At 45.3% G+C, this 111,526-nt stretch overlaps 1 protein-coding gene and 3 pseudogenes across 8 annotated transcripts; 2 read left to right on the top strand and 2 right to left on the bottom strand.

The window, feature by feature from the left end:
• Nucleotides 1–4,037: 4,037 nt before the first annotated feature.
• On the top strand, nucleotides 4,038–6,887 carry LOC136154656 (protein EOLA2-like; annotated as a pseudogene).
• Nucleotides 6,888–9,628: 2,741 nt separating this feature from the next.
• On the bottom strand, nucleotides 9,629–10,539 carry LOC136154655 (melanoma-associated antigen 8-like; annotated as a pseudogene).
• Nucleotides 10,540–21,294: 10,755 nt separating this feature from the next.
• Nucleotides 21,295–22,070, top strand: LOC136154654 (melanoma-associated antigen 10-like; annotated as a pseudogene).
• A 16,730-nt stretch (nucleotides 22,071–38,800) lies between these two features.
• LOC136154132 (melanoma-associated antigen 10-like) lies at nucleotides 38,801–98,266 on the bottom strand. Of its 8 annotated transcripts, none has more exons than XM_065916396.1 (8): nucleotides 98,028–98,266; nucleotides 47,963–52,206; nucleotides 46,056–47,227; nucleotides 45,905–45,975; nucleotides 41,744–45,776; nucleotides 41,241–41,355; nucleotides 40,236–40,328; nucleotides 38,801–39,936 (listed from the first exon to the last, which is right to left on the bottom strand). In XM_065916396.1, the coding sequence occupies exon 8, from the start codon at nucleotides 39,914–39,916 to the stop codon at nucleotides 39,119–39,121; it is 798 nt and encodes a 265-aa protein (XP_065772468.1). In that variant the 5' UTR covers nucleotides 39,917–39,936; nucleotides 40,236–40,328; nucleotides 41,241–41,355; nucleotides 41,744–45,776; nucleotides 45,905–45,975; nucleotides 46,056–47,227; nucleotides 47,963–52,206; nucleotides 98,028–98,266; the 3' UTR covers nucleotides 38,801–39,118. The 8 variants fall into 8 exon arrangements, with proteins under 8 accessions (XP_065772468.1, XP_065772472.1, XP_065772473.1 ...); XM_065916400.1 differs by having other exon boundaries at nucleotides 40,236–41,355; nucleotides 47,963–51,888; nucleotides 52,167–52,206; XM_065916401.1 differs by having other exon boundaries at nucleotides 40,236–41,355; nucleotides 47,963–51,865; nucleotides 52,167–52,206.
• Between the last annotated feature and the right edge of the window lie 13,260 nt (nucleotides 98,267–111,526).

The following is a 111,526-nucleotide window of genomic DNA, read 5'->3' as shown; positions in this document are numbered from 1 at the left end:
ACCTTGGGCAGTTTCTGGTGTGTGTGTGTGTGTGTGTGTGCATGCAACCTTCCAGAATCTTCTCTATAGTACTCTTTTTGTTCAAGGTTAGCTTGGGCAGTTTCTGTGTGTGTATGTGGGTGTGCATGTGTGTGCTCAAACTTCCATAACCCTCTCAGTAGTACTCTTTTTGTGCAAGGTTACCTTGGGCGGTTTCTGTGTGTGTGTGTGTGTGTGTGTGTGTGCGCGCACACACGTGCACGTGCACATTCATGTGGAACCTTCCAGAACTCTCTCTATAGTACTCTTTTGGTGCAAGGTTACCTTGAATAGTTTCTGTTTGTGTGTGTGTGTGTGTGTGTGTGTGCATGAGTGTGCATGCACTGTTACCCCAGCTAGACTGCAAGCTCTCTGAGGATAAAGGCCCCGCCCTGCTTACCTTGGTACTGTCCCCAGAGCTGCCTCTGCCAGAGGAGACACTTACTAGGTGCTAATTGCTAGCTTCGAATCACTTAGCACTCATCAACTCTGTTGTACGACTCTGGACTCAGCAGGTGATGAGATAGGCCCTACCCAGGTGTCAGTGTGTGCAAGGCAGGTAAGCAAGGCAAGTATGTCAGTAATCTCCTTGGACACAGGACCACTCACTGTAGAAACATCTGAAGTGTTAGGATGTCTCTCCCTGTGAGAAGAGGGAGGTGGGCTCTGAGTGGCACACTGCAGAGTGGGTGGGGTGTGGATGGTAGCGAGACAGGAGTCCACCCCCAAGGGGCCAGTCCTGACTCCTGCACTAGTGACCTGTCCCCATAGAGGGTGGGGCCTGGAACATGGGACCTAGAAGGTCCTTTCAAGCTCAGCACATATTGGATGCTATAACTGTACCATCCAGGAATTCAGTGTTGACAGACTCAGAGGGTTGTCTTTGACAGCTGTCTTTTTGGTTTCTGCATTACTTGATTCTGTGCTGGCCCAGCATGGTTCTTCTCTGGTGCTGGTTCAAGAAGCCCACCTCCCCTGAACTGCTTCCTCCTCCTACCACTCAGTGTCTACCCAATGTCATGCCAGGTTTCTCCCCTCAGTGGAGGAAAGACAGCTCTGTAGTTTGGGTCCTTGGGTGGTGTTCCAGCTAAGGCTGTCTTTCCATTCCTTAGGTCACATGCTAGTCACTCAATCCCAGGTACTTTTCATTTTTTTAAATTTTTTGAGCCCTCAGTAAATGTAGATGTCTTTTTAACTTTTACTTCTTTCTTTTGACCCTACTGTGAGGCATGTGGAATCTTAGTTTTCTGGCCAGGGATCGAACCCAGGTCCCCTGCAGTGGAAGTGGGGAGTCTTAACCACTGGACCACCAGGGAAGTCCTACTCCCAGGTGCTTCTGGTTATCTGGAATTCTTCCTGATTGCCTTATCCTTGCTTCTGGTTAAGTAACTTCCTCCCTTCTGCCTTGTTATCTGAGTCCCAAGCCTTTTCTCAGTGTTTAGTTTCCCTTCTGTAACTCTTCGGACCAGCCAGAGATGAACAGCAAAGTTAATGACGTTTAAGATTAATCTTCAGAGTCATTCACATTTCCAGGTCTGGAAGCGGCCCTACCATTATGGTATATGTCAGTCATCTGGTTTGTAAAATCAATGAAAGGCGGCTTAGCCACAGTTGGGCTCAGGGCATCTCTGTGTCCATTCTCCTGTCTCCATCCCTCTTGCTCTTGTATTAGGTGGCTATACAGTGATCATGAGCATATTGGGAATCTGGCTAAGGGGAGATTAAATCAGGAGAAAGTAGTGTGGATTTGGAGAAACATATTTTAGGGGCTCACAACGAATTCTGTACACATTCATGTTATTCTTAGCTGTCCTGTATTGAAATAACTTCCAAGAATACTTGAACTTATTGTGTCTGTGTGAAGTATCAAGACAAAAGGTGCGAGGCTGGAGGGAACATTGTGATGTGGTCACCCAGTGAAGAGGGTGATGCTTTGTCACCCAGCAGGTAAAGGTTCAGTGGGATGATGATGCTCGGGGCCAGCCAGTGCATGAGGACATGGCACTCTTGACTGTGGTTGGGGGAGTGGACACGGGGGAGCCTTTGCAGAAGGCCATTTGCTGGCATGTGTCAGGACCTCAGGTATATGCCCTGTGACCCGGGCCTCCTCCTGTATGGTTCTTCAGTGAGTGAGTATGTGGTCACATCAAGTTCTCTTCCCTTCCATCAGGAGGGAAGAGTCAGTAACTTGTGGGACCCCAGACACTGGGAGGTAAAAACAGAGACATGAAGATGTGCAGATGTGGAGGAGTGTGCCTGAGGTGCTGGGAGTGGAGAAGTCACCCCCACACTCCCTCCTTGACCCTGCAGAGAGATGTACAGACAGGGCTGACCCTCTGTCTTCATTTGCCAGCAGTCACGTCAGGATTGCACTGGGTGGCTCAAACTACCAACCGTGCTGGTTCAGGAGGCCGGCAGCCAAGGTCGAGGTGTCAGCTGACGTTGGCTCTTGTGAGGGCTGTGGAGAGAGTCTGTCCCATCTCTCCCCCCTCACTTCTGGGGCATTGCCGGCTATGGTGGTCGTGTCTGGGCTTGCAGATCTCTGCCTTCCTCTTCAACCCAGTTCTTCTGTGTGCTTGTCTGTCTCTAAATGTGTCCTTTGTATGGGGACAGCCATCCTGTTAGAGGAGGGTCCATCCTAATCAGCTCACTTGACCTCCATCAGCTCTGTGAAGACATTTCCTTTGTCTGTAAGGTCATGCCAAGGTACTTGGGATTGAGACCCCAGCACCTGGATTTGAGGGAATGCAATGTGACGCCTCACACCCTACAAAGGTTCTGAGGTAGGAACATACTGGAATGTTCCAAGGATGGAAGGATGGCCTTCATAGCTACCGGGAGTGAATCCAGGGGCGAGGAGAGCAGGCTGCCAGGGTAGGAGCCAGATCACGTGGGATCTTGTGGGCCTGTGAGAACTGTGGCTCTTCTGTGTTTGGGGAAGGAAATGCCCAGGAGGCCCTAGGATGGGTTTGTCTGGGACCTTGTCCCAGTCCTCACATCGACGTGGAAACGGAGGCTCCCTGCAAGGTGCTGAGATCCTGCTGAGGTTCAGGCCCGCAGCTCTGCTCCTCCACTTCCATCCCAATCCAGTGAACAGGGATCCCCCTCCAGGTGCAAGGAAAGAAGTGAGAATGGAGGTGTGTGTGGGTCAGGTCCCCTGGAGTCATGGGCTATCTTCCATCTCTCAGCACCTCCTCAGCTGTGGAATGAGGTGACAGTAACCTAGTGGGTTATTTGAGGTTTGAATTCTGTGATTCCTGCATGGTGCCATCCCAGGCCCTGGCGAGGACATGGAGCACGCCTGTCCCAGAAGTTCCTGCTCTCTGTTTTTTCTCTAGGCTCTAGGCAGGGGCCGGGACATCTGCTGACAGTGGAGGCAGTGGTGTGGGAAGGGCTGGGAGGAAGGTGACTCCCAAAGGTGTGGAGAAGACACCTGGCAGGGCCGTCTGAGGTCCAGGGTGGCCCCAGGGCTGAGGTCAGATTTTTTAGCACAGATCAGCCCTCAGCAGCCCTGGGGTAAGATGGGGAATCTGCAGAGCATGGGCAGGGATGGGGGCCAGGGAATTGAGGGGTGCACTGAGGGCCAGGAGTGGGGGAAGCCAAACCTAGGACTTTGCCTGTCTGTGCTGGGAGAGGACCAGAGCCCGGCCACTGGGCTGTAAAGCCAGGGGACCCATCCTCCCTCCTCAGTTCTCCCAGGGTTTCGAGTCCCTCTGTCTTGGATCTCACCTTGTGCCTCTCTTCCGCTGACCTGCCCTCCTTCCTGACCTCCCCACAGACTGCATGTGATGGCCGGGTCCTCTGGGTCACCACCCCCTGTTAGCAGACCACATGGAGATGGATGGAAGGAGCCAGCCCTCTGTGAACCTCCCCTCTGTGTCAGCAGGCTTGGCAATTGCTCGGGCACATGGGGCTGAGGTCTGGCCCAGGGCTGTGAGCTTCGAGGCCTCTGTGTCAGGCTCTTGGTCTTAGTGGTTCTGTGTTTCTGCAGCCATGTGAGGTCCTGGGAGCCCTGGGAGATGAAGTTTGGCTGTCTGTCCTTCCGACAGCCTTACACAGAATTCCTCTTAAATGCTGTCAAGACCCTGGAAACTCGGTGCCGGCCTGTGCTATGCAAACCAAGCAGTGTACCCTGGCCGTCCACATCAGGCACCTGCAGTGGGAGGACATGTCCTCCCGGGAGCTGCTGGAGTAGAGGCTGGGGACGAACCCCACCCAGATCCAGGCCTTGCTGTGGGATGGGGACCAGTTTGGCCACGAAGTGATCACAGGCAAGTGAGGATCGTGGGTCAGGTGCCCTGCCCCACACTGCCTGCAAGGCTCCCCGGCACTGCCCCTGGCACTGCCCTCGATCTCAGCGGGGTTGTGCTTGTTTGTTTTCTGTTGAACCAGTTGGTGGGGGTGGTACAGGCTAGGGTTTCTTCAGAGGGGCAGCGAGGGTACCTGAGCTGGGAGATGGTGGCACGAGGTACCTGACCACCACTCTGGGCCTCAGTCCTGGTTGTGCTCTGAGGCAAGGAGGGGCCCAGGTCTGCATGTGGCACTTGTCTGTGTGTGTGTCCACGTGTGTGTGTGTGCCCGGCAGAGACCATGAGAGGCTGCACAACGCCCAGCCTGGGTTCCCCACCCCCACTGCCTGCAGTCGGCCCTGAACAAGTCCTCTGACTCTCCAGGGGTGAGGCCCCACAGCAACACATCTCTGCTGGTGATTCGCCTGGGGACCTGATGCCCACAGGCTCCCCACTGGGGCCCTCATGCTCTGTCCTTGCAGCCTGCAGTGGGCAGACTGAGAGCTGCCTGTGGCCTGGTGGGTTCACGGAGCACCAGGCCTCTCCCTTTCATTTCACTCCCTCCCTCGATTGGCCTCGTCCGAATTCCATTTGCTGAGGTGAGCCCATCCGAAAGGCTCAGACAGAGGACCAGTTCACCTCAGGTCCCCTCTATGATATGGTCTTAGTCTCTAGTAAGCATGACTGTGAATCACCTTTTTCTCTTCTGTGTCCTGTCTTTGCACACAGGTCTTGTGGACGTTGGGGACACTTTGCTGTGCCCAGAAAACCTAGGTCTCGTCAAGGTGGAGGAGCTGAAGAATCAAGCCCTGCTACCCAACCTGCAACAGAATTACCTGACTGCACTCACCAACCCCCACTGGCTGCTGCAGCCTGTCCTGGGGAGGGCCAGGAAGGACATCTTCCAGGTGGACATCCTCAAGCACCTGATTCCTTTTGGGCGGGAGGCCTGTCCAGGCTGGGCTGTTGAGGGGAAGGTGATGGAGAGACCAGCTCATGGTGACACCGTCCAGTCGCTGCTGTGCCCTGTACGTGCTCTTCTGGTTTAGTCTGATTCGGCCCCGCCCTGGGGTGTGCTGCCCACTTGGTGGGTGTTCGGGGTCCAGGACTCCTCTCATGAGGTGCTGCTTTCGACTCAGGGAGAGTCTTTGGGATTTTGACCTTCATGAAAAGATGGCATCGCCAGTTGTTTTGGCCCTGCTGGGTCTGGGTGCTTGAGAGAAATGTGTTGTTAGGAAACCGGTTAGTGTTTTCCCCCTGTGTTCTGGTCCAAACTCTCTGTTTTGGAATAGTGTCCAGGGGGTGATGGGGGAAGGCTGGGGGCTGGGCTGAGTGTCGGCAGGCAGAGAGGCCCACAGGCCCAGAAACAGGCAGCAGTCTGTCCCTGCAGGTGACCCTTGTCCTGCTGTAAAGTGTCCCTTGGCTCACAAAGCATGTGTGTTGGACACGGTGCCTGGCTGCCTCACGTGCAAAGACAGGCTCCTAAATACAGCTGTGAGGGCAGAGTGACAAGGGCTAGTGTTCACCTTGTGGAAACTTTGTACTTGTCTTTGGGCTTGGGGTCATGTGTTTTCAAGACCTTTGGTGGGTGGGGTGACCCTGCATTCTGGTGAGCCTCTTGGGGAGACCCCTGAATCGGGAGCTGGAAATGCTCAGCTGCTGATTAGAAACTTGTGGCACCATTGGGGGACACTTGAGGAGCCTCTTCTGCTTCAGGGTGCATGACTCACGGGAGGTGATACCCCAAAGGTCAGGAAACCGGCTGGGCTGTCCACTGAGTGGCCTGAGTGGCAGCCGAAGTCGAGGTGTCAGCGGACATCGGCTCTCGTGAGGGCTGTGGAGAGAGTCTGTCCCATCTTTCCCTCTCCTCACTTCCGGGGCTTTGCTGGCCATGATGGGCATGTCTGGGCTTAGAGAGATCCTCCTTTCTCTTCATCATGAGTTCTCCCGTGTGCCTCCCTGTCTCTCAATTTGTCCTATGTATGGGGACAGCCATTGTGTTAGAGTAGGGTCCATCCTAATCAGCTCACTTGATCTCCATCAGCTCTGTGAAGACCTCTCCTTTGTCTATAAGGTCACACCGAGGTACTTGGGATTGAGACTCCAGGACCTGACTCTGAAGGGACACGATGTGACTCCTCACACCCTACAAAAGTTCTGAGGTAGGAACACACTGGAATGTTCCAAGGATGGAAGGATGGCTTTCATGGCAACTGGGGGGAATCTAGAGGCGAGGAGAACAGGCCACCAGGATAGGAGCCTGATCACGTGGTGCCTCGTGGGCCTGTGAGAACTGTGGCTCTGCTATGTTCGGTGAAGGAAAGGCCTGGGAGGCTGTGGGCTGGGTTCATCTGGGACCTTGTCCCCATTCTCATAGCCACGTGGAAATGGAGCCTCCTTGCGAGGTGCTGAGACCCTGCTGAGGTTCAGGCCTATGGTTCTGTTCCTCCCCTCCCCTCTCTGGTAAACAGGGAACCCCCTCTAGGTACAAGGGAAAAAGTAAGGATGGAGGTGTGTGTTTGCAGGTCCCCTGCAGTCATGGGTTATCTCTCTATCCCCCAGCGCCTCCTCAGCAGTTGAACGAAGTGACAGTAACCTAGCGGGTTACTTGGTCCAGGGTGGCCCCAGGGCCAAGGCCAGACAGATTAACACGGATCTGCCCTCAACAGCCTTGGGCTAAGATGGGGGATCTGCAGAGCATGGTCAGGGATGGGGCTGGGAGCTGAAGGGTCTTTGTCAGCTGTGGCTCAGGACACATGTATTGTGCACACACAAGCCCTCATGATGTTTAAGGCCTGCCTTTCTCAGCCTTGCTCTCCTGCCCCTGCACTTGGCATCCTCACTCCAGTGTCTGCAGCTCAGAGACCCTCCAGCTGCTCCTCTCCCTCGCTGAGGCTGGGGAGACCTGGAGGCTCGGGGTTCTGCCCATGTTACCTTCCCTCCCATATCGGAGGAGGCTCCTGTAGGGGCCTTATCCAGTGGGCACTGGGGCCATTCAGTCAAAACCCTCCATCTCTCCTGCTGCTCAGTGAGGAGCTGGTCAGCCTGGCAGGTGCAGTTGGGCAGGACGCCCCATGGCAGCAGCAGGGACAGGGCGCCACCCTCAGGTGGGAGGCGCTGGGTTTGGACAGAGACGCCGGCCCCCGGCAGAGTCAGGTCTCAGCAAACCCCAGAGCAGTCCCACAGTACTTCTGATTCGCCTCATCCCCTTCCATCCGTGGGCCTGCTTTTTGTCACCTCAGAGGCATCGTGTAGCACTGAGAAGAGGAAGGCAGGAGAAGTTGGAAGGTAGGGCCATGGCCTGGGGTGGGCAGGAAGGGCGGGGGCTCCAGAGGAATTGAGACCGGGGCTCTGAGCTCACCCCGGCCCTCACTAGCACGTGGTACTGGGAAGATGCCCAAGGCCCGTGGCCTCAGTTCTTCATCTGGGAGGCGAGCGGGTGTGAGGAACCCCGTGTGTTGGGCTGCAGGATGCGTGTGAGGGATGACACGGAGTTCAAGGCCTGGCGATTGTTAGCCCTGTGATGGCGGGGCAGGAATTTCTCACACCGTTGCCCCCAGACACTCCTCCACTCTCCACTGGATGGAGCTGGCTGCTTTGTGGTCCAGGACAGGTCAGAGGATATGCACCTCAATAGGATGTTTCATAAATAAAACTTAAAAACTTTTCTAGTTAGACCATAGTGGACCATAGTGTTAGTTGCTCAGTCATGTCTGATTCTGAAACTCCATGGACTGGAGCTTGCCAGGCTGCTCTGTTGATGGAATTCTCCAGGCAAGAATACTGGAGTAGGCTGCCATGCACTACTCCAGGGGGATCTTCCTGACCCAGGAATCGAAACCAGCTCTCCCACAATACAAGCAGTTTCTTCATCATTTGAGCTACCCGGCAACCCCATTTCCAGTTAGAGGAACTGTGAAATTTGGGTGTGGAGGAGTGTTCCAGCAGGACCCAAGCTGCTCCAGGAACTAGAAGAAAGAACCACTCTTTGCCTGTGTCCCAGCTGATCTTCCATCCCAACCCTTATTTTCATCATTGCAGTGCCAATAAATGTTGAGTCTGATTACAATCCAATGACAATCAAGAATATTAAAAGCTAGTTAACACCTTGAGTTCTGGGTCCCCAGGACCAGGAAAGAGAGGGTCAGTCCATGGATTTCTAGGCATCACTTCAAGGGAGTGGGACCAGAGTTCTGCAGGATTCCTAGCAGATACAGGGTAGAAAACACCTACTCCAACCCTGTGGTCAGCAGCAATGCGACAAGAGCCAGGACCCCTTCCATCCTGACCTAGAAAGAGATCTCTCTGGTGTTTATCCAAGATCCAAAGGGACACCTCACAGCAATGTCCCATTTCCCCTCACTCCCACAATGCACCTCATATGACTGTGGCTCCTAGATCATCACTCTAGGTGTGGGGCTGCCCTGCTTCTCCCAGTGTCCCCACTGCTAACACAGGGCCTTTCATGGAGCAGAGGCTCCATAAGTTTTCAGATTAAATAAGCCAGTGAGCAGGGGGCTGCTTGACTCAGATTACTTGCCACTTCCTTTGATAACCCGGGCAAATCCAAATAAACCGAGATCCCTTAGCTGTACAAAATGACACACAACAAGTGTAAGAAGCAAGAATTCACTACTATCACTTTTTATTTTCTAATTCTTCCACCAACTATGTCACTGCTAAATAAATTCACATTTCCAAAATTGTTCTAATTCTAATTCCATGTTATCTTGTGCAGGACCATGAAATAGAATAGAAGCATTTCCAATCTCTTTTACAAAAGAGAAAAACTCTTGTTCCTGAACTGGCTAAGTACAAACACATGGTGATCAATGTCACCGACATAGTTAAAAACTGGGATGCCAGGTGGGATGCATGAGACAAGTGCTCGGGCCTGGTGCACTAGGAAGACCCAGAGGAATCGGGTGGAGAGGGAGGTGGGAGGGGGGATCGGGATGGGGAATATGTGTAACTCTATGGCTGATTCATATCAATGTATGACAAAACCCACTGAAAGGTTGTGAAGTAATTAGCCTCCAACTAATAAAAAAAAAAAAAAGCTGGGATGCATCATCTTCTATAAAAAGGAATAACATTTGAAAAATTCCTAAAAAAAAAGAGAGATGAGTCTCCATGTCATTGTAGAGAACAGGAACACAAAGATGCTACACACTGGGTTCCCCCAACAGGCCCGGGCTCTCACTGCTGAGAAGGCTAACTGCTCCCTCTTCAATCACAGAGGGAAGGATCAGCCTCCCTTCCTGTCCCCCAGGACAAGCTGCTGCATGTGGGCCTGGAAGGACCCTGGCTGCTGCTCTGTCTCAGAGTCCCCTTTCCTCCTCCCTCGCAGCTTCTGCAGAGGGGGTGGAAGGAGCTGGGACCCCTTCAACTGACTCTGTCCAGATACTCCAGAGCTTACACTTGTTGGTCTCTGCACAGGCCCAGGGAACCCACAAGAACTCATAGCAAGCAAGGTCGCTGTCAGGCACCGGCTGGTACTACAGGTAGCCCTCCTGCACCCACACCTGGGTCAGCAACTCCCTGGGCTCCCCATAGATGTAGTGCTCCCTCCCAGGACACCCCCATCCTGATGAGTGCTCCCCAGATCTCCTCCTCAAGGGGCATGGCTGTCTTCCACAGCGATCAGGCACAGGATCACCACCAGGAGGCCGGCCTTAGGAAACCCTTGCCCATCCCTCAGCATCTCATTGAGGGTGAGGCCCAGAGTGGGGACCAGGATATAGGTGGGCCCACTGGAGTCCACCTCCTTCACCTCCAAACCAAAGATCAGCTGCAGGTACTCTGAGGCTTGACCGAGGACAACCAGGAAGTGGTCCTGGTAATCTTTGAGGACACTATTCAGTACTTCTGCCTTTGTGATTGACTCCTTGGCAAGATACTTGCTGAGCAGGAATCAAACCAACTCTTTCTTCTTCACCTGTAGTGCATCTCGGAGGGAGGACCTGGCATCTTCCCGGTCACACGAGGTGTTTGGCACTTCATCTTGCTTGCTGAGGCCATGGTCTTCAGATTGGCTCCCAAGAATGGCAGCCATGGCAGTGGGAGAGGGGCAGACACCCAGAGGGCTCTGAGGGAGACTGGCTGTTGCAACAGCAGCCACCTCCTCCAGGGTGCCCCAGACTGGGAGAGAGGAGGAGGAGGAGGCTGCATCTCCTTCCTTCATCTGCTCCTCCTCCTCCTCCTCCTCATCCCAAATGAACTGTGCCTCCATCAGACCCTCATCCTCTCTTGGATTGTGAAAGACTCTCTCAGGCTGGCGGGGCTCATGCATCCCAGGCAGGATGACCGGGGTCGAACAGCAGGCAGAAGTGAGGCAGAGGGACAGATGGGGACCCCAGGTATGCAGGAGAGGGGGTTGTGAGCAGCCTCGGCTGAGAAACCCACCCAGGGCTGTCTGACTCAGGCCACTGACAGGTCCCCTCTTGAGGGGTGCTCTCAGGTCTCGTAGAGGAACTCCTCCAGATCTGCCTGATCCCTGGCTACCCAAAGGAGGATGTGAGGTGGCTCCGCAGGTTACAGTCAGCACAGTGTGAGGTTCTGGGTCTGACATGCTGGGAGGATTAGGGCCTTGTGGGCTCCCCTCTGTGCTGGGATGGGGAGAACTCAGGGCACCCTCCTCACCTTGACTCTTGGCATTACCTGGACCTCCTCTGCTCTCTGACCTGTGAACATGGGCCTCAGACCTCCACCCTCACCTCCTGGTTTCTGGAGCTCCTGTATCAGAAATGGAGGGGGCACCTAGGGAGTAGTCTATGGCACAGACTTGAGCTTTCTGGGCCTCGGGGCTTCCTTGTATTGCCCACTGTTCCCCTGGCATGGCCTGGTCCCTCCCCTTTGGGGGCCTGTAGGGAAACTCAGAACAAGACCTGAGTCTGAACAGAAAGCACTGAGGGCCCCCATGTGTGGCGTCACCTGCCCAGGGCCTCCTGCGGGTCCTAGGCTGGGGAGATGCTCGGTGCTCACCTCCTCACATCCTGCCTGGCCTCCTAACACTGACCACAGAGGTGGGAGGTCTACTCAATCCTTCTTCAGGGTCTTGGGAGTCCATCCTCTGTGGATCTGAAGCCTCCACCCTCTGCTCTAACACCTCACCTCCAGAGGCCCCTAAGCCAGAGATCAATAAACTGCTCAACCCACTCTGGGACCTGCAACACCCACCACTAAGGCCAGGATCCCTCCCTGCCTTGGGGTCTAACAGCCTCAGTCCTTCCTCACATGGATCCTGGACTCCAGGCAGGGCCAGGGATTCTCCTGTTTGCCATTTTAAGGCCCCACCATTCTTACGAGGTCCCTAGTCTCTCTGAGACCCGGATGTCAGGAAATGCTGCACGAAGTCGTCCTGCCTCAGGATTACCAGGGTCCCCTGTGTTCTGGGGTCTGGCTTCCCTCAGACCTATCTCAGGGTCCTCACCTTGACTCCCATTAGAACCTGGGCTCCGTCCTCTCCCAGTTTGAGGCCCGGCTCCTCACACCAGGGCCCCAGTCTCTCTGAGACCCGGATGTCAGGAAGTCAGGACAGGCCTAGTATGCTCTTCTCACCGCAGGGTCTCCCAAGGCAGATGACAGGGGTGGGGCTCTCTGGGGTCCCATCAGTTTTCCCTTGGGGCCCCCTCAGTCCTCCCTCAGGACCTTACCTTGTCTCCAGGCAGGACCTGGCATTCTCTCCTCGCCCCAAACCTGGCCCCGTCCCTCTAACCAGGTCCACAGTCTTTCTGAGACCTGGATGTCACAAAGTGAGGACAGGCCTAGAGCACAAATTCCACACCGAGACCTCCCAGGGCCGAAGATAGGGGTGGGGATCTGTGGGGTCGCCTCAGACTGGGGTACAGGGTCCCCTGAGTTCTCCGTCAGTGTACTCCCTTTGACTTCTTGGAGGACCTGGACACTCCTCTCTGCCCACGTGAGATCCCATCCCTTATCCTAGGTCCCCAATCTGTCTGAGACCCTGATAGGGAAGTCAGAACACCCTGTGAAGTGCTCATCTCCATCCCACCGCCAGGGATGCCCAGAGCTGGCAGTAGAAGAGTGGAACTCTGGGGTCACCTGTGTTCTCCCTCTGGGTTCTCATCCTGAGCCTTGGCAGATCCTGGGATGCCAAAGTCCTCAGCAGAGACCAGACCCTCACACCAAGGGCCTCACTGCACTGAGGCCCCAGGAGGAGGCTATGGACATTACATCAGGGCTCCAAGTCAAGGACTTCTTCATGGCTTAGGATGCCATGGGATGAGATGATGTCCTGGGAGTCATTCAGCCTTCCCTATGCTCTTTGCCAAGACTCTCAGCTAGTCTGGGCACTGCCACCCTCTGCCCACCTGATTTTGTATCCCTTAGAGACCCAGGCCCTCTTGAGCCAGGACAACTGAGAGGGAAACCAAGGTTGGGTGGCTCATTCCCACAACCCTGCCAGGATTTCCCAGGGCTAAAAGCAGTGATGACCTGTATGTCCTGGGGCACCAGAGGCCCTCTCAGGGTTCTACCTTGACTCCTAGCACAGCTGGCTCCTTCACTCTGCTGACCTGAACCCAAGGTCTATGACCCAGGCCCTCACTTCCCCACCTCCCAGTGGGATCAGTGATGTCACATCTGGACGCCATGCCTCGTGGTCCCCCAGGGCTGTCAGGAGGACCACACATGCATCCCCTGGGAACCCTCAGTCTCCTCTGGTCCTCACTTGGAGTTTCTGCAGGATGTGGGCCCCTCCCTCTGTCCACATGAGACAAGCCTCTGACTCCAGGAGTTCACTGAGGAAGCCAGGCAGGGGGCTAGGTCTGACAGGCTGGCCCTGGGTCCCCAGGATTCCCACTAGAGTTGAAGTTGTAGTCTATGGGACCCTCTGTTCTGGAGTAACTGGACCCCCTTGTCCTCACTGGAGGGGGCCTCCTTGACATTTTAGAGAAGGTTGTAGTCCCAACACAGATGCTTGATGGGGGGCCGTGGCACCCATGACTGTGGGGGAGCACATGGAACCACACATCTTCTCATGGGACCCCCCTCACTGGTCACCAGACTTCGGAAATATTTTGTAGGAAGGATGTTTCAGCTGAAGAGAGTAAACAGCAGCAGGTGAGTTAGGGGAACCCTTGCTTTGATGATTAGATAATATTACCAACTGGAGTGCCATGATTTTAACTGTTTAATTCTCATTCACAGAGAGGAATACATTTCACATGTCAGTGTGGTGTGTGTCCAATATACATGTATAATGTCTGGAGATTACATGTTCTTATATACTTATATATGGAGATACCAGGTATATGTATGAAGCATGTTCTGTATGTTCCAGTACACAGATGTATGTGTGGCCACACAGCCCTGAAAGGCACAGATACTCACCCCACTGTGGATGCTGTAAGAGTCCACCAGCCCCCTGATCACTGTGCTTTAAAGGACAGGCTTCCCTCTGCCTGAGATCCAGTCCACCTGGGGCAGTGAGCCTGCAGGAGAGCTTGGAATCCCCAGGAGCTGGGATATAGGGGAGGAGAGGGGGCAGTGGAATGAGAGAGCAGGGTTGTAGTCTGAACGTAAGAGCCATCTTTAGCTGGCTGTGCCTCTGACCCCTACATTCAGGAACCTTCTCCATCCTCACACACTCAGTCCTACACCCTGTCCCTCCTCTATGGCTCTTGTGTCCACTTCAGTAGGGATGGTGTCTTGATGGGGCTAGTGAAAGGTTGTTGCTGACCCACGAAAAGACACCGGGATTCTTGGCCTCCGGAGGAGAAGAGTTCAATCTGGGGCCAGAGATGAGGCTTGATCACTCAGAGCTTTTGTGTAATAAAGTTTTATTAAAGTATAAAGAAGATAGAGAAAGCTTCTGACATAGGCATCAGAACGAGGCAGAAAGAGTACCCTCCTGTTAGTCTTCAGCTGGATGTTATATAGTCACCAGCAGTCTGTTAATGAAAGAAAGGAATGTCTTAAAACTCAGAATGGCACCAGGCCCCTCATCCATAAGGTGTATTTTGGGATAATCTTGGCACCAGGCAATTCATCCCGGGCCATAAAACAATTGACTTGAATCTTGTAGAAGGGCAGATTACCATACAAATAGTTTCATTTACATAGATTAGGGGAACAATATCTGAGTATAACATAATGGTTTGTCAAGTAGGTTCTGAACCATTAGACAGAACTGATTTATAGACAGAGTCTGGGGTAAATGCATAGTACATTAACATAGCTTAAGACAAACATTTCCCAGAAAAATGCATTGGTTAACTCAAGGTTTGAGAATAGTTAACTTCAGGTGAAACCAGGTGTCATTATGGCAACACAGTATTTTAAGTGAAACCTCCTTTTAAATTTGTATAGAGAAGGAAAAAATATCACTAGTTTGTTTCCTCCTGCCGCTTAAGAGAGATAAAAATGTCTGACACTTGCAGCCTATTTCCTCCGTTTGGAGACCTCTGGCCTTCCTGCCTGTTACCCTCTTACTAAGGAGGCCATGTGGGCAAAATCCTGTGTCAGTCTCTCATGGGCAATGATGCCTGGCTTCCCTGTGTTTTCTCCATTATGTGACCTGAGGCATCAGGTGGGAGGACAGCTGGATACCCCTTGACTGTCAGGGAGACAATTCAGGCCCCTAGGGGGAAGAGGCTTTGCACCCACAGGAAGCTCGGTTTGAATACGTATCCTGCTACCCAATGAAATCATGAACACTCAAAGTCTGGATTTCTCCAGCTGTAAAACGGGCCTCATAACAGCACAAGGTGAAAGCATTGGTGTGAGTTCCCATTTGATGTGACCTGTCTGTAAAAAGCTTGGTCAGTGGATGTAGCTATTGTTCCTGAGGGTCAGAGATGTACCTTCCCCAACACTGTGAGGGTTCCGAACCAGTACATATCTTCAGAACCTCGTGTACATTGCTTGATCCAGTTTTTCTTTTCTCCCTGAAAATCTTTTATGGGGAATGGTAAATATGGCATAACTTGTCTAGACCGAGCAAGGGTGATGGTCACAGTCCTGGCCCAGGGCAGGGCAAATGCTCTGGGCTGTGGGAAATGGCCAGGAGGAGGAGCATAAAGACCTCCAGGTGGACTATCCTGATCCAAATCCCCTCCGCAAGGCTCTGAAAAAGAGGGTCTTCCCGGGGGACCCATTGAATGTCTAGGGAAAGTTTCTGCCTTGGACCTACCACCTCTTCTCCCAAGTGCATGTTTCCTTGGGTGTGGAACCTCATTCCAAATCTCCCCTGCACAGCCTGGAACTGGAGGGTCTCCTCTACACCCCATTATTTGAAACCATTCTTCCTCTCACAAAATCTTTCAAGGTGTGTAACACTCTGAGTTACCCATTTCTGATCCTAACGTGCTGTTTTCTCTAATATTTTTAGTTTTGTTTTCAGCTTTTCCTTCTGGAAAGTAGTCAGAATAGGAAGTATGTCCAGAGAACATGAACCTGCTCACATAATGTGCCCAAAGTTGCCTCCTGATGGTTCGGGTAGGACTCTAAAATGCTTTAGGCTGGCTGTGCCTTTCCCAGCTTCATCCCTAGTGATCAGTCAACCTGAGAAGTTACTTGATGATGTCACACACCCAGGCACACACACAGAATATCTATACACCTATTAGAATGGCCAAACTCTGCTCCTGGGACAACACCACACTCTGTTGAGTATTTGTACCATTGAGAACTCCCATTCATTGTTGGTAAGAATACAAAATGGCACAGGCATGTTGGAAGATAGCTTGGCAGTTTCTTATAAAACTAAACATCCTCTTACTGTATGGTCCAGCAACCATATGGGTCTTTACCCAAAAGACTTGAGAACTTATGTCCACACAAAAACTTACACATGAATGTTTTTAGCGACTTTACTTATTATTGTCAAAACATAGATGCAAACCAGACATCTTCGAGTAAGTGGAAGGATAAACTTTGGTACATCTATAAAGTGCAATTTCATTTACAATTGTCCAAACTAATAGAATATACAATGCCAAGAGGGAATCCTAGTGCAAACTATAACCTCTAGGTGATTATGACATATCAGTGTAAATTCCTCAGTTATAATGAATGTACCAGTCTGGTGTGGTTCTTAATAACAGACAAGGGTATGTTTGTTTGGAGCCAGGAAATAAATGGAAAATCACCATACCATGTCTCTATTTTTGTGTTCATGGAAAAGTGCTGTAAAAAATAAAAATAAAAAAGTCTTGGGTTTTCCTGGTGGCTCAGTGGTAAAGAATCCACCTACCAATGCAGGAGATATGGGTATTATCCCTGATCCGGGAAGATTTCACATGCTGTGGAGCTACTAAGCTGGTGTGCTGCAACTATTGCCCTAGAGCCCATGGGAAAATGGATTGACTACCCACTACTGTATTTTGGCCTGAAGAATTCCATGGACTGTATAACCGATGGGGTTGCAAAGAGTCAGACAAGACTGAGCGACTTTCACTAGAGCCCATGAGCTGCAGCTACTGAAGCCCAAGTGCCTAGAGCCCCTGCTCCACAACAAGAGAAGCCACAGCAGTGAGAAGCCTTTGCACCGCAACTAGAGAGTAACCCCTGCTCTCCACAACTAGAGTAAAGCCCGTGCAGCAACGAAGACCCAGAACAGCCAAAAATAAATAAATAAATAAAATTATATTTTAAAAGTCTTTTTAAAAACATAGTTATAAACAATATCTAAACAACATAGCAGGAGAAAGCCCTGAGGAACAGTGAAGATTGTGCGGAGCTGGTTCTTGGGTTTGGGGGATGGGGTGGGGAGCAGAGAGGAAGTTAGGGAGGAGCTCTGGGCTGCATAGGTGCAGAGGGTGGGATGGGTAAGGAGACAAGATTTTAAACTTTGGGATGGGGAATTCGTGTAACTCTGTGGCTGATTCACATCAATGTATAACAAAACCCACTGAAAAATAAAAAAATTAAAAAAAAAAATAAATAAATAAATAAATAAACTTTGGACCAATTTCATTGCACTAAACTGAGGTGGCCCCAGACCATAGGTATAAATACCCTGGGGTAACACTTGGACAGCTGTAAAGGTAGATTAATTGAGGCAACTGAAAGCAGAGACATCACTTTGCCAACAAAGGTCCATCTAATCAAAGCTATGATTTTTCCAAAAGTCATGTATGGATGCGAGAGTTGGACTATAAAGAAAGCTGAGTGCCGAAGAATTGATGTTTTTGAACTGTGGTGTTGGAGATGACTCTTGAGAGTCCCTTGGACTGCAAGGAGATCCAACTGGTCAATCCTAAAGGAAATCAGTTCTGAATATTCATTGGAAGGACTGATGCTGAAGCTGAAACTCCAATACTTTGGCCACCTGATGCAAAGAACTGACCCATTGGAAAAGACCCCAGTGCTGGGAAAGATTGAAGGTGGGAAGAGAAGGGGACGATAGAGGATGAGATGGTTGGATGGCATCATTGACTCGATTGACATTAGCTCGAGTAAGCTTCCAGAGTTGGTGATGGACAGGGAGGCCTGGCATGCTGCAGTCCATGGGGTCACAAAGAGTCAGACATGAATGAGTGACTGAACTGAACTAAACTGATTCCTGAGTCTGTGCAAATATCCACCTGACACAACAGCTAGCAAAGGACTGACCTTTCTTTAAAAAGTACTATCTCAACAGATACAAAGAACAGACTAAATAGGACTGGAGTATGAGATAGATCCAAACAGTAACAGCAGATACGCTTTAACAAATTAAGTATATATATGGTGGCACAGTGGTAAAAGAATCTGCTTGCAATGCAGGAGATGCAAGAGACTCGAGTTCAATCCCTGGGTCAAGAAGATGCCCTGGAGAAGAAAACAGCAAACCACTCCAGTATTCTTGCCTAGAAAATCCCATGGACAGAGGAGCTGGTGTTCTACAGTCCATAGGGCTGCAAAAAGTTGGACATGACTGAAGCAATTGAGCAGCAGCAGTGTAGTCCAAAAATTAATATATAGCTAAAAATCCAAATGTACACCCACATATACATGTTTAGTACAGACATTGTGGTTTGTCCATGTGTGAGTATATAAGCACACAATCTTTTTTTTTTTAAGTCGCTCAGTCGGGTCTGACTCTTTGTGAACCCATGGACTATAGAGTCCATGGAATTCTCCAGGCCAGATTACTGGAGTGGGTAGCCTTTCCCTTCTCCAGGGCATCTTCCCAACCCAGGGATCAAACCCAGGTCTCCCACATGGCAGGAGGATTCTTTACCAGTTGAGCCACAAGGGAAGCCCAAGAATATTGGGGTGGGTAGCCTATCCCTTCTCCAGCAGATCTTCCCATCCCAGGAATTGAACCGGGTCTCCTGCATTGCATTTGGATTCTTTACCAACTGAGCTATGAGGAAAACATATAATCTAAGCACATATTATACATACATATCTGACACACACCACATAGACATGTCAAATGTATTCATCAATATGAATGAGGATTAAACAGTGAAATGGACAGCACTCCTACAGGATCAACTCTTATGGCTGAGCACTGACGAATTGATGCTTTCGAACTGTGGTGTTGGAGAAGACTCTTGAGAGTCCCTTGGACAGCACGGAGATCAAATCAGTCAATCCTAAAGGAAATCAACCCTGAATATTCATTGGATATGATGTCATATGTGACATCACTGATCCCTCTGGGAGGGGAGAAGTGAGGGCCTGGGTCATGGAGCTCAGGTTCAGGTCAGCAGAGTGAAGGAGCCCAGCTATGCTAGGAGTCAAGGTAGACCTCTGAGCGGGGTGCTGGGATCCCAGGACATACAGATTGTCACTAATTTTAGCCCAGAGAGACCCTGGTGGCAGCATGAGCACAGGGTCGCAAGACACTGGAGACTTGATATAAGGGGAGGGGCCTCAGAGGCTGAAGGGGAGGATCTTAGGTTCTAAAAGAGTCTGGGTGAGGACCCTGAGGGAGGACTGTGGGGACTCTGGACCCCATTATTGAGTGGGCGTGAACCATGAACTTCCAGATGTTCAAGCTGGTTTTAGAAAAGGCAGATGAACCAGAGATCAAATTGCCAACATCTGCTGGATCATCAAAAAAGCAAGATAGTTCCAGAAAAACATCTATTTCTGCTTTATTGACTGTGCCAAAACCTTTGACTGTGTGGATCACAATAAACTGTGGAAAATTCTGAAAGGGATGGGCATACCAGGCCACCTGACCTGCCTCCTGAGAAACCTGTATGCAGGTCAGGAAGCAACAGTTATAACTGGACATGGAATAGCAGACTGGTTCCAAATAGGAAACGGAGTATGTCAAAGCTGTATATTGTCACCCTACTTATTTAACTTATATGCAGAGTACATCATGAGAAACACTGGGCTGGAGGAAGCACAAGCTGGAATCAAGATTGCTGGGAGAAATATCAATAACCTCAGATATGCAGATGATACCACCCTTATAGCAGAAAGTGAAGAAGAAATAAAGAGCCTCTTGATGAAAGTGAAAGAAGAGAGTGAAAAAGTTGGCTTTAAGCTCAACATTTAGAAAACTAAGATCATGGCATCTGATCCCATCACTTCATGGTAAATAGATGGGGAAACAGTGGAAATAGTGGCTGACTTTATTTTTCTGGGCTCCAAAATCACTGCAGATGGTGATTGCAGCAATGAAATTAAAAGACACTTACTCCTTGGAAGGAAAGTTATGACCAATCTAGACAGCATATTAAAAAGCAGAGACATTACTTTGCCAACAAAGGTCCGTCTAGTCAAGGCTATGGTTTTTCCAGTGGTCATGAATGGATGTGAGAGTTGGACTATAAAGAAAGCTGAGCGCTGAAGGATTGATGCTTTTGAACTGTGATGTTGGAGAAGACTCTTGAGAGTTCCTTGGACTGCAAGAAGATCCAAACAGTCCATCCTAAAGGTGTTCATTGGAAAGACTGATGCTGAAGCTGAAACTCCAGTACTTTGACCACCTGATGCAAAGAGCTGACTCACTGGAAAAGACCCTGATGCTGGGAAAGATTGAGGGCAGGACGAGAAGGGGCTGATAGAAGATGAGATGGTTGGATGGCATCACCGACTCGATGGACATGGGTTTGTGTGGACTCTGGGAGTTGGTGGTAGACAGGGAGGCCTGGCATGCTGCGGTTCATGGGGTTGCAAAGAGTAGGACACGACTGAGCTACTGCACTGAACTCAACTGAACTGAGAGGACTTGGGTGAGATGAATACATGCCGTATTTCTAGACATCTGAGTATCAGTGAGACTGGGGCTTTGGTATGGGCGAGTGGCCTAAGATGGGTAGAGGGAAGAATCCCAGCTCAGGCAGGGAGTCAAGCTGAGGATCTTGAGGGAGGACTGAAAGGACCATGGAACCCAATCGGAGACCTCAGAGAAGCCTTTTGCTGCTGTCGCTCCTTGGTGGCCCAGGGGTAGGATGAGCCCAACATATGTGGTCTCACTTCCTGATATCCGGATCTCAGCTTGGGGTCCTGAAACAGGGGGAGGGCTTCCTGACATCCTGGTCTCAGACTGGGGACTTTGCATATGAGGTGGGGACTCAGGTGGGCCGATTCCCTGATCCTGTGGTGTGTCAAATTGAGGACCCTGAGGGAGGACTAGGGTACCATGGACTGCAATCAGAGGAGACCTCAGAGTCGCCCATCTCTGTTTTCAGCCCAGGGCAACAGTGGGGTAGAATGAGCGATACAGGCATGGTCTGACTTCCTGATATCCAGGACTTGGAGAGACTGGGACCCTGGTACAATGGGCGGGGCTTCAGTTTTGGAGAGGCGAGAATCCCAGGTCCGGACTGGAGGCAAGGTGAGGTACCTGAGGGAGAACTGAGTCCCCAGGAGGGACAACCATGTGCAAGATTTCCTGACATCTGAGTCTCAGAGAGTCTGGGGACCTTGTGAAAATGACGGGGTTTCAACATGGTGGATGGGACAATCGCCACCCATGGCCCATTTCACAACTGAGACCATTCACACTCTCTCTCTTTCCCAGGTCAGTGGTTTCCACTGTCACACCCTCACTGGGCACAAGACCCCAGTCATCATGCACGTGGTCCCAGTGAATGAGCTTTGCAGTCCCGAGGACACCTTCAGGCCAAATACAGCCCCAGGGCCCAGAGGAGGCACTGCTTCTGGGAGCTAAGGTGAGGGATGCCTCAACCCCTCTGCCCTCTTCCCCTCCAGTCTCATCTTCCTCTGCTGCCATGGATGCAGAGACCTTGCTCAAGCAGGCTCTGAATGTGATGATGTCTGAACTACTGGAGTTCCTGCTTCTTACGTATGGCACCAAGGAGTCGATTTTCCAGGCTGAAATGCTGAGTACGGTCCTCAGGGATAACCAGGCTCACTTCCTGGTGGTCTTCCATAAAGCCATGCAGTGTCTGTAGCTGGTCTTTTGCCTGGATATGAAAGAGGTGGACCACAGAGAGCACATCTATGTCATGGTCCCTACCCTGGGCTTCACCCTCAATGAGATGCAGAGGGATGGGCAGAGCATGCCAAAGGCCGGCCTCCTGGTGACGGCCCTGAGCCTGATTCTCCTAGCAGGGGACCGGGTCCATGAGGCGAAGGTCTAGGGAGCACTCAGCAAGATAGGGGTATTTGCTGGGATAGAGCACTATGTCTATAGGGAGACCAAGGAACTGTTGACCCAAGTATGGGTGTGGGCAGGGTACCTGCAGTACTGTCAGGTGCCTTACAGCCACCCTGCTCGCTATGAGTTCCTGTGGGGAGACCAGCAACCAGCAAGTCAAGGACTATCTGCACAGGGTCAATGCAAGGGATCCCAGGTTCTTCCCACCCCGGTGTGCAAAGGTGTGATGGAGGAGGAAGGGGGGCCCTGAGCCAGAGCAGCAGCCTGGCTCCTTTCAGGCCCATGTCCAGCAACTTGTTTGGGGGGCAGGAAGGGAGGCTGATCTGTGTTTGAAGAGGGAACATTAAGCCTTCTCAGTCGTGATGGCCTGGGCTAGTTGGGGAAACTGATGTGTAGCATCTTTGGCTTCCTGTTCTCTACAGTGACATGGAGATTCACTTCTGTTTCCTTTAGGAATTTTTCAAATGTTATTCCTTTTAATAGGAGACTTAATGAGCTTCAGTGTCTTAACTATGTCAGTAGCGTTGATCACAGTGTGTTTGTGCTTACCCAGTTCAAGAACAAGAGTTTTTCCGTTTCATAAAAGTGATTGTGAACACTTTGATTTTATTTTGTGACCCTGAACAAGATTACATGGAATTGGAATATAACTATTTTGGAAATATGACATTACTTAGTAAGAATTAAGAAATAAAATGTATTTGAGGTGAGTTCCTCTATACTTCTTGTCTGTCATTGTATACAGCTAAACTATCTCTGTTCAGTTGGATTTTTTCAAGTTATTATTTAAGAAAGTACCAAAAGCCTGATCTGACTTAATAAGTGCCCCACTCTGGCTCATTTATTCCACAGACCTTCATGGAGCCTGTGCTCTGTGGAAGGCCCTGTGTTAGCAGTGGGGACACTAGGAGAAGCAGGACTCCCCAACACCTAGAGTGATGATCTAAGAGCTGCAGTCACATGAGGAAGGTGGAGAGACATCCCCTAGTTCCACAGAAGAGGGCAACCTGGGGCAGGGTCCAGGAGGAGCACTTGAGTGTTGGTGCCTGAGTCAGGGTGGTTTGGGGCTTTGGGAAGCTGGGTTCATTCTGCGAGAGGTGATGGTAATGAACCAGGGTGGTGGCAGCAGCCAGAGTTATACACAGTGTCTTATGAGTGAGAAGAAAATCTGAAATGGGACATACACATTAGAAGATCCTCTTCTGTCCTAGATAAATTTCCTGAGGCAGGAAGGGAAGTTGCACTATGGTCAGGAACAGTGAGAAACCCGTTTATGCTGCTTGATCTAAGTACACCAAAAATTTTCAAAATGGGGAGGGGTGAGTGGACTTTGGTTTGCTACACAGTTTATTCAGTGTTGGAGAATATACTTGAAGAAGTCTTGGTAAGTACCCCCAAACTTTTGATAGGATTTTAATGGAGTGTGTTATTTGAAACTGGTGCCTGGGCCCTTAAACTAATGGATCAACTTTTCTAGGTGGTCAGGCCCTAAAGCCACAGATGAGGAGGGGTTATGGAAACCACAGTGGCAAAATCTATACTGAACTTGAATTCACACACATCAGAACCCTCCTTGGAGGCGGAGAGTGCTGCATTGTGCATATCCTAACTGGATTTTATAAAGAAAATTCCCATTGTCCTTGTCCTCTCACTGCAACTTGTCTGATACCTGCCGCTCATGAAGCTCATGGATGTTGGGAAGCCTGAGGGCACCTGTGCAGGTACTCAGGCAAGTTCCATCGTGTGGAGGCAGCCAGGACTCCCGGGGGGAGACTGTCCTGACATCCCGAGGCAGGGGCACATCCTCAGCCTGCTGAGGCTGTGGGCGGGCATCACTGCAGAAGAAAGGGCAGAAAGAGCACTGGAGGGAGGCAGGGGGACCCTTCCCTGACATTCCCAAGAGACTTGGAAACTAAATCAGATCTTGCATTTGAAAGTGTCGATGATAGCGTGGTGACTAGAAATAGTTGGAGATTCAAGGCACGTTTGGCTTTCCCAGAAACTCCTCAAAACCTGACAGAAATTGTGTTCATCACAAGCTATACCTACCTGCTGCTGCCTGTTGAGCACCGAATACACTGCAGGGCAGGGGAGAGGCTCCAGGTCCTTGCCCACATCACTCCTCCCTCTGCTTCCTGGAAGCTGCATGCAGGGAACATGGGATCCTAGGTAAACCTACAACAGTTGGGAATAAATACAAGATCAATTTACCAATTTAAATACAAAAACAGAAAAAAAAAACTTTTCATATAAATAACAATAGCACATTGTTTGGGGGAAAAGCATCCCATTTGTGCTGATATCTGGGATGTGGTGGAAAGATATTCTGGATGCAAGTGGTGCCACATCTATGGGGCTGAACTCCCAAGAAGCAGCAAAGGCTCCTTCCTGACTGACTAATGGACGCTCTGTCCAGGCGCCACCCATTCAGGGCCAAGGTGAGGACCTGGGCTCCTCCCAGTGGCACTGATCTTGCGAGGTAACAGTGAGCAGTTATATGAAGTGAGATCTGAATTCCCTGCAGAGGAATTGAACCTGGGTAGCTTGGATGAGAGCCAGGAATCCTAGCTACCAGACTAGCAAGGGCTAGAGGCTGAAAGCTATTTTTTCATGGATCATTGCTTCCAGTGAAAAATGCATTTATCACAGAGGCAGAAACTGTAAATGCAGTTACAAAGTCTATTATTAGAAACATAGCACAAGAAGTGGGAGATCACATAAAGAAATGGTTTGTTTAGTTGAGACAGAAGCAAGGCAGAGATGCACACCTGGAGAAAAAGAGTGTGGATGTCACACCTGGTGAGCAGGAGCACAGTCAAGAGGCGGTAAAGTCATTTATATAAGGCAGTCCTTCTGGATTTTTGTCTTCCTTCAGACCAATTATCTGGTTTCTTTTTCCACACTTGACCTACCCTGGGACACTTCCCTGCGTTCATACACACACCCCTCAGCCAAGATGGACCTCAAAGTGAAGGTTTCTGTGAGGAGCAAGACTCAGTATGGTCTGGTATTATCCCTTGACTTTGGCCCCACAAGGAGCCTTTCTTCACAGGTCGGATGTCTCCCTTGTCCCAAAAGATGGGGGAGTGGAGATCCTTTTATCCTTTACTCACACAGGGTTTTACCCCTCTGTCCTTGCCATGACTGTTACCTTTAGGTATTTATAAGAGACAAACACTGGTTATTTACGCTGTCTCTATTGTTTTATTCATTTCAGAGAGCAAACAGGAGGCTGATTGTAAGTGCCTCAACTGTAGCCGACCTATTCTTTGTCACAGAAAATACTAACATTTCTAAGTATCCAGCCTGAAGCCCACTTCTTTGTGCCCCATGAAATGAAAACAGGAGGCCATTTGAAAACATCTAACATTCATACTCCTCTGCCTCACTGTGTGAGGCATAAATATTTTTATCATAATAGTAGTGGTAAATGCTTACTAGTTCTGTTCTGTTTATTCACTGGGACAAGAAGAGGGTCTGACTTGCCAAAATAACCATCAGGGCACAGAAGTCTTGAGATATAGATTTGTGATTGAAACCAACACAAATACATGGGGGTCAAACTCCTGGAACTTTGGACAGGGCACAGGGATGCCCCCCTGCCCATGACTTCAACATCCAAAGGCTAAGTCTCTGTGTCTAACTTGCATTTCATTCTGTTGTTCACTTCTGGTGCCATTTCAGAGCACGGTGGTCATAGTAATTTTCAGAAAGCAGACATCAAAAAGGAAGACCCTGCAGAGATCAACCTAATCAAGGTGAGGGGGTCAGGCTGCTGTATCCTCCCCACATTGGTACCGTGAGTAGTCTCTCACAACAAGCTGCCCCCAGGGAGGCAGCCCCTTCAGTGGAGGGCAATTCCACAGAAGACTTGTGCTCTGGGTCCTCATCCACCAACACTGGTGGCCCTGGGCAAATGAGTGGGCTAGTCACAAAGAAGAGATCTGGGTGGCACCACAGCATCCACTATAATCTACCTCTCCCAACACTGACATACACTTCCTTCATCTGAAGAGTTCACCTCACCTTGAGGACAGCTCCTTGAGGATTCTGGTTGGTCTCCTCTCCTCCTAAAGAAGCTCAGAGAGAAAGACAGGACAAATGCTGGGCCCTCACAGTTGCAGCAGCTGCTGCACCACAACTGATGGTCACTCTCTCTTGCCCGAGATCCGTTCTAGATCCCCCATACTCTCAGCAAGGACCTCAGCGATTTCCAGTGGCTTCCTTGGTGAGGTAATATAGACTTTGTCCCTCAGGGTTCTGAAGCCCTGGGCCTGATGCTCTTCTCAGACCCTTGCTCTTGGACTTGTCAACTCACCAATAAAATGGGGCAGGAAACTCAAGACGCATCACCTGGCTGTTACAGATGTTTCCTCACTGTTTCCCCTGTGCCACAGTAACCCACACACTCCTTAGGATCAAGGTCAGCTCTGCCTGCCAGGATGGGGACAGTTCTCTGTGTGTGCTGGTCCCTAGCAGGAGGATTCCAAGCGCCCAGATGGGAACCATGCATGACTCATAGATCAGTAGGACTGCTATCGTGTCTCCTGGGGGAACCTTCTGGCTTTGGGAACAGCCTGTCGTGTGTCACCATTGGCAAGAGGGTAACCAGTAGCCACATGAGGCTGGGAATTGTGAACTCAAATGGGCTTAGTGTGTCCCAGGGTCTGGCCTTCCACCTTAACATAATGTGAAGTCAAATGTAAATAGCTAGATGTGGCTAATGTGGACAGCCCTGGTGTGGAAGTATAGACCCTACTCTTGGGAGACCGGAAGTACAAGTTCCTTGCGGGTCATTGTGAGTGATGGTAAGTGGAGTCATGGGTCAGTGGGAGTGGTGATTAGTGGGGTCACTCTACCCTCTGGTTCAAAGACCATGTATCTGACCTCGTGGGGGAACTAAGGATGACAGATGTGGAGTGTGTTCAGTCCCTGAAGGGTAACACCCCAGCATCATGGACTCTCATATCCCAGTGTGCATATCCCGTACGCTTTGTAGAAGTCATTCCATTGCTCCAGAAGACCAGCAGCTTCTGGAAGGTGGGGGCTGAGATAGCGACTTTGGAGTTCATGGCCACTTGCCCTCTGAGCCTCTGGCATCCTATTAGAGGTTCTCTTGATCCTGAGTGGTTTTGTGAAATATTCTGTGTCACTCAGTCCTGCATTCTGTGAGCCCTCAAATAGTGGCACCAGACAAGGCACTGCACATGGGAAAGTGAAACTCACGTCTAGAATGTGGACCTATCAATTTCAGCAAAGATAGACCTCTCCTCCTTCAAGGATGGAAGTGAGATATTGTGATCAACTTACCATTAGTAGCTCAATGGTCTTCTTGAGGGACAGTATGACACTGAGGATTCAGCAGTAGTCTGTGATGAAAATAATATAATTTTATATATAGAAATATATATGGAAATTAACATGTATAGAATTATATATTTACACACACACACACACACACACATAGTATAGAAAGACAACCACATCAGGATGGGTAAGTTAGGCAAACTCATGGTATAGAGCCGTACCCTGGGTGGGCAATGCACAAACGGTAGGATAATCACTACTGCAGATGTTCTTCCCAGGAAGTGAGGGGTCCGAGCCCCACGCTGGGCACCTAGCCTGTAGGTCATGAACTGGGACAACATGCCCACAAAACATTTGGGTTTGAAGGGAAGTGGGTCTTACTCTTAAGAGAGCCAGACAGCTTTAGCAGCTAGAGACTCCGCTCTTCAAGTACATACAGAAAATCTCATGCACTCCAAGACTCTGTGTGGATGCAGTAATTTGAAAGAGCCTGCGTGAGACCCACCTGCTCATCTCTGAGCTCCTGGAGAGGCAGTAGGAAATGGAGCTCACCCTGGGGCAGAGCTACTGGTGGCAGCCACTTGAGGGCGCTCGCTCTATCAAAGGACATGGGTGCTTGCAAGTGCCATTTTGAAATCCTCCCTCTCACTTATTAGCAAGATGTCTTAGCACCACCAGGCAGCTTGTTGGCATCAGTACTGGGAAGACTCAGACCAGATAGGTGAGCATGGCCACAGCTCCACCCACCAGCACTCCAGTTGCACCCTCACTGCACTCAACAGTGAGAAGGAAGCAATCCCAGGTCCACTGCATCCCTACAGCCTGCCATGTCAGGTCAAAGCCCAACCATTAGTGGGCCAGCAGCAGACCCGGGACCCCATAGGAGCTGGATTTCCAGAGGAGAAGGAGGAGACTTGATTCAGGGCACCCTGGACCCTGAAACCAGCTGTGTCAGGAATGAGCTCCACACAACAGCAGGCTAACACTAGATCTGGGAACCCTTGGCCATGTAACCATCCACCCCAGAACACTGCTCCACCCACCAGTGGGCCGGCACTAGACCTGGGACCACCCAAGTCTCAGAAGTCAGACACCTCATGACCCAACCGCACCTACTGGTGATCATCAGCCTCTGCACAAGGCAAGGCCTGGCAACCAAGCAGACCAGGGGTCAGCCATGTCTACCAGGCTGCCCACACCAGTCAGCCTGCCTCAACAGAGGGGACCAAGCAGTCCCCATGAGGGCAACACTAGAGCATATATTTCCGGTACTAAGAGGGCAGGGAATTTTTGGGATACATAGGTAGTCTCCTTCCAAAGACCACTACTCCAAGATCAAGAAATAAAACCAACCTGCCAAAGATATAGAAATAAAAATATCTAATTAGGAAAAATGAGGGGACAGAATATGTTCCAATTGAAGGAATGAGATAAAACCCCAGGAGAAAAACTAAGTGAAATGGAGAAAATAATTTACCAAATAAAGAGTTCAAGGTAATGATCATAAAGATGCTGAAAGAATTTGAGAGAAGAATAGATGTATATAGTGAGAAGTCACATAGTGAAAGTAGGCAAAACCACCAGACCATTCAGGTATGACCTAAATCAAATCCCTTACAATTATACAGTAAAGTGACAAATAGATTCAAGGGATTAGATCTGATAGACAGAGTGCCGAATGAACTATGAATGGAAGTTTGTGACATTTAGGAGGCAGTGATCAAGACCACGCCCAAGAAAAAGAAATGCAAAAAGGCAAAATGGTTGTCTGAGGAGGCCTTACAAATAGCTGAGAAAAGAAGCAAAAGGCAAAGGAGAAAAGAAAAGATACACCCATTTGAATGCAGAGTTCCAAAGAATAGCAAGGAGAGTGAAGAAATCCTTCCTCAGTGATCAATGCCAAGAAATAGAGGAAAACAGTAGAATGGGAAAGACTAGAGATTTCTTCAAGAAAATTATAGATACCAAGGGAACATTTCATGCAAAGATGGGCACAACAAAGGACAGAAACAGTATGGACCTAACAGAAGCAGAAGAGATTAAGAAGAGGTGGCCAGAATACACAGAAGAACTATACAAAAAAGATCTTCATGACCTAGATAACCACAATGGTGTGATCACTCACCTAGAACCAGACATCCAGGAATGCAAAGTCAAGTGGGCCTTAAGAAGCGTCACTATGAACAAAGCTAGTGGAGGTGATGGAATTCCAGTTGAGTTATTTCAAATCCTAAAAGATGATGCTTTTGAAGTGCTGCACTCAATATGCCAGCAAATTTGGAAAACTCCACAGTGGCCACAGGACTGGAAAAAGTCAGTTTTCATTCCAATCAATCCCAAAGAAAGGCAATTCCAAAGAATGCTCAAACCACCACACAATTGCACTCATTTCACACACTATCAAAGGAATGCCCCAAATTTTCCAAGCCAGGCTCCAACAGTATGTGAACCGTGAACTTCCAGATGCTCAAGCTGGATTTAGAAAAGGCAGAGAACCAGAGATCAAATTGCCAAAGTCCATTGGATCATTGAAAAATTAGGAAAATTCCAGAAAAACATCTACTTCTGCTTTATTGACTACACTATAGCCTTTGACTGTGTGGATGACAACAAATCATGGAAAATTCTTCAAGAGATAGGAATACCAGACCACCTGAAATGCCTCCTGAGAAATTTGTATGCAGGTCAAGAAGCAACAGTTAGAACTGGACATGGAACAACAGACTGGTTCCAAACTGGGAAAGGAATATGTCAAGGCTGTATGTTGTCACCCTGCTTATTTAACTTATATGCAGAGTACATCATGAGAAACACTGGACTAGATGAAGCACAAGCTGGAATCAAGGTTGCTGGGAGAAATATCAATAACCTCAGATATGCAGATGACACCACCCTTATGGTAGAAAGCGAAGAAGAACTAAAGAGCCTCCTGATGAAAGTGAAAGAGGAGAGTGAAAAAGTTGGCTTAAAACTCAACATTCAGAAAACTAAGATCATGGCATCTGGTCCAATCACTTCATGGCAAATAGATGGGGAAATAATGTTAACAGTGACAGACTTTATTTTTTTGGGCTCCAAAATCACTACAGCTGATGACTGCAGCCATGAAATCAAAAGACACTTGCTCCTTGGAGTGAAAGCTATGATCAACCTAGACAGCATACTAGAAAGCAGCGATATTACTTTGCCAACAAGGATCTGTCTAGTCAAAGCTAAGGTTTTTCCAGTAGTCATGTATGGATGTGAGAGTTGGACTATAAATGAGTCAGGTGCTCGGGCCTGGTGCACTGGGAGGACCCTGAGGAGTCGGGTGGGGAGGGAGGTGGGAGGGGGGATCGGGATGGGGAATACGTGTAACTATATGGCTGATTCATGTCAATGTATGACAAAACCCACTGAAATGTTGTAAAGTGATTGGCCTCCAACTAATGAAATAATATTTTAAAAAAAATAAATAAAAATAAAAACTCAATCTGGCAAGAAAAAAAAAAAAAGAAAGCTGAGTGCCGAAGAATTGATACTTTTGAACTGTGGTGTTGGAGAAGACTCTTGAGAGTCTCTTGGACTGAAAGGAGATCCAACCAGTCTATTTTAAAGGAAATCAGTCCTGAATATTCATTGGAAGGACTGATGCTGAAGCTGAAGCTCCAATACTTTGACCACCTGATGTGAAGAACTGACTCATTTGAAAAGACCCTGGTGCTGGGAAAGACTGAAGGTGGGAGGAGAAGGGGACGACAGAGGATAAGATGGTGGGATGGCATCACCGACTTGATTGACATGAGTTGGAGTAAGTTCCAGGTGTTGGTGATGGACAGGGAAACCTGGCGTGCTGCAGTCCATGGGGTTGCAAAGACTCAGACACGACTGAACGACTGAATTGAACTGAAGTGAGAAGTTTAATGAAACTGAGAAAACAAAACAAAGAACCAAACAGAGTTGAAGAATACCACAGCTGAAATTAAAGGTACACTAATAAGTATCAAGAGTGTATTAGGTGATACTGAGGAACAGGTCAGAAAAGGAAGAGTGAATAGTGGAAATTACTCAAGCTGAATAGATACAAGAAGTTTTAAAAATGAGGACAGTTTAAGACACCTCTGAGACAACGACATCACACACTCTCACCTTTGCATTATACAGGTCCCAGAAAGAGAAGAGAGAGAGAGAAATTGTTAGATAATATAATGGAAGATGCAATACCTGGAAAGTTACCTATCCTGGGAAAGGAAATAGACCTCCAATTTCAGGAAGCACCTAGAGTTTCAAACAGGATCAATCTCCAGAGGACCACATCAACACACATTGTAATTAAAATGTACATAAAAGATAAAGAGGGGATATTAAAGTAGCAAGAGAAATGCAGTAAGTTACCTACAAGAGAAATTCAATTAGGCTATCAGCTGACTTCTCAGCAGACACGCTGCAGGCCACAGGGAAGGACATCTGGCTTTTAAAATGCTGAAAGGAAAAAAAACCTACATTCAAGAATGTTCTACCCAGAAAGTCTATTGTTCAGACTTGAGGGAGAGTTCAAAAGTTCTGCAGGAAAGCAAACTAAAAGAGTTCAGCACCATGAAACCAATTTTACAAGAAATTTTAACAGGACTTCTCAAAGTTGAAAAGAACATGCCACAATTACAAATATGAAAATTACAAAGGGAAATCTCATTGGAAAAAGCAAATGAACAGTGAAAACAATAATTAACCACATATAAGCATGGAGGAAGGACAAATGATAAAAGGAAAATCATCTATATTCACAAAAAGTAAATGAGGGATAGACAAAGCAAAAGGACATGTGATGTCTAAACCATTAAGCATGGGGCAGAGAGTACAATGCACTATGTATATACACTAAGACCTCACAGGATCTGTGTCCTCCCTGGGAGACCCCAGACAAGTGAGCTCGTCAGGGTGAGTTCCCCCTCAGTTCTACCTCAGGGGACTGGAGGGGGAGGGCCTGGGTCTCAGGGCAGAAAATTCAAGGGGGCAGAGGGAGGAGCCCAGTTCCTGAAGGGAGCCAACATGAGGAGCAGAGGGTGAAGGGCTCTTGGAGCCCAGAAAAGTAGGGCAGTAGGAACGTGGGGCATCCTAGAGAAGTCCACCCCTGCTGTCAGGCCTGGGAGGCCTGTGTCCTGGGAGGCAGGGTGTCCTGACTTTCCCATTAGGTCTCAGCCAGATTGGGACTTGGTGCAATGGGGTGGGGTGGGGACTCAGATGGGCAGATGAGAGACCTAGGGACTACTGGGACTGAAAGTGAGGACCCTGAGGGTGCACTGGGAAGACCCTGGGCTCCAGAATATGGGTGAGGGTGGAGTGTCCCAGAGAAACTGGCCCTGCCCTCAGCTGTGGGAGTCCACGGGGTGAGATAGCATGTGGAAACTTGTGCTGACTTCCTCTCATCTGGGTCCCAGAGAGACTGGGAGCCTGGGATAGGGGTGGGCACTCAGGTGGGAAGAGGGGAGGGTTATGTGGGACCAAAGTGAAAGTGAGGATGCTGAAGGAAGCCCTAGGGGACCCCGGGCCCCAGAGCAGAGGCGACCACAGTGAAATCCACCCCTGCCGCCAGGCCTAGGAGACCCCCAGGTAAGAGAAGTAAATGTGGTGTGTCCCAACTTCTGCATCTGGGTCTTAGAGAGGCTGGGGTCCTAGTGTGAGGATTGGGCTGTCTGAATGCAGACGGGCCACCCAGGACCTTCGGGGACATTAGGTGGAGACCCTGAGGGTGAGTTGGCCCCTGGACCCCAGAACCCAGTGTCCCCCTCTCTGCCTCTGCTGTCACCCTGGACCTGGGCGTGTGGCTCCAGGTGCCGCCCCCTGAGGGCAGCCTCTCCATTTGGACCAGCTGAAGGTCTGGGTTGAGGGTTCAGGAGGCTGCAGGTGGGCAGAGGGAGGGGCCCGGGCTCCATCAGACAGTGAGGGAGGACCCCGAGGAGGACTAGGAAACACCCCTCCCCTACCGCAGCACCTCAGGGTTCGGGGGGAAGGGACTGAGTTCGAGGGGTCCCAGGGTGAGCCTGAGCAGGAAAGGCCTGAGGCTCCCCTTGGGGAGGACTGCCGGGTCCCCTGCTCAGAGAGAAAGGAACCTACCTGCAGGGCGGTCCACTGTACCCCTGCAGGAGCCCAGCATGGAGGCTGGAGTGATGCACTCTTCCTTCCAAGATGCTTGGGGGGCTCTGGAGGGCTCTGGAGGGCTAAGGCTTCAGGGGGAATCAGTCTGCATGGGTCATATCAGGCTGCACAGCAATCAAAGTGAAGGTCCTGAGGATGGGCTGAGGAGCAACCTCCCCCAGAACAGCGGGGACCCTGCGTGATGGTGGTGGGGGGGACACCTGCTGTGAAGGTGGACCTGGAAGGGGAGGACTGCGCTGGGGCAGCCATCTGGGGAGCATGTCTGCTCAGCAGCAGGAGGAGTCCCAGAGTCACCAGGAGTCAAGGTGAGGACCCTGTGGAGGAGTGGGGAACCCCAACTCCCACCATAAAGAAGGGGCCACAGAGATCCCTCCCGCCAGCCCTAGAAACCATCGGAGCCCTGAGGCCCACTTCCTCAGCCAGATGGTTGGTCAAGGCCAGGGGCCTTTCCTCTGAGGGTCTGGCCTCAGGCCCTTGCAGAGGCCAGGGGGAGCACTGGGGAGACTCCTCCTCACACACAGTACTTGGAGCCCAGCCTGCCTTGCCCCTATCGTCACCCTGGGGTGGCCCAGAAGAGGTGGGTGCATTAGTGCTCTCACTTCCGTTGTCAAGAATGTTAAGGCCGTTGCTTAAGGAGATGGGTCACAGTCAACAGAGGGCCCTGCCCTAGGCCTTCCAGGGTGTCAAGGTGGAGACTGAGCCAACTGCCCATCGTCCCAGCACAGAGGGACTCAACAGAGTTAGGCCACCCCTTGTTGTCCCTTGTGAGCCCTGTTAGCCCCTGGGCAGGTATGACCAGTATTTAAGGCCCCTCTCTTTCTTCCTTTCAGTACAGGGAATGTGTCTTGAGAATTTTGCCTCTGGACAACAGTCAGGAGGGCCCAGACCCTGCCAGGAGGAAGTGGAGGGCCCTTTGTGAGCACAGGGGGGACCACTCACCTCAGGACAGGGGGAACCTCGCTGAGTACAGCCCAGTCCTCCTGTCAGCACCGAGGGGCCCAGCGCCATGCCACAGTCTACAAGCCAAGGTGCCCCCTTGTTTCCTCTCACAGGGGCTCCAGGAACCCAGAGATGAAAGCACATGTCTGAAGCTCTTGTCCGCAGGTTGCAGAGCAGAGAAGGTCCAGGCAGTGCCAGGAGTCTAGGTGAGGTGGGTGCCCTGAGTGTGCATCAGGGGCTCCCCATCCCAGAACAGATGGGACCCCACAAGGCCAAATTCCCCCCACTGTATCAGCCCCGGAACCTTGGGCTGTGCTGACTGCACCCTTCAGATCCACATCACTTCCTCCTTTGGGTTAGCAGAGGACAGCCCGCCCAGGAGGAGCGTCCCTGTGAGGCCTGAGAGCAATCCTCAAGTGGAGACCTGTCAGTGGCCTGTGTCAGACTGCCCAGGGTGGGTTTCTCAGCCGAGGCCACTCACTCCCTCTCTCCTGCAGGCCTGTGGTCCCCATCTGTCCCCCTGCCTCACTTCTGTCTGTGATTTGATCCCAGTCATCATGCCTGGGATGAGCGAGCTCCACGAGGAAAGTGAGGCCAACCTTCAGGACCCAAGGGAGGCTGAGAGCCCAGTGGAGGCACTGTTCATTTAGGGGGAGAAGGAGGAGGAAGCGGAGGAGGAGGAGGAGGAGGAGATGTATCTATTTCCCCCTCTTCCTCGCTTTCCTCCTCTTCCTCTATCCTGTTCCTGGGCACCCTGGAGGAGCTGGAGTTGGCTGATGCTGAGGCTCCTTGTCCCCGCCATGAGCCCTCAGGGTGACTTCCCCTCACTCCCTGCCATGGCTGCTGCTCCATGGAACCAATCTGAACATGAGGCCTCCAGCAGCCAAGACGAGGAGGGACCGAGCACCCGGCAGGACTAGGAAGGTGCCGAGTCCTCGCACCCAGACACACTGCATCTGCTGGTGGTGGAGCTGGTACACTTCCTGCTCCTCAAGTATCGTACCAAGGAGCTGACCACGAAGGATGAAATCCTGAACATGGTCCTCAGAGAGGATGGGTACCACTTCCTTGAGGCCTTTCACCAAGCCTCAGAGTGCCTGCAGCTGGTTTTTGGCATGGATGGGAGGGAGGTGGACCACAAGAAACACACCTACATGCTAGTCCCCACTCTGGGCCTCAACTGTGATGGGATGGTGAGTGATGGGCACAGCATGCCGAAGACCGGCCTCCTGGTGGTGGTTCTAGGCGTGATCCTCCTGGAGGGCAACTGTGCCCCTGAAGAGGGGATCTGGGAAACTCTGGATGACACAGGCATATATGCCAAGAGGGAGCACTACATCTATGGGAAGCCCAGGGAGTGCTGACCCAAGTGGGTTCAGGTGGGGTGCCTGGAGTATCAGTAGGTGCCCCACAGTGACCCTGCTTCTATGAATTCCTGGGACTATGCAGAGATCAGCAAGTGGCACGTCCTAGGGCATCTACTCAAAATCAATCAAGGGGCTTCCACTCCCATCTGCAGAGGCTGGAAGCGAGGAGGAAATGGGGCCTTGAGCCAGAGCAGCAGTCAGGTTCCTTCCAGGCTCACGTCTAACAGCATGTCCTGGGGGCAGGAAGGGAGACTGATCCTTCCTTCCATGATTAAAGAGGGAGCAGTCAGCCTTCTCAGTAGTGAGGGCCTGGGCCAGTTGGGGGGGGGGCACAGTGTGCAGCATCTTTGGGTTCCTTCTTTCCACAGTGACATGGAGATTCATCTCTGTTTTCTTTAGGAATTTTTCAAATATTTTTTTCAGCTGAAGTCTTAATAAACTTCAATATCTAATTTTGTGAATGACAATGATCACATATGTATTGGCACTCACCCAGTTTAAGGATAAGAGTTTTGCTGTTTTGTAAGAGAGACTGGGAACTCTCCTATTTTATTTTGTGACCCTGAATAAGTTCCTATTTCATTGGAATAGGAATTTTCTTGGAAATGGGAAAGAACAATAAAATTGATGGAGTCAAGAAATAGAGAAATCGGGAATTCTCTGACAATGCTGTGGGGGCCCAGGTTCAATCCCTGGTTGGGGAACTAAGATCCCCAAAACTGTGGGGCATGGGGGAAAAAAAGTAAAAGGAAATAGAGAATAAAAAACAAAAGTTAATTCTAAAACCTTAGGTCATCTGTTATTCTGTAAAACTAAAAGATCTATGTTTATTTGGATTTGCATTAGTTATTAAAGAAATCAGGATATAATTGGTCTGAGTTAATAAGTACCTTGCTTACTGGCTTAGTCTCACCCAGAACCTCACAGAGCCTCTGCGCTGTGGAAGGCCGTGTTAGCAGTGGGGACAGTAGGAGAAGCAGAACACCCCCACACCTAGAGCGATGGTCTAGGAGCTGCAGTCACATGAAGAAGATGGAGAGACGTCTCCTAGTCCCACACAACAAGGCAAGACAGTGTGAGGTGGTGGGGCTCCAGAAGGAGCACTCAGTGCCTGAGGCAGGTTGGTTTGGGACTTTGGGAAGCTGGGTTCCTTCTGTGGAAGGTGATTTTGATGAGGCTGGGTGGTAGTGTTCCAGTGAAAAGGAAAACACGAAGAATGAGTTTGTTTTGTCCCCCTTTCCTGAGAAGAAAGAATGTAAAGAGAACAGTGAGCAGGCCTGAACATTCTTAGTTTTCTTTTTTTTTTTAATTTAACTTCTCCTAACTCTGCATGTCAGAAACTAAGGTTTGCTTTTCTGCACCCTAACTCTAAAAGAGCTATGAAAGTGTGAAAGTCGCTCAGTCGTGTCCGACTCATTGTGATCCCATTGACTGTATTCCATTGTGACCCCATGGAATTCTTCAGGACAGAGTACTGGAGTGGGTAGCCATTCCCTTCTCCAGAGGAGCTTCCAAACCTGGGTCTCCCACATTGCAGGTGGATTCTTAACCAGGTGAGCCACAAGGGAAGCCCAAGAATACTGGAGTGGGTAGCCTATCCATTCTCCAGTGGATCTTCCTGAGCCAGGAATCGAAGCGGGGTCTCTTGCATTGCAAGTGGATTCTTTACCAGCTGAGCTACCAGGGAAACCCACAGGAGCTATATTTCACATCTATTTTTCTTTGACTCTATGCTAAATACATCGTGTATCTGGTGATTACCCTTACAACTCCCTTCCCCTTGTAGTTACAGATCAGAAAGTAGGCCACAGTCACCGAACTGCCAGGCTCAATTACTGGGTTACTGATGCCAGTCTATGACTGACTTTGAAACAACGCAAGAGGAAGAAATCAAGATCCTAACGCCTTTGTTCCTCATCACTGACTCCTGACTGGGAGCCCTCATCTTATATCAGCCCCTAGATTCCCTACTTTGTTCCCCTCTCTGCTGGCTGAGAATTAAAACCACCTTTCTATTGCCTGCCCACTCTGTCTCTCTAATTTTTACCTTCGGTGGGCAGAGAAGGCCAACATTTTGGCTAGCAACATGATGGAACTTGCCCAAACACCTGCACAGGTGCCCTTGGGCTCCTTGATAGCCATGACCTTCGTGAGGGGCAGGTATCAGACAAGAGATAGTGGGAGGACAAGGACAGTGGGAGTTTTCTTTATAAAATCTGGCTAAGATATGCACAATGCACCACCCTCCACCTTCAAGGAGGATTCTGAGCTGTGTGAATTAAGCTTCACAGCAATTTTTATGGCTTTGGGGTCTCACCACCTAGGAAAGCCGCTCCATCAGTTTAAGAGACCAACTGCCAGTTTCAAAGACGATCCCCATTAAAATCCTACAGGGAGACTGAGAGTGGTAACTGAAATGTCTTCAGCTATGTACCCCGAGACTGAGAAGACTGTGTGCCAACCCAAATTCACTCATGTCTCATTTGGAACCTTTCGAGTGTATTTACTCTCAGGCAGAAAAACCAGGTGTCTACTTGATCCTGATCAAAGCACACTTTCTCTTTTGGACCCAGGAGATTCATCTCTGAGTAAAGAGGAAATTCTAATGGACATGTCCCATTTCAAATTTTCTTCTCACCCATAAGACACCGTCGAGAGGTCTGGTTGCTGCCACCGTTGAGCCTAATCACAGTCACCTCCCACAGAAGGAACCCAGCTTCCCAAAGCCCCAAACCACCCTGGCTCAGGCACCAACACTGGAGGGATCCTCCTGGAATACCACCACCCTGCCCCATGTTGCCTTGTTCTGTGGGACTAGGGGATATCTCTCCACCTTCCTCATGTGACTGCAGCTCTTAGATCATCACTCTAGGTGTAGGGATATCCTGCTTTTCCTAGTGTCCCCATTGCTAACAAGGCCAGTCACAGAGCACAGGCTCTGTGAAGTTCTGTGGAATAAATGAGCCAGGGAGCAGGTCCTTATTTAGTAGGATTAGTTTTCTCCTACTTTCTTAAATAATAACCTGGGAAAATCCAAATAAACTTGAGATAGCTTAGTTGTATAAAATGACAGACAAAAAGTATAAGAAGCAAGATTTCAATATAATCACACTTTATTTTCCAATTCTTTCACCAAGTACATTACTGCTAAGTAAGTTCACATTTCCAAAATAGTTATAAATCTAATCTCATGTTACCATGTTCAGGGTCACAAATTAAAATGGGAGTTCCAAAACTCTTTTAAAAACCAGCAAAACTCTTGTCTGTAAACTGGGTAATTACAAATACATGTGTGTTCAATGTCATTCACAAAGTTAGATACTGAAGTTTATTAAGTCTTAAGCTGAAAAAACACACTTGAAAAATTCTTAAAAAACAGAGATGAATTTCCATGTCATCACAGAGAAAATGAACACAAAGATGCTACACCCCGGGTTCCCCAAGTGGCCCAGGCCCTCACTACTAAAAGGGCTCACCACTCCCTCTTCAATCACAGAGGGAAAGATCAGCCTGGCTGCTGCTCTGGCTCAGGGCCCCTCTTCCTCCTCCCTCACAGCCTCTGCAGAAGGGAGTGGGAAGGACCTAATAGTCCTTCGGTTGACCCTAAGCAGATACTCTATGAATTTCTCCTTGCTGGTCTCTGCAAAGGCCCGGGGACCCCACAGGAACTCGTATCGAGTAGGGTTGCTGTCAGGCACCTGGCGGTACTCCAGGTACCCGTCCTGCACCCACACTTGGGTCAGCAACTCCCTCGGCTCACCAAAGATGGAGTGCTCCTTCCCAACATACACCCCCATCTTGTTGAGTGCTCCCCAGATCTCCTCCTCAGGGCCGTGATCCCTATTCTGGAGGATCAGGCTGAGGACCACCACCAGGAGGCCAGCCTTGGGCAGGACCTGCCCATCTCTCTGCATCAAATCACAGGTGAGGTCCAGGGAGGGGACCATGATGTAGATGCGCCTCCTTGGGTCTACCTCCTTCATATCCACACCAAACACCAGCAGAATGCATTCAACCGCTTGGCAGAAGACCACCGGGTAGTGCTCCTGGTTACCCTTGAGGACTGTATTCAGCAATTCAGCATAGGAGGTTAGCTTCCTGGCTCGATACTTGCAGAGCAGGAACTTCACCATGTTAGCCACCATTTTATTCACAACTTCCTGGGGCAAGGCCGCCACAGGGGCTGACAAGGAGACTGGGGAGGAGGAGGCTGAGGATCGGGATGCAGCCTCCCCCACCTCAGCCCCCAAGAGCTGGGCCTCCTCTGGGTCCTGGGCCTTGCCTGGGCCCTGAAGGGCTTCCTCAGGCTTGCTCAGCTCACTCATCTTGACCACAAGCACGATACCTGGGATCAAACCACAGACAGGAGTGAGGCAGAGGACATTGGGGACCACGGGCCTCGGCGGAGAAATACACCCTGGGTGGTCAACACAGGCCACTTACATATCTCCTCTTGAGGGGTGCTCTCAACCTCACAGGGGCCCTCATCCTGGGCAGCCTGACCCCTGGCTGCCCAAAGGGGGAAGGGGAGCCAGCACAGTCTGAGGTTCTGGGGCTGACACAGTGGGGAGATTAGGGCTTTGTGGGGTCCCTTCTGTTCTGGGATGGGGAGCCTCTGGTGCTCACTCAGGGCACCCTCCTCACCTTGACTCCTGGTACTGCCTGGACTTCCTCTGTTCTCTGACCTCTGGACACAGGCCTAAGACCTCTGCCTTTGCCTCCTGGTTCCTGGAGCCCCTGTGAAAAAAATGGAGGGGGCAACTCAGGGGTAGATTGTGGCACAGCCCTGGGCTCTGAGGTCCCCCCATTTGTGGGGGAAATGGTTCCCTTTTAGCTCCCTTGTAGTGCCCACCTTTTCCCGGCCGCAGCCTGTACCCTGCCCTTTGGGGGCCTGCAGAGTTACTGAGAACAAGACCCGAGTCTGAAGGGAAAGTGCGAAAGAGCTCCACATGCAGCCGCACCTGACCAGGGCCTCCCGCTGGTCCTAGGCTGGAGAGATGCTCGGTCCTCACTCATGTCCAGCCTGGACTCCCAGCACTGACCAGAAGGGTGGGTTCAGCTCTGCCCGGGGAGTCCACCATCTGAGGACCTGAAGCCTCCACCCTCTGCCTGAAAACCTCACCTCCTGAGTCCCTTAAGCAAGAAGTCGAGAAACTGCACATCCTGCTCAACCCGCTCTGGGGCCTCTAAGAACCCCATCAAAGGAAAGGATCCCTCCCTGTGTTGGGGTCTAACCACCTCAGTCCTTCCTTGCCTGAAGTCTGGATTCCAGGCAAGACCCGGAACTGGCCCGTCCTCCATTTTGAGGCCCCGCCGCTCTCACCCGGTTCCCAGTCATGTGGCACGAGGTCGTCCTGCCTGGGGACTACCTGGGTTCCCTCTGTTCTGGGGTCCGGCTCCCCTCACTCCTCCCTCAGGGTCCTCACCTTGACTCCCGGTAGGACCGGGGCTCTGTCCTCCCGCAGTTTGAGGCCCAGCTCCTCACACCAGGACCCCCGTCTCGCTGAGACCCGGAAGTTAGAAAGTCAGGACAGGCGCAGTGTGCTCTTCTCACCCCAGGGTCTCCCAGGGCTGATGACAGGGGCAGGGATCTGTGGGGCTCCAGCAGTCCTCCCTGGGGGTCCCCTCAGTCCTCCCTCAGGGTCTTACCTTGTCTCCGAGTAGAGCTTCAGAGTCTCTCCTCTCCCCAACTGAGGCCCCGCCCCTTATACCCCTCTCTGAGACCCGGATGTCAGGAAGTCAGACCATGCCTGTTGTTCTCGTCCTACGTCACGGCCGCCAAGGACCGACAACAGAGACAGCTTTCTCTGAGGTCAAGGGCCCCCTAGTCCCCCCTCAGGGACCTCAACTTGTTACCCCACAGGACCTGGAATTCTCCTCTCTGCCCACCTGAAGCCCCGCCACCCCACCCCACAGTTCCCCAGTCTCTCTGAGACCTGGATGTCAGGAAATGCGGCATGTGCTCATCCCACCCTATGGGCTCCCTGAGCCCACTCTGTGATGGGGTCCAGGATCCCCTCAGTCCTTCCTCAGGGTCCTCACCCGGACTTCTTCAGAACCTACTATCCTCCCCTTCTCCTTCTAAGGCCTGCCCCTTATATCAGGTCCCCAACCTGTCAGAGACAGTAATGCCAAAGTTAGGGACACGCTACCAAGTGCTCATGCCGTCACCAGCGATGCCTAGGGATGACAGCAGGGGTGGGATCCATTGGGTCCTTGTGTCCTCCTCGGGGTCCTTGTGTCCTCGTCAGGGTCCTCATCTTGAGCTCTGGAATGTACAGGATGTCCCTGATTTGACCCAAGGCTGGACCCTCACACCAAAGCCCTCATTGCTCTGAGACCACAGCTTCCAGAGCTGCTGATCTCCTGGAGCAGTGGAATGGCCTCTACGAAGCACATGTGAGGTGCACACTGGGATATGAGAGCCCGTGGTGCTGGGGTTTCACCCCCCAGGAACTGGAAAAACTCCACATCTGTCATCATTATTTCCCCCACTAAGTAGATACATGGCCCTGGAACCAGAGGGAGCAGTGACCCCACCTACCACCACTCCTAGTGACCCACAATGGAAGTTGTGCTTCTGGTCCCCCGTGTAGGTTCTGCAGTTTCTCAGCGGAGCTATCTAGCCGTTAGCCACTTCTAGCTATTTACATTTGACTTCACATCATATTATGATAGAAGGCCAGGCTCTGGAACACACTAAGTACAGTTGAATTCACAATACCCAGCCTTATGTGGCTACTGGTCTCTCTATTAATGGTGGTGACAGGACATGCTCTTCCCAGAGGAAGATGGTTCCCCCAGGAGATATCATAACAGTCCTACTGACCTTTGAGCCATGGTTCCCACCTGGCACTTTGTGCTCCTTTCCATAGAGGTTCAGGCACCAGTTCCCCATCCACATGTCTCCTCTTCTGACCAAGATCTGCCACGTGATGAAGGGAAAGGGAGAGAAGCATGGACCCCAGAAGGAGGGCAGAGAGAGAGGACTGTGTGGTCCTCATGTGGTTCTAGCTTGAAGCTCAGCTCCAGACTCCTAGGCTGCATCCTTGCCCCTTGCTCCTAGGGATCTCCACCCTCCTCAGTCCATCTAGCTGTACCACCCCCAGGATACCATCTGCAGTGCTCAGAATCCAAAATACTCCTTCCTCTTCCACCCTGTCTACATCACAACTGTCCTGGAGGGCTCTAGGAAGAGAGTAGTTCTCCTAAAAACACCTACCTTCTGACTGTGCCACTGGGAGAAGCCTAGTTCCTCACCCTTGGCCCTGAATGAACGGCACCTGGACAGATCTTCCATCAGTCAGTCAGGCAGGAGTGTTTCCTGCTTCTTGGGATCTCAGGCCCATGGATGTGGCACCACCTGCATCCAAAGTACCTTTCCATCCCACCCCAGGCATCAACACAAATAGGATGCTTTTTCCCCAAACAACATGCTATTATTTAGATGAACCTATTTTTCTGTCTTTGTATTAAAATCTTGGTGAAAATTATTCATGTATTTACTTCCAAATTGTTGTAGGTTTACATAAGGATCCCATGTTCCCTGCAGCAGCATCCAGGAAGCAGAGGGAGAAGAGTTGTGAACAAGGACCTCTCCCCTGCTCTGCAGTGTACTCGATGCTCAACAGACAGCAGCCAGTAGGTATAGCTTGTGATGAAGACAATTCCTTTCCTGTGTTGAGGAGTTTCTGAGAAAGCCAAACGTGCCTTGAATTTCCATTTCTAGTCACCACTCTGTATCATCAGCACTTTCAAATGCAAGATCTGATTTAGCTTCCAAGACTTTTGTGAATGGCAGGGAGGGGTCCCCCCGACTCCCTCTAATGCTCTTTCTGCCCTTTCCTCTGCAGTGATGCCACCCACAGTCTCAGCAGGCTGAGGATGTGCCCATGCCTCCTGATGCCAGGACACAGTCTCCCTCTGGGAGTCACAGCTGCATCCACACGATGGAACTTGCCTGAGCACTTGCACAGGTGCCTGTAGGCTCCCCGGCAGCCATGAACTTCATGAGAGGCAGGTATCAGACAAGTGATGGTAAGAGGACAAGGACAGTGGGAGTTTTCTTTATAAAATCCAGCTAGGATATGCACCTCCCTTCACCTCCAAGGAGGATTCTGAGGTGTGTGAATTCAAGTTCAGTGCAGTTTTTATGGCTTTGGGGCCTAACCACCTAGGAAAGCTGACCCATCAGTTGATGTGTCCAACTGCCAGTTTCAAAGAACTCCATTAAAATCTTACCAGAAGACTGAGGGTGGTAATCAAAATGTGTTCAACTATATTCCCTGAGATTGAGTAGACTGTGTGCCAAACCAAATTCGCTCATTTCCCATTTGGAAACTTTCTAGTGTATTTAGACTCAAGCAGAAAAATCAAGTGTCTACCTATTCTGACCAAAGCTCACTTTCTCAGATCCAGGAGATTAATTGGAGAGAAGATGAACTTCTAAAGTGCATGTCTGATTCCAGACTTTCCTCTCACTCATAAGACCCCGTCTACAGTCTGGCTGTTGCCACCACTCAGGTTCATTACCATCATTTCCCACAGAAGGAATCCAGCTTCCCAAGGCCCCAGACCACTCTGGCTCAGGCACCAACACTTGAGTGATCCTCTTGGAGTCCCCCTGCCCTGCCCCATATTGCCTTGTTCTTTGGGACTAGGGGACGTCTCCCCACCTTCCTCATGTGACTGTGGCTCCTAGACCATAGCTCTAGGTGTGGGGGTGTCCTGCTGCCCCTGGTGTCCCCACTGCTAACACAGGGCCTTCCACAGAGCAGAGGATCTGTGAAGTTCTGTGGAATAAATTAGTCAGTGAGAAGGGGGCTTATTAATCTCATCAATTTTCTCCTACTTTCTTAAATAATAACCTGGCAAAATCCAAGTAAACAGACATGGATTAGCTGTAGAAAAGGACAGACAAAACCTATAAGAAGCAAGAATCCACTACAATCATTTTTTATTTTCCAATTCTTCCACCAGCTATATACTGCTAAGTAAGTTCACATATCCAAAATAGTTGTTTATTCCAATTCCATGTGATCTTGCTCAGGGTCGCAAAATAAAATGGGAGAGTTCCCAATCTCTTTTACAAAACAGCAAAAGTCTGGTCCTTAAACTGGTTAAGTACAAATACATGTGTGATCAATGTCATTCACAAAGTTAGATACTGAAGTTTATTAAGGCTTAAGCTGAAAAAACACATTTGAAAAATTCCTAAAAAACAGATGGATTTCCATGTCATCACAGCAAAAATGAACACAAAGATGCTACACCCCGGGTTCCCCCAAGTGACCCAGGCCATCACTACTGAGAAGGCTGACTGCTCCCTCTTCAATCACAGAGGCAAGGATCAGCTTTGCTACTTTTCTGGGTCAGGTCTCCTCTTCCCCCTCCCTCACAGCCTCTGCAGACGGCGGTGGGAAGGCCCTGGAAAACCATTGGTTGTCTCTGAGCAGATACTCCATGACTTCCTACTTACTGGTCTCTGCATAGGCCCAGGGGCTCTACAGGAACTCATATTGAGCAGGGTTGTTGTCAGGCACCTGCAGGTACTCCAGGTACCCCTCCTGCACCCACACTTGGGACAGCAGCTCCCTGGGCTGCCCAAAGACACAGTGCTCCCTCCTAACAAACATCCCCATTTTCTGAGTGCTCCCAGACCTCCTCCTTAGGGGCATGGTCTCCATACCACATGATCAGGCTGAGGACCAGCACCAGGAGGCTGGCCTTGGGCAGGCCCTGCCCACCTCTCTGCATCGCATTGCAGGTGAGGCCCAGGGTGGGGACCATGATGTAGATGTGCTCTGTGGGGTCCACTTCCTTCACCTTCATGCCACAGACCAGCTGCAGGCACTTTGAGGCCTGGCTGAAGACCACCGGGAAATGTTCCTGGTTATCCCTGAGGACCTTCTTCAGCATTTCCGCCTGGGAGGTCAGCTCCTTGGCTCGATACTTGAGGAGCCGGAACTTCATCAGGTTCCTGCCACCATTGCATTAAGAGCTTCCTGGGGCAAGGCCTCCACAAGAGTGAAGCAGGAGACTGAGGGGACAAGGCCGAGGCAGATACAGCATCTCCTGTCTCAGTCCCCAAGAGCTGTGCCTCTACGGGGCCCAGGGCCTTGCTTGGGTCCTGAAGGTCTTCCCCGGGCTTGCTCAGCTCACTCATCTCAATCACGAGTGCGATGCCTGGCATCAAATCACAGACAGAAGTGAGGCAGGGGGACAGATGGGGACCACCCGTCTGGGGGAGAGTGGGGGTGTGAGCAGCCTCAGCTGAGAAATGCACCCTGGGCAGTCTGACACAGGCTACTTACAGTTCTCCCCTTGATGGGTGCTCTCAGACCTCACAGGAGCATGCCTCCGGAGTGGTCAGTCCCCTGGCTACCTGAAGGAGGAAGTGAGGTTGTAAGGTATAGTTCACGCCGAGGCAGAAAAGCAGAGATGACCACAATGGAAGTAGGTTACCTTTATTCAGGCAAGGAGGGGCGACAGTCAGCCTAACGACTAGGCTGAGCTCCAAGAGGGATCAGCGAGGCTCCATATTTATAAGGAGGTTTTTGGAAACAATAAGGGAAACGTTAATCAGGCAGGATATTTTGGGTATTCTTTAGTTGAGATGGCATTTGTAGTTGGGCAGGGGGTGATAAGTCTTCTGGGCAGGTGTAGGGGGTGGAAAGTTTTCTGGACAGGGGATGATAAGTTCCAGATAGATAAAACTGGCCTGGAGCATCAGGGTGGGACCTAAAGTTCAGTTTTGTTTTCTCCAAAGTTAGATGATTCAGCAAGGACCTTTGAGACTGTTGCTTTCTTTTCTAGGCCCAAATACTCCTTCATTCCAGACCCTGAAATCATTAAAGAATGGGGAAAAGAGCGCTGTATCTCTCTGGCTACTTCTTTCTGGATAGGGGTGATGGTTTTGGGTCTGGAATGGAAGATCATCCTAGGGCCCAGGGTCTTCTTTTTCTGAGCTTGGAGTGAGGCTCTCGAGAAGAAGAATGGTCTTGACCTGATCTTGAGAGATGGCCTGAATCCATTCTTGGAGAAACTTTGAAAGAGATTGAAGAGACAGGGTCCAAATAAGAGAAATAAAATGATAAGTACCAATGGTCCCAGGAAAGGGAGCAACCAAGGGAAGGCCTGTTGGAACAGGTTTTGGGGACTGTAAAGATTTTGTAACTCTTTTTTGTGGCATTTGATTCTAAGTTCTTTGACTCTGCCTGGACTATGCCCATTTCATTAACAAAATAGCAGCAGTCCTCTCCTAGGAAAAGGCAGGTCCCTTCCTTTTCTGTGGTGAGAAGGTCCAGGGTTCACCTATTTTGTAGGGCCACAGAAGTTAATGAGTTAATTTGTCTTTGGACTGAAATGAAGGACTCCATTACCTGCTCCACGTCCTCACTGAGTTCTTGGGACAGTTTGTAGTAGAAATGGGCAGAGGTTGAGATGCCCTCAATCCCAGTGCCTAGGGCTGCTGCTATGCCAATCCCAATCAGGAGGGGGGCTATGACAGCTTGTTTTTTTTCTGTGGGAAAGTTCCCCTTGGGGGTAGACTATTTGTTCTACCTCTTCTTCTTTGAGGAATGTTAGACCCGGGGTCAGGAAGGCCAAGATGCAAGGTCCAGGGGGGTCCATAGGTCCTGCAGAGAATGAAGATTCCCGAATTGGTGCAATTATTTGTGCTGTTTCAGAGAACCCAAGTGGAACAGAAGGAGGGAGCAGAGTTTGTAAGCCCAGTGTAGTTGGGACTAGAGTAGTTAATACAGGTTAGGTTTGAAGAGGCTGAGAGTAGGACATTGTCAGAAACTGGCCCAATGAGTTGTGTAGCTTTTTGTTGGGAAGGGGAGGTATAGTTGCCCTGTAACAGCCAGGTTGAAGGTAAGGGAATTGCTATGTGTGGTGAGGGAGACAGTGACATGCATATCCAAGACTGTGATGTGTGTTGTGTGTATTGGAAGAGTTGGAAAGAAGAGTTGAGAAGGTGAGTAAAGTATTGGTTGCCAGAGGGAGGTTTTAGGGGAGGTCATAATTGGGAAAGGAGGTCTAGGCGTTTATAAGGTTCAGGGGTTACCTGTAACTGGGAAATCATGTTCTTTATGACTTGCTCTTGTTTATTTTCCCGATTTTGATCTAGTACCCCACCCCCATCTGAGTACCCCCAGTGGGTAATGGGGTAGAAACATGTTTCTTCCATTTGGCTTATGGCAGGTACTCATGAGAAAAAGATGCCACTTTCATTTATAAGAGAACACAAATATTTACCAGCAAAAACAATTTCCATCTAGATTATAATATCATCTAGAAAATCAAACACATTTTGGTCAGGCAACTTAACAGCTTCAGCATTCTGTGCCTTCAGAACACATAATACTAACCTGATGACAGAATTCCCATGTCCAGTAGGAGCTGTCAGACCCCTATGGCCATAGATCTGCACTGGATGAAAGGACAGCGTTCTAGAAGCCAATCTACCAGTTCTGACCCAATGCAGCTTCTCCAAGATAAAAGCAAAGCCATTCACAGTAAGACACTGTTGCCACCCATTTGTCAAAAAAAAAAAAAAAAAAAAAAAGACAATGAAATTTAATATCATCCCTTTCATGTGCCTTTTAGACAAGTAACTCAAGAATAAATGACATGCACTTCTTATTCATGTTTCAGATTTCAGCTCAAATATCACTTCCTTACAGAAGCTTATCCTCCTATACTTTTTATTTATGTCACCTAACATTTAACAATCATACATCTTTCCAAATGAATAATACCTGCTTTCTCATAATTATTATTGTGAGAATAATTTTCAGGAGAACAGGGATTATATATATGTAACTCATGACGAAACCTCAACATTAGAACAGTCCAGGCACAGAGCAAGATCTCTGAATACATTCAGTTCAGTTTAGTTCAGTCATTCAGTTGTGTCGGACTCTTTGCGACCCCATGAACCGCAGCACGCCAGGCCTCCCTGTCCATCACCAACTCCCGGAGTTTACCGAAACTCATGTCCATTGAGTCTCTGATGCCATTCAACCACCTCATCCTCTGTTGTCCCCTTCTCCTCCTACCCTCAATCTTTCTCAGATTCAGGGTCTTATCAAATGAGTCAGCTCTTCGCATCAGGTGGCCAAAATATTGGAGTTTCAGCTTTGACATCAGTCCTTCCAATGAACACCCAGGACTGATCTCCTTTAGGATGGACTGGTTGGATCTCCTTGCAGTCCAAGGGACTCTCATGAGTCTTCTCCAACACCACAGTTCTAAAGCAACAACCCTTCAGCGCTCAGCTCTCTTTATAGTCCAACTCATATCCATACATGACTACTGGAAAAACCATAGCCTTGAATAGATGGACCTTTGTGGACAAAGTAATGTCTCTACTTTTTAATATGCTGTCGAGGTTGTTCATAACTTTCCTTCCAAGGAATAAGCATCTTTTAATTTCATGGCTGCAATCACCATCTGCAGTGATTCCGGAGCCCCCCAAAATAAATTCTTGACACTGTTTCCACTTTTTCCCCATCTATTGGCCATGAAGTGATGGGACCAGATGCCATGATCTTAGTTTTCTGAATATTGAGCTTTAAGCCAACTTTTTCACTCTCCTCTTTCACTTTCATCAAGGAGGCTCGTTCTTCTTCACTCTCTGCCATAAGGGTGGTGTCATCTGCATATCTGAGGTTATTGATATTTCTCCCAGCAATCTTGATTCCAGCTTGTGCTTCATCCAGCCCAGCGTTTCTCATGATGTACTCTGCATATAAGTTAAATAAGCAGGGTGGCAATATACAGCATCGACATACTCCTTTTCCTATTTGGAACCAGTCTGTTGTTCCATGTCCAATTATAATGGTTGCTTCCTGACCTGCATACAGGTTTCCCAAGAGGCAGGTCAGGTGGTCTAGTATTCCCATCTCTTTCAGAATTTTCCACAGTTTATTGTGATCCACACATGGTCAATAAAGCAGAAATAGATGCTCTTCTGGGACTCTCTTACTTTTTCGAAGATCCAGCGAATGCTGGAAATTTGATCTCTGGTTCCTCTGTCTTTTCTAAAATCAGCTTGAACATCTGGAATTTTACGGTTCACATATTGCTGAAGCTTGGCTTGGAGAATTTTGAGCAATACTTTACTAGCATGTGAGATGAGTGCAATTCTGTCGTAGTTTGAGCATTCTTTGGCATTGCCTTTCTTTGGGATTGGAATGAAAACTGACCTTTTCCAGTCCTGTGGCCACTGCTGAGTTTTCCAAATTTGCTGGCATAATGAGTGCAGCACTCTCACAGCATCATCTTTTAGAATTTGAAATAGCTCAACTGGAATTCCATCACCTCTAGTAGCTTTGTTTGTAGTGATGCTTCCTAAGGCCCACTTGACTTCACATTCCTGGCTGTCTGGCTCTAGGTGAGTGATCACACCATCGTGATTATCTGGGTCATGAAGATCTTTTTTGTACAGTCCTTCTGTGTATTCTTGCCACCTCTTCTTAATATCTTCTGCTTCTGTTAGGTCCATACCATTTCTGTCCTTTATTGAGCCTATCTTTGCATGAAATGTTCCCTTGGTATCTCTAACTTTCTTGAAGAGATCTCTAGTCTTCCCCATTCTATTGTTTTCCTATATTCCTTTGCACTGATCACTGAGGAAGGCTTTCTTATCTCTCCTGGCTATTCTTTGGAACTCTCCATTCAAATGGGTATATATTTTCTTTTCTCCTTTGCTTTTTGCTTCTCTTCTTTTCACAGCTATTTGTAAGGCCTCCTCAGACAGCCATTTTGCTTTTTTGCATTTCTTTTTCTTGGGGATGGTCTTGATCCCTGTCACCTGTACAATGTCACGAACCTCCATCCCATAGTTCATCAGGCATTCTGTCTATCAGATCTAGTCCCTTAAATCTATTTCTCACTTCCACTGTATAGTCATAAGGGATTTGATTTAGGTTATACCTGAATGGTCTAGTGGTTTTCTCCACTTTCTTCAATTTCAGTCTGAATTTGGCAACAAGGAGTTCATGATCTGAGCCACAGTCAGCTCCCTGTCTTGTTTTCGCTGACTGTATAGAGCTTCTCCATCTTGGGCTGCAAAGAATATAATCAAGCTGATTTCGGTGTCGACCACCTGGTGATGTCCGTGCGTAGTCTTCTCTTGTGCTGTTGAAAGAGGGTGTTTGCTATGACCAGCACGTTCTCTTGGCAGAACTCTGTTAGCCTTTGCCCTGCTTCAGTCTGTACTCCAAGGCCAAATTTGCCTGTTACTCCAGGTGTTTCTTGACTTCATACTTTTGCATTCCAGTCCCCTATAATGAAAAGAACATCTTTTTTGGGTGTTAGTTCTAGAAGTTCTTGTAGGTCTTCATAGAACTGTTCAACTTCAGCTTCTTCAGCGTTACTGGTCAGGGCATAGACTTGAATTACCGTGATATTGAATGGTTTGCCTTGGAAACAAACAGAGATCATTCTGTAGATTTGAGATTGCATCCAAGTACTGCATTTCGGACTCATTTGTTGACTATGATGGCTACTCCATTTCTTCTAAACGATTCCTGCCCACAGTAGTAGACATAATGCTCATCTGAGTTAAATTCACCAATTCCAGTCCATCTTAGTTCACTGATTCCTAGAATGTCAATGTTCACTCTTGTCCTCTCCTGTTTGACCACTTCCAATTTGCCTTGATTCATGGACCTAACATTCCAGGTTCCTATGCAATATTGCTCTTTATAGCATCGAATCTTGCTTCTATCACCAGTCCCATTCACAACTGGGTGTTGTTTTTGCTTTGGCTCCATCCCTTCATTCATTCTGGAGTTATTTCTCCACTGATCTCCAGTAGCATATTGGGCACCTACTGATCTGGGGAGTTCTTCTTTCAGTGTCCTATCTTTTTGCCTTTTCATACTGTTTATGGGGTTCACAAGGCAAGAATACTGATGTGGTTTGCCATTCCCTTCTCCAGTGGACCACATTCTGTCAGAACTCTCCACCATGACCTGACCATCTTGGGTGGCCCCACATGGCATGGCTTAGTTTCATTGAGTTAGACAAGGCTGTGGTCCATATGATCAGATGGGCTAGCTGTCCGTGACTGTAGTTTCAGTCTGTCTTCCCCCTGATACCCTCTCTCAGTGTCTACTGTCTTACCTGGGTTTCTCTTACCTTGGATGTGGGGTTTTTCTTCGTGGTTGCTCCAGCAAAGCACAAATCTGATTTCGGTGTTGACCAAACTGGGGTCGACTGCATTGCAGGCAGATTCTTTACCAGCTGAGCTACCAGGGAAGCTTCTGAACACATACATTTGAATAAACTAAGGAATAAATTTAGCAGTCCTTTATTTAAATGTTTTTGCCTTGATAAGACAAGTGGTTATTAACTTTGGTGCAACTTTTTACACATTTTTATCTCATTTCTTTGAGAACAAAATAATTCCAAGATTAGACCAAGTTACATCACAGTGAAGGGTATAATGTTTTGTTTTCTACTCTTCAAACAGAGATTAAGCCTAATATTTGTCTCAACAATAAATTTGACTGTTAATATAGTATAAGCAATCCACCAAGCAGCCAGCATCATAAACCCACAAACCTGGATGACGGATTCTGCTAACCACCTTAAGAAATAGTTTCTGGAAAAAAAAAGAAATACTTTCTGTAATTCATCTTAAAACATACAGCTGAATTCAAAGAATGCCCTAATCTGGCTATTATAAGCAGTATCTTCATGCCTACCTTTCCATCTTTATCAGCCTCAGATGAAAAACCAAATGATGAAAACTTTCTGAAATAAGGTTCTTCAATTTGCAGAAATTTCATTGAAACCCACTCTCCCATATGAAAAAAGTCACACCAAAATGTTTTTTAATCACTTGTATCATGTAAATGACTATCTTTCTCCTATGTTTTTTATTTAAGGACCAAAAGATGCCAACATTTGTTTGCATTTCTAGAACAGAAAAATATTGCCTATCTTTTATGACTGGCATAATCACAAATATCTAGAAATCACCCAGTAACCAACAGAATGCAGAAATGCCATGAGATGCTTTATTTTCATGGATGATGGAAAAATAAGGTAGTAAACATTTCTGCTGAGATATCTGAACAACGATTCTAGCTTTAGTTAAAATATTACTTTCTTGGGTAAAGATTTTAAAAGATTTAAAAGATACTCTGAGGTCATTAAGGCAATTCTAAGTTGTACCAACTGTACAATTCCAGTTGCAGGTTAGCAGTAAGACAAAAGAAAGATTAAGAATCAAATAAATGGATTTTTTAAAACAACACAAGAAAACAGATTGTAACAAAACAGGCAATTAGACCAAACCGTCAATATTAACTTCTAATTCTATGGGACAACTTTCATTAGTAAATGCTCAAAGTGTTAATTCCCCAACACCTCCATCAATTAGCCAGCATCTTTGGGCTTGTAAAGCACTTTTATCATCTTAATCCTCATTCTCAGAACAATACAAATGGTTTCTCAGCCTATTCTGGGTCTGACATCATCTGGAACGTGGCAGGATACAACAAAATATTGACTAAACAGACTAAACTTTCAAATTGCAAATGGTGACTAGACAGATGCACTGCCTTGCTCCTTCACAGGTGATCAGGAAGACGTTTCTCAGAACAGGGCTTGCCATGTTTGTGTTGAGTGGGAGTTAACCTGGGAGACCTTGTTAACATGAAGATTCTGGTGCAGCCTCAGAGTCCTCACTTCTAATGGGCTGCCAGGTGAGGCCAGTGACCCAGCCCTACCTTCTCAATGGGAAAGACTTGCTCTGTCTTGGGGGCAAGGAGGCGAGGGTGGTGGGCAGGACTGAGTCAATTTCCTAAAACACGGTATAGCCATGACTGCTGTCATGTGTAGTTACTACTCAATAATCAAGCTCCTGCTCTCAGAGTAAGCTGCTGTTTCAGTCGTGCACGATCTCCTTCTACTCCCACCTGCGATTTATCACATTGTGTTTCGAATTGCTTTCGACAATCCCTTTGCACCAGGCAAAACATCACTGGGATAAAGATAAACACTATCACTAATACCACCAATTTGCCGACTCAATGGACACGAGTTTGAGCAAACCTTGGGAGATTGTGAAGGACAGGGAAGGCTGATGTGCTGCCATCCACAGGGCCGCAAAGAGTCAGACATGACTTGGCAACTGAACAACAATGCCACCAAAGCAAAGAGAATGAGGTGAGTAGCCACTGCTGTTAACCAACAACCTCCTTGACTTGTGGACCAGGTCAGCAACAATCTACTTTAAATCCCCGAACCTACAGGACTTAGAGGAGGGTGGGGAGAAATCAGAGATGCCTGAAAGGGAGGAGTGTGAACACCCACAGCAGTTCTTACTCCCCACATATCATCAGTCTTGTACTGAATCCAGAAGCTGTTCTAAGTACATGGGGATCTCACTAGTGCCTCGATGCTATATAGGAACATTATGATACAGAGGTGATGGCTCCAAGGCCAATATGATTGCTACAGCAAAATCTCTGAAGTTGAACACTTGGCTTTTCTTGGCCTCCTTCCATCTCCAGTTACAGTTTTAGTAATCTGTTCATAGCAGTACAGACAGACCCTCATCTCATGCAATGGGACAGTGGTATTTAGAGACTTACATGAAGGTTCAAAAGAGTAGTATGACTTTTCATATAGTACCAAATGAACAGAAAACATATCAAAATTGTGAAAGTAATTCTCATGTGATACTCAATTTACTACCAGACAAATGAAAATGACCCAGCCTAGGCTATCATGTTGGCACTTTGTCTCTCAATCAAGAGCATTAATCAGTCCTTAGACTATAAACCCACGCTGTTGCCACATTCTACTCCCGGTAAACCCAAAGTATGCTCTTGCTTGGATGGATGGTTCTTTTCCATGAATCTGATTAATGGACATCTTCCAATTCTTTTTCAGTCTATATCAATCACGAACAAAACTGAGAGCAAGGACCAGTCCAACACACAGCCTTATATAGGAGCAAAAAAGAATCCTGTAAGTCTGTTCACAGCTAGGCCCAAACACTGACATGGGCAGATCTCATTTTATTGCAGTTTCCTTTGCTGTACTTTGCAGACATTATGTTTACTAACTGAAGGTTTGTGGCAAGCTAAATTTAGCAAGTCTATCAGTGCCATTTTTCCAATGGCATTTGCTCACTTTGTGTCTCTGTTTTTGCTACTTCTCACAACATTTCAAACCCTTCACTAACAAAAAGATGATGACTTGCTGAAGACTCAGATGATTGTTAGCAAGTTTTAGCAATAAAGAATTTTTAGTAAAAGGGACGTGTATTATATTTACATATATTATTTTCTCCAACTGTGGTGTTGGAGAAGGCTTTTGAGAGTCCCTTGGGTTGCAAGGAGATCCAATCAGTCCATCCTAAAGGAAGTCAGTCCTGAATATTCAATGGAAAGACTTATGTTGAAGTTGAAACTCCAATACTTTGGCCACCTGATATGAAGATCTGACTTATTTGAAAAGACCTTGATGCTGGGAAAGACTGAAGGTGGAAGGAGAAGGGGACGACAGAGGATGAGACGGTTGGATGGCATCACTGACTCAATGGGCACCAGTTTGAGTAAACTCCGGGAGTTGGTGATAGATAGGGAGGCTTGGCAGGCTGTAGTCCATGGGTTCACAAAGAGTCGAACACGACAGAGTGACTGAACTGAACTTCACTAATATTGTTTTTAGACGTAATGCAATTGCACACTTGATAGACTACAGTGTAATAACTGTTACATGCACTGGGAAACACAATAATCCATGTGACCCACTTTATTGTGCTACTCATTGCACTGGGGTGTTCTGGAACCAAACCCACAGTATCTCTGAGGTATGCTTGTACAGGCAGTTTTAGCTTTTAAGAAAAAACAATTTAGACTTGTCTAAAGTTGATACCATCATCTATAAAAGAACAAAAAAGAGAGACAGAGATTCTACATGAAGTAATGCAACTATCATCACAGCCCCTGTCCCAGCCTGTTGCAGCTACTTGACCTGGGCCCTAAGCTAGTGGTTTTCAGATTTAGGGACTTGAATTCCTTATGGGAGAAAGTGGGTGGAGGCGATCTTGGAGCTTTTTAAAGAGATTCACAAATCCATGTATACAAAAGCATTGTTTCTCGACAGAATAAATCATGTCTAACCTATGTGGAAGGCATCAAAATCTACCTAAATACTAGTAAGATTAATTAGACATGGGGTTTTAAAGTGTTAATTCATTGCAGTTCTCTCATCTCCACTACGGAGTTCTCAGTGGTGTCTAAGATTACAGATCCTGCCAAGTTTTTGATTAGAAACAAGTTGTCAGCCTGGGGCAGTTACTGATGGGGATGGGACATGAAGCCATCATTGGGGTGTGAAAATCCCCTAGATCTTCCTGCAGATAGAAGTCACATGAAAGTGAAAGTAAGTCGCTTGGTTGTGTCTGACTCTCTGCGACCCCATGGACTATACAATCCATGGAATTCTGCAGGCCAGAATACTGGAGTGGGTAGCCTTTCCCTTCTGCAGGGGATCTTCCCAACCCAGGGATCGAACCCATGTCTCCCGAATTGCAGGTGGACTCTTTACCAGCTGAGCCACAATAGGTATGTGTAATAATTAAAAATTCATCCAGTTGGACCCTTAGATTTGTGCATTTTACTGTATGTAAACTATGCCTCAACAGAAAAGGGGGGGGGTTCTTACTCAAATAGGTTAGGAAGCACTATCCCTCCAAATCTAGGCCATGATGAAATTTTTCCCATCTGTGGCAAGTGGGAAAAAAAGAAAATACCATAAGGAGATGGTGATAAAGCTAAATTTAGTTAACTTAAAGAAAGGTCTTTATTCTGAGAATCTTTCCTACTTTTTTGGGCATCATTTGTTCTGAATATTCTTTCCTATATTTCATGGTCTTGTAATCTCATTTCTGTAAGAACAAACAATGATAATAAATTATAGTGGTTCTTTGTCTATTTTTGTAGTTTTAGTATTGTTTGCTGTGGTTTAATACCTTTACTTGGAAAAATATTCATAAAAAGCTGGTCATTCACGTTTGTTTTTTCTTTAAATGGCTCCATGAAATGGAGACACGTGCCCTGAACTTTCTCCATGACCATCTTCTTGGTCCAGATGTACTTTAAGCTGACCATACGCCCATCCATCGACTCTAACACCTCCACTCTATTCATCTGCCAAGGCAGAGAAGTGCCATCCCTATGCCCACCTGGCCCTCCCCACCCTGCAGCTCCTGAAGGAGTACCTCACTCCCACCTGGAGAGTCAGAGAAATGGCCCTCTCCCGCAGGGACCTCCAAAGGGTCCTTACAGAGCTCTGATAGAGGGGATCTGTATTACAGAAGGCCCAACACAGCACATGCCCAATAAAAACATTATAAAACGTCACGCCTTGGAGGAAGCAGAGCCGAGACTCTCAGAAGTCTGTGCACACCTGCAGCTAAGCATTCCTCGCCTGACCTTCAGACCAGGAGTCCAACTGTCCAACACTTGGCTCCTTAAATTAAGAGAAAAGTCACTGCCAATCTCCTAAGCAGACACTTCAAACCCCACACCCCTCCTACTCCTGGTAATAGCCCATCTCTCTGTGAACAAGATTATGACTTTAACACATTTTCAGGTTTCTTTTTTTTTTTTTTCCCTCAAGGAGAATTTCTGACAAGGTGGTAGGAAACTGTGTTACCTACAAAACCCTTTGAGGTTCACTCTGTCCTTTATCAGGTCAGCTGCCTGAACGATGATAATATCCTGCAACGCTCTTCCTGCACAAGAAGAATTCTCTCCATAAATCTACATAGACAAAACAAAGACTCACTGAGAACACAGAACAATAATGTGACAATTTGTGAGCTGCGGATGACACACTATACAGAAAAATTACGGCCAAGTCCCTAAGCTTAAAACACTTATATTGTAGCATACATAGCTAAGATAATAGCTATGTAACTACCTATTCTATTTATTTTTGTTATTGGACCACTTAAGCTATTAGGCTATAATAAGTACTTTCCAAATGCTAAACTGCTTTAACTGTAAATAATTTCCTTTTACACAAAATTTCCAGGGCAAAAATACCTGTTTTGTTTTGTTTTTTTGTTTTACATACAGTGTTTCTATCAATACAGCAAACTGAAGAGCATTTTTATATGAACTCTGCCATATTGATAATGCATACATTATGTCTAGGAAGACTGGAAAATAAAATTTTTCCTATCTGGTGAGCACCTCGCACCATGATACAATTTGATAGCAGCCTACTGTCTGCTTTGCTTTTAAGCCTCACTCAACTGCAGAGTTCATAGTTAATTCCAAGCATCCTGGACTCATCTACTTCACAATTCCATCTAGCAGATAAAAATTTCATATAGCTTCTTTTTTTAATCTTCTGATTTGCCCATATGTATCTCTCATTCTTGGAGGATGAAGGAGGGTATCCCTTTGATCTGGAGAGGGCTATGTCCCACTTTATAAACTACCTCCTTTCTCTGTAATTGGCAACTTCATTCACAGGGCAATGTTGCCTCACAAGGGAAATGAAATGAACTCTCTTCCTAAGTAAAGACTCATGAAAATGAAGATATATTGAGGGTGCATTGCTTACATTTGTTTACTTGTTTCTTGCTGAACTCTTTTTGCACCCACAAAGTTTTGACGGAATATTTTTATCTTTTCCCAAGGCAAACAATTGATAATATATTGACTATAACTTAATCCTGAATACTTCAACCCCATCCTTATACTCCCTTAATTTTTATACTGTCACCTCCTGAACACAACCTAATGAGAAGATGAAAATGACAGGAAATGATTGTTTTTTTAACATGCTAAACCCATTAAAAAATACTTAAGTCAAATAACAGAAGGTACTACTGAAAAAGGGTATGAGTCAGCTGACACTTGACTGGTCCTGACAGTGTTCATTCACTCAGTCATTCAAAAACACTGAGCAGCGATCAGCCCCATTCTAGATGCTGGGATACAGTAGTGAACAAGACCAAAGGTTCTGTCCTCACAAAGCTCACAGTCTCCTGTCTTTATAAAATACGCAACCCTGTCAGTTGATTTTTTTTTTCTTTTAGTCAGCTGATTTTTTAACAACATAATGAAGGAAACCCCACCTTGTCTCAGTAAGCATCTGGGGATATTCTACTATTAGATACCTATAAATAATCCCCCTTTTCACAAAGTTTTCAGAGTAAAACATCCTCTATTTTTTAAATACAGCATTTCTATCATTCAACAAATTGAAAATATTTCTATTATATACAAACTCTGCCATATTCATAACGAGTTCATGTAAAGGACTTGGAAAATGGGGGAACTTTTTTTCCCCTTATTTAGTTAACATCTTTCTCCATGATACAATTATCAGAGCATTCCAAAGACCTTCGGCCATGTCATTCCACATGAAGGAGACGCGCGTGATTATGAGCAAAGGGCAGATTTCTAACTAGCAAGTACTACACCAGGATTTGAGAGCTATCATTTCAGAAATGCTGTAAGGCAGAAAAAAATCATACCTGAGAAGGAGTATGTTCAAGGTATGGATTGGAAATTCTTCTTGATTGAGTCTATTTGGAAGGGAAAAAAAGGGAAAAATCAGAACTAAACAGTTTTTGGTACCACTGTACCATTAAGGACACCACATGCAACCGTGGCAAGTCCAGCAATTGTCTGAGCCAAAAAATGTCAATGGCCACTGAGGATTAACATCCTTATTCTCATTCAAGGTAAATATCTGATCAACATTCACTCCAACGGGACAGGATATTCTATCAGAATGGCTTCCACAGCTTTAAAAACTGCAACAGAACAACAGACGTTTTGTGTCTGTGTTGCTTTACTCTCAATGTGATTTTGATTTCACTTCTTTCCCTTTGATTTCCCCTTTTACCGATCTAATTCCAGCTTTCATCCCTGTACCCCTAGACTGCTGTTTCAGCCTCTCAATGGATTTCCCCAGGCTCCAGTTACATTCCCTCAGGCCATCCTGCAAACCTCAAGTGAATAAAAGTCCCTGTGTAGCCCCCTCAACTGATGATGGGTCTCTCCTTGTTTCTAGGACTCAATGAAATCCCCACTTGCCCTTCTGGGCCCACCAGAGTCGGCATCCAGAAGATTTCTAGTATTCTCCTTCTACCTCCCCATGTGGCTTCTATGATTCAACATGAAATCCACTTATCAGAACACATACCTGCCTCTGCTCATACCCTTCTCCAAAGTAGAAAGCCCTTCACCTTCTTTGACATGGCCCTGAACCCCAGTGAAGTCCAGGTCTGTACAGTCACCTGCTAAGTGAGGCTCCGTCCCCCTCCACTGGGGTTGTCCCTCTTTGGAGCTCCTTGTTTCTGACTATTTCCGGGGCAGTTCCCGGGTGCTCCACCTTACTGGCTGTCATTCCACATGTGCATTTGCCCAACTAATTCATAAGCTCCTTGAGGGAGAGCTGGCAGCTTACCTGGCTTTGCTTTCACAGGCTCTAGCACACAGCTGTGCACAAAAATGTTAAATTTTTCTATTTATTACAGATTATTTATATCTCTGTATCAATTGAGTATTTGCTGAATGGTTTGAAATGTAGGAACTCATTTTTCCTGCCTAACAATCCAGTAAGTGGCACTATCACCCACGTGTGTTTAAGCACAATAGAAAACTATTATCATTTTCTGTTACAGTTTAGGAAAAAGAACAGAGAAACGAACATTTACTGAGCTTTCAACTCTATGTTTAAAAATTCTTTACATTTCTATTCTGAAGCTTGCTACCTTTTGAGATCCCATAGTTTTTTGTCTGCAGCTTCCACTTCTTAGACTCACTTACTAAACATTCCCTGCCGTTCAGTGCCTTCCAGCCTCTGAACCTTCTACCAGACTTTATGGCAGAATTTCCATTTTGCCTCTGACCCACCTCACACAGCTCCCATACTACTTATCTTCTAATTAAACCTAAATAAATATATGGACTCTATATCCAGAAATGTCAGTTGGTACATTCTGTCAAAGACTTGCAATGGATCCCATCCTCCTAGAAATTATTTCAGTCAGTTCAGTTGCTCAGTCATGTCCCAGTCTTTGTGACCCCATGGACTGCAGCATTCCAAGCTTCCCTGTCCATCACCAATTCCTGGAGCTGGCTCAAATTCATGTCCATCAAGTGGGTGATGCCAAACAATCCAGAAATTGTTGAAGATAGGCCATTTTTATTTTTAATAATTGCATTTATTTACTTTTGGCTGAGCTGGTTCTTCATTGTTGCGAGGGCTTTTCTCTAGTTGCAGCAAGCAGGGTCTACTCTGTAGTTGTCATATATGGGCTTCTCATTTCAATGGCTTCTCAGGAGCTCTGAGGTGTGCAGGGTTCAGTAGTTGCAGTTCCCAGACTCTAGAGCACAGGCTCAATAGTTGTGGCACACAGGCCTAGTTGCTTTGAGGTATATGGGATCTTCCTGCATACCAGGGATCGAACCCATGTCTGCTGCATTAGTAAGTGGATTCTTTACCACTGATCCACTCAGGGAAGTCCCATTTTTAATTGTAATATATTAAAATAAAACATCCACTCACCCTTTCTGGTCTAGTCTATACACATTCCCAACCAGCCCTTCCTAGGCCTTTTGTCATCTGAGCCTCGGCTTTTGTACCCACTTACTGAAATAATGAACACTGTGAAGTTTGCATCTACACCAGATTTACAATTCAAAGATGAATCATCATGATAAATGATTTTTTCCCCAAACAGATCTTTTAAAGTCAATATGGCAGGTCAGAATTGACCATTTTTATTACTCATCTAATTGCCTAAATCAGCTCAGAAAAGCAACTATCTCACCTGATCTAGTTAAAAAGAAGTCTTCCAGGTAGAAACAAGCTCTGAAGAATTAGGTGGGGGCACTTCACAAAAGAACACAAACGGCTTCCTTTCTCTCTGCTGCCAGCCCCAATCTGACTGTCTTGACACTAGTGTTATATTTGCACGATTCCATTTCATAGAAACTTCCCTCGTGGGTGGCTTGTTACTAAAGATTGGTAAGGTGCGTCAATAACGCCATGGGGTCCTTCCATGCCAACTAGACAACAGTGTTAGATGAGCTCCCAGCCCACAGGGCATCGACCAGGAACTGCCTTTGACAGCACACAATACCTAGGTTTGTTGTCAGAAATGCCTCAGAAGCCTGCTCCCGACTTGTCCCCAGGGAGCTGTGTTTTCTAAACGTTCCAGACAGCAGCTCTCAAAGGGTACCAGAAAGGACTGATTTGTTCAACTGAAAATAACTACAATAAGCCTGTGTTTTTTTTTTTTTAAGACCACTTTATGTCAGTTGTTGGTACTGTCTAAAAATTGCAAGTGCCAAAGACTTATTAAAAAAGAACATGGAGGAGGAGCTAAGATGGCAGAGGAATAGGATGGGGAGACCACTTTCTCCCCTACAAATTCATCGAAAGAACATTTGAACGCGGAGCAAACTCCACAAAACAATTTCTGATTGCTAGCAGAGGACATCAGGCACCCAGAAAAGCAGCCCACTGTCTTCGAAAGGAGGTAGAACAAAATATAAAAGATAAAAAGAGAGACAAAAGAGCTAGGGATGGAGACCTGTCCCAGGAAGGGAGTCGTAATAGAGGAAGTTTCCAAACACCAGGAAACCCTCTCACTGGCGGGTCTGGGGGAAGTTTTCAAATCTTGGAGGGCAACCTAACTGGGAGGAAAAATAAATAAAACCCACCAATTACATGCCTAAAAGCAACTCCCAGCAAAAAAGTACCCCAGGCACTCGCATCCGCCACCAGCAAGTGGGGCTGAACAGAGAGGAGTGGGCGGCATTGCTTAGGGTAAGGATCGGCCTGAATGCCCTGAGGGCAATCAGAAGGAGCTAACATGAGATGGCAACTTAAACTGTGGGATAGCAAGAGAGAGAGGAAAAATTAACTGGCCTGAACATACTGCCGGCCGTTTGCAGAACAAAAGAAAGACTGAGTAATTCCAGAGAATAGCTAGCAGGCGGCGGATCGACCCATCCCCCACCGGAGGCAGGAGGCAGGGGGGAGGGGAAAGTGGCAAACTCGGCCCCAGAGACGGCATTCCCTACCAAACTGCAAACAGGCTCCCAGTTTCTAACCAAAGACTTCCTGAGATTCTGGATGATCGACATCTGCCGGAAGGGTTGCGGCTAGAGACCAGCTCCTGAGAACAGACACAAGGTGCACCCGACCAGCGCATGCAGAAACTGAGGCTGGGACCGCGGAGGGGATAAGGTGCACCGCACACACGGAGAGTGCACTCGTGAAGCTCCTGGCTGCCTGAGCTGCTCGGCCAGGGAAGGCACAAAACGCAGGCCCAACCAGGTTTGTACTTCTGTGGAGAACCCGAAAACTGGAACCGCACGCAACTCAGGGCCTGCTCCCTATAGAGCAGCCTGGAGCCTGAACAGTGTAGCACACTCGCCATGAGTGGGGACAAATTCAGTGTGGCTGGAACACTGCAAGTGCTCCCCACACACGCCACTGACATTTGTCTGCAGCGCCCCTCCCTCCCCACAGCACGACTGAACAAGCGAACCTAATCAAGAGACCACCTCCACCTGCTTGTGTCAGGGCGGAAATTAGACACTGAAGAGACCTGCAAACAGAAGCCAAATAAACAAAAAGAACCGCTTCAGAAGTGACTGGTTCAACAGATTAAAATACCTGTAGGCAACACTGACTACACTGGAAGGGGCCTATAGATATCCAGAAGTGTAAGTTGGAACAAGGAGCTATCTGAAATTGAACTGAACCCACACTGCCCTCAACAGCTCCAGAGAAATTCCTAGATATATTTTTACTACTTTGTTTTAATTTTTTAAAAAAGTGTTTTTTTTTCATTTTTTCTTTTATTTTCTTTTAAAATTCCCTATTACTCCTCAATTTTCATTTTCATATATTTTTACTATCTTTTTTAATTAAAATTTTCTTTTTCAAGGTGGCAGAGGAATAGGACACAGAGACAACTTCCTCCCCTACAAATTCATCGAAAGATCATTTGAACACTGGGCAAACTCCACAAAACAACTTCTGATCACTAGCAGAGGACATCAGACACCCAGAAAAGCAGCCCATTGTCTTCAAAAGGAGGTAGGACAAAATATAAAAGAAAAAAAGAGAAACAATAGAGTTAGGGACGGAGATCCATCCCAGGAAGGGAGTCGTAATAGAGAAAGTTTCCAAACACCAGGAAACCCTCTCACTGGCGGGTCTGGGTTTTCGAATCTCGGAGGGCAACTTAACTGGGAGGAAAAATAAATAAAACCCACCAATTACATGCCTAAAAGCAACTCCCAGCAGAAAAGTACCCCAGACGCTCGCATCCGCCACCAGCAAGTTGGGGCAGAACGGAGAGGAGCGGGCAGCATTACTTAGGGTAAGGACCGGGCCTGAATGCCCTGAGGGCAATTGGAGGGAGCTAAGGTGAGACAGCAACTTAAACTGTGGGATCGCAAGAGAGAGAGAATTAACTTGGGAAAAGCCCTAAACTTAGGCACTACCCACCCGTTCCCAGAACGAAGGACAGCAGAATACCAGAGAAGAGCGAGCCAGCTGCGGACCGGCCCATCCCCAGCAGGAGGCAGGAGGCAGGGGGGAGGGGAAAGGGGCAAACTCGGCCCCAGAGACGGTACCCCCTACCAAACAGCAAACAAGCTTCCAGCTTCTAACCAAAGACTTCCTGAAATTCTGGATGGTCGACATCCACCGGGAGGGTCGCAGCTGGAGTCCAGCTCCCCAGAACAGACACAGGGCACACAGGACCAGCGTGCCTGGAAACTGAGGCTGGGACTGCAGAGGAGAGAAGGCGCAGTGCACCCAGGGAGAGTGCTCCTGGCTGCCTGAGCTTCTCGAGCAGGGAAGGCTCAAAACGCAAGCCCAACGGAGTCTGTGTCTTTGTGGAGTATCGGAAAACCTGAATCTGAGCGACTTAGGCCTGGGAAGTGCATGCAACCCAGGGCCCGCTCCCTGGAGAGCAGCCTGGAGCCTGAGCAGTGTAAACAGGGAAAGCACACACCGTGAGTGGAGGCAAACCCAGTGTGGCCAGAACACTGCGAATGCTCCCCACACACGCCAGTGACATTTGTCTGCAGCAACCCTCCCTCCCCACAGCACGACTGAACAAGCGAACCTAAGCAAGAGACCACCTTCACCTGCTTGTGTCAGGGCAGAAATTAGACACTGAAGAGACCTGCAAACAGAAGCCAAATGAACAAAGGGAACTGCTTCAGAAGTGACAGGTGCATCAGGTTAAAATCCCTGTAGTTAACACCGACTACACTGGAAGGGGCCTATACATATCGAGAAGTGTAACCTCGAACAAGGAGCTATCTGAAACTGAACAAAACCCACACTGCCCACAACAGCTCCAGAGAAATTCCTGGATATATTTTTACTACCATTATTATTTTTTAATTAAAATTTTTTTCTGTTTTTCTTTTTTATAAAGTCCTCTATTACTCCTTAATTTTCATTTTTATAACCCACTATAATCTGGCAAAGAAAAAGGACCCTAATTTAAAGCAAACTTCATATATATTTCTTAAATTTTTTGTGTTTTTGTGGTTTTTTAATATTGTATTTTTAAGAGTCTAACCTCTACTCTAGATTTTTTAATCTTTGTTTTTCAGTATTTGATATCAATTTTGGACATTTAAGAATCCAACCTCCAGTACCCATTTTTACTGAGGAGTGTGATTACTGGTTTGATCACTCTCACCCCTTTAGACTCTCCTTTTTCTCCCCCAGATCACCTCTATTTCCTCCCTCCTCCTTCTCTTCTCAATTCAATTCTGTGAAGCTCTGTGGGTGTTTGGGGCTATGGAGAACACTTAGGGAACAGAGTACAACCTAGATCTATGTCTCCTCTCTTGAATCCCCCCTTTTCTCCTACTCACCTCTATCTCCTTCCTCCCTCTCCTCTTCTTCATGTAACTCTGTGAACCTCTTTGGGTGTCCCTCACTGTGGAGAATCCTTTCACCATTAACCTAGAAGTTTTATTATCAGTGCTGTATGGAGGGAGAAGTCTTGAGGCTACTGAAAGAATAAGACTGAAATCCAGAGGCAAGGGGCTTAAGCCCAAAACCTGAGAACACCAGAGAACCCCTGACTAGAGGGAACATTAATTAATAAGAGATCATCCAAAAGCCTCCACACCTACACTGAAACCAACCACCACCCAAGAGCCAATAAGTTCCAGAGCAAGACATACCATGCAAATTCCCCAGCAACGCAGGTACATAGCCCTGAGTGTCAATATATAGGCTGCCCAAAGTCACACCAAACACATAGTTCCATCTCAAAACTCACTACTGGACATGCCGCTGCACTCCAGAGAGAAGAAATCCAGCTCCACCCACCAGAACACCGACACAAGCTTCTCTAACCTGCAAACCTCGACAAGCCAAACATCCATCCCCAACCACTGGGAGAAACCTCCACAATAAAAAAGAAACACAGACTACAAGAATACAAAAGGCCACCCCAAACTCAGCAATCTAAATAAGATGAAAAGGCAGAGAAATACCCAGCAGGTAAAGGAACATGAAAAATGCCCACCAAGCCAAACAAAAGAGGAGGAGATAGGGAATCTACCTGAAAAAGAATTTAAAATAATGATAATAAAAATGATCCAAAATCTTGAAAACAAAATGGAGTTACAGATAAATAACTTGGAGAAAACGATTGAGAAGATGCAAGAAATGTTTAACAAGGACCTAGAAGAAATAAAAAAGAGTCAATTAAAAATGAATAATGCAAAAAGTGAGATCAAAAACACTGGAGGGAACCAACAGTAGAATAACAGAGATAGAAGATAGGATAAGTGAGGTAGAAGATAAAATGGTGGAAATAAATGAAGCAGAGAGGAAAAAAGAAAAAAGAATTAAAAGAAATGAGGACAACCTCAGGGACCTCTGGGACAATGTGAAATGCCCCAACATTCGAATCATAGGAGTCCCAGAAGAAGAAGACAAAAAGAAAGGCCATGAGAAGATACTCGAGGAGATAATAGCTGAAAACTTCCCTAAAATGGGGAAGGAAGTAGCCACCCAAGTCCAAGAAACCCAGAGAGTCCCAAACAGGATAAACCCAAGGCGAAACACCCCAAGGCACATATTAGTCAAATTAACAAAGATCAAACACAAAGAACAAATACTAAAAGCAGCAAGGGAGAAACAACAAATAACACACAAGGGGATTCCCATAAGGATAACAGCTGATCTTTCAATAGAAACTCTTCAGGCCAGAAGGGAATGGCAGGACATACTTAAAGTAATGAAAGAGAATAATCTACAACCCAGATTACTGTACCCAGCAAGGATCTCATTCAGATATGAAGGAGAATTTAAAAGCTTTACAGACAAGCAAAAGCTGAGAGAATTCAGCACCACCAAACCAGTTCTTCAACAAATGCTAAAGGATCTTCTCTAGACAGGAAGCACATAAAGTTTGTATGAACGTGAACCCAAAACAACAAACCAAATGGCAACGGGACCATTCTTATCAATAATTACCTTAAATGTAAATGCGTTGAATGCCCCAACCAAAAGACAGACTGGCTGAATGGATACAAAAGCAAGACCCCTATATATGCTGTCTACAAGAGACCCACCTCAAAGCAAGGGACACATACAGACTGAAAGTGAAGGGCTGGAAAAAAATACTTCACACAAACGGAGACCAAAAGAAAGCAGGAGTCGCAATACTTATATCAGATAAAACAGACTTCAAAATAAAGGCTGTGAAAAGAGACAAAGAAGGACACTACATAATGATCAAAGGATCAATCCAAGAAGGTATAACAACTATAAATACATATGCACCCAACATAGGAGCACCGCAATATGTAAGGCAAATGCTAACAACAATGAAGGGGGAAATTAACAATAACACAATAATACTGGGAGACTTTAATGCCCTACTCACACCTATGGACAGATCAACTAAACAGAAAATTAACAAGGAAACACAAACTTTAAATGACACAATGGTTCAGCTAGACCTAATTGATATCTATAGGACATTTCACCCCAAAACAATCAATTTCACCTTTTTCTCAAGTGCACACGGAACCTTCTCCAGAACAGATCACATCCTAGGCCATAAATCTAGCCTTGGTAAATTCAAAAAAAGTTGAAATCATTCCAGTCATCTTTTCTGACCACAAGACAGTAAGATTAGATCTCAATTACAGGAAAAAAAGAATATTAAAAATTCCAACATATGGAGGCTAAATAACATGCTTCTGAATAACCAACAAATCATAGAAGAAATAAAAAAAGAAATCAAAATATGCATAGAAACAAATGAAAATGAAAACACAACAACCCAAAACCTATGGGACACTGTAAAAGAAGTGCTAAGGGGAAGGTTCATAGCATTACAGGCTTACCTCAAGAAACAAGAAAAAAGTCAAATAAATAACCTAACTCTACACCTAAAGCAACTAGAGAAGGAAGAAATGAAGAACCCCAGGGTTAGTAGAAGGAAAGAAATCTTAAAAATTAGGGCAGAAGTAAATGCAAAAGCAACCAAAGAGACCATAGCAAAAATCAACAGTGAAAAGTTGGTTTTTTGAAAAGGTAAATAAAATTGACAAACCGTTAGCCACACTCATCAAGAAACTAAGGGAGAAGAACCAAATCAACAATATTAGAAATGAAAATGGAGAGATCACAACAGACAACTCTGAAATACAAAGGATCATAAGAGACTACTACCAGCAGCTCTATGCCAATAAAATGGACAACTTAGAAGAAATAAACAAATTCTTAGAAAAGTATAACTTTCCAAAACTGAACCAGGAAGAAATAGAAGATCTTAACAGACCCATCACAAGCACGGAAATTGAAACTGTAATCAGAAATCTTCCAGCAAACAAAAGCCCAGCACCAGACGGCTTCACAGCTGAATTCTACCAAAAATTTAGAGAAGAGCTAATACCTATCTTACTCAAACTCTTCCAGAAAATTGCAGAAGGCGGCAAACTTTCAAACTCATTCTATGAGGCCACCATAACCCTAATTCCAAAACCAGACAAAGATGCCACAAAAAAAAAAAAAAGAATACTACAGGCCAATATCACTGATGAACATACATGCAAAAATCCTTAACAAAATTCTAGCAAACAGAATCCAACAACATATTAAAAAGATCATACATCATGACCAAGTGGGCTTTATCCCAAGGATGCAAGGATTCTACAATATCCACAAATCAATCAATGTAATACACCAGATTAACAAATTGAAAGATAAAAACCATATGATTATCTCAATAGATGGGGAAAAAGCCTTTGACAAAATTCAACATCCATTTATGATAAAAAAAAAAACCTCTCCAGAAAGTAGGCATAGAAGGAACATACCTCAACATAATAAAAGCTATATATGACAAACCCACAGCAAACATTATCCTCAATGGTGAAAAACTGAAAGCATTTCGAAATCTTCAAAGTCAGGAACAAGACAAGGGTGTCCACTCTAACCACTACTATTCAACATAGTTTTGGAAGTGTTGGCCACAGCAATCAGAGCAGAAAAAGAAATAAAAGGAATTCAGATAGGAAAAGAAGAAGTAAAACTCTCACTGTTTGCAGATGACATGATCCTGTACATAGAAAACCCTAAAGACTCTACCAGAAAATTACTACAGCTAATCAATGAATACAGTAATGTCGCAGGATATAAAATTAACACAGAGAAATCCCTTGCATCCCTATATGCTAACAATGAGAAAACAGAAAGAGAAATTAAGGAAACAATACCATTCACCATTGCAACAAGAAGAATGAAATACTTAGGAGTATATCTACCTAAAGAAACAAAAGACCTATACATAGAAAACTATAAAACACTGATGAAAGAAATCAAAGAGGACACAAACAGATGGAGAAACATACAGTGTTCATGGATTGGAAGGATCAATATTGTGAAAATGAGTATACCACCCAAAGCAATCTATAGATTCAATAGAATCCAATGGTATCTTGCTACCAATCAAGCTACCAATCCAATCAAGCTATCAACGGTATTCTTCACAGAACTAGAACAAATAATTTCACAATTTCTATGGAAATACAAAAAACCTCAAATAGCCAAAGTAATCTTGGGAAAGAAGAATGGAACTGGAGTAATCAACCTGCCTGACTTCAGGCTCTACTACAAAGACACAGTCATCAAGACAGTATCGTACTGGCACAAAGACAGAAATATAGATCAATGGAACAAAATAGAAAGCCCAGAGATAAATCCACGAACCTATGGACACCTTATCTTTGATAAAGGAGGCAAGAATATACAATGGAAAAAAGACAACCTCTTTAACAAGTGGTGCTGGGAAAACTGGTCAACCACTTGTAAAAGAATGAAACTAGAACACGTTCTAACACCATACACAAAATTAAACTCAAAATGGATTAAAGATCTAAATGTAAGACCAGAAACTATAAAACTCCTAGAGGAGAACATAGGCAAAACAATCTCCGGCATAAATCACAGCAAGATCCTCTATGACCCACCTCCCAGAATATTGGAAATAAAAGCAAAAATAAACAAATGGGACCTAATGAAACTTAAAAGCATTTGCACAACAAAGGAAACCATAAGCAAGGTGAAAAGACAGCCCTCAGAATGGAAGAAAATAATAGCAAATGAAGAAACAGACAAAGGATTAATCTCAAAAATATACAAGCAACTCCTGCAGTTCAACTCCAGAAAAATAAATGATCCAATCAAAAAATGGGCCAAAGAACTAAACAGACATTTCTCCAAAGAAGACATACAGATGGCTAACAAACACATGAAAAGATGCTCAACATCACTCATTAGCAGAGAAATGCAAATCAAAACCACAATGAGGTACCATTACACGCCAGTCAGGATGGCTGCTATCCAAAAGTCTACAAGCAATAAATGCTGGAGAGGGTGTGGAGAAAAGGGAACCCTCTTACACTGTTGGTGGGAATGCAAACTAGTACAGCCGCTATGGAGAACAGTGTGGAGATTTCTTTAAAACCTGGAAATAGAACTGCCATATGACCCAGCAATCCCACTCCTGGGCATACACATTGAGGAAACCAGATCTGAAAGAGACACGTGCACCCCAATGTTCATCGCAGCACTGTTTATAATAGCCATGACATGGAAGAAACCTAGATGCCCATCAGCAGACAAATGGATAAGGAAGCTGTGGTACATATACACCATGGAATATTACTCAGCCATTAAAAAGAATTCATTTGAATCAGTTCTAATGAAATGGATGAAACTGGAGCCCATTAAACAGAGTGAAGTAAGCCAGAAATAAAGACCAATACAGTATACTAACGCATATATATGGAATTTAGAAAGATGGTAACAACAACCCTATATGCAAAACAGAAAAAGAGACACAGATGTACAGAACAGACTTTTTGACTCTGTGGGAGAAGGCGAGGGTGGGATGTTTCGAGAGAACAGCATCGAAACATGTATATTATCAAGGGTGAAACAGATCACCAGTCCAGGCTGGATGCATGAGACCAGTGCTCGGGCCTGATGCACTCGGAAGACCCAGAGGAATCAGGTGGAGAGGGAGGTGGGAGGGGGGATTGGGATGGGGAATACATGTAAATACATGGCTGATTCATGTTAATGTATGACAAAAAACACTACAATATTGTAAAGTAATTAGCCTCCAACTAATAAAAATAGATGAAAAAAAAAATGGTTAAGATGGGCTTCCCAGGAGGGTCAGTGGTAAAGAATCTGCCTGCCAATGCAGGAGACATGGGTTAGATCTTTGATCCGGGAAGATCCCACATGCTGCAGAGCAACTAAGCCCGTGCGTGTGTACTCAGTCGCTCCGTCCTATCTGACTCTTTGTGGCCCTATGGACTATAGGTTACTAGGCTCCTGTATCCACGAAATTTTCCAGGCAAGAGTACTGGAATGGGTTGCTATTTCTTTCTCCAGGGGATCTTCTCAACTCGGGGATCGAACCTGCATATCTTGTGACTCCTGCATTGGCAGGGCGATTCTTTACCATTGAGCCAGCTGGGAAGCCATGTGCCACAACTACTGAGCCTGTGTTCTAGAGCCCCAGAGCCACAACTACTGAAGCCCACACACCTAGAGACTGTGCTCCACAACAAGAGAAGCCACAGCAATGAGAAGCCCGCCACCACAACTAGAGAGTAGCCCCCCTTTACCACAAGAGAAAACCTGTACAGCAATGAAGACGCAGCACAACCAAAAATAAAAAAATAAAGTTATAAAAATTAAAATTAAAAAATGGTAAAGATGGTAAATTTCATATTTCATTTATTTTACCACAATATAAAAAAAATTAGGGCTTTCCTGGTGGCTCAGTGGTAAAGAATCTGCTTGCTAACACAGAGGACACAGGTTCAATCCCTCATCTGGGAAGATGCCACATGCCAGTGGAGCAACTCAGCCCGAGTGCCACAACTACTGAGCCAGTGTTCTAGAGCCTGTGCTCTGCAATGAGAAGCATGCACTGCAGAATAGCCCCTGCTTGCCTCAACTAGGGAAAAGCCTGCACAGCAACAAAGACTCAGCACAGTCAAAAACAAACAAAATTTTTTTAAAAAATTTTATTTTTAAACCATACTTGATAGATTTTGAAATTCTAAATTTACTTAAAAATGATTGCCTGCAAAACTAAGTAAATAAACATATAACTAATGCCATACAAAGCAGCTGAAGGCTTTTCTTGGGCTCTAACTTGGCCTGTGAATTGCCTGAGCCTCCAGGCCTTGAGTGAATCAACTCCCTGTCAAACCTACTTCTTAATTTTAATGAGGTTTTAAATGGAAACGTTAGAAATGTAATCACAAGCAAATGAAGCTTCAGAACTTAATTACTGCAACTGTGTGCCCTTATAAATGTATTTCTGTGCATCACAAGAGTCGTCAGAGTCCTCGGTGTAAATAAAGCCTTGAAGAGGAAGGTGAAAACCTGTCCTATTCCACCTGCAGATAACATAACTTGACTCTCTCCACTCACCCACATTTCCATAGTCAAGAGTCCATGCTAAGAGAAGGTTTTCAAAGTCGTTCCCTATTTCTTACTGCCAACTATATTGGACACACAGAGGGAAACTTCCTTTTGAAAGCTTTCCAATTATGAATTCACTCCAGACTCATGACAGGCAATTCCTTTCACATAGCTCTCACTTAGGTACCGTGTGTCTCAAGTTGGACAACCAAAACTTCACCACCATCACGGGCTATGACCCACCGGGTGATGCATTCTGTTTAAACCACCTTCTCTCTGGCTCTCTCTCACTCTTCTGTGCCGGAGGGAGCAACCCACTACAAGGTGAGCACAGACAAACCTGGAATAAGCTGTGGCTGTTTGTTTAATCACTGCCTTGTAAACTTTTCCGACTACAACAAACAGGAGGCAGTGCATTTTATGTCGTGGCTTGGGTCACATAAACATATGTGTATTTGTACGTAATGGAAACAAAACACATTTAATCATCTGCTTATACAGCCTGCCAAATGAGATCAAACCTGAACCCACTGTTATTTTACATATATTCATATTAAATATTAACAATTCATTGTAATGATTCTACGATGTTCATGTTAAAGAGTCAATGAAAGAACTATTTAGCTATTTAAATCTTTCAAATGTTCAATAGATAAATAATTGATTACTCACATATTTACATAATCAAAATCAGGCTGAACTGCATGACCATATACCTATACATTATATATCTGTTTGTGTGGAGAAAGAGAGAGTAACCATATACCTATATATTATATATCTGTTTGTGTGGAGAAAGAGAGAGTAACCAACTAAACTTGGGACCCAAAACAGCATATTCAACACGTGGATTACACCAAGTCATTGACTTTTTGCTTTTAAATAAAGCTTCTCTGTAAATGGACTATGCTCTAGCTTGCCAAAGTAACCAACACTCTTAGTAATTTTAAAGGAAAGATTCTTTCAATAAAAGGATAGATATAATTGTCTTTGAACAAAATCAAAGAGGGAAAAGAGTATTACAGAAACCTATTTTTTAATATTTAGTATGAATAATAATGACAATAATAAGCAATTATGTTAATTATTAATATGTTTAAATATTAATGCTACACTTAAAAGGGGGAGAGGACTCCTAAACCATTCTCAGAAGTAAGATGGTTTATTGTCTATGACAATCTCCATTTTGGCTGTTCTCTCTGAACAGAATAACAGGAGGAAATTGTAATGACCATGAAAACATAATATCAAACAAAAGAAGACAACTGGCAGGAAAAAGTTGATTACCATATCGCTCAGGGTGGCAGGTTAAACTGAAGCCCCAAATATACAGACCGTGATTTTTATGTGCTTCTGTTGTTAATAGTGTCCCAGAATCGATGGTTCTGAGGGAACCACAAAGAACTGAAACAATGTCCTTGAATAAACCTTTGGCCATTAGCAATAAGGGAGAAACTAGTTCCAGCAAAGAAACAGTTGGGGGCACAGAAACAAAGCCTGCAGCCCAGAGAGCAATTATATTTACCAGCTAAAAGACAAAATATATGTATAGGTATGCACAACCTCAACTAGAAATGCATACTCACCAAACACTGAGATACTGTTTATTATTTGCCAGTTACTGTTTAAGTACTTCTTCCAAATACAGTGAGAATGCATTTCTCACTGACAGCTATCCCTGGAGGTTAAGAGATGTGTCCAGAGTTGTTTAGCTGGCACGTGACAGAGAGACCCAGGCTGGTTGTTCTTGACATTCATGCCTTTTTTTTTAAAGGTTTTTGGCATGTGGACCATTTTAAATGTCTTTCTTAAATTTGTTACAATGACAGTTTCTGTTCTATGTTTCGGTTTTTTGGCCACAAGACACGTGGGATCTTAGCTCCCAGACTGGGGATCAAACCCACAACCCCTGCATTGGAAGGTGAAGTCTTAACCACTGGACCATCAGGGAAGTCCCCACTCATGCTCGTGATTGTTTATTCTATGGCTTCTTCTCTGGAAACATCCTTGGTTCCTGCCCTGTTGGGAAGCCTACCTCTCCAGCCTTCCAATAATTCTGTAGGATGACCTATAACACCCCCTAGTAATTTCAAAGTTGGTTTCTCTTGTTCTCAATCAAAACCCCAATTGACTCGGTCCCAAATCCAATTATAGACACAAGTTTAAGTGAACACAAAAGGCTCCTCTGAACTATGGCCCAGCAGCAACTCAATTACCTGAGGACTGAGGTGAGAGGGAGGTAGGCTTGGAGGTGGGGTACACATATTTATGGGACTCATGTCAATGAGACAAACTCTCATACTACAGGGTGAGAAGCAGGAGCTATCAGGAAACTTATGAAAGCAAGAGAGGTGTTTGTTTTTCTCAACGTTAAACAGGTGGATTTTGAGAGGTCAGCCTTGAAAACATTTACAATTTTCTACCTGAGTCTACTGAGACAAACAGCTATGGGTATCTTGAGGTCACAATTCCCTGAACTTCACAGAGAAATTTAAGAATTGAAAACAAGCAGGATTAAAGGATATACTCTCCTTTCTATGCTCTCCTACTTCACCTTCCACCGCCTGACCCGAGGTGTGGGTGGAGGGTAGCTGGCACAATGCTCAGCTGGCACTGAAGGTGGAGACCTGGCGCTGAGCAGATGCAGCCTGAGGTCAAGGCTGGGAGGCAGGGGTGGCGAGGAGGCACCTATTTCCATCTGCCCGAGGTCACAAGGCAGGAGCAACCCTGAGACCCAGCAGAATGGGAGCAGACTGCCCTTCAGCTCCTCTGCCCCAACCAAGAAGTGGAAATTTCAAACTATGTCCTAAAGACACACACTTCCATTTAGTCACTTAAAAAGAATCCCCTTTCCCTCTTTTTTCATCACAAAAGCTGACTTACACTCAGTTTTTCATTCAAACACACACACACACACACTCTGATAATTTCTAAGAGTCCTTCCGTATAGAATTGACACCACCTCTGGTCGTACTTCTGACAGTTATATTCCTTTCAACACCAGGAACTTATTCTGAGTCCTTGCTAATTTTTAGCTCCCCATGAAAACTGAGAGGAAATCACTGAATCCTAGCATCCTGACCTTCCCCCACCCTCGGACCTCTCACTCCCAACACCTCCACCTCACACCAGGCCCTCAGCTTCTGTTACCTGGACAACAGCCCCCAATGAATTCTGCTGCCTTCAACCTCTCCTTTATCCATTCTGCACCCCACACACCTAGACTAAACTTTAAGAAATGTTTTTGTCAATAGACAGTGACTACAGCCTTAACTGTTAGATCCCATCCACATATAGTCTCAACATTATTCTGTCCCCAAACCCATATGTTTACTGCACAGAGTGATTCTCAACCCAAAATAGGGTGCCCAGCACATCTCATCAAAAGAATGGCCTTTATACAAAGACTTGAAGTAGGTGAATAGGTATCTGGAGAAAGAAGACTTTAGACAAAGAAAACACCAGGTGCAAAGGCCCTGAGGTGGGAGGATGCCCACTGTGATGGACAACCAGCAAAAAGGCCAGGGGGCTAGAGCAGTGAAAGAGGGTAAGGATGCGTCTTTATCAGATCTGAGGACAAGCCTGTCTCCTTCTATCTATAAAGCAAATTCTCTGCACTGTTAACACACCACTCACATTTATATCTAATGTAAAATGTGTCAGAATCTCTTGGCAAATCAAAGTACAGTACATGCAACCTTTGCTGCCTAATAACTAACCTTGATTGTTATTTTACACCTGCTTTGTTCTTTTCCTAATGTAACAGCTAGATTAATTTTTGAGATCAAAGAACTGTCAGGAGCATAACAGCTTAGGAGAAGTAGAATAGTGTAGAGTAGTGCTTGCAAGTCTCTGTTAGAATACTGTGTCTCGTTTTTCATGGGAACAGGCAGATCTTTCCTCTTGCTGACAGCCTGCTTTCACTTTTTTCTTGAGGTCTCAAAGAAAAGATAAGCCTACTTCTTGGAGCTGTATTCCAAACACTAGTTTCCCTGGGATGCAGCACATAAGATAAGTCCAGATACCACCTTCACCAAGGTAAGGAGACCTCAAGCTATTGAACAAAGCCCAGCCCTGATGGCACTGCCACTGGAGAAGGTTTGTCTCCAGCCCAGGGAGGTAGATTCCCCACTCTTCTCCATGCTCTTAGGTGCTTTATGTTCTACCACAGTCATTACCATGCTAATTTGTAATTTGTACAGTTTTATAAGACTATAATATAATACTACAAACCTGTTTACCTCTCCAGCTGGACTGAAAGACTGGGATCATGCCTTTATTCATTTCTGAATTCTCAGTTTCTGGAGCCTGAGGTAGGTACTCCTAATATCTGTGCCTCCTTTCTCCTTCAAAGCTCCTGGGAAGAGGACACTTCCCCCATGCCTTGAAGTGAATCAGGTCATGTGACTTGCTCTGGCCAATCAGATGTCAGTAACACACCCTTCAGAGAGGTGTATTTAAATACCCTTGTGGAGTTCTCCATTCTTTCCTCATGTTTCGTAGTCACAGTGGAAGGTGATGATGGTGCAGAAATGCCCTATGATGGAGGCAGAGCCACCACAAGGAGGAAAACTCCCCATGGTGAGCACCCAGACACCAAATGGTCTTTCCGTGAGTAAGAAATAAATGTCTATGGTGTTAAGTTGCAAAGATTTTGCAGTATTTTTGTCACTGCTGCAAAACCTAGACTATCCTGACAAATCAGATGATAGGTACCTTACATAGACTTTTAGAAGGAAGAAAAGATATCGGGAAATGCAAAAGTGAGGATGACTCACTGGACAGCAGTCTGGGATAGGAGGGGTGTGTGTGTGTTCAACGTACAGTTGTGTCCGACTCTTTGCGACCCCATGGATTGCAGCCCACCGGCTTCTCTGTCCATGGAATTCTCCAGGCAACAGTACTGGAGTCGGTTGCCATTTCCTTCTCCATGCAACCGCCTGTTGTGTGTGTCTAAGTGCTATATTATCATGAAGCTGCCTGTGGTGAAAGAACTAACTAACAAGATCATTAATCCACTTTGTTGTCTATCTAGCCTTGTACTCACAAAGCTAATTGCTTAAATGAAGGTTCTACATTTATTACTGCCATTAAGGAATGAAACTGATCTTGCATTTCACAGCCTTAGTTCTCACCAGAGGAATACCTTCTTGTACACATCTTTTGGACCAAGATAGAAGTCTCCATTTAAAGGAGGTAGTTTTGAAAATGTAAAACTAATTAGAAATCAATGTTTGTAAACTCTGCATCCCCCAGTGCAGACCAGTGAGACAGTGGTTATCCAAGCCCATGCAAAAGTTCTTCTTCTGAGAAGTTAAGGAAGAAAGGTAAATATAACCGCTGTAAGAGCTTAAATCACCTAAAAAAGAGGGGATCTTTAACATGTAAAAGTGGGTTTGAGTTACCCAGATTTCTAAAAGGGGCTTGTAGCATCCCTGGTTATATGAAACAGCCCTCAGGTGGGGCCAGGTAAATGGTAAAAGGATGAAGAAATAAAGAGGGCTGTGCAGGGAAACAAGGCGAGCAGACAATAGGGAGAGCTGACTCACAGAAGCTGAGCTGGGAAAACGGCCCACCAGAACAGCTGGGGGAGGAGGAGAGAAAAACAGGCACTGTGGAGCCAAAGGAAACCAAACTGATAACGAAGATAAATAACTCATCCTAAGGGAAGTGAGTAAGGAGATGAGTCCTCAAAATACCAGGAGAAGGCTCCCAGAGACTTCCTGGGGCCAAACCAGAGATGGAGATACTAGCAAGAGAAAGGCTCTTTCCCCAGGGAGGGGGAAAGGGAGGACCCCTATTCAAGGAGGTGGAAACAAAGCAGATCAGCAAGAACCATCCTCACCCCAGGATCCAAGACTGGAAAAGAAGTCTATGATGGGGGGCCCCATATTCCATGCTGGACTCTTCCTTGTTCCCTGGACAGGATATGGCCTCTCTGACGATCATCTGCACTAGGAACCCCTTTATTCTCTCAGGCCAATTTCCACTAAGAGTTGACGCTCACACATCACCACGTCAAGGCAGCTTTCATCTAGGAAGACACCATGGCCTTCTTGGTGGACTCGGGATCCTCTCCACTGTGGCTTGTCTTCTCAGGGTGTCTAGCCACCACGACCTCAGGATAAATAACCAGAAAGGAGGGAAAATTCAGCAGAAACAAAGAGCTCATGTGCTTGAAATCTGTGCCACGGTAACATGAGGTGATTCACCATGGTCTGCCTCAGTTGTATAAGGTCACACCCCAATTCCCTCACAAAGTCACGTCTTCTGACACAGAGGGATATGAAAACACAGAAAGGGAGGAAAAAATTCCATAATTCATTTCTCCTCCTAAAGAACTTTTCTGCTTCCTAAAGAATTGTAATAACAGAAAATCTGAGATCTAGGACCTGTTTTATCTTTAAAACATTTAAGACAAAGTATTAAGACAATCTTTACTACCCACCCAAAAAAATCTCTAAAAGCTGCTGAACAGTTTCAACCTGGGCATAACATTTCAATATAAAAGAACCAATAAACACAGAGAGTCGGTACAAGTCTGTGCTATGGTCCTGCTTCATGGCAAAGGTACTGTAGACGGTGATGTAGCTGAGTACCAAAACCATAAACAGCATTTTTCATCTTACTGACGTGCCCATCACTGAAAATCATGGGCAAAGGAACTGAAGGCGTGATTATTCTGTTCAACTAGTTGTTACTTTGTGAATGTAGTTCTGGCAGGCACTTCAGAATATATTCAATATACTGCCACAAAATTGAGCAAGATCAAAGTGCCGCAAAAAGACCTTATGACTCTTGAGTAGAGACTAACAACACTAGGGGGTGTCTGGGGAAATGGCAGGGGCAGGAAAGAAGAAAACAAACTTTTAGGCAATTGTCAGAGAGGAATGTAAATTCTTCATAAAAAAGCTCCTTTGACTCTGAACCCTTGTCGTGCAAGTTTACGCTTAGGGATGACACTTGGGTCACATTCTAGCAGTTGTAGCTTCTCACCCAGGGACCTCTCAGGACCTTCTGTGATTAATCCAGAATCAATTTAAAGGTCAGACCCCTTTCCTGCACTTCTCACCTCTTATTGTCTTATTCAATCACAAACTCATGTCCAACTCTTTGCAACCCCATGGACTGCAGCATGCCAGGGTTCCCTGTCCTTTACTATCTCCTGAGTTTACATAAATTTATGTTCATTGAGTCAGTGATGCCATCCAATGATCTCATTCTCTGATCCCCTTCTCCTCTTGCCCTCAATATTTTCCAGCATCAGGGGCTTTTCCAATGAGTCAGCTCTTCACATCAGGTGGCCAAAGTATTAGAGCTTCAGCATCAGTCTTTCTAATGAATATTTGGGGTTGATTTCTTTTACGATTGACTGGTTTGATCTTCCTGCAGTCCAAGGGACTCAACAGAGTCTTCTCCAGCACCACAACTTGAAAGCATCAATTTTTCAGTGCTCAGCCTTCTTTATGGTCCAACTCTCATGTCTGCACATGACTACTGGAAAAACCATAGCTTTGACTATATGGACCTTGTTGGCAAAATAATGTCTCTGTTTTTTAATACAAAGTCTAGGTTTGTCACAGCTTTCCTTCCAAGGAGCAAGTATCTTCATTTCATGGCTGTAATCACCATAGGCAGTGATTTTGGAGCCCCTTGACATAAACTTCACTGACAATGCCCACCCCACTCATGATGTTCTTTTCATCCAAGGCTACACCTTCTACCATCACTCTTCCCATCTTTTGGGAGCTCTTCCTGCGCTCCGATATCAATCAAGGGTCCTCTCAAAAGACAGCCTATCAAAGCTGTGTGGACGAGGTTCTGAGACCCAGCAGGAGAGGCTGCAGAACACAGGGGTTAGGAATGACTAGCCTTTAACAGCCACAGGCAGGAGGGAACAGGGAAGACACAGCTCTACTGGAGACTGGAGAGAGCTGAAGTGATGGAGGAGAGGCTGCCCACTGAAGCTGGTAATAGATGGTCACAGACACTGCCGGCGCTACACAGAAAGGAGAAGCAGCAGAAGGGACAGACACCCACCCCTGACTTCACTCCTCCCCGGGCCTTCCACTGACTGAACCCAAACCAAAGCCACATGGTGGGAGCCCTAGTGATGAACATCCAGAGGGCAGGCTCCAAGGCATAGACTGGAACAAAATAGAGAGGACAGGGGATGGACAGAGACTCAGTAGGTCAGCTGCCATGGACCTTTTGGTTTCAAGTGCTCATGACTTTTTCAATTGCCAGTTACTTTGTGGAAACCAATCAAGGGGAGTTTCCAGTATTACTAATTCTAATAAAGTTCTTATAGTCATGGTCTTCCATCTTGGTTTGTCCTTCCCTCATGGAGGTGGCAAACGGAACACCAGGTAGACTCCTGGCCTCACTAATTTTCTGACATTGAAGGGAATCAACTTTTAAGGCCCTTTAGACCGGTGTGAGTAAGTGTGGTCCATTTTCCAGTACCATCAGCATCATCTGTAACTACACAGAAATGCAGATTCTTGGGCCCCATCCACGACCTATGGAATCAAAGTCTCTAAGACTGGGGCCAGGGAATCTGTGTTTTAAAAAGCTCTTAGGGGTTCTCATGTATGTATATGCTACAGTTTGAGGAGCACTCCTTTAAACCCCATCTTTGAAGTTTTAGGGAGGACAGACTATGAATATCCTGTCAGAGACCCTTCCAGTGTAAGAAGACCTTGACCCTGAACGTACTCGCTATAATCTTTAGCAAGATACCAATGTCTGAGCTTCGGTTTTCTTACTTAGTTGCTGTCACTATAGCCAAGAAAATCTATTTCAGCTTTTCAAAGGGCTTGATCTTGAAATTCCTCAGATTTGTCATTTCAGGAGACAATGATGATGGGAGCAATGACAACAGCAGCAGCTCATACTAAGCATTCTCCATACAGCCAGTTTCGTCTGAAAAGTACTGTGCATTTTAACCTACTTCCTCTCTTACCCTGTGCGGTGGGCACTATCTTTTATTCACAGATGGTGAGGTTGTGGCCTATGGAAAAACTCAGTAACTGGTTTTGTCTGTATAAGAAAGGAATACCTACTTCAGAGCTACGAGAACAGTATGAGAAAGCATTCCACAAATATAAAGCCTTATATAAATGGCAGCAGTGTGAACAGCCAGCTACTAATGAACTGATCATGTGGAGTTTCATTAAGCTCTAACTTCATGGGATATTCAAGGTAGATTAGCCTATGACTAGCAGGTTTCTTCTTCTTTTTCTTCTTTTTTTTTTAAATAAGTCATGTGCCAATAAGAGTGGAAATTTCAGTATTTCAATGGGTGCTATTTGAAACAGTAGAGGAAAACAAATATTGATGCTAATCTGAATCTAAAAAATAGCTTTCTTTGATGACAAGAAATAGCAACAAACCTCTTATCTAAAAGAAGATAAAACCACCTGGTAAGCTCTCCCCAGATGCAAAAGGCTGCTGAAACAAGTTGTCTTCTGACACCTCTCCCAGAATTCTGTTTATGGCCCAAAACAAATGATTTAATCTTCTAGAAACAGATTTTTAGGTAACATTATTTTTACTCTTTTGATATGATGGATTCTTGATTTAATCAGAATCTTTCTCCTCCTCAAATGCTCTTTTTATTAAAGCATTATCTTCCCCTATCTAACTCCAGAGATGAGGTGAATATTAAGGCCTATCTTTCCCTCGATCTGAAATATGCCCCCAAAGTGTTCTGGGGGTTGAGCTGGCAGTTCAATGGAGAAGGATCTTGGCTAGACAGATGAGGGCCAAGAAATGAAAACTGGTCCCCTCTCCCACCATCAACTGCATGATAAAATACTAGTATTCCATTTTAGAAACAGAGACTCATAAAAGTTATCTGACTTATTCACATAGCCGGTAAATGACAAAACATAGAAAAAGTGGTCTTTTCTACTATAACAAAGCCAAATTCTATTTCAATGGATTGAAACAGGCATCAAACTTCCCCTGCTCTCTAAAAGCAACATCACACAGTTTCTTTATTTTCTCTACAAAAGATTTCATACCTATATATAAATTCACAACACAATATGATGGAGTGTACCATCTGTAGTGTTTATTCTTTACAGTCAATGTTCAGAGTGTTAGGCCAAGCAGAAGTGATAAGCTGTTCACTTCGCTCAATAGTAGCAGGAGAGTAAAACAAATTTACAGTCAGCACCAAAGGCAAAAGTGTTAGGCAATCACAAGTATTTGTGTGTACACCTCATAACACCTGCAGGTAAATGATTTGACAAGGTCAAGTGCGACTGAACAACAAAACCACCAATGGGGCTGGAGTGAGTTGCTAGACCAGTTAGAGAAGAAAAAAAATACACGAAGGCAACCAGCTAGATTGTAGAAGCCCTGGTTTTCTGGACTCTAGCTTTAGAAAGGTTTGCTTTGCCTTTATCAGAAATCCTGAATTATGTTTTTTCTATAGATTACACAAATGGTACAAAAAGCAAAGAAAAACACTTTACAAGGGAGAAGCCAAAGCCTCATGCAAAAAGCCGATAAAACATAAAAAATATTAACTGAGTCCCAGAAGGTAAGATCTGCCAACTTCCCACACAATATACAGTGACTCAAAGGCAAAGTCTAAATCTACTGTGTATATTATATGCCCATTAGTTTCAAAAAAATAAGAAATTCATATGGGAAGTTTACCTTTTAAATTTTAGGTTAAAAAAAACTGGAGGGAACCAATAATAAACTTTCTATGTATATATAATTTCACCTTCAACATTATTTTAAAGGTAATCATGCTTTTTTAAATTAATTAATTTATTTTAAATTGGAGGCTAATCACTTTACAATATTATAGTGGTTTTTGCCAAACATTCACATGAATCAGCCATGGGTGTACATGTGTTCCCCATCCTGAACCCCCCTCCCACCTCCCTCCCCATCCCATCCCTCAGGGTCATCCCAGTGCACCAGCCCTAAGCACTTGTCTCATGCATCAAACCTGGACTGGTGATCTGTTTCACATATGGTAATATACAGGTTTCAATGCTATTCTCTCAAACCATCCCACCCTCGCCTTCTCCCACAGAGTCCAAAAGACTGTTCTTTATCTCTGTGTCTCTTTTGCTAGCTCACATAAAGAGTCATCATTACCATTTTTCTAAATTCCATATATATGTGTTAATATACTATATTGATGGTTTTCTTTCTGACTTACTTCACTCTGTATAATAGGATCCAGTTTCATTGCCTCATTAGAACTGATTCAAATGCATTCTTTTCAATAGCTGAGTAATATTCCATTGTGTATATGTACCACAGCTTTCTTATCCATTTGTCTGCCAATGGACATCTAGGTTGCTTCCAAGTCCTAGCTATTGTAGACAGTGCTGCAATGAACATTGGGGTGCACATGTCTCTTTCAATTTTGGTTTCCTCATTGTGTATGCCCAGCAGTGGGATTGCTGGGTTTTATAGCAGTTCTATTTCCAGTTTTTTAAGAAATCTCCACACTGTTTTCCATAGTGGCTGTACTAGTTTGCATTCCCACCAACAGTGTAAGAGGGTTCCCGTTTCTCCACACCCTTTCCAGCATTTATTGCTTGTGGACTTTTGGATAGCAGCCATCCTGACTGGCGTGAAATGGTACCTCATTGTGGTTTTGATTCGTATTTCTCTGATAATGAGTGATGTTGAGCATCTTTTCATGTGTTTGTTAGCCATCTGTATGTCTTTGGAGAAATGTCTGTTTAGTTCTTTGGCTCATTTTTTGATTGGGTTCTTTTTTTTTCTGGTATTGAGCTTCATGAGCTGAGGAAAAAAATTATATGTATTCTCCTCTGTCATTTAAATCATTACCTAAGCAATTATCAGTGCTCAGATAAATTGTTAATATACACTCCATTCAATTTTTCACACTTCACAAATAGATATGGATTTTGTTTGTATTGGGATTCCCTGGTGGCTCAGATGGTAAAGAATCTGTCTGCAAAGTGGGAGACCCGGGTTTGAGAGAATGGCTACCCATTCCCATATTCTTGCCTGGAAAATTCCACAGACAGAGGAGCCTGGAGGGCTATAGTCTACGGGGTCATAAAGAGTCAGACACAATTGAGTAACTAACACTCTGTTTGTATGCATTGCTTTATTTTTTTAACAGGAGCAAATCAAACAAAAGTTAAAGAACATGTATACACGGGAGATACCCAGAAGTGAGTGACCTGCATGCACCATTTTATTTTTTTTATTTTTTTTTCTATTTATTTTTATTAGTTGGAGGCTAATTACTTCACAACATTGCAGTGGGTTTTGTCATACATTGACATGAATCAGCCATGGAGTTACATGCATTCCCCATCCCGATCCCCCCTCCCACCTCCCTCTCCACCCGATTCCTCTGGGACTTCCCAGTGCACTAGGCCCGAGCACTTGTCTCATGCATCCCACCTGGGCTGGTGATCTGTTTCACTATAGATAATATACAGGCTGTTCTCTCGAAACATCCCACCCTCGCCTTCTCCCACAGAGTCCAAAAGTCTGTTCTGTATATCTGTGTTTCTTTTTCTGTTTTGCATATAGGGATATCATTACCATCTTTCTAAATTTCATATATATGTGTTAGTACGCTGTAATGATCTTTATCTTTCTGGCTTACTTCACTCTGTATAATGGGCTCCAGTTTCATCCATCTCATTAGAACTGATTCAAATGAATTCTTTTTAACGGCTGAGTAATATTCCATGGTGTATATGTACAACAGCTTCCTTATCCATTCATCTGCTGATGGGCATCTAGGTTGCTTCCATGTCCTGGCTATTATAAACAGTTGCATGCACCATTTTAAAGCTGTGATTTCACTGAGGAAACCAGAATTGAAAGAGACACGTGTACCCCAATGTTCATCACAGCACTGTCTACAATAGCTAGGACCTGGAAGTAACCTAGATGTCCATTGGCAGATGAATGGATAAGAAAGCTGTGGTACATATACACAATGGAATATTACTCAGCTATTAAAAAGAATGCATTTGAATCAGTTCTAATGAGGTGGATGAAACTGGATCCTATTATACAGAGTGAAGTAAGTCAGAAAGAAAAACACCAATACAGTATTTTAATGCATATATATGGAATTTAGAAAGACGGTAACAATGACCCTACATGCGAGACAGCAAAAGAGACACAGATATAAAGAACAGACTTTTGGACTCTGTGGGAGAAGGTGAGGGTGGGGTGATTTGAGAGAATAGCATTGAAACATGTATATTATCATATGTGAAATAAATCACCAGTCCAGGTTCGATGCATGAGACAGGGTGCTCAGTGCTGGTGCACTGGGATGACCCTGAGGGATGGGATGGGGAGGGAGGTGGGAGGGGGGTTCAGGATGAGGAACACATGTACACCCATGGCTGATTCATGTCAATGTATGGCAAAAACCACCACAATATTGTAATTAGCCTCCAATTAAAATAAATTTAAAAAGTTGTGATTTACTTTGATATTTTGACAGATGAACTATGCAGCTACATTTTAAAAGCAAAACATGGCTTATTGTAGCTGTTTAATTTAAGACATCAAGATTTCAAGGTGGCGTGCATACTAAGTCTCTTCAGTCATGTCCAACTCTGTGGGACCCTATGGACTGCAATCCTCCAGGCTCCTCTGTCCATGGGATTCTCCAGGCAAGAATACTGGAGTGGGTTGCCATGCCCTCCTCCAGAAGATCTTCCTGACCCAAGGATGAAACCTGAGTTTCATGTCTCCTACATTGGCAGGTGAGTTCTTTACCACTAGCACTACCTAGGAAGCAAATTTTAAGATCTACTATCAATTTAATAATAGCTTTGAAATGAAAAAAGTTATTGCCTACTAAATGATATTAATTTAACATATATCCCTATTTAAAAAGTAAAAAAAAATAAAAAGGGAAAGAGATTATAATCAAGGAAATACATTTTTTTTTAAATTTGGTGAAAGGATAAGCAGAATAGTTAAACCTTGTAATACAGAGCCAGATTTCATGGGTTCAAATCTTAGCTCCTCCACTTACTAGGTGATCTCAGACAATCTAACCAGCCTCTTTGAACTTCATTCTTCACTTCAGACATCTCATTCTCACTTCACGTCATTCTTCACACTCAGACAAAGAGAGCCTCAGTCATACAAGGCTGTTATGAGGATTCAGTGATTGGTGTTCTTAAGGTACCTCAAACAACCCCAAGAAACTACCTCAAACAACCCAGAAATGATGAATGTTACATGAGACTTTGTTAAATAACAGTTATCACCACCACGGCCACCACTTCCCAGGACTCACTGAAGCTTTTGCTGTATTGAGGTGAATAATTTCCAATTCAACAACCCAATTAAATAATTTGGGGAAATATTTACCAACTGAGTACTTGACACTATGCCAGATCTTTAGAGGAAGGAAAGATGAAAAGTAAAATAATTATAGAACCATGGTGCTGCTTTTAGACAAATGGCCTTTTAACTAGGGGTGAGTGGTGCCCCATGCTTCAGAACATCCACAAGGCCTCTGAAATGAGGTGCAAAATTATGCCTGCACATGTATTTTTCTAGGGTGCCATCCCAGATTCCAGAAAAAGCCTGGGATTAGGGAAAAAAAAAAGTTGAGAGCTATTTGTTTCAGGTAATCAGACCCATTAAAAGATAAATATGCCAAAGCTTAAAAGACACTTGAGTATTCTCAATGACTTGATTCAATTATAAACGGATTCTTTTACTTTGATAGTTATGCACAGTTTCCTGTTACTAATCTGAGGTTTCTTTAATATCAAACAAGTGTCCATCAGAAATGTAAATCCTGGGTTATCTGAAACTCAGTCTACCTCTTCTTCCATTCTTCCAGAAAAGGTAGCTACTTGCTTTATATAAATCTCCAAGTTGAATGCAAACTAGTACAGCCACTATGAAGAACAGTGTGGAGATTCCTTAAAAAACTGGAAATAGAACTGCCATATGACCCAGCAATCCCACTTCTGGGCATACACACTGAGGAAACCAGAACTGAAAGAGACACGTATACCACAATGTTCATCGCGGCACTGTTTATAATTGCCAGGACATGGAAGCAACCTAGATGCCCATCAGCAGATGAATGGATAAGAAAGCCGTGGTACATATACACAATGGAATATTACTCAGCCATTAAAAAGAATACATTTGCATCAGTTCTAATGAGATGGATAAAACTGGAGCCCATTATACAGACTGAAGTAAGCCAGAAAGATGAACACCAATACAGTATACTAACACATATATATGGAATTTAGAAAGATGGTAACGATAACCCTATATGCAAGACAGAAAAAGAGACACAGATGTATAGAACAGGCTTTTGGATTCTATGGGAGAAGGCAAGGGTGGGATGATCTGAGAGAACAGCATCGAAACATGTATATCATCAAGTGTGAAACAGATCACCAGTCGAGGTTGGATGCATGAGACTAGTGCTCAGGGCTGGTGCACTGGGATGACCCAGAGGGATGGGATGGGGAGGGAGGTGGGAGGGGGTTCAGGATGGGGAACACATGTAAATCCATGGCTGATTCATGTCAATGTATGGCAAAAACCACTACAATATTGCAAAGTAATTAGCCTCCAACTAATAAAAATAAATGGAAAAAGAAATAAATCTCCAAGTTCAGTTGCAATACGCAAGCAGTCAGTTTCCAAATCTCTAGAGCAACGGCTTCCAGAATGAGTTATCCTAAACCTTACTGTTTCCTGAACAATGGCTGGCATTGCAGCGTGATGATGAACAGCTGCTGCTCAAGCCATCACCAAACCTTGGGAGGACTGATCCTGGAAGCTATTTACTTAAGATATTAGAAAAAAAAAAAATAAGCTGTGTTTTGCACTAAACTTGAAACGTCTTAGGGCACCAGTTGTTTTATATAAATACCACACACTAAGGGATTGTACCACTGGAGTTCCTTGGGGCACCCATTGTTTCAATGCTCCACATGTTATAATTAAGTCCATGTCTTAGACAACAGGGTACAGTGGCTCAGTGGTAAAGAATCCACCTGCCAATGCAAGAGACACGGGCTTGATCCATGGGTTGGAAAGATCCCCTGGAGGAGGAAATGGCAACCCACTCCAGTATTCTTGCCTGCAAAACCCATGGACAGAGGAGCCTGGCAAAGTTACAGTTCATGGGGTCACATAGAGTCAGACATGACCCAGCGACTTAGCGTGCACTCACATGTGCACGCACACACACACACACACACACACACACATAGACAATACGGTTTTGCGGAAAGGCCACAGATATTGGAATCAGATAGTCCTGGGCCCCACTCTGCCTGTACTATTTCTTAGATGGGTGATCATGGAAGGCTATTAAACCTCTCTAGATGGTAATTTTCTTGCAGTTGAAAATACCTTCTCCTTTTAGAGGACTACTGAAATTTCAATCTGATAAAGACGGGCCAGCCAGAATCCACAATGTTGTCTCTGAACTTTCTCTTTTCCATACCCACTTATAAATGATTTATCATAACAATAGCCATGGGGGGGGAAGCCATTGATTTTAACTACTTTACCTTCCCATAAAATCTTATAACCTCTCACAAATTACTCCTTGATAACATATTGATACTAGAATGATCAGTATTCCTAACCAGGGTTGCTATGCAACATTGAGACCAAAAAAAAAAAAAAAGTCACAAGCACTCAGAGTCATTCCCCATGATTTTTCTCCCACCTTTCCATCTATTTTTAGCTGCACAAGTTACCAATTACTGCCAAGTTCATTTAATACAGTGCAAGTGTGAAACTCAGACTGTTTTGTTACAGTACCAGTCTTTAGACATTACCTAAAAGATTCATTCTATGTTAGGACACCATGATTTTTAAAAACTTGGAAACTGATACTGCATACAAGAGCAAAATTTTTTATGCCTAGACTTCCATAAATATGTCTATGAAAGTCCATTTGCTTAGAATAAGCATCCAGCTATGGAAGGAAACATTTAAGCTCAAAGGTGCCCAAAGCTTCGCAGACACTGTCTCTATGCTCGGAAAAACCTGACCCACAGTGTATCTCACAACAGAAGAAAATGAGGCTTCAGGAGCTCAGAGAATAACATGCGAGGATAGAGAGTAGTGGCCCTGCAACTCAAAGTTCGAGCTGGCCGAAAGTCAGTGTTTCTTAAATAAGACCAACAGGGGCTGTTGTATCTGATCTGACTTACCTTTCCTGTAAGAGGCACACCTCCCTTAATTACCTTTATCTTCAGACAGGCTAACATAAGCAGATAAGACAGTTAAAAAGAATTCATTTGAATCAGTTCTAATGAGATGGATGAAACTGGAGCCCATTATACAGAGTGAAGTAAGCCAGAAAGATAAAGAACATTACAGTATACTAACACATATATACGGAATTTAGAAAGATGGTAACGATGGCCCTATATGCAGGGCAGAAGAAGAGACGCAGAAGTACAGAACAGACTTTTGAACTCTGTGGGAGAAGGGGAGGGTGGGATGTTTCGAAAGAACAGCATGTATATTATCTGTGGTGAAACAGACCACCAGCCCAGGTGGGAGGCATGAGTCAAGTGCTCGGGCCTGTTGGGCTGGGAAGATCCAGAGGAATCAGGTGGAGAGGGAGGTGGGATGGGAGACCGGGATGGGGAATTCGTGTAACTCTATGGCTGATTCATATCAATGTATGACAAAACCCACTGAAAAAATAAATAAATAAAAATTTAAAAAAAAGAAAAGAATAAAGAGGATAAATTCACAGACTTTTTGGATTGATTGAAGATGGACCTGGGTGTTTTTTGCTTAGGACACAATGAACGCAACCTTTACTCTTAGTAACTATTAGTTATCATAAACACCTATAACCACAGCATTTCCCCTCCCACCTAGACCCCGTCCTCTCCACCTCAGTCCCAGAAGGAGGATCACAAGCCCCTGTGTGCCCCAATGAAAGAAAAGTTAATGTGTGGCATTATCAACAGCATATACTGACCACTCTCAAGAGGGGTAAGGTCATACCAGCAGGTACTATAAAGGCTATGGGCATTCATTGGAAAAGACCCTGATGCTGGGAAAGATTAAAGCCAGGAGAAGGGGACAACAGAGGACGAGATGGTTGGATGGCATCACCAACTCAATGGACATGAGTTTCAGCAAACTTGGGGAGACAGTAAAGGACAGGGAAGCCTGGCATGCTGCAGTTCATGGGGTCACAAAGAGTTGGACACGACTGAGTGACTGAACAACAACAACAATGGACATTTAGGGGAAAAACAAACCCTTGGTCCTCAGTGCATTTGAGTCACTTCAGAACATGGACTATGGAACCAGACTGGCGGGATTCAAACCTCCCTCCTCCCACCCACCCAGTGATCTTGGACAACTTACCTCTAGGTTTCAGTTTCCTCATCTGTGTGTGTGTATGTATGCATGCATGTGGGCACACACGCACATGTGCACTCAGTTGTGTCTCTTTTGGACCCCATGGACTGTAGCCCACCAGGCTCCTCTATCCATGGGATTTTCCAGGCAAGAAAACAGGAGTGGGTTGATGTGTTCTCCTCCAGGGGAATCTTCCCAACCCAGGGATTGAACCCATGTCTCTTGCATTGCATGTGAATTCATCACACTGCACCACCACCTGGGAAGCCCCTTCCTCATCTGTAGAATGCAAATAATAGCATCTAACACAGAGGCTTGTAGTGAGGGTTAAAGTTTATACCAGAATTGGCAAGGCACATAATTAAGTGCTATGAAATGTTATCACTGATTTTAATTAAAATGCAAGGAAAAAAATCATGCTTTCCCTATGAGATACATGTATAAAATGACTATAAGCTGGCCATACTGGTATGACTTGGAGCAGAAAGTGTTTCTCAATCAACGAAGTCTTATTTCCAGCAAAGGAGGGTGTTAAGCCAGGCCTGAAACATTGCAACTCAGACACAGGAAATGGGCAGCCTTGTTCTTCTATGAAAGGGAGTCACCAGGGTGGGATCCGATCCCTGGGTTGAGACAATCCCCTGGAGAAGATAACGGCAAATACCCACTCTGGTATTCCTGCTGGGAAATCCCATGGACAGAGGAGCCTGGCGGGCTACAGTCCATGGGGTCACAAAGAGTCGGGACATGACTGATCACACACGCATGCACCAGGGTACAGGCTGTAAATGAAAAAGAAAGAACTTCCATTCTCTCAAGTCTGAAGAGTCACTGAGACCCTGCCTGAGTGAATGGTGGCTGAAGGGAAAAGGTCAAGGCAGAGAAGACTGATCCAAAAGCTGAGGATCACAGGAAGACTTGGGTGAACAGTCAACTGGCACAACCGGTTTATCAGTCTGCAGTAAATGAAAGAGATTTCAAGGAGATGAAGAAAGTGGTGGAACACTGCAGAAAATATCCCAGCATCCAAAGCCCAAAATAAGGCAGCCCCAGCACTCCAAAAGTATATCTAGAAAGAGGTTATTTCATTAGAGGGAGAAAATGACAGTCTTAGAAACAGCCTGATGAGAACTTTAAATCAAACAAAAACTTAAGATGAAAGGCTTAAAAAGAAGGGTAAAAAAATTCAACCACTAAGAGAGACAAAAGTTGGGGGACATGACTGATTTTCAGGAAAAAAAAAATCAGTACTCATTGGGAAAATGGCTGATTTGAAGTCTGGAGCAGGAAATGGAATAAGATATGCTTAGAACAATTTGTGCTGGAAAGCAAGAAAGGTATCAGAGACTACTAGGGCCTTGTAAGAAGTACACAGGAAATAAACATAAACTGAGCATCCAAAAGAATACTGTCTTCAATGGATTGAAACAAATACATTAAGATCTACAAGATTCTACTGATACTTGGAAAAAAAAAAAGAAAACTCACTGGTTGTTAGGGCATTAAATCATAATTCAGAAAATTGATAAAAGGGAAAAAATCAAGCATTTCCTCTGTTCTTCCAATACAATCTTTTTTTCAGAAGACCCCAGTAGTTCATGAGGGTAATTTTCTTTTTGAGATTAAATTCTTTATAGACAGAATTCCAACTGGTAAATGCAAGAGGAATGATAGATTTAGATCATCATTTTGCCCCCTCTAATGAAATAGATCTAGGTTACAACTATCAAGGATGCTACAATCATTAGGTGAAATGTAGAAAGGTAAATTGACCCCACCTGATCCCACTAATCACTCTTGGTATCTCAAAGAGGGACACAGTCAGGCATCACGTCTCTAGGGATGTGATGCAACAGATTATACACAGTAACAGCTACCAAGAATGCTTACTCTTAACTCTGAATCTAATCAAGCTGCTACATCTCACTGCCAGATTACAGGAAACATAGAAAATAAATGAACAAATCAGACAACATCACAAGTAAGAAGTGGCCCCAGAAGTGGACATTCAACCTGACAAATGACCTGCTATCTCCATCACATCAAAGTCATGAAAAAAGAAGCAGGGGGAAGGGGTTGTTATAAAATAAAATAGATTTGAAAACCTAACAACCAAACACAATGTGTGGACCTTAATTCCTGTTTGCAACCAATCATAAGTGAAAAGACATCTCTGAGAAAAATTAAACATGGGAATTATGTAAAGGAATTATTATTAAAAATTTTAGCCAAGAACGGAACATGACCTTTTTTTTTTAAGGAACAGAGTCCTTATCAGAGATGTAAACTGAAACACTAATGAGTGCGATGACATAATATTTAGGATTTTGTTTTAAAATGCACCAGTCCCCCACAAAAGAAAAGTGGGGAAAAGAGATTTAAGTGAAACAAAATTGGTAAAATGTTAATAGCTGATAAAGGTAGGAAGTAATTACATTATCCTCTCATAATGTCCACAGCACAAAGTTAAAAACAACTAAATGGTTTTGGTGTAAATTCAATCTGTGCCTTATCTTACCAGTGATTTTTTTAGGAGGTGGTTAAGGTCCTTCCCTAAAGAAAAATCTGGTCATTCCACTTAGCCTAAAGTGGTGCAAGGAGTCTTAATCAGCTTGCATTCTGAATTCAATATGACAATAAGTGACTGAACCAAGGACCCAGGAGTTCTATAGTAAAAACCCAATGCCAGCTTACATTCTCCCAGTAAGAGACAGCCTACCACACACCCGGGTTGGGCAACACAACCCACAAAGAGCTCATATGATGACACTTGAGGTCAGATTGTTAATCTGTGAGAGCCCAAGGCAGCAAGGGCCACACAAATTTCCTAAATCAGGTCTTGGTCAATACAGAAGTTGTAAACTTTCCTACCAACTTGTGTAATGCACAAAGCTACTTTCTTACCAGTGGTAATGAATCTGTGCTAACTTGTCCCTATAATCACTCAGCTGTAATCTGTAAGTACAGCTCATGACATACAAAACAGAAGATCCACTGATAGAGCTTAGCCATGATTTACCTGCATTGGTATCATTGCCCTAACCAAGGGGCTAACCACATGACCCCAGGTGTTTACAAGTCACCCACTGGTTTGATACATACTGATTGTGTTTTCTCTTTCCTTCAAACACTTCTGTTATGGACTGAATATTTGTGTTCCCCCCAAAATAATATGTTGGAGCCATAAGCCCCAAGATGATGGTATTTGGAGGGCCTGTGGGAAGTACTAAGGGTGAGACTAGGTCATGACAGTGGCCTTATAAGAAAAGAGAGAGAGATCAAAGAATCAGAACAAAAAATTCTAAAATTTATATGAAAACACAGAAGACTCCAAATAGTCAAAGTTTTAAGAGAGAGAACAAAGCTCCAAGTATCATACACCCTGATTTCAAACAACTTATATTGCAAAGTTCCAGTCATCAAAACAGTATGGTACTGGCACAAAAACAGAATAGAGAATTTAGAGATAAACCCATGCTTATATCATGCATTAATCTATGACAAAGGAGGAATATACAACAGGGGAAAGACAACCTCTTCAATAAATAGCATTGGGAAAACTAGAAAGCTACAGGCAAAATAATCAAACTGGACCACTTTCTCATACCATATACAAACTCAAAACGGATTAAGGAATTACAAACATAAGATCTGAAACCATAAAACTCCTAGAAGAAAACACAGGCAGTATACTCTGCTATCAGTCTTAGCAATACTTTTTTGGATCTGTCTCCTCAGGCAAGGGAAACAAAAGAAAAAATAAACAAAAGGAACTACATCAACCTAAAAAGCTTTTTCACAGTGAAAGAATCCATCAACAAAATGAAAAGGCAGCTTACTGAATGGGAGTATGTAAATGATTTGCACATGATATACCCAACAAGGAGCCAATCTAAAATATGCAAAGAACTCATAAAACTCAAAATTGAAAACAAAAATAACTCCATTAAAAAAATGGGGACAGGACCTGAAGGGACATTTTTCCAAAGAAGACATGCAGATGGCCAACAGGCATATGAAGAGATGCTCAACATCACTAACCATCAGGGAAATGCAATTCAAAACTACAATGAGATATCATCTCACACCTGTCAGAATGACTATCATCAAAAAGACAACAAACAACAAGTGCTGGTAAGGATACAGAGAAAAGGGAATCCTCCCGTACTGTTGGCTAAGGTTCTAGTTGGCACAGTCACTATGGAAAACAGTATGGAGCTCCCTCAAAAAATTAAAAATACAACTACCATATGATCCAGGAATTTCACATGTGGGTATTTATCCAAAGTAAACAAAGGCTCTAATTGGAAAAGATATATACACCCCTATGTTCACTGCCATGCTATTTACAATAGCTAAGATATGGAAGTAAGTGAAGTGTCCACTGATGGATGAATGGATCGAGAAGATGGGGTATATACATATAATGAAAGATTACTCAGCCATTCAAAAAAATGAATTCTTACCATTGGTGACAACATGGATGGATCTAGAGGGTATTATGTTAAGTGGAATAAGTTAGAGAAAGACATACTGAATGATCTCCCTTATATATGGAATCTAAAAACCAAGACAAAATGAAAGTAGACAAAGATGCAGAGAATAAACAAGTGATGGGGGTGGCACAAAACAGGTGAACAAGGTTAAGAGGTATAAGCCTCTAGTTATAGAAAAAATAAGCCATGAGGATGTCATATACAGAGTAAGGAATATGGTAAATAATAACTGTAATAACTTTGTATGGGAACAGATGATAACTAGACTTAGAGTCATCATTTTCCAATGTATGCAAATACCAACCAATATGTGGTACACCTGAAACTAACATCATGTTTATGTCAACTATATTTCAGTTTAAAAAAAGAAAAAAGAGAGGGAGATCTCTTTTCTTCTACAGGCACCAAGGATTGGTCATGTCAGGATATAGAGGGAAGGTGGCTATCTACCAGCCAGGAAGAGAGTTCTCACCAGAAAGGAAATATGCTGGCACCTTGATCTTGCACTTCTCTGCCTCCAAAACTGTGAGAAAATACGTTTCTGTGAAGCAAGCCACCAGGTCTATGGTATTTCGTTATGGTAGCCTGAACAAACTAATACATATTTCACCTATTTTTCTCTTTCTCTCAAACCCTTTCCAACTCCTTTGATGGGAAGGTTCCACAATCACAAAGGTGGTTCCAGAGCCAAAGGAGGGAAAACAGTTGAAAATAATGGGTTTTCAATGTTGGAAAATTTGACAATCTTTCCCCAATTAAAAAAAAGAAAAAACTGGCCCTGCACTTATGAAATGTGTCTGGAATATTGCAAAGTGAGCTAAGGCAGTATTAGAACCAAAGAAGGGCTAATAAACTACACCTTATTTGAAGTAACCACATTCAGAATAAATAAACATGTATTTTGGCAAGGTACACCACAACATCATCCCAGGTAGAGGGAAACACAAGCCTCTACAAAGATGAACACTCCATATCTATTTATACAGAGACCCTGGGCAATCCTCCTCACAGACTGCCTGTCTGCCCTCATGGTGTCAGTATTCTGTGCAGTGAAAAAGTAACTGTCAAGGATACCAGGAATACAATTTGACGTACTTTCCCCTGGACTCCTGGAAAGTCTCTACCTCTGATTTTTGTGTTTACTAAGCTATCACATTTTTGGGACACAGTTCCTCGCTTTCTTTGCAGGCAACCCTGTACTCCACACATTAAGGTCATTTACAGGTAATTCCTAAACTCCCCTGGTCATTTGACCTATAGATGTCCTATTACTGCTCAGCTAATCCTCAAAACATCCTTCTGAAGTAGGCCATGTACAGTCATCTCTATGTGGCAAGAATTCTCAGGGAAAGAGAAACACAGCCTAGAAAGGCCAAAGACTCAATTCAGTCTTTTGAGTCAGTTCAGACCCTTTCCTGCCCCAAAGAAGCCATACCAAACCCAGTGTTTCTAAGTCTCAAGTTTCACAAACCTATCTTTCAAGAGCTGAAAGTCCCCCAGGAAGATCTTTTAAGGCAGACAATTAAGACTTATTTTTTAAATTACAGACCAAAATATCTACCTGGTGGTACCTTCTCGGTATAGTCTCCTTAATGATGCAAGATTTTTAAATGCTAAGTAAAATCCCCCGAAGGTGCCCAAGGCCCTGGTGAGCAGGGTCACCCAACAAGTCGGCAAGCAGAGTCTGCTCAGTGACTTATGAGAGATCCCAGGCCGTCCCGCTTTTCTTCACCACAAAACATGTATGACCCGCTCGGGCCATTAGATGTACTTAGAACCCAACGAGGGACACTCCTCCACCAAGAAATCCAATCAAACACACCAGCAGGAAGTCAGTATTTAAGATTCTGGCATCGTCGCCGAGAACTAAGTGCTGGTGACTGGGGAGCCCAGGAGCTAGAGCTCACCCCAGAACTTCCAACTCCAGCGTCTGTCCCTTGGCCACAGAAGAGGCCAGCGCCAGTGTCAGTGCCAAAGCTTAGTTCTCAGCGACGTCCCCAGAATCTTAAATACTGACTTCTGTTGGTGTATTCCATAGGATTTCCTGGTGGAGGAGTGTCCCTCATTGAGTTCTAAGCCAGTGTCAGTACCCAAAGCCAGAGTCGGTGCCCAAAGTTGCAACTAAGCGTCCGACAGCAGTGCACATGTCTCCTGCCTCCTGCAAACTGAGGTCCTGCGCCTGGGGCCTCCTTGCTCGCTGTCGAGACAAGGCCGGCCTTTAGGCCCTGGACACCTGCAGCTCCCTCTTTGGGGACAGGCAAACGGCCCTTTTTCGGGTGATGCTCACGATCCTTCAACTAGAATCCAGGCGCGTTTGGGCCGAGTCAGGTGCATTTAGGGGAGAGGGAAACCGCCGCTTTGCGGGGGGGCACCCTCACGACCCCACCTTCCCGGGCCCCTCTTCTGCCTAGGCCGGCATAAAGGCTGCACCGCCGGCACCTCCCCAACTTACAGATGCTCCCCTCGGCCGCCCCGGAGGGTGGGCGCGGGCTCCACACGCGCGCCTCCCACGCCCACTCTGGCCGCGCAGGACCCAGTCGCTTACCTGGCCCCCAGCGGCGCCGCGCTTCCTCCGCAGGGTGAGCCCGCTCCGCAGCAGAGCTGGGTCCAGCAGCCGCGGCCGCGGAGGCAACAGCAGCTGCTGGAGCCCGTGTTCGCGCGGGCTGGGGCTGCGGCGCCTGGCGCCGTCCGCCGCCATCACTGCCGCCACCGCGGCCAGGGCCGGGCTCTCACGTGGCGGCTGCATCTTGACGGAGCCCACGACCGTCAAGCCCTGACGGCGGCTTTGGCGCCTGTGGCTCCTCCCCGCGCTCGCCGCCACGCGCCATCCGCCGTCCGCGCCTTCGCCAGGCAGCAAGAGTGCGCGATTGCGCACTGCCAGGCGCGGGGCGCGCTGCCAGCCGCTGCCCATTGGCGTGCGCCGCGGCCCCTCCCGGCCCCGCCCCGCCCTCGCCGTGGCACACCTCAGCCTGTGGACCAGGCCCTCGCAGCCACTCTCTGAACCTTGACCACCTTCTCTTCCACAGGTACAGGCTTTCCAGAATCCATCACCAAACCCACTCCACTGCCCGGCCCATCACCCTACTCTCTTTAGGCTGACAAGTCCCGCTTCACACCCTTTTCCTGTATGCCGGCCTCAACCTGAACTTCCACCAAGTGAGTTAGGAAGTGGGGAACACTACCACCCTGCCAGGGCCCACAGCCCACAGGTGTTTTTTTTTTTTTTTTCTTCCCTTGGCAACCTGGCCCAAAATCCTAATCACTATTCCTAGAAATGGTTTTTGCTGAAGAACTTCAAAATAGGCTCTGTATTTTGCTACAAGTCAAACATCACTGAACTAGAATTGTTCCCACTCTGTCCTCTCTTTGGCACATTCATCATTAAAGTGAAAATCTTTTGTTCATTATGATAGGTGCTGGGCAAAATAAATGCAAGTCTGGTGACCTGGAGGTGATTCTCTGTGAACAAGTTGGAACCTGACCTTCCCTGAAGGCCTGATGCATGTGATGAATGTGCTTGGTAAAGCATAAAGGCCTACCATGGTGTGAATGATTGTTCAAACCATTCCAGGAGGCAGGAATAGTGGAGCCCTGGCAGTGAGACTCTTCCAACAGGACCTTAACGTCCTGATGGCTGTGAACCTTCACCTCCCAGATCCATCTGTCTTCAGCAAGGGGTAGCCACTGCTTTAACTCCTTATCAGGAGGACGCAGGGCCCCAATCTTTGCCTAAGACTTGACCCAGGACTAGATACACATATAAAAAAGCAAAGATATTGTGTTGTAGTCTTGATAATTGCAAGTTCAGTTCAGTCGCTCAGTTGTGTCTGACTCTGGGCGACCCCATGGACTGCAGCACACTAGGCCTCCCTGTCCATCACCAACTCCTGGAGTTTACTCAAACTCATGTCCATTGAGTCGGTGATGGCATCCAACCATCTCATCCTCTGTCGTCCCCTTCTCCTCTTGCCTTCAATCTTTCCCACATCAGGGTATTTTCAAATGAGTCAGTTATTCGCATCAGGTGGCTGAAGTATTGGAGTTTCAGCTTCAGCATCAGTCAAAGTGAGTGTGAATAATGAGCACTGCAGCTAACAGGAGCAGGGAAATGCTTCTGGCCTGAGACAGGAAAAGAAAAGTCAGTGAAGGAAGTTTGAGCTGTGCCCTCGAGCTGAGTGCCGAAGATTCAATCAGGTAGAAAAGAGGATATGCATCCTCCAAGTAAGAAGGAAAAACATGAGAAAAATGCCAGGGTAGTAGGACACAGAACCTATTGGTCCCTGAACGTGTCCTATTGGTGGGAGAGGGGGATCATGCAATGGAGTAGGAGGAGAAAATATCAGAGTAGATGCTGGTGACATATTGGATGCCTTACATCCTGTCACCAAAAGCTGTGTGTATTTACTGGAAAGGCCCCTGCAATAAAACTCTATCAGACATTACAGTTTCCAAATACCTATTACATATATGTATTCAAGGCTGAAATTCCACTTGTATGGACCATATAAGAATTTACTGGCTTATATAATGTTCAAATACTTCTGCTTCCACTGGAAATTTAGGCATTACCTTGAGCCCCAAAGTCATGGGCTTCCCTTGTAGTTCAGTCAGTAAAGAATCTGCTTGCAATGCAGGAGACACGGGTTCAGTTCCTGAGTCAGGAAGATCCCCTGAAGAAGGAAATGGCAACCCACTCCAGTATTTTTGCCTGGAGAATCCCATGGACAAAGGAGCCTGGCAGGCTATAGTCCATGGGGTCACAAGAGTCGGACATGACTTAGCAACTAAAAAAGTAAAAAAACCAAAAAGAAACCAATGTCATACTCCATACTCCAGATTTCTTCCTGAAATACCAACTAACAGTCCACTAGACCTTTGGCCCTGGTCCAGTAAAGGCACTCCAGGACACTTGTGACCAACAGTCTCTCTGATGAGTGGATGCTTATGCCATGTCACCCCTGAGAACACCCTTTGAATCACACCATGAACCTACTCTGCTCTGAAACAGAACACACATGTTCTGAGTCCTTGGACTTCATGCTCTTTCAGAGTTTCTCAATGCAAGACCAGGGAGTTTGGGACTTGACCCCATAGATTCTATGTATTGACCAAAGTTCTAAAACTTAATATCAACAAAGGCCTTTGGAAAGTTGGCTTGGGGTAGACGCTAAATGACAACAGCCATATGGCTATGGAATAAGACAGACAGTAGGGCATAGCAGGACTGTGTGAGCAGAAGAACAGTGCCACTGTCTAGCTCATATCAAGCAATGTCCCACCCACCCCAGGACCTATGCACTAGCTGTCCTTTCTGCATGGAATACTCCACCTTTGAAATGCTGTCCACTACAGTTCTCTGTAATGGTGGAATTGTTCTATATCTGCTTTGCAGCCATGAGTCATAGGCGACTTTTGAGCACTGGAAGTGTGGCTACTGCCCCTGAAAATCTGAATTTTAAATTTTATTTAATTTTAATTAATACAAATTAAGATAGCCACATATGGTTGTGGGCTACTCTACTGGAAAACAAAGTTCTAGAATTCCATGTTACTCTTCCTCTACACCTTAAGATTTTTAACTGAAATGTCACCATTTCAGTGAGGTCATCCATGACCATGTGATTTGAAATTGTAGCCCTTCCCATATGACCCCTGCCCTGGCTGCTTTCTAGCCCTCCAATGTTGCCATTCATCAATCTATCTATGTTATTTATCCATTTTCCCTATTGTCCATTAAATCCCACAAGATCCTGATTGTCTTTTCCCTTTTGTTCAGTATCTAGAACATATTAGTCAAAGAATGCAATTTTTCTATATCTGAGGACCTAGGTTTTCAAAAGGAGCTTAATCTGAATCTCTTGATTTTGCAATGTTGAAAGTTAAAAAAAAAGCAAATCCTATATATGCTAACTATGCACAGGTCAAACTGAACCACTGGAGATATCAGATCTGATTTTTACTTAGGAGAATGACATCATTAAAGCTAAAGTTTGTGTAAACACCAATGTTAGGAAAGTTTCATTGGCTATTTGCAGTGAAGGAAAGTGGGATACCAGGAAGGTAACTCTGGCATTTACCTAACTACGAAAGAATGCAGGTTTGTATGAGTGGGGTCAGTGGAAACAGGGAGAGGTCAGATGTTAGACATTATAAAGAAAGCTCCTCAGGCCTTGGACATGTGTTAGGAGAAGTAGAAAGGTACTTAAGATGGTGATACAGATTGTATTTTACCAAGATGACCAACACAGTATCTCCTAACCTCAAGATCTTCTGTAATACAAGCTTATTACTCTCCCATGAAGAGAACAGGGTTTCTTTCTCCATCTCCTTGAACCTGGGCTAGCCCTGAGACCACTTTGGCTAACAGAATCCAGCAGACCTACCAGTGTCAGTTCTGTAAGTTGCCCTTCATTGACCTGGTAACTTTCACTTCCTGCTCTCTTGGGATGCTCCCACTCAGAGACCAGCTTCTTGTGAGATGCCCAGTCTGTACAGAGATGTTCTGTCAACTGAGCTACCATCCAACAACCAGCATAACTGCCAGTCATTTGGAAGATGCTTGGAACCTCCAATCCAGTCAAGCCTTCCCGTGACCCCTGTACTAACCTGAATCCGACTGTAACCACAGTGAGAAGCCAAAGCAAGAACTACCTACACAGCTGAGACCAATCAACCCACCAAACTATGAGAGTTAGCAACACATTGTTTTAAGTCACTCAGTTTAGAGATATTTGTTACATACAGACACAGGTTGGATCCCTGGGTCAGGAAGATCCCCTGGAGGAGGGCATGGCAACCCATTCCAGTATTCTTGCCTGGAGAATCCCGTGGACAGAGGAGCCTGACAGGCTACAGTCGGTAGGCTTGCAAAGAGTTGGACATGACAAGTGACTTAGCATGCATGCACATTACATACTAATAAATGACCAAAACACATGATTCAGAAAACTGAAAATTACTACTTTATAAATTAAAAGGGAAAACAAGGAAATTTATATTTCTATTTATATGTGCGTGAAGAAACTTGACGTTTCTTGCAAGTGGTCGGAATTGGCTACATAAGAAAAGGAAAGAAGGGAGATTTTTTCAAGTATAACTTAAAAAAAAACAACATGAAAACATACTATCTATTCAAACAATTGTTTAAAAAAATGGCTCTGGATTTAGAAAAATTAGGTGGTAGAGGGAGCTGATTTGAGAGTTTTGTTTACATGGCAGTTAAACTCACTAAACTAGAAGCAGCCCCCCCCAACTCCGCCCAGTGAAAATCTGACAAGCAAGAACAAAGGATGAGCTGGAGCCCAAGAGAAAGGACAGGAGGGATGGTTATGTTGGGATCCAAACATCTGATTATAAAGGATGAAACTGGGCTGGAGTGCTCAGAGGACAGAGAAGAGCAGAGACAGTCCACCACTTTCTACACTGGGCCCTTGGAGCACACACAGCATGCAACTTTCCAGTCATTGTTGTATGGAATTTGAGGCAATGACTCACCTTTATTTTCCTCCTTTAATTTTTGTTGTCCATGTGATTATCCAGAATGCCAAGGAAAGCATATATCAGCTGGACTTTCCCTTGTATATTCCCCCTCCCTACTTATCTCCCCATAAATGTACACCATGTGTGTTATACTCTATAGAGTCTCCTAAACCCCACAGCTACTAGGACTTTGATGAGTCCTCCTTGGTGCCCATCCCTTCCCAACATCCCTTGTTTTAATTTTTCCTCCATTTAAGATGTTTTGCGTTTCTTTACCAGCTATTAGAAACAGAAAATATAAATACAGTTTTGCCTCTCTATTCAAACCTGTTAGTGTTTTAATGTTTTAATATCTAATGATCAAGATGCATTGAATGGGACCTTCCCAAGGACTAAGGCATAAGTGGGAGATCAGAGGCAGAGCTTGCACTTGAAACCCAGCACTGCCCACCCTGCCTCTGCTGAGAATGCCACACAGAAGTCTGTGCTTGACACGAATACTATTTTTATGTTTTCTCATGAAATGAATCTTCAATTGAGATAAAAGTCACAAAATAATGAAACGTGTTTCAAACCTAAAAATGTTAAACCGTTCTCATTTTACTTTAGTTTTTAAGAATCGCAAGTAGGACTATCTGCCATCAGCGGGTTCATGACAAACCTGTGTGATGCTGTGCTATTATTTGTGTAGTAGATCACGTACTATGCATCATGCAAATATTCCCTCTCAGCGATGACACATTTTTTTTTCTTACACTATTTGCATTGGTGGCTCCAACTCGAGACCGGCTGATAAGAATGGGTGCCCTTCCTTGTAAGCTTGTCTTCTATTCTTTACACTCATAATCTTGAAACAAAATCTGTCTGTTCATGCCTTTTCATATGCCATTGACTGCTATCATGCTGGGAATTTCCTTTTTTAGGTCAGATGTGCACGTTTACCAAGCCCTTGAGTATTTAGGACACTGGTTAAAAAAAATTCTTTGTGGTCAAATGCCCAAGAAGACACAAGGAGAAGGCAATAGGAAACCTAACTTGACCAATAGACATCAAGGAAGCCAAGCCAGTCTCGTCTCACTTCCCTGTTCTGCTTATGGAAATCTACTTATCCTTGCACAGATTCAACAGTACCCCTCCTGGAGGTCTGGTATGCTCTGCCCATTGGGATTAATTCTTCCTCAGGTAAACCTCAGAGTTTACCTACAACTATGAATCTACTTTCACCACCTTTCTTATCACAGTTAGTCTTGTATTTGAATTGCATGCGTGCTAAATCACTTCAGTCATATCCAACTCTTTGCGACCTCATGGACTGTAGCCCACCAGGCTCCTCTGTCCATGTGATTCTCTAGGCAAGTATCCTGGAGTGGGTTGCCATGCTCTTCTCCAGGGGATCATCCCAGTCCAGGAATCGAACCCATGTTTTGTACGTCTTCTGCACTGGCATGCAGGTACTTTACCACTAGAGCCACTTGTGCATATAAGACCTAGATGAGGTTATAAAACCTTGGAGAACAGAGATGACTTATTTTTCTATTCTCCTCTACTGTCCATTGCGGTGCCTAGCACATCATAGATGCTATGTGAGAAAAATGCATACATGAATGAATGCTGGATGGATGAAGAAATGAATGAACAAAACTCTGATTAGCCAAACACTGTCATCTTAGGTTGAGGAAAGTCAGTCAGAGGTCTTAGCAGATGCCGAGTCTTGAAGGTCTCAGGAAAACACATTACCCTAAGAGTATTGGAGGCTATAAATGGACTCCAGGTGGTGGCATGTTCAGATCAGCAGGGAAGAAAGATGATTTTAGTATTAGTATGTAGAGTGCTTTATATTAGAGAGACCCTGAATGCTGGGCAGCCAGCAAAGCAGATTACAGAATCCCGGGAATGAAGTATCACCATGGTAATCCATAAAAACGAGTTAATGGAAGCTTCTGTGTTTTCCTTATACTACTCACATCTGTGCATTCTGTGCATAGACAGTGTATTAGAAAGCAGAGACATCACTTTGCCGACAAAGGTCCATCTAGTTATAGCTATGGTTTTTCCAGGAGTCAAGTATGAATGTGACAGTTGGACCATAAAGAAGGCTGAGTGCTGAAGAACTGATGCTTTTGAACTGCGCTGTTGGAGAAGACTCTTGAGAGTCCCTTGAACTGCAAGGAGATCAAACCAATCAATCCTAAAGGAAATCAGTTCTGAGTATTAGTTAGAAGAACTGAAGTTTAATTCCAATACTTTGGCCACCTGATGTGAAGAGGTTACTCATTACAGAAGACCCTGATGATGGGAATGACTGAAGGTAAAAGGAGAAGTGGGTGGCAAAGGATAAGATGGTTAGATAGCATCACTGACTCAATGGACATGAGTTTGGGCAAACTCTGGGAGATGGTGAAGGACAGGGAATCCTGGTATGCTGCAGGCCATGGGGTTACAAAGAGTCAGACGCAACTTAGCGACTGAACAACAACAACATTCTGTGCAGAGTTTCCATGCTAAATTAAATGAGATGATGTTCACAAAGCTGTTTGCAAACTTCAAAGCACTACACCTAGAGCACTACCTTTCTGTAGGGGTGAAAGAGAAGGGACAGATGAGATGATGCCTTGGAGAAAGCGGAGCCTGGACCAGAATGGCAGAAGGTATGGGAAAGCAAATAGGGTGTCAAAGATCATGCCCAACCAGAAGACAGAGACCTTTGACAATATGTTTCTTCCTGTCTGTGAATGTGATGCATTTGTAGCCCTGATCTAAGCCAAGCAGAGAGTAAGTCATGAGAAAATTTGCCTGTGTGCATTCTGGTAACATTGTATGAGTTCAAAATGGCATTTGAATATCTGGATGAGAATATACAGATGTGGGGCTAGAGAACACTCAGAGTAGGAAGGTCTTCTAAGTCCTTAAACATAAAGGAGGTCTTCTGAAGAAAATGATAGCAAGTGACAAGGCTGTTGTTTTCATGTATCTGGAATATACAGAGGAGAAATGGAATTCATTCTAAACGGAGTTAAGACTGAAGATGGAAACTACAGAGTAAAATTTCTCCTCAACATAAGACTTTTCTATCTATTTAAATCCATGTTGAACTTAAACAGTCCGTGTGTGTGTGTGTGTGTGTGTGTGTGTGAGCCACTAAATCGTTTCTGACCCTTTGTAACCCCGTGGATTACAGTCCACCAGGTTCCTTTGTCCACAGGATTCTCCAGGCAAGAATATTGGAGTGGAGTGCCATTTCCTTCTCTGATATTCTTACCCTTGCAAAATGAGGAGACTTCATGGAATTTCATTTTATCAGATGCATGGTTGGATTCAGTGACCTCGAACGTTTCATCTGACCCAAACATTCGGTTTTCTCACCGGCCCTAGTGAATACTGAGGTGGTTATGTAGAGCAGCAATTCTCAAAGTGTGGCCTGGGGACCTCTGGGAATCCTCAAGACCGTTGCAGGGCTTTCATAAGATCAGAACTATTCTCTTAATAATGCCAAAATGCTATGTCTCTTCTGTTGTCATTTTCTCAAAAGGATACACTGGTGTTGTCCAGAGGCTATGGCCACATGATACTGCAGCAGACGGAATACAGGAACAGAGAAAAGATTCCAGCAGATTCTACTATGCCAAACATCAAGGAAACTAAGAAAAATATAAACAAGGCCATTCTTTTCATTAAAATTTATTTTGTTTTGGAAAACCATTATTTTTCATTAAACATATATTTCTATTAATACGTAATCAGTTTATTAAATGAATTAATACATTTTTTAAAAATTTTGCTCCTTTCAATTTTAAAATACTAAGTATCCACAGGCATGACCCACAGGAAAAGAAAAGCTCTTCAAGGCCCTCAGTAATTTAAAGATGTAAAGGGGTCCCAAGACCAAAAAACAGTCATTAAAAAAATTGTCTCTGATAATAAGAAAAGAGGGAGGGACTTCACTGGTGGTCCAGTGGTTAGGGCTCTGAGCTCCCAGCAAAGGGGGCGCAGATTCCATCCCTACTCAAGGAACCAAAATCTCAGAAGCCATGCAGCACAGTTGGAAAAAAAAAAGAAAAAACAAAAAAGAAGAGAGAAAGAAAGGGGAAAAAAAGGAAGGAAGAAGAAAGAAAGAAAAAAAAGAAAGAAAGTAGGGAGATGTGAACAGGCTAAAGAAAGCGTTCTACCCTCTCACTTCCCAGCTACCTTTGCTGAGTTAAGACCACTTTCAACCTGACACAGAACTAGGGTTTTCCACAAGGATGGCTACTAGAGGTATCTGCATGGTGGAACAGAGGACCCATGCTTTGGAATCAGATGGGCCTGAGTTTGAACCAAGGTTTTTCCACCTTCTAGAGGTCTAAAATTACTTGGCCTCTCTGAACCTCCATGATCTGTTCTGTGTATTATTAAGACTACCAGGTTGTTAAGAAGATAGACAAGATCTTCGTGTAGACTCTAACCCAGTGAGATACCTCTTAAATTACAGCTTTCCACGTGTCTGTTGATCAATCCCAGGTGAGGCCCAGGGAAGCCGCATGACCTGGTGAACAAACGGTGGTCCACATGTGATTTTCACCAACTCTCCCCACATAATCCCCTCTCTAGACAAACCCCAAGTCTTTAGACAGGTTATTCCTGAAGCACCTACTTTACTGCCAATCACTGAAACATAACTTTCTTATCCTCTCTACTCTGAATACAGCTATGGGGGAGGAGAACAAACATTGAACATGGAATCAAAAACCCAGACCATGTCCCACATTTATTGATTTATTAGCTCTGTGACCTTCAACAAGCACTTCACCTCTTAGAGCCTGTTTCCTCATCCATAAAACAGAGAATAATAAAACCTGGTCTGTGGGGTGGTTATGAAGGCTAAGTAAATAATGTCTATGAAAACACTGAGCAAACAGTAATATATATACACACATATGTATATATATGCATGTATATATATACATATATATATATATTTCCATCATTAATAAATCTCATCTATTTTACGTTTAAAACTGATCTAACTTAAAAAAATTCCACAATGACTGCTTAATCAAAATTATCTCCAGGGAGTCCTGTCATAACCAGGACACCATGTTTTCACTGCCAAGTGCCCAGGTTTGATCCCTGGTCAGGGAACTAAGACTGTTAAAACTTAGGGTGACTGCAAATCATTCAGTCAAAAAAAGAAGGAAAGAAAAAGAAAAAAAAACTATCTCCACACTTACATGCGAGTGTGTGTATGATTGGACAGTAACATGATATTTACACACATCTTTACAAGTCCACAAACTTTGTGAATGTCTTCTGGGCAATTCCCCCAAATAGTTTTTCTAAAGTCTAAAGTCTAGCCCTAATAAAGAGAAATGCTATGACATATCAATCTTAATTTTTAATACATTTACTTAAAAGTGGAAGTAATGTTGATAAGCGCAGCAAAGAAGAACTTTCTTAGGAAATTGCAATGTGACACTCATCTGGTTCTCTCCCTCTGACCTGGTCTCGTAGGAGAGAAAAGAGAACTTGAGGAGGACACACTTGCAGGGGTAAGAATTTATAACTGCTATTAGCACAGCTGCTAATGAAATCTTTTATCTGCAGGGACTCTTTTATGTCTAGTGATTTAGAAGTACGAAAAGCTGTTAGTCATAAAGTTCCTGTTTATTCCTGATGAAACGTCAAAACCTGCATCGTCAAGGCTTAAAGAACCTGACTCCACTCTCCACTAAATTCAGGATGAGCCAGTTTTTGGTTAAGGTCCACGGAGTTACTTGCATATTTGTTGTCCTTGGCTCCTCTTTGGCTGGTGCCATTCCTTCTAAATACCGTGTAAATTCCCCCTCAACTTACAGTGTTGTTCTCTGCATGGTGGGCATTACAGGCAACTGAACTCTTATGATTTCAGATCAAAACTGATACTGTTTCACTTTTTGAATATGTTGATTTGAAGTGTGTTCACAGATACCATTCACAATGGTGACAATGGAATGTCATGTTTATTTTCAAGGGAGACTCAGAAGATCAACAGTCCTTAATGTTTGTAAAGTCTTAATAGTTCTTCTCAAACTGTATGGACAAGATACTTTTTAGACCTCTGTTTATGGTGTAGACATCAGAAGAGAAGGAACTCAAGAGTCCATGAAATCAGAGGAAAGACTTGGAAGCACTGTTGGAAGCTGAATGAGCTGCCTCTTTGGCCTCCATCCTTTCATCTGCATAATGAGGAACAACCTGCCTCATTAGATCCCTGCAGAGAAAACATGAGTAAGTGTAAAGTACCTAGAACAATGAAGGCACAGTCAGGAGCACAGGCTTGTGAGAGGATATCTTTATTACTCTTCAATCTGAGCTACAGAGATTCAAAAAGGGCTGGGAACTTCCTGAAATCATATGAAAAATGCCTGCCTACATCTCTGATGAAAGACACATAGGTGTCATCAGATCTTCAAAATAGGTATGTGCGTGTCTGCCAAGTTGTTTTAGTCCTGTCTGACTCTGTGTGACCCTATGGACTGTAGCCCGCCTGGCCCCTTGGTCCACGGGATTCTCCAGGCAAGAATACTGGAGCAGGTTGCTGTGACCCCCTCTTCAAAATAGGTACCCTAATCACAAAATTTCTAAGACCCATGGCACTTGAGTTGAGCCTAACTTTATTAAATGTGAGTGTGTATATACAGACCACAGATGAAAACAGATGCAAGCTTCCCCATTTACACTTGCAGCATTAATTATGATGTCCACCACAATGTAGAGAGTTTCTTCTTCATAAGTGGACCCATATCTAGTACAAATGGATCTCCCTCCAGCACCCAGCACCACTATCACAAGATATAAACCTGAAAATGAACAAAAGTTTATAATCCACACTGTTGGTCATCAGGTATCTGCTGGCCAAGAGGTTTTGGGAAGGATTGAAGACAGTCTGGGAAGGGGAAAAACAAGTGGAAACCCAACATTTCTGTTGATACTTACATCCTAAAAACACCACAAAGAAGCACCAACCATCACAGGACCAGGTATGAGAGGGAAAATGCTTGAAGAGGAGACAGCAAGGAAGGCATTTGCAGGAGGCTGCTTTACTTTCTGCTTCAATTTTGTATTTTTCTTTCAAAGGCAGCACAGATCCTCTGTGAGAAGAAAAAGACAGATGGGATGACAGAATTTTGTGCCTGTTTTCTGGAGGATTTACTAGAGAATTTATCACTCTTCATAGTTACTGTTGGGTATGTATTTAGGATAATTTTCTGCCATGACAACAGGGAGTCCTCATAAAATTTCAGTCTCTAACAAGAGGGCAGAGATGTTGCTTTTCTAGTGTTTCTTCCTTTTAATTTGTATATTAACAACCCTGAATAGCTACTCAGTATTCTAAATAATTGAAGCTGCCTTGCTTGAAATCAACTAGATTGTTGGTGGTGAAAAAAAAAATTCTTTCTTCTCTCTGGACAATGTGGACAGCTTCCTGGAACAGGCCTTATTACTTGAAAATCACACACCTTTGGCTCACATTACATATCTGGGCTCAGACTAAGAATGATGCTAATTTTGTCCTAACAAGTATATCAACATTTGATGTTCTTCCTTCTTTCTGTCTTAATTATAGATCATGCTCAGGAATCAAACAGCCAATATTTGTAGAACTCCAATCCTGTGCTCAGCACTGTGTGAGCTACAGATGTGGATGGTAGCCTTCATTCCCTCCAGGAACTCAGAAAGTAGTTGGGAGAGTTAAAATAATCACATTTGAAAAGAGAGAAAACTATTCAGTAGTCACTAAGCCCTACTCTGTTCTGTTGTTAGGATGGGAAGGTAAGTGGGGGTACATGCCCTCGGGGAATCAGTCTGCAGTGCAGGAGATGCAGCAGCCATGGGTTCAATCCCTGGGTCAGGAAGATCTTCTGGAGAAGGAAATGGCAACCCACTCCCGTATTTTTGCCTGGGAAATTCCATGGATAGAGGGGCCTAACGGGCTACAGTCCATGGGGATGCAAAGAGCTGGTTACAACTTACAAATTAAATAACAACAACAACATGCCCTCCATAGCAGGGGCATTTTCTTATTAGGAACTCTTTTTGGGGGAAGAACTTCTAAGACTTGTAGAACTTCAAAGGAAGAGGAGACTAATGAAACTTGGCAAAACTAAGGAAGACATCGTGGCTAAGGGATGTTTTGAAGGATGAGAAGAATTCAGACAGACAAGCAGTGGGGAAAAAGAAGATCATGGAAGTAGAAATAATCAACTATGCATGACGCCCAGGGCCGGGTGCAGTACACAAGCTGGACACCCATATCCACTGGTCCTGGAAAAGGTCCTGACTTGCTCATGGTAAGAGGGAAAAGCAAAGGCATTGAGTAATGGAGAATGAGAGCATGCTGTGTGGTGCAGGCTAGATTGTGGAGGGCCTGGAAAGTCCAGCAGAGAACACTGGAAGGTGCGTGGTAATCCATAGGGAGCACAGTATGTTTCTTAGTTGGGGACGGACACAGTGGAAGTATGTTTGGGGATAATTAGCAGAGAAACAAGAGGCAGAGTTGCCTGGTATATCTAGAATTAAGATCAAGAGGCAGACTTGGAGGTAACCACA

The sequence above is a fragment of the Muntiacus reevesi genome, chromosome X (genome assembly GCF_963930625.1).
Source record: "Muntiacus reevesi chromosome X, mMunRee1.1, whole genome shotgun sequence".
NCBI lineage: Eukaryota > Metazoa > Chordata > Mammalia > Artiodactyla > Cervidae > Muntiacus > Muntiacus reevesi.
This window is presented reverse-complemented; position numbering and strand designations above follow the sequence as displayed.

What these genes read in the sequence shown, in the direction of transcription:
- LOC136154132 (XM_065916394.1), bottom strand. Translation starts at nt 39,916, where the DNA reads ATGAGTGAGCTGAGCAAGCCTGAGGAAGCCCTTCAGGGCCCAGGCAAG.